The sequence below is a fragment of the Saccoglossus kowalevskii genome, chromosome 3, assembly GCF_978046115.1.
Source record: "Saccoglossus kowalevskii chromosome 3, keSacKowa6.1, whole genome shotgun sequence".
Classification (NCBI taxonomy): domain Eukaryota; kingdom Metazoa; phylum Hemichordata; class Enteropneusta; family Harrimaniidae; genus Saccoglossus; species Saccoglossus kowalevskii.
In genome coordinates, this window is record NC_140643.1 from 22,051,918 (window position 1) to 22,181,519 (window position 129,602).

The 129,602-nt window shown below is 34.5% G+C and overlaps 4 protein-coding genes across 15 annotated transcripts; 2 read left to right on the plus strand and 2 right to left on the minus strand.

Moving 5' to 3' along the window:
• The first annotated feature begins 5,714 nt into the window (after positions 1-5,714).
• Positions 5,715-6,858, plus strand: LOC146747562 (type-1 angiotensin II receptor B-like). Its single transcript, XM_085497362.1, has one exon. It carries the CDS (start codon positions 5,715-5,717, stop codon positions 6,690-6,692), a length of 978 nt encoding a protein of 325 aa, XP_085353488.1. The 3' UTR covers positions 6,693-6,858.
• A 12,307-nt stretch (positions 6,859-19,165) lies between these two features.
• On the minus strand, positions 19,166-59,200 carry LOC100369109 (FERM domain-containing protein 4A-like). Of its 5 annotated transcripts, XM_085496879.1 has the most exons (18): positions 59,069-59,200; positions 54,191-54,256; positions 52,464-52,558; positions 45,396-45,573; positions 44,653-44,732; positions 41,637-41,786; positions 38,102-38,246; positions 34,476-34,552; positions 33,630-33,734; positions 32,503-32,641; positions 31,384-31,528; positions 30,436-30,701; positions 29,590-29,733; positions 28,750-28,867; positions 26,709-28,335; positions 24,173-24,241; positions 21,826-21,979; positions 19,166-21,564 (listed from the first exon to the last, which is right to left on the minus strand). In XM_085496879.1, the coding sequence occupies exons 2-17, from the start codon at positions 54,254-54,256 to the stop codon at positions 21,832-21,834; spliced, it is 3,552 nt and encodes a 1,183-aa protein (XP_085353005.1). In that variant the 5' UTR covers positions 59,069-59,200; the 3' UTR covers positions 19,166-21,564; positions 21,826-21,831. The 5 variants fall into 5 exon arrangements, with proteins under 5 accessions (XP_085353005.1, XP_085353007.1, XP_077862368.1 ...); XM_085496881.1 differs by lacking the exon at positions 33,630-33,734; XM_078006242.2 differs by lacking the exon at positions 24,173-24,241.
• Positions 59,201-67,376: 8,176 nt separating this feature from the next.
• On the minus strand, positions 67,377-105,612 carry LOC100368964 (uncharacterized). 8 transcript variants are annotated; one of them, XM_085496884.1, is made up of 11 exons: positions 105,278-105,612; positions 105,059-105,112; positions 91,982-92,386; positions 88,134-88,197; positions 81,436-81,561; positions 80,009-80,083; positions 77,527-77,592; positions 75,740-75,826; positions 73,711-73,852; positions 72,981-73,131; positions 67,377-70,841 (listed from the first exon to the last, which is right to left on the minus strand). In XM_085496884.1, exons 1-11 carry the CDS (start codon positions 105,443-105,445, stop codon positions 70,740-70,742), a joined length of 1,440 nt encoding a protein of 479 aa, XP_085353010.1. In that variant the 5' UTR covers positions 105,446-105,612; the 3' UTR covers positions 67,377-70,739. The 8 variants fall into 8 exon arrangements, with proteins under 8 accessions (XP_085353010.1, XP_085353012.1, XP_085353011.1 ...); XM_085496886.1 differs by lacking the exon at positions 81,436-81,561; XM_085496885.1 differs by lacking the exon at positions 80,009-80,083.
• A 45-nt stretch (positions 105,613-105,657) lies between these two features.
• On the plus strand, positions 105,658-110,442 carry LOC100368813 (protein kish-B-like). The gene is made up of 3 exons (XM_002742090.4): positions 105,658-105,821; positions 106,533-106,664; positions 107,793-110,442. Exons 1-3 carry the CDS (start codon positions 105,812-105,814, stop codon positions 107,873-107,875), a joined length of 225 nt encoding a protein of 74 aa, XP_002742136.1. The 5' UTR covers positions 105,658-105,811; the 3' UTR covers positions 107,876-110,442.
• The last annotated feature ends 19,160 nt before the right edge of the window (positions 110,443-129,602 follow it).

A 129,602-nucleotide genomic window follows, 5' to 3' on the forward strand; every position in this document is an offset into this window, starting at 1 on the left:
TTTGTCCTTCGTCCATATTATTATGTGATCTTTGTCCTTCGTCCATATTATTATGTAATCTTTGTCCTTCGTCCATATTATTATGTAATCTTTGTTCTTCGTCCATATTATTATGTAATCTTTGTCCTTCGTCCATATTATTATGTAATCTTTGTCCTTCGTCCACATTATTATGTAATCTTTGTCCTTCGTCCATATTATTATGTAATCTTTGTCCTTCGTCCATATTATTATGTGATCTTTGTCCTTCGTCCATATTATTATGTAATCTTTGTCCTTCGTCCATATTATTATGTAATCTTTGTTCTTCGTCCATATTATTATGTAATCTTTGTCCTTCGTCCATATTATTATATAATCTTTGTCCTTCGTCCATATTATTATGTAATCTTTGTCCTTCGTCCATATTATTATGTAATCTTTGTCCTTCGTCCATATTATTATGTGATCTTTGTCCTTCGTCCATATTATTATGTGATCTTTGTCCTTCGTCCATATTATTATATAATCTTTGTCCTTCGTCCATATTATTATGTAATCTTTGTCCTTCGTCCATATTATTATGTAATCTTTGTCCTTCGTCCATATTATTATGTAATCTTTGTCCTTCGTCCATATTATTATGTAATCTTTGTCCTTCGTCCATATTATTATGTAATCTTTGTCCTTCGTCCATATTATTATGTAATCTTTGTCCTTCGTCCATATTATTATGTAATCTTTGTCCTTCGTCCATATTATTATGTAATCTTTGTCCTTCGTCTATATTCTTATGTAATCATTGTCCTTCGTCCATATTATTATGTAATCTTTATCCTTCGTCCATATTATTATGTAATCTTTGTCCTTCGTCCATATTATTATGTAATCTTTTTCCTTCGCCCTTCTTTCTTATATAATCTACTTCCTTTGCTCTTATTATTTATTATGTAATCTTGGTCGTTCGTCCGAATTTATTATATAATCTAGGTCCTTTTTTTATTTATATGTGTAATTGTAGTCCTTGCCCATATTGGTCAGCAATGGTAGTTATTCACTTGTATATCAATTATAAGCTCTTTGTTCTGATTGCGGAACGAATACTTCAGTTCGTGCAAGGACGCGATAATTTAACGAAATCACTGTCGAAAAAGGGACTGACAGTTCCTTATTCCTTACCAATCGCCTCGCATCGAGGTGCGGACGTAGACAGTTTTTCACAAAGGATAGCACCACGCGTTGTAAAACTGTGGGAATAACCTGTCTTGCGGAGGATAAGGGGATTTTTCAGGGGATGTAAATTTAATAAAATTGTTCCCTGCATTATTTTTGCACAAATCTACCCCCGAGTTTTAATGGTCAATTCCTTATAATATAAGTATCGCCTCACGTATCTATGCGACACGAACATCAAAAACGCTTAAAGGAGTAAAAGGTGTCACGTGATACGTAATATCATTGATTAGTCGTGGTTCATATTTGGTGGTCGCTATTCCGCATGTCTTCAACTTGCCTGGCTCAATGCGCGTCCATACAATGAAATGATGTTTTAACGCTGTGCGCTATATGTCAAATTGAGCGTATTTTGCGTTTACATTGATACACCCAGAACACTCAAACGGATAAAGGATCTGTAATGTGACTCGTAATATTGAATATTAACGATAATTGTGTGATGGCCGCGATTGGTCACGGATTCGTTACAGTTATGGCGGGGATCGGTACTACATTGGAATGTTTCATTTCAATCGATAGGTTTGTACTAACTGTTCGTGTGTATTAAATTATTAGAATTTTAATCGTTACTACAACATTCCAAATGCATCGTACAACAATGTTATTCGTATCAGTGATTAATAGTCATCGCACCTGTTCACGTCCTTTGGACCTTCGCGACCCTTCGTTTTAGTGAGTACCATTTAAAGTATTCTACTAATTTAATGTGTTGCTATGTGTTGTTATGTGTGAAATATAATCACGATTCGTATTGTAGAGTTTGACAGTCTGTCACTTTGTGGAGGCAGGAAATTACAATAAAAAACACGGAATGCATATATATTCCCTCGTTCAATTACTGTTTTCGGCCATTTTGAAACTAATATAAAAAAACAACACGACAATGCACAAAACTATCAATATGATCAATGTATGTATAAATTAAAAAACAAATGTTTAGAATGATCAAGACTAGATTTAAAATTGATGCAATTTGGTCACATTGTACACTGAAACAATTGAATGTGTGTACACGTATACGTATACACACAAGGAATTTGAATATAATCGGCCAGAGCATGTCAGAGATATTGAAGGTGTAGTCAGTGAAGTTTATTGAAGGCAAGGGAACAATATATATTCTTTGAAATAGGAAAATATTTGCAATTTTCTGGGGACGGGGAAATTGCGTGCAATTCTTTGGGGGTATGGGGGCAAATTTGAATCTTGTTTGTGGGAGGGGCATTGAAAAACTGATGTGAGAGGAAGTATCTTCCTCGATTTTGTTTGAGGACACGCATAGTGGCCAAGTGTTAACGATCTGCATTTCACATTTATAATTATAAAAAACTTGTTTTGGTGTTTTTAGTATCGCGCACACGTGATATTGTTTGAAAGCCATACTTTACTTTCTACGTTGTTGCATAAAATATACGTTTGTAGCGGGCCTTCATGTTTGTGGGCCCTAATAAAAATTAGTCACATGGTAAATCTGACGAAAATAAAGAGGGGGCTCTGCATTTAAAATTTCTTTGCAGAGCGGAAAATTCAATATGTTTTGTGGGCAGGACAACTCTTTGCCGAACAGATGTGGGGGAGTGGGTAAAACAAATCGTGGAGAATTCATGTAGACAAGGATGTTATGAAAATCTTTCAATATCCACTCCTTAGTCCAAATAAGTCGGTTAACATGTATTCAAAGATAAAAAGACCATTTCAAAAGTAAATGTATTTTTGGCTGCACTCATTATAATGGCGCTTTAACATCATTCGTTAAAGCAAAAAGACTGTCCGTCAGACGGCCACTTTGATTCCGATCTGCAAAAAAACGACTTGTATCTACCAAGGTCCCATTATGTTTAACATGTGTACCAAGATTAAACGTAATTTGTCAATACATTACCGACATCCGGTTCCGGAATGGCAGAAACACTTGATTTGGATGAGTTTTTGGCAATGAAATATGATCGATAATCGGCCATGTTGAATCAGACCATCATCATGATGAACCGAATACACGTTCATGTATATGAAGATGTATGATGTATGTGTAAAGTTTAAATGTGGTCGGTATTCTGTTTCCTGACTGAAAAGTGAGTTGAATCTAAAATATCTCTCTCTGTCTAAAAAAAATTTGATGTTATCGTCGTTAGTATATTCCATGACAGATTCAGTTTGGATTATAATCTACCTCGCGCATGGTTTGCGGATTTTTTTTTACAAAAGAAGAAAACGATGGATATCTCTTTTCAACATAATATGGAATTCAAATTGTATCTAATTTGCATAAGTTCCTTTCACCGTATTCCTTTTTCAGTTTGACTCGATTTAATAAAATACAGACATGTTATGATGTTCGACAGAGGCAATGCTAATTGATTTTCATTCAATTGTTACTTTATCCAGCAATAGTTATTTTTTTTTTAATTTCGTATTGTTTCCGACAATTAGTTTACTATAGATTGTAGTCATAATGTATCATAACAATGTTTTATATATTTCATTTAAAAATGAGTTAGCCGGATTCACATGCACAAGACAACATCGATCCGATTGCGAATTTAAAGAATGGAACCCTAATATGTAACAGTATAGAATAAATTGTCACAGTCAAGTTTCACATTACTTGTATTTTCAAACAGAAAACGTCTAAGTCTTTTTGAAAAAAATGTTTATAGGGGTAAAACAAACTCTTATATCTATGTACGAAGATAAGCGTTGATGATCTGATGATCCCCGAGTTCCAAGCGCTCGTCAATCAAACGTATTTTAAATTAACGCTTGGAAAGGTGTGATAAAATTAAACAGGATTGAGTGAGGCTATCGCTGTATTCAAAAACGCAAAACACACGTGATATACACCTTGCGAATTAGTAAAGACACGCTTAAACAACACAGCTCGAGAGACGATCAGTTCTTTCACTCAATCAAACATTTGCATAAGTGTTCCTAGAAATGAATGCTTGTTATGCAATTCACGTGCTTCTCCCTAATCAATTCTCGTGGAATCTTTATCGCATATCACACCACTAACATATCCTTATCTAATAAATTCTTGAGACCAGTCAACCGCAGCAAACACAACCCTTGTTCATATAAGTAACATATACATATGCAATGTCGGAGTAGATTGCCCAATAAGGTGTTGTGCAATAATGCGAGTCGAAACTGTTACATTTCAACATCCGGCATGCCGGATTTTCTATGAGAATACAAATTATTTTGCAGACTTCTATTAACATAATGAAACATGACGAACAAATAAAAAGGGGTTATGGCCTGGCACTGAAACTTCACACGTTTTGAAATGAAACTACAAACGTTATATCATCAGAAAATATACAATTAATGATAATAGACAAGCAATTATATTACATCTGATTGTATCACCATATCTCTCATTGTGTTGTAGAAATGTACATCATAAGGGAATAGACGAACCGATTACGTTATTGGATAACTAATTAGTTGCAGTATTCATTGCGGGTCTTCTGACGACAGCACTGACGTTCCACTCATCTCGGAGTACAATCATTCATACGCTCGTCATACGCTCCAGGGTGAGTTGAAGTCTTTATTCAAAATGTATCGATAATTGTCATATTAATTATCTAACTCTTGAAAGTCGTAGAAATCATTTGATTAGTGATTATTTAATTTGTGATTATAGTCTTACTCGAGAAGTATATCTATTATGGGATAAAACAACACATACCAACTTCAACAATTTCACAATCACAAACCGTACGTACAAAACTCAACATGTGTTGTTTCGATCATGGGGCTAAAATAGTTCGCTTTATATCGACCTGATTATGTGACGTCATCACACACACATACACAAATATATAATTTACACAAGCTGCGATTTAATTAGGAATAGTCAATTTATAAATAAATATTATGTATAGTTATTTGTTTTGGTATTCTATCCAAAATTATATAAAAATGAAATGAACAAAAATTCTACGAGAGCAGACGGCCATTCCAAACTCCCACCAACGCAGCGCAACAGCGACAGAAAATTGTTCAATGTTGATGTAGAAAGGGGACGCCAACCAGCTGTTAGTGTCTATCACGTTTCCATGCTCGTCAATACCTTGGTTTGATGCTTTTATGGGGATAATCACTGTGACAAAATTCAGATCAGCGTCGACAACTGGCGCAGCATGGAGTACACAACGAGTGTACACATTTTCTCGTAATGCAATTTCAACTGCTCTTTAACCGAGGAGGGGGCAGATTCTCTAACCAAAACAAGGCGCGTGATGATCAATATAACCGGACCTCTCTACATGGTACGACGAGACGTCTGTTGTGATGATACAACAGTAGATCACAGTGAATAAACACGCATAGCATTCCGTATACAGCGATGCTAAATTGAGCTCATGTATATATACTGTGTTGGATAAATAAACGTGAACTTTACGATATCTGGGATCTATATAGCTGTACTTGATTTAAGCATTGCTATCATATTCTATTCCCCCAGAAAGCAGCCTAAAGCGGTATCACCCATGGAAACCAACGCATCTTCCAACAGCAGTGAGTTTGGGATACAGGAACAACGCGGCGACGTCACAATCATGGTCTGCGCCTCGGTTATTTCTGGCATTGGATTACTGACTAATAGTTCTTTCTGGATTGTGATGCTTCGAGTGAAATACATGAGGACTATAACCAACTATTACCTACTGAATCTCAGCATCGCCGATGGAATGCTGTTGCTATTGTATGTGATCAATCTCACCCTATTGGTGCATTTCGACGGTTACCGCTCAAGTGACTTCCTATGTATTCTGGGGAATATGGCTGTATCTCTAGCTCTGTTCGAGTCTTCGTTCATGATCGCCACAATTAGCGTCGAACGGTATCAAGCTATTTGTCAGCCACTGAAATTGAGTGCGACAAACTCAAAAAAGACATGTTGTAAACTCATTCTTACGTCTTGGATCTTTGCCGCTTGTTTCGGTGTAATTTTCCAGCAGATCTGTCAGTACTCCTACAAACATTCGGTAACTTACGTCTTAATGGCGGTAAGTGTGACAATCAACGTGGCTCCCTTCGCGATAAGTTTAATGATTTCAACAACCCTGTATGTGTTCATAATAAGGGAGATGAAGAAAAGAGCAAAAATTGTTCCACCATCATCCGTCGACAAGTCCATCAGGACTGAAAGCATGCAGGTCATTCGGGTTACTATAGCAACGTCCGTCATTTATTTTATTTGCATGTCGCCTTCAATTCTGTCGACATGTTTTAATTTTATTTTAACGTTTCACAGTCGGGCTGGGCAGTCGTTGATCAATGCGTCACACACGCTGCAGAATATTTCAGTGTTACTTTTAAGCATCAATTCAGCTGTGAATCCATTAGTATACAAAATAATAAGCACAAAATATCGAAAAGCTTTTAGACAAGCTTTTGGGTTGAATTTCTATTCTAAACAAAGAGAGAAGGCGGCAAGAAGGCAGTTGGAACATCCGCCAATATAGCGTGTCGTTTTAATGGACATACCACGGGGGAAACAAGGTCAATACTATACACAAACAAACAAGGGCTTGCCATTAGAAGCCCCGAGAGGGGTCGAAGATTGTAGAAAAAACGCTGAACTGAATTATTGATTTTCTTCACTTATTTTTGAAAAAAAGATTGATCAATTTTCTCGAATGGTGTTACTCTGAAATGTTGTCTGCTTTCTTCTTAAAATTTGTGTATTATTAGTATTATTATTATTATTTTTTTTTTTTATAAATATAGCTTCTCTAATTATAGAACTTTTTATCTTCACTGTTTCTTTATATATATCTTTTTCCAAATTTACCACTCCGGTGTGTTTAGTGGTTACGCCTCATCTTAGATTGTCTTATTGATTACACTTATCGTAGATCGAGATAGAGTTATATGAGACACACATATATGTTGTTGTTGTTGTTGTTTTCGTGTGGGTGCAATAACTCAAATGTTCTTTTTTTAACCAATCGTCTTTAAATCTTGGATACGTCATGGTATTTCTTATTTGTGTATTTTAAAAAAACAAACTGTTATCTCATCAATTTAGCTAACAAGACCATTGGTTGTTATTATGTGGCATCTCCCTGTAAAGCAAGCGACTACTGTGCTAAGACAATTGAATTCAGAACAAGATGAGCTTGTTTCAATGTATATAGCGATAAACATGTCCTTATGTGTGGTGTATTATTAATATACCCCCATTGCAATAAATATGTAATTTTGTAGTGTAGTATAAATATGTAATGTTGCTCGGTATACGGATGAACATTTGGTTAAAATTCCCATTGGTTAGACATACTTGCAAATATTAGAGATATTTACACTACTAATACCATATATTTATATCAGATGTTAGTATTACAGAACTTATCACAGCAATAACTGTTATTTAGATGTGCTATTATCTGATCTGTTACTTTGATGAAATTTTGAACTTTAACTTTCCAGCAAATTCTAAGTATGTATTTTCCTGCTATTTTTATGTTCGGCATTTTCCCCTCCACATGTAAAGCCAACTGAATTTCAAATTAACTGAAATCAATTTACCCGTGTTTATTCTTTCTATACAAAATCGGGTATATATGAAAATGACGAGGTTATAATGTGTACACTGCGGTTTTTTCATAACGTATTATGACACTTGTTAATTTCCATATGATGTGAAAATTAAACGCTAATCATCAATCATGCCTCCTTCTAGATAGAAAAAATCCAATTAATTTTTGTTCGAAAGTTTAACGTGTATTGCCAAAAAAAAACTGTAAGCCACTTAGGAAATATCTCCATGTACTTTTCCATACATAACCATTGACAAAACATCCAATTATTTTAGTATTATGAGGTTATCAGAGTATACAGAAAAGTATGGACAAAGGCAGTTCGGTGATCGTGCCGATCGGCGCAATGCTATCCCTTACTGCCTGAATTCATTTCTTGAGGTATTTATACGATAATCTTTTACTATGATTTTACATCTTTTCCTGCTTTGTACTTGTAATTAAGTTAAATATGTAACTTCCCCAAAAGTATTCGCGCATGCGCGATCGTCCAGTGACTTGATTATATTCAGTGTTCCAAAGTGACGTAAATATGACGCACATTTTCTGAATAATGAGATTTTTTAATACGTCTGTAACACTATCGAACACGTGTGTACGATTTTTTTATGGACGGATGGTTTCTATTGATTGTTAGTGTCAGTTGTGGGTATATTAATGGTGCAAATCATCTGTTACCGATTATGGCAATATCTCTTTAACGAAACGTAATTGTAATAATATTTCTCCCAGAATGAAGTCGTATTTTAATATCTTAAACATAACAGGAATGCACATAGCCACTACCAAAAGTGTAATTTAAATAATAAAATACAAGAAATATTTAATTTAAATTGTTGCATCACAATATCAGAAATTAAATCCATGCAGGTGTCCATGTTATCTTTGGGAACAGACTTTTTTAATTGACACCAGTTAGGCCCAAATAGGAAACAGTTAATTGTTTTTATCTAATTTTGACAGAAATAAAAAAGACTTTCAGAAAAGAAAACTTGAAACTATTTAATTAAATCCTAAAAAACAGCTTCCTAAATGTATATATTTAACTGACATGTACCCACTACAAACACAATATTTCTAGATTTTCCTCTCCCCGCGACGACAACTAACTACTTTTCTTTCATGTAGCAAACGTTTGTCGATAAAGTGTTGATAAATACTGATGTTATATTTTTTAGAATATAAACATTTTTTTCAATGTGGACCCATGTAAAGAGACCAACGTAGGCAACTATCGTTGTATATTTACCTACTTTTCATGTATTTTTGGCAATTTTTCCACACAGACGTACGAAACACTGATAGACCAATTTCACAAGGTTATCGATTTTGTCGTTTTACTGAGAATCAAATATTGATCACAGACGAGTTAAACCGTTTAAAATAATCAATATTACCACTACACTATTCATCTGTTGATATCAAAATGGTGAATATATATTCTGATTCTACGATCAAAATTGATCTCTAAGACTATTTGCACACAATTCTAGAACCATTAACACGTTTATCCACAATTCCGATTTTCCTTTGTTAGTAATTGTATATTTTCTAAATATTGTTGCAACATCGAGTGCAGATTCAGTCTAAAGTATTCCGTTTTTAATGACCTTTCATATAAAGATAAATTACAATTAATTAAAATATCCATAACTTCAGTAACGTTTGTCATGTTTGATTAAACTTCACATTCCAGTGTTTAAAAATGATCACAATATAATCTCTAATTTGATTTGATTGTAGTTCTCGCAATATTTGAAAAAAATAACTTTAAATATATATATATAACTTATTGAATTGAAAGTTCACCGTGAAACACCTATAATTATATATCGTGTAAATTACGTGACAAAATTGCTGGCCCAGAAGATTTATTTGTTTATTGGTAGGCTGTAATTAATTAAAATACTAAAAGATCGGCTATATTCATGGTACTTTTGCAACAGAGAAGAATTGCTCTGCTTTCCACTGAATGCAGAAAAATCGTCATTGGTATAGCTCAATGTAAATCTGACTGGTGTTCTAAAGACCCTTGCATCTGTTGGTCCATTTTATATGCCCCTCGCCCAGTGTCTGGTGTGTTGGGTGGGGTGGGGGAGTCATACGCACCCTAGTCAACAAAAGACCGGGAACGACCTTCCCTCCCGGCATCTGTCCATTAAGCAGAGAGAATGGTCTAAGAGTTTGCCTGTGGGAAATGTTTTGTGATGGACGCTTGAATTTCCAACAGTAATCCAACAGTTCAATGGGTCTGAGGCGCAGGATAGCATATGACATCAGACCTGCTGCTGAGATCAACACCTCATCAAGTTTTGTAGTGTGGATGTCGTCCGAGATACGAGTAGTGAGGCATTACTCATGATCTTGTCACTATGTTTCTCTGACGGACAGAAGAATACCTCACATGTACCTACCTCCGTCTCCAGGTAGACATAACATTGGATTCAGCTGCGACTTCCTGATATTACCCATTAACCTCAATAACTGAAGGAATGCTTAACTAATCCAATGACCCTTGATTGATGGTGTATTTTTTATGACAATGATTGTTGTAAATATACATAAGTGCGCTTCTGGCACTACCACCACCAGGGAAACTGTTGTTGGAGCCATTCAGTGTGTGAATTTATATACCATCCTTCCGATCACAAACCTCAATAGAAGGTGACTGTTTGGTACAATGGAACATGCAAGTGTAAAGATCATTCAGCTCTGGTGCAGCCATGGAGTCGTTTGAACAGATAACAATTTCAGATGATTTGAAGTTCAAATTCTGTGGACATGTATGATTAATGCTGTCTTGTCCCTCCACATCGATGTACTCATTGGTGCTGGATTGGAAACCATACCGGATACGGGCTGGTCTGGACTCTGAATTTGAATAGGAGGGCATGTCAAGTGGGATGAACCCTGTGTAATCTCCGAATGCAGGTGGGCAAGGGATTGTGGCAGTAGTCAGTGAGTAGGACGAATGTCTATACATTCTCTATATCAATTTGGTACATGCTCTCAGCTGGTCACAATCTTAAAGTGTGTATAAGAAAGCCATAAAAGTAAATTGTATTTTACCTTTAATACCTACCTACATCTCTCTCTCTCTGTGTTGCAGAAGGCAATAGCTTATGGTATATATTATAGCAAAGATAAGGATTCAATTGGAGATTAAACCCTAATTAGTGTCATGTAAACCTGACACCAAATAGGAAAGTACTGCAGCCTGTGTTACAAAATTACTACAGAAAGCGACCTTGCAGTCGGTAGAACTCTGCTGTAATTGACAGTGGCAGTTACTAAGTGGATAGAAGAAGTAGAATCTATGACAGTTGAGTAATTGTAGCAATGGTCACTGGAAGGGCATGTCCCATAAGAGGAAACGTATTTGTGTATATGTAATGCATGGATATGTATAATTGATGATGTGGGTGTACAGTAAATTGAAGCTGAAACATGATGTTATTGTCACTATTACCAGAATATATTTTGGCATTATTTGGTTACTGTACATGTGACTGAATTGAGAATGACAATATGACAAAGTGACATGTGGTCTTGAGATGACATTGACCTTTCCTTGTAAGATCTTGACGGAGGGGTGACCACCTGCTTCCCAATACACATGTAATCAACATGTGATCGCCAGATGACCCTGACCTTGGGCCTTGAGATGACCCTGACCCGGCCTTGAAGATTTGAGGGATGTGTTTTAGTCCCTCCCACTCTCATTGCTTAGTATCACTCACATAAAAGCAGCAAACGTAAAAACCTTGAAATGACCTTGACCTGAACTTGAGCACTTTTAGGAAACATTGGCCCTTCCAGTTCCATTTTCCCAAAACAATGTGTACTGGAAATGCCTAGCTCCCAACTGATGCAGTTGTCTACTGCATTATACATGGCCCATATATAATGTATGGGAAAGTAAAAAAAAAAACATCCAAAAAAAAACAAGCAAAGCAAATATGACTTTTCACCAAAAAAGACAAAAATATTCATCAAAATTAGAGAATTGAAGATATCGTCAGGAAATAAACAAATCTGAGAGAGGTCCACATGTAGTACCTATATATGTATAGTATTCAAAGCAATCAGACTTGTGGTTTTTAACAAGAAATCGAAAATATCACTTTTTACTAAAAATGACAATGTCACAGTGTAAGGCCTGCTTATTGCAATTGAGAGGGACCCACCCACAGAACTCAAGTTCAAGACATTGTCCCTCACCAAGACTAAACATGGCACATTTTCAGTCCAATAATCAGGAATAAATTTACATTTCTAAAAATTGCAAAAAAAAAAATTGTGACAGTAATTCTAAGCATTCTCAATCCTGCTTAAATAGTCTGCATCTATATTTTTTAATAATGAAAATAGGTCTTCAGGTGATGGCATTGGTTCTGCATCGAACACTGTAATGCGATTGAGTTTGCGAAAATCAATGCAAAACCTAACACCCCCTCCTTTTTAACAATGGGTGAAGCAGAAGGTGAATTTGATGGTTCAATTACACCCATCTCTAACATACTCTTAACCTCTGACCTCACTATATCTGTCATAGCGAATGGTAAAGGGTATGGTTTTGACCTATTACCAATTTAATATCATACTCACCAATTTTAGTCTTTTTCAGGACATTCAGTGAGAACATCAGAAATTTTGTTCATAACTCCATCAATCTCTCTATGTTGGTTGACATTTAACTCATGGCCAACATGACAATCAACAATTGTTTCCTTGCACTGAATTGGCACAGATTCCAACTCACCACTGTCACACATTATTGTGTCACTGTCAGTAGTATCATATTCAACAACTACGGTGCACACACAGTTCATCACACATGTAACCACTTTCTTGTCATTCAGTTTGTCCCTTTCATAATATGCTTTCAATAAGTTAGCATGATAAATGTTCACCTTGCCTTTCACATCCATTCTGTAATCCATAGTGCCCACTCTCTCCTTAATTACATATGGCCCCTGCCATTGCATCAACAACTTATTTTGGTCAGTGGGAAGTAACACCAGGTTGGAACTTCCTATCCCTGGCTTCCTATCATATTACTTTTTGTATCTAACCTTTGCCTTAGCTAACTCAGCTTGAGCCAATGTACGTGTCTCCTCAAGGGGACTTCGCAAATCCAGGACATACTGGTATGTAGTTTTAACCTCTGGTCTAGTGGCCTCCTTTGTCCACAATTGTCCTAAAATCATCATTGGGCCCCTCACTGAGTGTTCTACTATAAATAAGATCAAAGGGTGAAAACCCTAAACTCTCCTGAGGAGCTTCTCTATAGGCAAACAGTACCTATTCCAATCCTTGGGCCATTCTTGACACATACTTTTCAACCAAACCATTACATGTCGGGTGATATGGAGTAGACAACACTCTACTCACTTCCTTCCTTCATAATGTCAGATACAAATTGTGTCCCTAAATCAGTTAAAACTTCTTTGGGTACACCAACCCTACTATATATACTGACAAATGCATCAGCAACCACTTCTGGAGTAATTTCTTTAACGCTACATCCTCAGGATATTGTGAAGCATAGTCTACAACAGTTGAAATGTACCTATGTCCTCTCTCAGTCGCTGGACTGATCAGTCCAATCAGATCCATAGCTATCATTTGAAATGGAATTTCAATCAAGGGCATATCGCCTAATGGTACCTTACTAACACGACTTCATAACTTCATCCTGCATACCAGGCCAATAAAACTAAATTGCTATTCTATCTGTAATCTTCTTAGCACCCAGATGACCTGCCATAATTGATTCATGAGCAAGTCCTAGTACCTGGTCACGGTAACACAATGGTACAACTAATTGGGAACACATGCGTCCTCTATCAAAATGAGGTGCTGAAACTCTCTATACATCAGCCCCTTCTTCATCACAAACCTTTCCCAATTGCTACAACCTGTGATCAAATCCTCACCTGTACTCACTAAATTCCTAGCACACTCTAATGTGGAATCAGGCTGCTATGCCTCTCACACTACATCCACAGTGATATGTTTCTTACCACCATTAGTATCAACCTTATTATGCAATTCCTTAAACTCGGGAAATGTAAGCCTACATAATGGCTTCTTCTCGGCTAACTTCTGAGGCCTAGTCTGTACCACCTGTACATCCATCATCACACAGGTACGACTCTCCCCAGTCAATTAACAATCCTCTTTACATACTACAACCGAACTACACCCACTATCACGCAGGACCTCTACCTCAGTACTGCCAATATAACCTTGAACAACAGGCATACCAGTCATCATCCTATTAGCTGGTGCAACACTGGCAACACTAATAATTGGCAGCTCATGACCACATTTCAACTCAACTCCATCTCGTCCCTGTAAACATGGATGCATACTTGCATCTGTGACTTCATGAACTACACATGTAGCACCGACCTCCTGTGAATCATTACTATTCTGACCACATGTCAACATAGCAGCTGACTTAAGCTGAGGCTTGAAACTTTTATAACGCTTAGGACAACTGACAGCACAGTGATTTGGATCACCACAAGCAAAACAGCCTGACTTAGGCTTAGACTGATCAAATCGACCCTGTCCTTTACCTTTCAGACTTGTGTTCCAGAACTGTTCTTTCTGATTCTGACTACCACCTTGAAACTAGCTAGATTTCTGATTTTTAACACCTGTATGTCTACGTGCATCTCTAAACTTATTTCTTTAACTGACTTGGGTGACCTTTCACCTATGTAAATAGACAACTCATTACCAAAATTACTCATCAATTGATCTCTCACCACTAAGTCCTTGGCTCCATCAAAACTCTTATCAACTTCAGACAGCTCTACCCATCGGTCAAAATAACTACTAATCTAGCTGCAAATTGCGAAATGCTCTTGCCACCTTCTGCCCTACTAGCTCGAAATGTTTCTATAACCTTCTTCATTCATATTCTAACCCTTCAACAAAGCTGCCTTACAACATTGTAATCTATGGACTCTGCCACAGACAATGCAGAAAACACATAACAAGCTTTGTCTGTCAATAATGCACTAAGATTCATAACCCAACTATCATGCGGACATTTCTGAGTTGCAGCAAATCACTTGAATCTTAAAATAAATGCATCCATCTCATCCATAGTCTCATCAAACAAAGGTAGCTTTGGAACCTTAGAACTAACAATGGACTGTGCCAACTGTTCTAAGCCTCCATTTTGCATGTAATCTCAACACTTCAAGTTCATGCTGTCTTATTTTCTCTTTCTCCATTGACTCATGTTCAATTCTCAACCTTTCAGCCTCATGTTTGGCTGCTCTCTCATCCCTCTACTCACGCTCTCTTTCTTTTCTCTCTTCTCATGCTCTGCCCTCACAAATTGAGTCAGACCTTCTCCCTCATACCCCAATTCTCTACCTAACTCTTTAAGTTCTCTAACAATATCCATGCTTGAAAAAGTGTAATTCAAGTTCCAGTAATATTAAATAAAGCAATCTAATGTCTACCTAGCAGTACAAGCTGGTCTGACAACACAGTGTTCACTAGACCTTAAGCAGTTATGAAACAGTCAATTTAGTCAAGGGATTACTGACATTAAAATCCAAATCAGCATCACAATCAGAATCACAACCCAACTTCAGACACCAAAATGTCAGTGTAAGGCCTGCTTATCGCAATTGAGAGGGCCACCCACAGAACTCACACTGGACAGAGGGTTCTTTTACTGCTAGAATGGGGTGGACAAGACAATAGTACTGGAAATAAAATACACATACACCAAAATATCAAGTTAAAGCTCCTGGCTTTAATACCTCTCAAAATAATTACAAGAAATAAAGCACAGAAAATACAATGAATAAAGTCATTAAAACAGGGGATTGCTTAGGGAAGTGTGCCTTGATGATAACTCACAGTTCCAGGATTTAAAAAATGGACGACAGTCAATGGTTTCTGCAATACAACAATGAAGAAATACAGGAGTCTTGATTGCAGAAGAACGCTGCTATTCTGGAGGTCACCGCTGGAAGCATGAGATCGCAGAGCAGTTCATACAAGTCTCACAGAATGATGGTTGTAGCCTGTATCACTTGTCACACATATCATATCGTAGCAGCACACAGAGAATACTAAGTTGAAATGATGGACCCAAACTGTCCTCGGTCTGTCCAATTTATATGCATGATTCAGTTACACCACCTGGGTTTCTTGCAGGGTCCAAGGTAATAAGACAAAAACATAAAATAAAGGATGCTGACAGACAAAAATATTCATCAAAATTGGGGAATTGAAGATAACATCAAGAAATGAACAAATCTGAGAGAGGTCTACCTGAGGTACCTATATGTAATATCAAATCAAACGAACTTGCAGTTTTTAACAAGTCGAAAATATCACTTTTTATCAAAAATCTTCACCAAAATTAAAAAATTGAAGATATCATCACGAAAGGAACAAATCTGAGAGAGGTCCATACGTAGTGCCTATATATGCAATATCAAAGCAATTGGACCTGCTGTTTTCAACGAGAAGTCGAAAATATCACTTTTTACCATAAATGACATAAATATTCATCAAAATTAGAGAATTGAAGATATCATCATGGAATGAACAAATCTAAGTGAGGACTTCCCAAGGTACATATACAGCATTATCAAATATACAACAGTATCAAAGCATTCAGGTTTGTAGTTTTTCAAGAGGAAGTTGAAAAGGTAAAACATTGACACGAACGATGACAGACAATCACTCATATAAGCTCCGCTCGAATAAAGTCGACAACGGAGCTAAAAAATCATAACTTCCACAAAAATGGAGATATCTTCACCATATGAACAAATTTGTGAAAGGATCAGTCCATGTGTCCAAATTATGAATTTCAAAGCAATGTAGCAGGTGGTTTTCGAGAAGAAGTCGAAAATGCACAAAAATGAGCAAAATAAATACAAATTTCAGAACAATATGACAAGTGGTTGTGGGAAAATGATTTTTAACCATAAATGACAAAAATACTCCAAAAAAATATAGGTTTACACGTGATGTCATGAAATTAACAAATCTGACAGAGGAACATCCCAGGTAGGTGTGATATGAATAGCAAGGCAATCCAGCTGATGGTTTTGTGGAAGAAGCAGTTTAAATGGAAAAAGTGGACAGATGGCGTACAACGGACAGGTATCGTCAACCTATGAGCTCCGCTCTGTCATCTTCGATGATAGCAGAGCTAAAAATGGAACAAACTCATTCTTCATTCCAAGCCGCATTTTCTCGGTCATTCCTGGACTGATTTTGTTCAACGTTGTTACAGAAATGTTAGGTTGTTATCACGTTTTTTTTGCCATTATTGTCCAAAGAAACACAAATAATCAACATCTAACATCAAGCATTTCTCATCCATGCCTGGGTCAATTTCATTCGGCTATATTGTTTTTGTGTGTTCTCAGACGATTTTTGTTTTCATTTTTATAACCCTTGGCTAATGAGTGGCCAAGGTCAATGTCATCAACCTATAGGGAGGATTGTCCAGTCTGGTTTCATTTCAACTGGCAGCCATTTAAACAAAATTTGAGCATGTCATCAATCATTCCTCAGGTGGTCTGTAGTCTCCTCAATATCGTTGCTTTAACTCAATATAGACTTGGGTGAGGCACTTGGTCTGTGCTAATGTTAAGTATCCTCACCATGCTGATCATGCACAATAATAATTCAAGCAATCAACTAAATGAGGCAATTTATTGACAGAATTCATTCAACCATGCCATAACCTCCTTATTCAATCACCATTTATTGTGGACACCCCCTCTCCCCGGTAATGTATCCCAATGTTAGAAATATAAATATACAATATTTTACAGCATGCACACGTAATTCACTATTGGAATTGGAAGGCCAATCAACCTTGTACCATATTTCAGAAATGGTTCAAGGTTGGTATTGAGTCATGTTATGTTGTCTGCAAAAGTGTCTATTGCCAAGAAATTCGCATTCACACACTAAACATTAGAGTGACTAGTCTGCACAACATTACCTCAACAGACTTTGGTCAATCAATGATGTTTTGTGCATCCACTACTCGCATCCGTCATCAACTGTCAGGTCACACACTACTCTAATTTGAGCCATAAAGATTGCTCAAACATTTCTGCTCACAATTTATCACGTACAGACAGGCAGTTCTATTACTTCACAGTGACATGAAAGTATAGGAATGTTTTGTAGGACAGAGGTTAGCATAATTACAATAACAAAAGACTACTAAATTAAATAGTAACGATCAATGCATACGCACTAGTAAATTGTAAGCATTTTCTTTTCAAACTTATTGGATGTTCTCTATTCATATCATATCATTGTAAACACTTTTAATGTTGTGTTAACACTAGTTTTGGTACAGGTTCTGGGATGTACTTTACGGAAGCTGGACCTATCTGCCCATCAAGAGCGGCTGACTGTATGTAACAAGACTAACTGGGTAAATGAATATTACATGCTTTGTAACGCCCTAAAACCATGTATGAGTTTGCTTGGGTGTGTCGCGGAATCTGATATTAACACTAATAATGATGACGGTATGCTTTCGAATATAACTTCAAAGTTGGTGTACACAAATTGACATATTTGGAGGAAAAGATGTATGTACACGACTTATGACAGAAAACTGTCAAATTTTATTTTTAAATTTATTCATGATTCGTTGTTGAAGACAGTCTCCATATATTCTATAATTGTATTGATGTACGGAATTTTTGGGGCAAAATCAGATGTTTTATCTTTATCTACTTTGGCACTGACGTAATGTTAAACATGAGAACACTTATTACTGGAACAAACATTAATTATCGACCAAATTCTAACTATTGCCATGCACTCTCTCTAAGAGATGATGCCAAAATAAATGCGACCCAAGAACGAATTTTGCGGCCTACTGAATTCAGAGTTGGCACAAGGCCAGTCAAATATCAACACTATCATTTTTTGCAGCACTTCATGCATCATAGATTTTCAAACATTTTCAATCACGTAATTAATTTCAAGAAAATGAAGACTACTTAAAGGGGCACTTTAAGTTAAGTCTAATCTCACAACAAATTTACTTTATGGATTAAAATGACAATGGATAACAAAAGATAGATTACCGTGGTAAACAACATAAATAGTGTCCCATGATTCTTTGGTGCAATCCCTGGGTTTGGAAGTTTTCCCATTAAGCTTAGTTTTCACATCACATTTCATGTAACATTACACCTGTGTAGGGTCATTTTGGCAAGATTTGGTTATTCTTATATAGTCATTTTTTAAACAAAACATTCATCACAACCACTGTCGATTTAAATTAATAAACAATAAGAATACATTTTTTGTTTAAATAAGTACCCCTCTCTTCTGAATAAAAGTAATGAAGTAACACACAAACCGAGTTAACAATATTCCGAGTCATCAGATGTACTCAGTATTTATTCTGTACGCTGTACATGATTTGAATTGAAATGACAACAAAGCACAAGTAAAATGAGTCCAGCACATAACGAATGTCTGTCATTTGAAACAAGAAAAACATAATTAAAACCATAAAGCAGATAAAATTTTAAAAATGACTTTGAAAACATAATCAACTGTTGCAATTTGTACAAGAGTTCATGATAGCATGCATTTACTTTTTATAAATCTGCCATTCTTGATGCGTTAACACTTACTTGATTGAATATTGTTCACTTTGATAAAGTTCCCAGCCTAAATTTATTATCCCTGAAGTTATAGGTGTTTTTTTCCAGACTCAACTGCAATATTAGACAGCGAGAACTCACCTCAGTGCTTGTTTACTGTATATTTTAATCACAATTTTATGCTGAATGATACTACAATGTATTACAGTATTTTTAATACGATCCAAGGGGAGCATATCAATGAAAAAAGTCGTCCTCAGAGTGCCAGATCATGATCTCCATAATTATTAACAAGGTAAAAAAATCAGGTTGCAGCAACAAGGTATTAGTAAACATGATTCAAACATATTTCATAACATGATTTTTTTTAAAAACATGAGTAATTATTACACAGCCAGTTATATATCTGACACAAGTGATGCAACTTGGATTGAATACAGAAAATATACCAAGCTAGGGAGTCTTTGCGTCAGGTCTGCCAAAAACTCCCTAACTGAACTGTCATGTTTGAGAAATAAAATACAGCTTTTAGGAGAAAAAAAAAAAAATTACTGGTATATAATCAACCCATTACTGTTCATATTTATGTGCTGCTTGTTTTTTAATCAATAATTCATTTTGGAGGCATGAAGTAAAAATGGGCATGTCGTTGATCAAATAATACTGATGAAAAGTTTAGCAAGGTCATTCATGCAAAATATTAGGAAACAAAGATTATAAAATAACAGCTGACATGTACAGAACTTTGAGGTCAGGAAGAGAGCGAGGTTATTTATCATTTTATAACCAACTTCTAACATGGGTATGATCAATCACACAAAGCCTGTCTGGTTGAACATACGTTAATTTCGCTATTAGTTATTTTCAGTTTCAGTGTGGATTCCAAAAAAAACATAATTAACATATGATCGATGCGACATTGAATACAAATTAAACAACAATTGACATTCATATTAAAAATTTATACATTCTGTTGATTAGAATATGGGCATCGAGCAATTGGTGAAAACGACCAGCCATGTTAGAAGTATCATAATCAGCTTACCTGTAAATCAACCTCAACGGAACAGTGCAGATAGACAAATTTTACAAATTCCCTACTGATTCATGACCGTTTCGACAACATATTTTATACATTGTTTTTGTTTTTTCTGGACTTGCCATTAGCAATGTTTTTTGGAAAATCATATTTACCGACATGTAAACCAATAATAATCTTCAATGGCAGTTAAGTGTAGCAAATATGTACACTTACAAGTACGGGATATTCCTGGTTTTATAAATACAACATATACCACAGATAAAAACAAACTTAATATCTTTCCGTAGAAAACCTCCAGACATTATTCTTGAGAAGAAAAAATGATGAAACTCAATAAGCTTTGAAAAAATTTTTTATAAAATAATGCAAGTATTAAAACCAAATGAGAAACAGATGTTGACAGTGCTCAACGTGTGTGGTATTAAAATCTACTCAATAAAACCGCCATTGGTGGGGGCATCAATGTGTCAGGAAATTGTGCAACTCCTCCTGAACTGTTTAACTGTCAAAATATTGAAATGCAAATTATTGAATAAGCACCATAATCAGACTGTTGGTTGAATAAGTGATTGTTCAGAATGCATGAAAGAATGAATTGGGATTATAGCCAACTATGAAAGCCAACTATGAAAGTTCCATGTACAGACGATGATCCTGGATACACTATGAATAAACTAGTTACGCTAATGACATACAACGGCAATAGCAACATGCAAGGTACAGAAGCTTTCAAGCAAACCAGCCATTGTCAATATTAAAACATGGCACCATACATTAATTAAAAAAAAAAAATAAAAATAAATAATTTGACGTCAATATTATACAGAGATAAAACAAGGAATGTATTTATGTACATATAGTTTGTTACTTTTCTCCTCCAGCCATCTTCACTTCATGTGTTTAAAATTTGTTCCGAGTAGACTAAAAATACGTTCACTGCTCTTGTAGATGTTTGTTTAGAGAAAGCTAGGTGTGCCATTTTATATGTACAACCACCACCTCAACAACAAGTTTTTTTGAATATTCTGTCTAGCTGCCTCAGGGTAGTCATATTCAGAATACTATGTAGAGCACGCTATAACATTTCATCCATCTCACTTTAGGTTAGCATCTGAAGGAATGAAAACATATGGTGAAAATATGGTTTAGGTATATGGTAGAACGCTTTTTTTTGTCATGGTTTAATTAGACCCATATACTGGTAATGATTCCTGAAAGAATGTCAGTGAAAATTTTCACAGCATCAACATTTCGTGATTTCTCTATGCTGAATGAAAGTGGATTATCGTATATCAGTTCCTAGTAGATGTTTCCGTGGTGATAACCCAGTAGGCGATATATTACAAGAATAGAATCACTACTACAAACTTACCTTATTTCATACGTATGTACTATTACTAGTCTTTGATGTAAATGACTGTTCATTTTCTTCGTACCATGCTAACATTTCTTCACTGAATGCTTCAGCTAATGACTCTCCTGCATCGCCTTGATAGTTTTCAATGGTATAGGATTCTGAATACAACCTGATGATAACATTAACACCAAGTGAAATCAATGACAAATCATAGTGGGAGAAGTTACTAGCAACACATTCGGTTTATAGTGAAGAAGTTTACAGACGTTCTATGCTGAGATACAGTTTTAATGCAACAATACAAATTGCAAGCCAAGTAAACACTTCCAGGTACACTTAAACACATTGATGGTTCTAACTGTGAATTTCCTGGTTTGTGTAATATGATATCATTTTCAATCTTTTTTTATTGCTGTGTTAAGTGGGTAAAACCAAAATTATCACCACAGAAAAGATTCCCTAATCTACTTTATTTTCGCTATTTTCGCTGAAGAAATGATTCAGTGAAAATAAAATCCAGCGAATATACCTATTTTCCTATACTTTACTTTCTACTAAAATAAAGTATTCTACAGTATTATCAAGATATAAATGCTTGACCATACTTCCTCCATCAGTGACACGAATATATAAACAGTATTTTTTTTCAGGCTCTAATTTTACATGTTTAGGGAATTTCTGTGAAATTTACACTTCGCCTGCATATCATAAAACATCAAGGATTCTCTGACAGGATAAAATGTACCGGTAAACGAACTTTGCATTCAACTCAAAATAAATAGTAATTTAAAACAACTGTGATCTTGATTGCATGCTTCATTCATATAGGTGAACCATTGACACTGTCACAGTACAGCCAGGATATAAAGACTAATGTCACTTGGTAACCTAATGACCTAAAAGGATATATATATATCCAATGACATAGACAAATTGTTTTGATATATACAGTAACATTGCATGTGGTACAAACCTTATTGATGATGATAAATCAATTACTGTATTTACTCTATCAGTAGCGCATAAACTAACATAAATTACAAAGATTTGTCTGTGGTCAAAACAGGTAATATTTTAATGATTTGGTATAGTCAAAACGTTTTTTTGGGGGGTTTATATATGCTTTTTCAGAGATGCGCTTTCAATGAAGTAAATATGGTACATTTTTGTATCTAGATATTTATAAGTTACCATCAATTTTTCAGTAAATAAATAACTTTGCAATTGACTTCCCAAATGAGCATACTAACTGCTTCTTTCAAATTCAAATGATATTTCCCCTTTCTTGAGAAGTACCCGATCCAAAGACACCAGGATACAGATTATTGAGCTCCCATGATTACTATGACTTATAGCATTCAGGCACACCTTATAACCCACTGTCCTTAAATTCTATGAGCATAAGACCATAGTTGTTTTATAAGCTTTGTGGTTAGTTTGTAATCAATGCAGTGCCCAAGAGTTTGAGATAGATTACTAGAAGTGATAGATGTTTACAGCATTGTGAATCTCTAGAAAGCAAGCAAGTACCCAGCAAGGTTCTCACCAGCTGTTACAACAACACTGGGGTGAACCCTGCTACACTACACTACAGTGCACTGTGCAAATTTGTTTAATCCCGTTTACCAAATGTATTGTGACATACCCAAATTGTAAATTGAATTTCCTTTTATATATGCAAAAGGGAATTTTAACTGAAAATAAGGATTGGTCCATCTACTAAAATATTGTTTATTGTGAAACCACGCCCCTGTTTGTATTTCGAGCAATTACACAGTCAATGGCTCGATCAGTCACTTAGTTATTGGGTAAATTGAACCAGACATTACTAACCATTTAAGAATATTACAGGTTGAATGAGTAACTACATGTATTACCCAGGAATTGGATTTACAGTACTTTCTAAAGCAGCTTTCTGATCAGCACTGTCCATATTTCATTAAACAGCATTTCCATAATTTTGTCTTTTTTGTTCCAAAGTGCATTCTTACAACCAAACAGGGGTGGTTTGTTAGGTAAAATATTTTACGATTAGTGTGCATGATTACTGTATATGTAAAGTAGATTAGGTAGGCAGTAAATGTCAGTAGTGATGGTAGATAAGTTGAGTGTAAGTAAAACAGTCAGAAAAAATAACTTTTAAATAGAACAAAAATAACTTTTAAATAGAACAAAAATAACAGATAAACAGGAAAGGGGAAATAACATAGGAAAAGGAAGAAGACTAAAGCACTGCAATTGATATTAAAACCAAAAAGCAAGTGTTCAAAGTCAATATCGATGAACTGACAACACCACCATAAACACCAATAGAAAAGCTGAAGTTTGGATTAAAATAATAATTGCATGAATTACTGCTTACTTGGCCCGTATGTGTTCTTCTGCATGCTGAGACAGTGCATTATCTTCTAGATCAGTGAATGAAGGAAGGCTGAGACGTGAATCAAAATGTACAAAAAAAAGACAAAACACTTGAGACAGACCACACACGCATACATACGTACAATGGTAACATGTAATGAAATGGGTGATGTGAAGAATGGTGCAAAGTGAATAGATGAGATGGCAATAAAGAGAGGTAGTTTGTCCTTGGCATTTTGTTCAATTTTCAAATCAAATTGTATATTGAGTTGGCACGAGAGGTTTCCGAAATCATCTGTGAATAAAGTGACATCACAATTGCTACTGAGGGCACTATCATAAATATTCAAAAACAAGGCATGGCTATACTGTTATCATTTATCTGCCCTGACTACTACACTTGGTAGTTCCATGAGAATTGGGTCTATTCAGAATGTTTGTAGAGAAAAATCTATATTCAAACATCTGTGGTTTAGAGTGACATCACAATCACCACTGAGGGTGCTGTTACACCTGTTCAAATCAAGACATGGCTATCCTACCAGTATTTATCTGTACTGACTACTACACTTTTCCCATGTGATTTAGGTCTTTACGGAATGTTTGTAAAGATGTGAAAACACAATAAATATTGAGGGCGCCACTATAATGACCACTGGGGGCGCCAGTACAATCGCCAATAAGGGCAACATTACAATGACCACTGAGGGCGCTATCTTACCATAAAGGTTTATCAAATTCTCGGTACTGCATGGATGTGTGCAACTCTTACCATAAAATGGGAAACCCTAAATGGAACATTAGTTTAGGTAGTTTATATCTTAGAAGTCTCATACAAGGATGTGAAATGGTTCAAATTTCATTATAGCAGGAAAGGGGTCAACTGATGTATGATTAAAGTAGGGTGTGAAACTAACGAAACGAATGTGCCAGACATTTAAAATACTGAGATGAATGGATTTACGGAAAAGGTGATTGGTATTTAAGGAAAACATTAAAGGAAAGGACATTAAATATAATAAGATTGGTGAAATTATGATAGAGATGGGATTACATATATTGTATGTGAGCAATAAAAAAAATATTTGCAGTTAAATTTCCTGCATTAAAAGTCCCTGTGTTAAATGCCCTCGTAGGCTTTCAAGTCATGTTGTTGTAAACGGCTCCCATCAGTTTCGGTCAATCAATTTTTATCAGGTTTTCCGAAACTACATAACATCAAATTGGATATTACAGCAGTGTATGAATGATGAATATAAATCAAAATGTCAAATAAACAAACCCAGAATACATGTACACCAACAGTATAGAAGGATTAACAACCCTGTCGCCTGACATGGGGCTTCAAAAGCATTTGCAAGGCATCATGGGCAGAAAGTAATTCCTATTCTCAGAGTTGTGTGCACTTTGGATTTGTTTTTGCTTTCACACTGAAACTGAAACCCCAAAACTATTTTCAAGATTTAATCTGGAAAATCAAATGGGTCTTTAACAGCAAATTACTGTATTACTACAGTAATCCAGAAGAATTGTTAAGGAAAGTCGCAGATTTCTCATAGCACATCACTTTGTGCAAGTATGGCTATAAGGTGAACTTTTTTGTGAAATGTGACAGAGGTATTTAATACAGGAAATATACCACAGAATAGAAATCACATACAGGATACTGCGTAGCTGTTGATCAATCTTGGAAATATGTATTCATGACACTAAATTCAGTAATTATAAATAATAAGATACTATTACAAAAGCTTTGGCCAGATTCACAAACTCATGTACTTTTGAAGGGCATTAGAGGTACGCTCTCAACTGATCAATTTACATTTTTTTATCCATTTTTTCATTTCTTATTTCACTTAATAAAGGCAAGTCTGATCAACGGCTACACACGAGGATACACCCCAGCTTGAAAAATGTAAAGAAAACAAGCTGCGAAAGCAAGGATAATCTTGTTGCAAGGACAGAATGTAAGGATGAAGGGTGGGGGAATGGTGAAGAAACATAAAAAAAACACCACCGAAGACAGACACCCATATATACATAGAGAAATAACAAAATCACAAAATAATACACAAGAACCCAAGGCTTGAGAAGCTCAAGGGGAATTAAATCTTCATATTAGTGATTACATGCATAAATAAAACATTGACTTGTAAATGAAATAAATTAAAACAATACATGCAGAATGGTGCACACCAAATTGCATGCCTCAAAACACAATCAGTAAATTAAAGGAGTGAATTTAAAATAATAATCAGGAAAGGCAAAATGATAAAACTATTCTTGTTGATATACAAAACAAAGTATCATAAAAAATTAACGTAAAAAAAAAAAAAAAAAAAATTAAAACTGTCTTTGTAAAATATTTTTACGTCATACAAGTCATTCCTTACTTGAGAAGTCTTCCATTATCATTATTATTAATAAATATCAAAAATATAGCAATTTTAAGTTATTAATTCTAAGTTTTCATTTTTTATCATTACAATTTTAACCAAACACTTTATCCTTTAGATAAATTATCATTAATGACATACCTGTTAGGATTGCCTGGTTTAGGGACAGCCTCGCATGTCATCGGTTGCACGGGCTGATAATGTGTTTTACTAGCAACCTTGACAGTGTATGATGGTGCGGGTCTAACGGAAGTAGAGGTAGCAGTATGGAATTCTGCAGGTTTTAGCGACGCTGCAGGTGTTATCCCTACATTTGTTCTGGTATTGCGGTGATGTGCCGGTGAGCTTGGCACTGACCTATAAGAAGTGTTCATTGCTCTCCGGCTATACCCAGGACTCTTAGACGTGCCATAGTATGGCCGTACTGGTGTTGGTTCATAACTAGTTTGCGATGATGACGATGCTACATATTGCTGTTGTAAGGGAGCCCGAGGATTATGCGACACTGAGGTGATATACCCACCACCGCCGCCGCCACAACTACTACTATCACTACTGCTGCTACTCCTCTGTAAATTGTTTTCCATGCTTTTGGTCCCTCTTACAAGATTTTGCATGGGTGTCGTCTCATCTGATTCTTGAGTCCTGACAGAATCCACGGAGACACGACTATTGGGAATTGACAAAGTGGCATCACGTAACAACTCCATACTTTTGGCTACCCTACTCAATGCTTTTGCCGGTTCGTCGTTGTCATGACGATACATTTCCACACAGTGAGTCCTATCATCTAGACTACCCTGTTTAGACGATGACGTACTGGATGAATTATCGTCATCCGGATGTCTGTACGGTTGATTGATGTACACATTGACATCATCAAAATCAAATTGTTTAGGACTGAAATCAGAAAACCGAGAGTTAGTACTATATGTAGGGTAATGCTGTGACCTGTACTTAGTCCTGCTAACATAAGGCGTGTACCCTAAATTGTCATCTTCTGCCTCGCCCATTGGGAGACTGTTACATTTATTTTGCAGAGTTCCGAGTGATACATGTTTTCTAGGAGATGCCGGCTGACTCAACGACGTTGGCTGCTGATGGTATTCAGGATTGTCAAATGGTAAAAAATCACGTCCATTTTTCCCTGATGATGACAAGTTACTTGTTGACGAAGCGTGACGTTGTCGATTAGAACATGGAGAGTCTGATCGCTGACTAGAGGTCTCAAAATGAGACGGTCTTTTAGGAGTTGATTCCTGAAAGGTAAAGACCGCAGTATGCTGCTGCCTTTGTGGCGGTTCTGGTAGTTCCTGGTAATTTCGGTGATCGGCATGCTCCCTTTCTGGATATAAAATCACGGGTGTTGTTGGCCTTGGTGGTTGTTGATCAAGATTCTCCATACTATCCACAATTGTAGGCCTCATCTTGGGAGGCTCAGGAGTTTTTGATCTCCACTTGGCAGGAGTTCTTTCTCTAGAGCGATGACCAGGCATTCTACTTGGCGGTTTGTGCCTGTCGCTCATACTCCGTCGCACAGATTTATCAAAGTACAAATACTGCGAAGAAATTGGTTTACGCACATTCCTTTCAGATGCTGGTGACCGCGACCTGTTCGTTGATGTACTTCTCGAACTAGGAGTCCTTTGCAGTTCAATTACTTCCACGTGTGGAGATCGTATAATTCGTATGCTACCATCAGAGCTTTTGCGTGATATTGGCGGTGTCTGTGGTGGCCCAATAAATATGGGCTGCGAGTTTTCTGAAACTATGAACAAAAAGAAAGCAGGAATATTTAACATATGAAAAAGCAGAATGGTCTGAAATATTCAAGGAATTAGGGATGTGACTGTACACAGTAAAATGTTATAATTTCATGGCCATACATAATACTGATTTTGTATATTTTAGGACTTTACAAGGGAGGGAGAATCACAAAACTGAAGACAGAGGAATAACTTGTTGACATTAATGAGAAAGTTGATGTAGTGTCATTTCAAATTCTCTGTGAATTGTGATGCCAGGTTTGGATTCTAGATTTTTTTTGTGCTTATAAAGTTATTCACACTTAGAACATACATGTTAGTATTGTTTTGCTTTCAAATGCATTGAAGATACTGCTCCTACATTGGTTGAGATGAAATGTGACAACTGACAACTCCATACAATGATAATAACTTACCACTATCAGATAATGAAGACTCATCATCCTGAAAGTTCATTAATCTCACTGGAACAAAGGACGAGGAGTAACCTAATTGTAATTTCACATTATGTAGTTTCTTCTCCAATTCAGTTAACTGAAAGAGAAACAAATCAAGTCAAATAAAATTCATTATTATACATCTGTCACCATACAGCAATAAGTTACAGCATGTCGTTATTTTGCGGGTATTACACATGTTATTCAAAGACTGCAAAGTTTTTCAAAATTAAAGCAAGGAAATTCCAATAAAGTTCAGCATTATACTATGCACTGAGCAACCTACACAAAGTGGCTCCAGAAGATGTATAACAATGATACCATAAAGTACACACTCAAACAGTACGCAGACACATCTACCACTGCGTCAGTCGATACTCCCACTGTCTTCTTGCATACTTTTCGCTATCCTCGCAATAACTTTATAATATGGTAATCCTCCCAAGCCAAATACCAGCAAGATCTCATTTACTTTTTGTGTACTTTGAAATGACAATATGAAAGGATGTCCTCATATGGACAGACCAAAGTCCTAGATACTGTTTTTATTTTTAGCAGCTGGTAAACTTTTACTCATATGAAACCTTGGTGTTATATATGACCAATTAATGATAGCATTAACACGTGGGGAGCATACTACACTTGCTAATTTAATTACTATCGAGCTGGGTTAGTGGATACACACATCACTTTACAAAGAGTTCTACATGGATGATTTCATTGAGTTTCAGAGCATGTTGATTTATGCTAAATACAGTGCTGCATAGTGGTTTCTAACTCCATAACAGGAGATAGTAAGATAGAATGATAGACACTTACTTTTTCAGCGGCTTTCTTGTAAGTTTCCTTTCTACTTTTCCGTGCTTTCTTGTTGATTCTTGGATCATTTGCCAGACTGAGAGCTGCGCTTGTAATTTTAGATTGTAGTTCACACTCCACCTCAAGCATGTGCAGCTCATCATCCTAGGGGTTTGAAAAGAGACAAGTGTTTGAATACAATACAGGTACCACATTCTTGAAATGAACAACACAAGGTTAGTGATACTATTCTCTCATCTTAGACCACAACATTCCTGAACAGTGTAAATTTTTGTCTATAATTTAAAGGGCGGCAGTTGTCGTACCACGTTCTGTTCAATATGGGACTCAAAGTGACGTATACAACACGTGTAAAATACATTGTTTATTTACATGAAATTCGAACACGTGCTGCGCGACGACCACCACGCTTTAATTGAATGACAACAATAATAGTCATGTTTCACCAACAGGTTTTATTGCTCTTTCCTCGAAGGCCCTAAAAAGTTGTGACATCAGTCTGCAGTCGAGAATAAAACAAATACAAAGGATCTATTAAATACAAAGTAAGGTTCTCTCCCATAATCCATTGCATATATGTGCATTAACATGCACAGTATGAATTAGCAGGAAGTGCCTTAACAGGTTTTCTTTGAGATTGAGTGCATTCTATGATTATGATGGGTTATTAAATATGCAAACCTAATTATTTTTACTCATGGGAGATCCTTAGTCAGTGTGAAGCTACGTACAAGATTGACTATTTAATCCCAACACCTAAAAGTTAATTTTTCTGACATATAAAATTCTGCCACTCGTATATGTTGACCCCTGCATCCTAAAAGCCAACAAACCAAGAATACTCACATGTGAATCAAATTGTTTATTGACCAGCTTATCTGAGAGCTGAAATCCTGTGCCAACTCTGCGTCTCACTTGTGGCAAAGGTTCACCAGGAACTAACGGATACTCCTGAGGAAGCTCGCCAATAATCTCAGCCTCTTTGATGCAAAGCTCTTTTAAACAATCTACTTTTAGTTTAAGTCTTTCTTCCAAAGCTTCTTTGCGCGATTTCAGTGCTAGAATCATTTCTCGCTGTGCTGCTTGTTGAGTGGCTAATATTTCACTAGATACTGCAAACAAACATCAATGAGTTAAAAAATAATGGTAAGCCAGTGCATAATACTGTATTTAGATGTTTAGATGTACAGAGGCAGTTTTTTATGCTGGACTATGGACTATATAACCCAGCACGTTTAGGGACTCATTTTAGAAGCAAAATCACTGCCCTGTGTCAGTTGTCGATCAATATATAACATAAAAACTACCAATCAAATATGCTAACAATACATTAATCTTTCACATCACTGAAACAATCACAGTTGTTTAGTTTGGTTAACAGGCTAACTAATGACAACAACAGAATTTAAGTCGGGACATAAAACTCACCACTGAAAACAATGCAATGTGATAATTGGCCATGTTGAAATGATGTTTAGTTTACATGGAGAATGAAACTAAAATAAAACTTGCCAGTCCATCAAAGCACTTTTCTATATCAAGGTGCACTGTTATACAAAAATTGAGACATTCTTCTATTCTTAGTTCAAAATGTTTAAATTACATGCAAAAGTTATAAAAATTTGGTAAGTGAGAAGAAACTTGAAGCCTTTACTAGCCAATAGAAATGGGATAACATGCCTTAACTTTGACCCCTGCAGGTCATTCATATGAGTGAAAGCTAAAAGTAAATAGAAAAGTGTATTCATAGTATACACACATGTATAAGTGATGAGATGACCTTGATATACTCACCACCATTGGAGATAGCTGATAAACTAATAGAACTACTATCATGGGTTAAATCAGATGCCTGTGATGATTTGGAAGTCAATGATAGACGACTTTCTGTTAACTCATCTGCAATTTCACCAAGACTGCGAAACGAAGGTAATGAAGCCTGCAAGGTAGAGATAAAATCATAAAATGAATACAGGTAGAATGACTCACAGGATGGTAAATATGATTCAAATACAGAGGAGATGATAAAATAAATACATCAGGAATGTGGAAAATACTTGAGGGTACATGTTTCAAGTACTGTAAAATGACTAATTTTCACTGGGTTTAAATTTCACTGATTTACCATTTCAGGCATATTCAGTAGGTTTTAAATTCACGGTTTCGTCACTTAGATAATGTGTTCTATGCTAAATTTTACATATTCACTGGGTTTTAATTTAGCGCATTTTTCCAGTCAGCGAAATAAGCTAAATTAAAACCCAGTGAATAATTACCCCCTTTACAGTATCTGAAGAAAACTAATGATATATTTCCTACAATATAGCTTACACTAGCAATAGAATTCCAGTACATGCAAATACTAATATTCCTTTGTGTAACCCTTATTATTCTTGTTCATTTTAGTTGATGAATGTAGTTTTTTGATAGTTTATTTGTTATTATTTGGATTTGTATGCGGTTGGATAAAGTTTAAGTGCCATACTTTACCTCAGTAGGAACCCCCCTTTTTATTCTACACAAATTTGGCATCTTACATAATCTAAATTGAAATGGTTGTGGGTGGCTCATACATGACTGGGCGTTTAAAATCTGACTCTGTACAAATGCATTATTAGTGATATATGTGGTGGTGTACACAGTAATCATGATACATGTAAATATACAACATAGTAATGATAACACTTAGTAGCCAACAGCTGACATGTCGTCTATGCAATGTATAGATCTTTTATTCCCATTGAAATCCTGCATGTATTATTTAGACTCAAACATCTGCCAACTACTACAAACACCAACTACTACAAACCAAAGCACATCTTTTTCATCTGGATTATAAATATCACATACAATCAATATTTTGTTGACATTTCGGACTCGCCCATTGCGTACGACAAGTAAATGATTACATACCTTGCTTTGTTTTCTATCCAAGTAAAACTGGTGTTGACTTATAGCCATAGCCCACATGGACTTGACAAGTACAGGGTTTCCATACCAAGCATGGACAGTGACATTACTGGGACCAAATGTACGTCGACTTAGAGATACCCTGGTTGATAAATACAGTAGCAATTAAACATACAGTCAACCTGACATACTATGCAAGCCATGTCATTTCTATAGAGGAAAAATAAGCCACTCAGCAAAAGTAGCCATCCGGAGAAAGGGGGGGGGGGGGTACATTGCTGGTTGGCACTGCATTGCCACAAATGAGAACATAAATATGCAACAATCGCCCTGATTAAAGAAAATAATCAGTATTAGTATCATAGATGTTTTGCTGTGCATTACCACATGGTTTGACAATCAAATTTAACTGACAATTCCCTCATCACTCAAGTACAGTTATAACACATATCAATTGCATGAATGCTGCTGATTCTGTAGCTTGACTTTATACAATATATAGCTGGGAAGATAATTTACTGTGCCAATCTGATATCTTTTTACTGCATTAGTACGTAAACAGCACACTATTCCATGGAGAGAAAAACACACATGCTGTCCAAAGTTAGTACCATAGGCTTTATTTATTACGAGTGAGGTTTGTGTTAAAGATATCATTTTGTCACTATACATTTTCAACCCAGTGTGGTGCGACAATGAAGCCAAAAGCGTCGCAAACCAAGCAATGACGACAAGCATGATACACCATGCCATATGAAAAATCCTGGCATGGACAGACTACCAAACTACGTGCACTAAAAAAAATATTTCCAAATGTAATTTTTTCACAGGGGAAGTTTTGGTTAAGGGGCGGGGCTCATAAACTGGTGTCCTCCTTCATTCAGAAGGGTGGAAATCATTTAAAATGATGTGTTTTCATGTTTCAACTACATAATTACCTTTATACACACATGCATGCAGTGAATGACTTCATTAACAGAGCCATGCAATGCAAGATGAATTTACCTGCTGAGTATTTATGCAAGCGAAGCAGAGAAATACAAAAGTTGAAAAAAAAAGAAAGGGGGAAATGGAGAGAAATGGAGCGGATAGACAGAATGGCATTTTTATGACAGGTTTACATAACTTACTGAGTCGTAGGATCAGAAATTGCATCGGACAGATCATCAAAACAGTCCAAGGGTTCCTCTATGGCCTCATCGTACAGGTTGAAGCTGCTCAAAGCATGCACGACTCTAAGAAGGAGAGAGTCCGCCGTTATACAGTTAACGTGTCGTGGTGTGTTAGTTATTTTCTCTTTTTTTTTCTTTTTGAGTTTGCTTGAATTGAAGGAGGTGCCCCCAAGATGCATCTAAATAAGTGATTTTTTTTTCTTAATTTACTTGTCGTGGTTAGTCTGCGGTTGTACTATGCCTGGCTACAGTGCCTGGTTATTTTGTAACGCGGAAAGCTGTAATTGATTCTATGTCTACAGTGATCACACACGCGCTAACTAATCTAGACTAATTTCACTACAATATGAAGAAGTGTCTCCAAATAAAATTATAAAATAAATGATGTTAGTAAGTTTATAACAGTTTTTGGTATATTCTATTCTAAGTGGAAAATAGCATGCAGGAAAGCAGGGACAGGGTAGTTAATCAATTAGCGAGCTGCAGCAACCCACACCGCCCATCACCTACATATTTACATGCTTTAGTCTTACGGCTCACGTTGTCATTTTCACATCATTGGGGGGAGAAATCATAAATTTGAATAGAGTTGTTTGGAGACACCTCCCTCGAAAACAAAGATGAAAATGAAATAATGATTAAACAAGGTCAAATAACAAAAATGGCAACAGGTCACTAAGGTGTGGTGAACATAAAAACAAAACAAAAAATAAAACACTTAGGAATCGCAACAATGTAAAAACAAGCACACACTATACGACTGACCGAGTAAGCTTCCTTTAAAAGTACTGTATACAGTCTTACCTTCGCGGGTCGTGAACTTCAATGGAAAATTTTCTATCGCGGAAATATAAATTCTCTAGCTGTCGCCACTGAAATACCTGTAATGAGCACAGTACAGAATGGGAAAGGTTACACATTGGCAGTTAACCACACAAACGCTAGACTGAATTGTCTAATTACATTAAATTGACAGCATGACCTAAGTGATTGAATCAGCTAATTTATAGTTCTTCACTAAGGCAACCAGAGTATTTAACTGAATTCACACATGTATCCAATAAACAATGTCATCTACTCAATGATGGAATACAAACCAGGTCCGGGTTTCAGCAACAATGGTTCAGGTGGCTTGGCAGTACCATTAAATTAATTGTGACAGCAAAAGTGAAATTAAGGTACAGAATTTAACCAAACCCCCAAACCAATCCTCCCCCAAATACAAATGTACACATACACCACCAACCATCATTATAGATGTACAGACGCTACATGTGTTATTATGTTTCTATGTACCACATAATAAATAATCCAATATTCCCAAAAGATTTTGACACCAACAATAAGCATACCAACCACTGCATTTACCGCTACCTGGCAGACAAACCATACAACCCTGATTAATATTGTAACACAACCTGTATGCTATAACTCTAATAATGTCAAATTATCACCCATTAAAAGCAATTGACCAGACCACCTCAGGATCTAAGCACTACTGGTTTAACAACAAGAATCATCAATGTTTTCCGGTCTCCGGTCTCATTTCAGTGATTACAAATGATGCCTGATCAACTGAGACAGTATGACATGTTACTATGATCTTCAATAACTTTAGTAATCTTTGGTGGAAGACGCATGCAATCTGGCAACTACACTATGACCTTACTACAAAACAAAATCACAATGTATATACCGAAAAAGATACAGTACAGTAGAGGAGGAAATATTTACTTTAATTTGATGTTGCAGGTTTTATATTCCCTAGTTTGTGAAGGGAATATTATATTCTATCTTTTACTAGGTTTAGTAGTGCATTTAGCCAGCAGCTAAACAAAGTAAAAATAAAACCTAAATAATAATTAAGCCCTATGCAGTATCAACATATACATATAGTTCTTTAAAAATGTTAAACTACTGTAAAACAAAAATGCACACAAGTATTATATGTCTTAACTCTTTGAATGACATAATTTTTTTCATAAAATTTGTCAGTACTTTTATAGTTGCCTTTAGATAAAATTTTCTAAAAAAAAAAAAACTGAAAAATAAATAGTACATTTTAATTTGTGAAAAGTGACAACAATTGACTTTGCAGTTAAAAGGGTCAATGTCGTAGATAAAAAATTTCACATGAGTACTAGACTTTTTTTTAAATCTTGTCTCGTCAATTTTCCAAGGATCACAAAATGTTGTGGGAATCAGAGAAAATAATCACGCAGTCTCTCCAATATCCTGTTTTTATTACTGCCATATGTACCAATGTTACAAACCTAAAGCTAACACGTAGTCCACAGTACTGTGGCTGTTAAAACTACACTGAGTGAACACAGGAAGACTGGTGTCAAATACACTATGGTACTTAATGGGAAAAGTAAATAGCACTGGTGTACACCTGACTGATCACAATGTGACACAAAACCACAACTTACCTATAAATTTACAGAAGCAATTATTAGAACCCAGGTGAAAGGAAATGAGAATTTGACCCTAGCAATCAGTGTTGACTTTAATACTCGACACCATTACTGTTAATACATCCAAATGACTGCATCGATATGATCAGTTTTTAAAACGACCCACAACCAAACCGACCACTTAATCATTATACTTTTGACCTCTGACGAATCTAATTGTTTTTGGCGGCAAAATTATTCATTATCATGACTGCGGGAGCAAACAGATGGCGCTGATTATTAATCGTGTCAATTTGAAAAATGTTTTTACACACTTATGGTACTCGGGGATTGATCCAGTTGCTGAGGCAGTGGGTGATGGACTCATGCATGGCCAGGAGGAATTTTTAATAAAATAACAAATTCCAGACTTGGTAAGTTTATGAAGAATTCCATACTGGCGCTCTTTAACGTAATACTGAAGCCTAAACACAGTCTCTGAATGAAAATATTGTACAAGGATGTGAAAACAAAATGAAGGAAAATCAAATCTAAGTGGAAGAATTGGACAGTAAACACACTTGGGAATAAGAAATCCAGCTGCTCCCATTAAGAGTTTGTTTGGTGACTCACATAATACTGAAATCAAAGCAAGTCTGTGTAAATTTACAATTGTAAGCCGTTGATAGATATATCCCAGTACAATCACCGTATATGACCTCCATAACACTTTAACCCAATCTTTCAAGTATACTGATATCAATACATATTAGAGCTGAATGAACATAAACATACACATTCATTCATAGTTCTTAGTGACCCATAAAGCCTAGTAAGTTATCAGGAAATCACAAAAAAAATAGTTCAGATTTTTGACCGATGACGCCCATACACTTGACACTTGTGGAGTAAAGTAACAAGTACTCCCACCCACACACACTCACAAACTGATTGAAGTGTGATCAACACCTACATGCTATATCACAATGTGTACATCCCTCATAAATAAATACGCAGCAAACGCAATAAACTAAGGATGTACATGTGTAGCTATTGTCTGCATTTATACTACGAAAAATGAAGTTGTTTAAAATCGGATCATTCACAAGGAAAAACTATTTTCATCTGACATTGCCATTCACCCACACAGTACTGTACTGTACTGTAAAGGGGTTAATTATTCAGCAAGTTTTAATTTTGCTTATTTCGCTGACTGGAAAATGCGCTAAATTTAAAACCCAGTGAATATGTTAAATTTAGCATAGAACACATTATCTAAATGACAAAACCGTGAATTTAAAACCAACTGAATATGCCTGAAATGGTAAATCAACGAAATTTTAACTAAATTATCCATTTTACAGTATATAAATAATGCCAGGTGATATTTTGAAATTTAATTTACTATTAGCTCTGTATATATATTTAAACTTATAGAACAAAGAGGAAGAGGCTGACAGAAATAGATAGCATGTATCTAAATATGGAGTAAATTTAATATTCATTTACTGTGAAATACTTTATTTTAGCTGGAATTAATTTTCGCTGAAAAGACTTTTTGGATGTTCTGTATGGAATTTATTTTCACTGATTTTTGACAAGTTGAATGTAAAATATAGGAAAAATGGTATATTCGCTGGATTTTATTTTCACTGAATCATTTTTTCAGCGAAAATAGTGAAAATTAATTCCAAGCAAAACTAAAGTATTCTACAGTACTATATACAGGACATCCTGGTGTGACCGGTAATGTCGGAAGTACCGCTGGAAATGTCAGGTGCATCATTTTATTTGTAATTATTTTCGTGTGCAATGTATTTATTACACATTTTGCAAAAATCACTGCATGTCACATCACACTGTCAAATTGGGGAATCCAGTTTCTCAGGGTCATTGTATTTATTGTTAAGGACCATACACATCTGCTTTCACTGGAACATAAATTTCATGACAGGATAAAATCTCAAGGCTTTGTCGGAGATATCAAAAAACACTGTTCAGAGAGGTATAAAATGGGATTAAAAGAATAAATACCTTTCTTGGTGTGACTTTATCCGTGATATCATACTGCCCGATACCTTTATGACTAAATCCAAGCCACCATGGTAAACCACTTTTGTCTTTTACTTCATAATAATGTACTCCATAAGTGGGTAGACTTTCAATAATTGACATATAACTGAAAGAAACGAACAGAGCATAAGTTACAGTTCAAGAACACAAACCTGAAGATTAAAGAGAGGGCAGCCATAGGAAAGACTAGTTTCAGATATCAACAGATGTAGCCTTGGACAATAATTGAAGGTTAGGTGGGATAAATTACAAATACTGAGGTTAAATTCCACTGAAAATTCCTAACACGTAATGCTCTTTACACTTGTTACACTTCTACCCAAGCTGACACTTACGGTGAACATCCCCTGTACACATACAGTGTAAATTGAGATTTAAATGTAACGAGTTGCATATTAAAAAAATAAATGTGTGAAGAATTCCATCTATCATATAGTTGTGAAACCATGACCATGGACCTACATCCAAGCTGAGACACACTTCAAAGTAAACAAGTGCATGTGACATCACACACCACCATGAAGTAATCAGAAAGTGAAACCTTACAAGCGTTCTCTAAAAGCTATGGAGAACTGCTTCCCAATGGAACAAAGCTGGCAGGTTGGTGTGGTAAATTCTTGCATATAATCAACCTAGCAGAGTACTGCAGCTAAACCACACACAAAAAATTACTGGCTAGCTGGGGTTCTGAAAAATGACCAAACCATTGGAAATGAATATATACTGTTGCTAACTTGAAACATAAAGCACTTATGGTATATATAATATAGGTCGGAAGTAGAAGCGATATAAATTAAAACAAATCACTGGTGTAACTGTAATATAACAAGTTATACGGTGACTTATGAGAGCCTGATTTGATACATTTCCTGTGGCTTGTGCTAGGTACTAAGAAACTCCAGCAGAGAAAGGATAATTTAATGATATCTAATCCAATTGCCTCCAAACCTTGAATAACACAAGCATGGTTGTAATGATAATAAGGTTATTTGCCAATTTTTTGAGTTTTCAACTGTTAGACAAGCGATTTTATACCAAATGGAAAATAGTGTAAAATGACTAATTTTCACTGGGTATAAATTTCGCTGATTTACCATTTCAGGCATATTGAGTTGGTTTTAAATTCACAGTTTTATCATTTAGATAATGTGTTCTATGCTCAATTTTACATATTCACTGGGTTTTAATTTAGCGCATTTTCCAGTCAGTGAAATAAGCAAAATTAAAACCCAGTGAATAATCAATCCTTCTACAGTAGTTTACTTATTTTAATCTTCACAACATAAACAGTGTGGCTGATTTAGTCTATAATAAACAATTTAACCCCCCAAGCATACATGTCTCAAAGGATCCGCCTTCTTTTGACAGCTAAGCATGGCCACCAGCAGTATGCATGCAAATATTTACATCCACCCTTGTGATGGAGAAAATACAGGTTGGTTGAATAATTCAGAAAAACTAGTTTGCCAGTACCAGTAACTTTTAGCTAAAGTAGGAGCACGTTATATAAAGAATATCAGTTAGAAGTTAAATATTAAGAAATTGTAAATCTTGTAGGGCTTCTTGAACACAGGGCAGGCTTTTAGCAAAGTAAACAAATAACAGGACAAGTGAAGTAACCTAACTTGAATCCTAGGGTGGTAACAGTGTCAAAGCATTTACGTTATACCAGTTACAATGAATCTACTGTACACATCCAAGGGTCTACCATACACAAGCAATAAAGGAGCCAATCCCTGAATGACATTCACTTGTTTCTGTCTGACATAGATTAGAAAATCAAACAAGAAATACATACCGATATCATTCAGAACATAAACCAGTATAATATCCAAAGAGAGAGATAATGAACAAGCTGATAATGAAGCAGTTCTCCAGGAAATGAGAGAGACTTGAGAATTATACACAAGAACTACTCCTCCTTACTCACCAATCCAAGTATACAGGATATTAAGGCCTGGGGTAGCAGTAATGTTTATATGGAGCAAAGGTTGACTCATAAGATTTATGCTAATTTTGGAAGAGTCTATATTAGAGAGAGGGGTGGAAAGTGACTAATGTACGAGGCACTGATATTGCTCAAGTGTATACACTAAATATAGCTAACTTACGAGGATCGATAATTACTCAATTTTTATAGTTGACAACACTTTCTGCAATTAAAACTGTGATTTGTCACTGTGAGATGTTTGAAAGATGGAATATAGCTTTGAACGACATAGTGTAGACCACTGCAGGGCAGGTAGAATAGCATTATGACAGGACAATACTAGTAATAATACAATGAGTGCAAGTGAACATCGTGCATTGGTTTCACATCCATAATAGGTATCATGCCAGACACTGACTTCACTATAAAACTGAAGAAAAAAACACTTTGAAGTCTAGACGTGAATGACTTCAATAGTATTTTGATAAGACTCAATACATGCATCAACACACTTGCACAATGAAGGCTTTACTCTTTTTAACTACAATTACTGAGAAGTTAAAAGTTCATAGTATCTGTTATCTGCACTTAAACTAATCTCAACTTTATTACAGCATTCAAGTCATTAAAACAGACAAGGCATGGTATACACACTCTAAATCTATTTTTTTCTGGTTTAAATTGGATTGCTGGGCTAGTTGAATTTTCAGCATAAGGAAATGGTTAGCTTCCTTGAGCATTTTTTTTTTTATTTACAGTTTTTATTTTTTAACATTAGAAAGATCCTAAACAATGGGATAAGGAGAATAAATATCAATGTTGTGGTTATCCAAATTTTCAATTGCTCAAAATCACAGGACTTTAGCACATTCAATAGTGGGTCAATAAAGCAGTTCGTAACGGAACAATAAAAAAGTTTAGTGAACATGGTGCCAAGGAGAATGCAAAACAAGTGGCATATCTAGCTCCATGCTTTGTCAGAATTTGTTGAAAACATTTGAAATATACAGATAGTAATACAGAACCAAGGCACATATTTTAATCAGTAGTGCAGTTTTCAGGAATTTTGCCTTGAAATTGGTAGCCTTCAGAAAAATGAAATTGCAAGCACTCTTGAATTCTGATATCCCTCCCAAGATCCATTCACTAATTAAGTTTTGAGTCCTATCATGATAAGAATGACAAATTTTAAATTCAGAGTCCTTGTGACATATACATCATAAATTTGATGATTTTGGCTTAACCTTGTCTTTACTGAAATAAAAAGCTGTCACAGTGGTGAAATATCTTCTTCTTTTTTTTATCTAGACATTTATACATGCAAGGCTATTCAAATAATATTTTGACAGAATGTGCTTTGAAAATAGAGCAAAATATAAGGTAGTTAGGATCCTAGAGGTTCCCAGAGATATCAAAAATCACATTCTAAGCTACCAAAATGTCAGCATGACCAAGGAATGGAGTAGTGAAAGTCAAGACAGATGAGCAACAGCTGAAAGGAATCCACTGACACAACCTTGGACATCTCTCTCACCAAGTGTGCGGTGATAAAATAATTCCACCTACTTGACTATTGCTTGTCCTCTGTTCTGACCAGCTAATCTTCTGTAATAGTAAAGTACCCTGTCTTCACAATACGAAAGTGATGGATGATCTTTTAAAGCACTTGTTGGCAGTACTGGAAGCTTCTTAAGGTTGTTCTTAGCTGCATAGTCACTGTGAAAATCAAAGTAGATGCTGTTCAATATGCTGTGTGTACATATAAACAACAAACACACTTTTGCATGGCAGTATTTACACTCTCTCATCCCCAGGGAAGATGCTTGTTCTACATGCCCTCAGAACACAACACTAAGATCACTTTGAGGTCAAGGGTGGTTTATATGGTTTATAGTTTACTAATACACTAGAAAATGTTACACCTTTTAAAAAAGATAGTGATCTCATAATCTGGTGTTCACATCAGCATTTTTTACAGGCACTGTAAATATGGCAACCACTGGATAATGCACACAATGGCACTGATCCACAGATAGGCAATACCAATGCAGTTAGTGTTACAGCAAATATGACTCACACATTACCTTTATACATTTTGTGCCACTCTATATAACCTATACTGCCTGAAATTCTACACATATTGTGAGTAAGTGAAATGTAAATACAATTGACCCATGGCACTCAAATAAATTTAAATTTCTAAATTCACTAATAACCCTACTGCCAATGATCGTGTTTAGGCCAAGGTTTGTGTTTACATCTACTTTTACATCAGCTACAGCAATGTTGTTTAAAATTTACAATTTCACTATTTTTAGTCCCTTTGACACACCACCTGCTGAAAGCATCCATGGATGGTCAAAATGAACAGGAAAAATAACAGCATCAGCAGGTTATGTATTAAACCACTTAATAAGTACAATTTGAATTTAAAAAAATGGCAAACACTAGTGCAGTTTATTAAAACATGAACTGTATTAACCAGCATGATCAGACATCATATTTCAGCTACCCATGTAGATATCCTCCTTCTACATGTGTACAAGTTTACGCATACAAATTACATTACCCATTCCACGGTATGGCACAGAATGAAGATTGCATACAAATGCATTTTTCATGAGTTTGGAGCAGACTTCCCACTTACAACACACTCACTTAGAAATGCACCACATAAAAACAATGAATAATTTAGTTGATAGCTATACCCCCAATTATAATTCTGTTTATGTGTTTAACCAATAATAATATCGAGAATATGTCTTTAACTACTTAAAGAAATAAACGAGGATGAGGCACTGATTTTTTTACTGAATATGAGATGAAGAGGAAGAGAACTACCAGAATATTGAATATAATAAGTATTGTCTTATGAGGGAAATCACTGATTAAAATATGAAGAAAAAGTCACACATAAAAAAACAAGCCGGTAGGCTGGTTGGCGATCTGCTCCGCTCAAAAACAAGCAACATGTTTTTGGTTGTTTTTATAGTGTGACATAAACGTGAAGCTAACGTCGGTTCATAACTAAATGGGCCCCGTATACGAAGTTTGCAAAAAACATTCAGTCTTTAGAAGTCACTTAGTTTATTACTAGGACGTATTCTTCTGTTACATCATTTACAGTTCATTCAAAGTTCAAAGTTGCGTTGGGATTACGTTGATACAGTGTAACAATGTCGGCGCCGGCGATCTCCTACCAGTGCGCAACTTAGCCAAAATAAAAAGCATGGTCATTTGAACACTGCTATTACAAAACCACAGTCAGCTGGCATCGGTGTCGCTGGGTGTATATGATAAAGGGAAGTTGTGCAACCAAATTTGTCGAGTTCACAGTTTTTCGGCAATAAAAAAAACAACTAAGGCAAAAACTCAGTTTTTCAGCATTTTTGTAATAAAGACATTATTCTCTATCAATAATCCGCCCAAAACAGGAACATTTCTACTAATTCTTGTGTACAAAACTGGTAGAAGGTAATACATTTGGGGCGAAAGTATTCAAAAATCAGTTTTTGGATGTTCCAATGGCACGGCACGACCTACCTGTGAAGTATGAACAAAATCAGCTGAGCCGAAAAAATCACAGAGGAGTTAAAAGCCGTTGCTGGTGAAAAGTTACCCCAACTTTGGGGTCAAATTTCTTGGTAATGAAAAAAGATATCAAAAATTCAAATAGTAACTTTGTGCCCACACTCAAGCTGAGTAGAATGAGCTATGTCTGTGGTGTTTTATCCTAAATTTGTAGGAGGAGATACATTTGGCGCGAAGCTATCTAAAAATCAGTTTTTTGGCTGTTGCTATAGCAACGGTGGACCAAAAATTTTTTTCAGATTTTTCCTAATAACTAGGGTGAAGGTGTGACCTACCTGCCAAGTTTGAAAGAAATCGGCCAAGCCAATAAAATCACAGAAGAAATCATACGTGAAAACACTGGAAATCACACACACAGACACACACACAGACACACACACACACACACACACACACACAAAACGACAAAAGTGATTATAAGGGCAATCCTAGCGGAGCGCATTGCCAAAAAAAAAAAAATACAGTAAATATAAATTAGTTCCGATAATCTCGCTTAGCAAAATTTCTGGAAAGGAAGGATGAAAACAAAACTAAAATGCGACAATATGGGCAGAAAATATATACATGTATATCAATGGCATTGGATTTTTATTTTGTGTGTGAATAAAGACACATTTAATCTTCAATATGAAGTGAGCCTCTCCAGTAAGAAATCGTAAACTCCCAACACACTGCAGCAAGAGACTGAGAGAGAGCAGTGTAGTAGTAGTAGGCGCCATCACTGGCCAACAATAGCAAGAGCTGATATGATAACTCATGCAATGTATTCCCTGAAGCAATATCAATTTTCTAATTCCATATTAATATGGGTAGAGGCAGAAAATGATCGATAACAAAAGCAATGATTTGTGGATTAGATTTTCCTTTCAAAGAAATTATATATGCAAGTTCATGACGAATTGAACTATGCTATTTATTCCATGAACTCAGATTACATGAAACCAATTATTAGAGTAGAGAATTATTAGAAAAGAGTAATATATAGACTTGCCTGGTGAAATCGCCATGTAATGCTTGTAATATATGAGCTGCTAATTCAAAAGCTGTTTCACTATCTACTTCTAAATCACCCTGTAATAATGAAAATAGTGTAAAAGCACTTCAATATATTGCTATAAATAGGGGAATGAGAGTGGATACATAGTTGAAAAACGTGCTGTAGCTTATCGGTTGTATACAGCACAACATAGGCAGCTTACCTGTCAGATTGCAAATATTTTAAGACAATTTAGCCCCAACCCCCTATAAAAATGATTTGCTTCTTGTCTTAGGGATAATTGAAAAATGATATAATGATGCATGATAATCCAAATCACATATACATATATATTTGAACATATCGTGAATATTTTTTGAATAATGCTTTCAAATACATGTAAATAAGAGTTGATTTTGATTGACAAAACATCTTCTGAAATGGAAACAAACATTTCTCTATTCTGCCATATGTGGCGCACTTTATAAATATGTGAAATGCAGGTTTCAAACTGACACATGCCATAATGAGAAACAACACATTTCTGTTTTGTCCTTGAAGGGCTTTCAACAAAATTTTGCTGACTACAGAAGTTTATATCAGAAACGTATAAATATTAAGATTAGAAATGGGAGTGGGATTAGAGTGGGAAAGTCATGTGATGTTCTGTTATTGAGCAACAATCAATTTACAGTCGCAGCAAAGACATACACATGTATACATTTAATTTAAAACTCATAACAGATATTAATTCTTACCTTGAAAATAGCTTGTTTTGCTTGCAGAAAAAATAATTCTATTGTGATAGTATCTCGTAATATTGTAATACTCTCCACAAAATAGCGGACTTTGAAAGACAACCCCAACAGTCCACTCTTTTTAGGAAACTCATGTTCAAGGACTCTTCTATCATGTTGCAGCCAATTATTATGACCCCTGCAATGAAAAAATATTAAAATATTCAACAGATGAAAGATAATTAGTGCATAAAGATTCAGTCTGTATAGAAACTCAAAAACCATGATTTCCCAGTGCTATCTCAATAACTGGGAAACCAGATGGGTTGTTTTTCAGGAATGTTGCAAAACTCAAAGTTGAGAAAAATATATTCTATGTTTAGTGGAGCGAAGCACACACAAATAAATAATACGACAATTTGGCTTTGTATTAAAGTTTCAACGGACAACAGATCATCAGAAATTATGAAATCTGGTGATTTGATAAAAGAAATTAGTTAATTACTAGTGTATAGATGACCAATTGAAATTTAATAAAGAACTTCTCGGTAAGTTTGAGATATAAAACTCACACCTAATAAAACTAATACACTTTTGCATTTGTCTTACTGTACCTGTGTACAGCAATAAATTCTATATTTGATTCATATGCAGAACCAAATTACAGGCAGACCTGCTCAAGAAAGCTAGTACTAATCAACCTTTACAAATTTCGCTAGTCAGGGAAACTGCACAATTATGTAGCGTTTAAAATATCATTGGGATCATTGAGACAACGAGTCACAGTGACTTGCAGCAAAATTGTTATCCCACAAATGTCATTAAATTATCGTATGAAAAATTCATAGTGATGAAAAATAAATGGTTTACTATATTTTCTACTGAATGAAAGTGTCATGAAATTGATTTAAAGTGTCAAGGTGTCAAGCAATGCAGGAAGACGACCAAGGTGCTTTGTAACAAAACCAGTGCCATTTATTATTAGATAAGCACGTGTGCTTTGAATACGATTTATATATGCGTAATACCGGTAGTATAGAAACGAGGACGATAAAAAATAGTGAAACCATTGTAAGTTTTCACTAATAGTACAATGTATGATTGTAAATCTTCTGTTTTAAATAAGGAACAATTGTTTATTTAGATATGTTTCTGAAATAACAAATTCAACTATATGCTGGATCTTAAAAACATGTTCCATTCTATACCATCATCAGGTCCACTATTCTCCTGACCTATGTCACCACGGTATAGTCACAGCACTAAAAGCACAGATCATAGCGACCCTATGACTCCAAGATCTATGTTCGAAAATTTCATAGTCATTCAGGAATTTTTTTTAAACAAGGGAACAGGGCGCAGTGCCTTCATGCAATGGCCATGCGCCTCTTTACCTTGTGGAGCAGATCCTCTGGCAATCATAAAATTCTGATTGACCAGGGATCACATGGTCTTCAATTGTTACCTGTTTGACAGTAATTTTGGCCCCAAGAAAGCCAAAGAATGCTCCATTTTAACTTAGAATTATCAAAAACTTCACACCCTTGAAGGGAGAACCCTATCTCCCCCACTTGGTGGCGCCACTAAATTGCAGTGCTCCCTCTTGCAGTTTTTTTATAGAAAAATCCTGCTCATTGATTTTTGCAAAAATATTTTCTCATGAATGCTATTAAATCATCGAAACAAGTTGTGATGGCATAGCAAGTCAACTATAATTTCACTATGTTTGATATCAAACAATGGGTAGATAAAAGCGCAAAGGGTAAAGGTTATCAAGTACAGTCTATTTAAAGTACAATGACAACGTAATTAACAATACATCAACAATTTACACACAAAACAAAACCAAATTAAAGGGGAACCTTTCAAGCCCAGGGATTGCACCAAAGACTCATGGAATACCAGACACTATTGTTTATGTTTATTGTTAAGTTAATCTATCTTTTGTTATCCATTGTAATTTTAATCTAGAAAGTAAATTTGATGTGAGATTAGGCTTATCTGGAAGTGCCCCTTTAACCATGATTGTATATACATGTACTTGTTTGAGAAATGAAATTTGAGTTTATCACATCTAGAAGAAAAGATTAAAATAAAGAAATGAACAACTTATTTCTCCGCTTTGATTTGGGGAAAGCTAAATAATTTCAACAAACTAAAGTAATTTCATAATTGTGACAACTATGTGTCATTCAGACTTAATTTATAACCAGGTATTGTATTTTATAAGACGGTAGAAGATTCAATCCATCACATTATGGAAATAGACATTGGAATAAGAGATGCCTAATCGGATTACTGTCATTGGTAGGTTAGGCCAAAAAAAGGTTTTGCTTCTAATGCTGGAGAAAATTGAAGAATGATGCAGTGACAGAAACAGAAAACATTTCCCTACTGTGCTGCATGTGTTCAAATTTACTGGTATCATGCAAAACTGCAAACAAATATGTGCAGGGTGGTTAACTAACGCGTATGACGAGAACGAAAATCTTTTTTTTGCCTTAGAGTTATAAAACTGTTAGCATGAATTTATAATCATTTTTTTGTTTCATTGAATTTATCATGTCATTTGTTGTTCACAAGATAATGTGAGTAGTGTGATTAATTTTTGGCTTTTACACGATTTTGTTAGTTACCGGTAACTCATCTTGGAAGATTACACTACTATTAGTGTAAACTTTTCAATTTGCAAATCTTTCAACAAGAGAATGAATGAAATCATGGAAATAGAAAAACAGAGACATGATAAAATATAAATGTTTTAATTATGATTATTTTTCAAATCTGATAAATGCAATAATATATTCATCAATGGCAAGTATTATTTCAAGCCACGTTTATCCACAAGCAATGACGTGCATAATATTTGAAAAACAACTATGTATGGGATAATATAGATTTGTACGATTTCAACACCTATATGTATTTGTGAACCAAATCAAGGCCTTTTACTCTCACCTGAACACTTACAGTATATACTGTAAAATACCTTATTTTAGCTGGAATAAATTTTCACCGAAAAGACTTTTTGGGTGTTTTATATTAAATTTATTTTCACTGATTTTTCACGAGTATATTTGCTGGATTTTATTTTCACTGAATCATTCTTTCAGCAAAAATAACGAAAATTAATTCCAAGCGAAAATAAAGTATTTTACAGTAATTCGAAATATGTCTACAAAGTCATCTCTCACAAGCAATGGTTTCTCTATTTGTACATGTACCAGTATTTTCAATCTTCTCAAGTGGACAGCAGAGGTTGAGAATATAATTTGCAGATAAATGTTGTTTTTATTTCATAATATTAAAGGAATATAGCAGCTTTAATATCCTCCATTAGAAATTTTATTTTTTTTACTAAATACGATGAAGCCACTGTTAAAAGGCCCAGAACAATATGTAGCGGTACATGTACACCACTGTATATCAGTGTGTGTATTGTTTTACCATCCTATTTAACTAAACTAGGTCACTTTAATGTTTACTGCTCAAGGTCAATAAATACACATCAGCGTTAAAGACATTATTCTTTTGCTGCAAAACTTTTCATATGCTACTTCCTGTATTTCTGATATTTGCCAAATGGGGAAATATTGTGCACTTTACAAAAACATGCTAGTTGCATTATCAGCTGATTTTATATGTACACTGCATGCATGTGGACAAATCTGTTTACAGTTCACGTTCGTGTGAAATCGGTAAATTAGATTGTATACTTAGCACCTAGTACTTTCAGTGCATGCAATGATCCTTGATTGTAATCTTGGCTTTCTCATTTTTCATTTGTGTAATCTTACACAGGTAATAGGCATAAAGGTTACACATCCTGGCACTATCTGGGGTATTGTTGGTCTATGACAGCAATAACTTCCAATATTATACCTCAATTTTTTTATATGTTAAATCAACTGTGGTTGTAACTATTTCACTGACTGTTCCTGTACTCACAATAGAGAAATTAGTTACAATTGAAACAAAAATAAAATACAGTACACCTTGATGCAACATTGATATTTTCTATCACACTTTGAACTCGTACATTGCTGTTTTTACTGTGAATAACTTCACCAAAGTATCATTTAACCATAGGTATTTAAATCAAATAGAGAGCACCTAGAGTTCATGCAAGTTTACTGACTGATTCAGCTGTGATTGTTAGAAAACATTCTTTTGTGACAATGGAAACTAATCTTGTAATGCAATGGAAACTTAATCCAATTTGATTCATGAGCCACACCCATGATTACATGCGACTTTGCTAATCTTTATTAATCCATCACATATAACAGTAGTTATTATTGAAGCTTCTTGAGGAGATGCCAGAGGTTTCACAAAGAGGAGATTTCCCATGATTTTTAGTGATTGCACCATGGAATCATTGGATGCCAATTACCATTGCACATGTTGATAACACCAATAATTGGCCCTTCTATTTCCTACTATAGTATTTATTCATAAGATAAAACCTTTGAGCACCATAATTGTTCCTGCCAAAATGTTAGTTGCTTTGATCATTCTGTACCAAATGAACATAATTGTAAAATGTAACATTTTATTATGTAAACGGTGCTCAAAGGGATATGCTTATATGAAGATGCTTCAGAACATCTGGAGAACAGTAATTCACTGCCAATACCATATTTATGTTATTAGAAACACATCTCCAATAGCAACACATGTAAACAATCAATTGACTGTATTGTAAGCTGGTTTATTCAGATTTTGGCCATCTAAACACCAACAAATAACAGTCCAGAGTGCATGCACTTTTAACAGAGTGACTGTAGTTACGGTGCCAAAATGGTTCCGCATGAAAGAAGACGATCACAACATGCAGACTTCAAAACACTTGTGCATAATGAGCAATGTTGCAGGGTTAGAAAGGACATCAGCGGATTATATTAATAAAATAGGTCATCCCGTCTTTGTGGTGAAATGAGATAACACAGTAAGATACATGGGAGAGTGTGTACTTGTGTGTCCAGCAGAAATGGACTTGTTATTGCAGTTGAACAGAAATTGGAATCAGCACCCTTTCGTAAACAAGCCACACACATGGAATAGCCAGAAGCAGCCAACAAATGGTCCACTTGAGAAGGAGCTAGCATTTTTAAAATGTTATTATTCAAAATATCTTCATGTTCTATTAACAAAACTCTGTTGCTTGGTCACAGTAAATGGAAATGAATGCACTGACTGAAAAGTCAGTGTTATTGTAAGATATCAGGTAATCAGGGCTAGTTGATTACTAAGGCTTGTAACAGGAAACATACAGAAATCATACAACTTGCATTACTTCTTGATCTTATTAGCAAGCTAAGCGTTCGTTACCCCAGGCAAAAAAACACTGATAATATTAAGTACAGCGTTATTACCAGGCTAATTGCATTTCTAACATATTGTATATATATACATACAGAAAGTAATAAGAGATGGTATGCCACTTTTTACAAAGTAGAGCAGCTGAGCTGAACTGAGAGGAATAGTATTCAAGTTTTTTTTAAATCTCAAATCAGTTCAACTATATTATAGATTATTTATTAAAATTATTAAATTTATGATCCTGATCCTAATATGTACATTTGGAAATAGCATTTTTAACCAAAAATGACAAAAAAAAAGAGAGTTGAAAATATCATCATGAAATCAACACATTTACCAAAATATCAGTTGGGTAAGTTTCAAGAAGAAATCTAATACAATTGTTGACATATGATGAATAAACAATGGACAATCAGAACAGCTCTGCTCTGTCATCAAGTATAGGAAATCCTGTTTCTTGTGATGCACTAAATTTAGATACACAGGCAGTGACAAAAATAATGCCATGTTACTTGTACAAAAATATATCACAATCAAAAGAAGTTTCCTGACCTGGTTTGATCAGGTTAACTGGTTAATAAATGATTTACTTTATTAATCAGGCAAGCTCCCATAGTTTTGTTTCAGTACTGGAATGAGGATGTATGTGTTATACTGTCACTTGATTGAGTATAAGGCCCCCAAAACATGATTTGTTTCTGGTCAGTGCACACGCCAGTCCACAGGGGTCACTTTAAAACATTTTTATAAATTCTGCCAAATTATAACAAAAACTAAAAAATAATCAATAGAAGAAGAGTCAAGTGATTAAGCAAATCTATATTTTTTTAGGGATAATAAGCACTGGTTTATTGAAAGCAAAGAGAATGAATTTAGTTTCTTTTGATATGCAAAGTATAAAATAAGAATACCTACACTAAAACAGTATATTAAATGTATGAAATCAAGTGGGACTGGTAGACCAAATAGACAGTGACTTCTGCCAGCATTAGGTTGAACATAGAATTGTCAAACTTTTAATAAAAGGAAATAGAATTCATTACAATTCATGAGACAGCGACAGGTTGGACACACAATGCATTACTATTGGAATTCGCAGTATGTGGGGGACTATGCAAACACACAAAGTGAAAAAGAAATGGAAATCAGTAAATTGGACAGATGGGCAACAATAGAGATAGGGAACAAACATTATATCAATGTCCTTAGTACAGGTGGGGCAGTGAAACCAGTACATTTAACCTGGACAGACAAATGACTGGCATAGCAATTCAGGTGTGTATTTGCACATGCATTCTCTGAGACAGGCAACCGACCCTGAACCAGTTGACAGAGGGCACAGAGAAATAATGAATTGTCAGTCCAACAAAAGGTTGGAAACCACGTTATATATTCATGTGATGATAAAAAAGATGTCAACGCAATAATGATAAGAATACCGTGATTTAGTACTGACAGGAAAAGAATGTTAGCAACAACAATTCCATGTTATGGAAAACTACATACAATATAGTGTACACTGTACTATATCTAAAAACCGTATCTACATTCATTTAATAATGTAACTACAATGTTCCTTTAGTTTACATCTGACGCAGATGCACTATAGTGTGTGGCGGACAACATGTGCTAATGTATATTTTAGTGATATTATTTCATTAAGAAATCATAACCCAATATAGATCCAACCACCCTGGCCAAATATCTGCCGCATGTTTAAAGAATACATGCCAAAGAAATTAAACTCAAATCAAATCAGTTACTTACGTTTCATCAGTGAATGCTAAACCAAAAAACTCCTTTTCTTTTAAATTACAATGTGAGGCTACCAGATCCAGCAAATCTCCCGAAAACAACTTGGACTGCAAATAAACACATAGAGATTATTTGAAATACAATATTTATTTATACATTTTTTTTTAAATTCAATATCAGTCATCAATATTAGTGTATTTATCTTGTAAACAATAACACCGGTTAGATTGTGTTCTTCGCAAACATTTGTGTAATTTTATCATTAAAACACAAAATATTGTGCGAATAGAACACAAGTTGGGTGTGTGTTAAACTTGTCAATGCCAAGTTAAGTGCATTTCTAAAAAAAGAAGCATGGAATACTGGAAGATTAAAATAGATATCTTTTACCATAGATATATGTCATTTACATTTACATTTATGAAGGATATTAAGAGACTCGGCATATTGTGAAAGGGGAAATGTAACGTCAGAAACAAATCAATTTCTTGGATGATGGTTAACAGCACAAGGACATGAGAACACACCATGAAGGCAAAACTGGGTTTCTATAAATTGTAACAAAGTTAAGTTGGTTGAACTACATGATGCATTGAAAAAAGGGGTTTGAGCTGAAACTGAATAAACTACCAGGATAATGGCCAAGGCTCTGTCAGATTTATTCCACAAAATCTGTTTGTTTTTTCTTCAAATTATGCAAATTAACCACTACATAATTAGATGTGAGCATGTATGTATCTCATGGGAAAACGCCACCATTCATTCTATAACAATTTAACTACTAAACACAGATACATGTATATTATCACAGCCACTCCATAACAGAATGTACATAACAGTTGATAGTAACCATAGTAAAGTCGCAAAACAATATTAATCCAAGCATAAATTAGTTTTTACACTTCAATTCTCCCACAACCTTGCAATCAAATATGTAGGAACCAAAATAGCTATTTACGTTTTTATTCTATTTTGATCACCATCTTGATGAAATGAATCATACAGAATATTGATACTATAAAAATAGGCAATTCAGGATTGAATTTCACAACATGTCTTTTTTGTATCACTGTCGAGAAATTTGATCTGCATATGAAATAATAACTCGCAGAAATTTTGAAGACTGAATTTCTGACTGAACCTGCCAAAACCTTACCCCACACCAACCCGACCCCAGGAATTATAGGATGTTTGACCCTTAGAAACAGACAAGGTAGTATCAAATGGCAGTAAACAGCAGCTGCAATTATTTTCAGCTCAAAGTGTATTTGACAAATACCATACAGTCTATTAAGTGCATGGTGTTTTTGAACCTGATCTTTAACGGTTGTATCAGGCCATGTTTTTAACGCTGTCTAACATCAAGTACAAGTACCTCCTAAGTCACTTTACTCTGGATGGTTACTTGTACACAGCTATTATCCTATAGACCATATCCTTTCAAAATTCTCAAACATTCATGACGATTACACCCTAGACAGTAGAACACATTAGGGGGGGGGGGGGGACTGTATGTCAGCAATTTACTAAGCTTTATTGTTATATTTTAATGGCCGGGTACCAGTTGCAAAGACTTCTTTTTAGTCTGTAACCCTGTAATTTCTCAGTTACTAAGCTGTGAATATGCAAACAACTAATGGCAAGCAAAGAATGTTGATGAGAGACTGCTTTAATGGCTGTTACTAGCTAAAAGGTACTGCGCGTCACCACTGAGGAAAAGAAAAGTTGAAATTTCTTACCTGGACCAGGAACTCCAGACGCCTTTCGTCCAGGAGTACAACCTGGGTCCGTCGCCCGTCAGTCATCTGTTACAAAAAGAAACAATAACAAGTTCAGAATGTGCATGAATAAAAAAAAACTAAGCATTGGCAAATATTAATTAAACAAATATAACCACCAAGAGCTTTTTCTGTGTACAGTACAGAGGTCATTGGTTTGACAGGAATGTCTTATCATATACCACAATCAATTAAAAATATGGAGAATACTAAATATTTGCACGTAGCCAGTCTAATGATATCGCCCCCAATCTACTATTGAGAGCTTATTTTACTAATAGCCATATCAATTGTTAGCTCTAACACCATCTTGTGATCCATAGCATGGCTGGTGATTATAAAGAAATAAATTCAATCTATGATGTGCTGTGCTCTGAATAAAAGTGATATCACTCACTTGGGTAATATTTCAAATGCCTTGCCTCATTTCAGACGTCGGGCGAACCCTGACATTTTTACACTGCCATTATATAAATGTTCTTTTAGATTTAACACATAAATTTTAATAAATAAATATCAAAAAATAATAATATTCAATAATTTTTAAATAAGATTGTATATTAAATAGTAGGGGTAGTCATATTAATTGAATTTCATGAGTTTAATAGAATACAATATATATCATCCTACCAGAGTTTAATTATTAATTTGTGGATATGACAATAGCACAGTAATAATTATCCATCACAGGACATTATGAAATACAGATTATTCATGGTGAACTAAAGCTTGTAAAATTAAGTAAACAACATACTCAATTGCTTGAAATGAATACAAAATAGATACGAATATATAAAATAAATAGCAAACATTCAACTGAAAATTTAATTGATCAATCATTAATATATAATCATTCTAATATATAATCATGAATTTATCTAAAAAAAGCCTTGTTTAAATGCAACACAAAATGAATTTGCTTACACCAATTGTACCATATTAGATGTCACATGACTGACTGTGGTCACATGATCAGGGGTTTGATGACGTAATGTCTCTGTTGCCCATTTCAATGATATAGTGAACAGCTGTTTACTTTTTTGATAAAATCACTGCCACATAGAATGTCAATTTGCATTATATTTAATATTTCAGCATCCACAGATTGTACATCAAATCAAAGAGGAATTACAGCGAGTAATAAAGATGGCAAAAACTGACAGAGGTGTCTACTAACAGTAACACTTACTATGTAAATCGACAGGACAGCCGGCTGGCTGGCTGGCTGGCTGGCTGACAAGCAAGAGCTGGTATTCAATTTTTAAGCCATAAATTCACCAGCAAGTTATTCAGTGGTGTCAGCACAATTGTTATTGATAGCTACTAAATCACTGTCCTTGATCATTTACTGGGCAAGATTTTGAAATATCTATGTCATTTCAGTGAATTGGTGAAACTACTGTAAAAGGATAAATTATTCACTGGGTTTTAATTTAGCTTATTTCGCTGATTGGAAAATGCGCTAAATTAAAAACCCACTCGATATGTAAAATTTAGCATAGAACACATTATCTAAATGATAAAACCGTGAATTTAAAACCCACTGAATATGCCTGAAATGCTAAATCAGTGAAATTTAAACCCAGTGAATATTAGTCATTTTACAGTATATTAACCAGTGTTCTCACTGGATATGAGTCAGAGACCTTCACCTATATTTTTACATTTTTGTCCCAGTTTTATTTCTCCCATGAGACAAACTGTCTTACGAAAATGTAAACACAAGTGACAATTTAAAGATGTAGAATAACAATTCAATGAAAAAAACACTGTTTTCATATTAAACATCTCATATTATGTCATTTTACAACAAACATTGAAAGGAAACCATGAAAAAAACTTACAAAATAAACACAAACCAGTCATAGTGCCAAGAACAAATACTAGTACATGTTAGAAGCACTACCGTACTATTAGTGACATCTTAGCATGAATGCTCCATGATTTGTAGAAACCCAAACACTACCACTCTTTGTGATTTGACCCTACTCAAAGTAATAGGCAGCAACGTGGTACAATAAATGTAATGTGACAGTTGCACTGAACAAAAGAGATTTCACAAATGTGTGCACATCTGACCTAAAATGACCCGAGTACAGTAATTTACCAAAGACACTAAAGAAAAGAGTGTCTTTGATTTTACATGTTCAGACAATAATGTACAGGTAAATATTTGTTGTCACATATAAATATAATATGCATGTTATGTAAAAATTTTACCATGAAGTACAGGTATATATTAAAAACTTTACAGTAACGAAAAATATATACATGTATACCATAATTACTCTATTAGAAGCACATATCCAATGGAAACACATGCATACAATTTATAAAACCAAATAACGCATTTGTCGTAAACTGATTGTTAAAGTAAGAACTATTTTTACATTAGCATCACCTCTGTAATTCACGTATAAAGCACAAATGATAATAATAGCCTGCAAATCAAGATAACTAAAATACAGTGTATTAAATCAAAAATGGTGTACAAGTGCACACATAATAACATTTCATAATTTATACTGCTGTACTAGTAGTCACCATTATCTAGTAGAAGTCAAAGTACAAGAATATGGTCAAGTTTGCTCATGATAAAACAATTTGTATGCAAAGACTTCATTAACAACACTGGTATTTCCAGTTCAAAAGCCAGCAAATTATGTCGGCTCACTGAAACTCACATTATGACAGCTCGGTTCAAATGTCCTTCATTGAACATGCATACATGTCTATGAATCATGCACCACAAAACAAAACACAATTTTAAGATTAATTTGTTAAACCATATAAAAACCTCTAGCATCTCGCTATTCTCTAAACCATAACAAATGAGAAAATCATCTGAAAAATTATTGCTTGTACCCAAATACCATGCTATAAATCCTATAAAAATTTAAAACACAGGTGAATGTACAGTTAGTAGCTAACCTATCTAAACATATCACAAACTAAAACCCATACAATAATAAAATATCCCAAGATATACAGGGGGGAACATTTCTAATCATATTTATTATAAATGAGATAATACTATACAGAGTATCGCCCACTTCTATATAAATATAATGACTCACTAGTACAAAGGCCAGGTAGTCAAGTGTATAAATATCATCAATCATATTTTTATGTTAAACCTACACAATATGATATAATTTCTACTTTTAAATTGATGACATGCAGTAATCATGTTGTCAGTAATTACAAAGTGACTATGATCTCAAAATGAAGTAGTATTCATAATCAGCTGTTCATAATAGAACTAAATATTATATTTTCTAATTTCAGAACCGAGGGCATAACATAAATGATAATCGTGTATTGATTTATTACTTATTAACAGACAAAGCGAGACAAGCTTCATGCAGGTGTTGTTGCTATGGTTCTGTATCTGCTATGATTCAAAGATGACCTTTTAATCATGGAAAGGCTTTATAATAGACCAGCTAATTATGTACAATCAGTCCAGAACAGGAAATTACTATGACAGTCACAGCAAAGCTAAATGCCTAAGTATCTTTACAATACCTGTGACCCGACCAATGAAAAATACTATAGTGATACTGAACTATCAAAAGTATCGTAAACAGTTTCTCCAGCAATATTATTCCCTACTGAATGCAGCAACAGATATACTAAATTGCACTAACAAATTCATATTAAGGGAATTATACCACTGGCGCCTAGGGACTGAAGTACTGAGCAATGTAACAAAATAATGTTGGCTCTATTATATTCTTTCATGGCCAATGGTCTATTTTCCTTATATTAATAAAACAATAAAATCTATTTTGACATCTTTTTTACAATGATCATAACATCCATGTCACGCATTTTTTTACAGAGTCCTTGACAAACATTAGGTATTTTTAAGTGTTATGTTACATCATTTTTAAATCATTAGTACATAGCACAAATTCCAAAAAAAATTGTAAACAACAATCTGGTCCACGCGAACTCCAATGTTGTCTAGAGCGGTAAACAACAAACCATTTCACAATGAGCACTGAGGGAGCATAGGAATTTTTCTGAACAAAGGACGTAAAAAACATTGTTCAATAATCTGTTTTGACACTAAAACAAAGGTGCCTTCTTTGTTGTACTAAGTGAAAAATAAAGAATGTGTCATTTTTAGTTTAATTGAATTAAACTATTAGCTAGTATATAAGCTGCTCGTGTACAGAGAAAGAATATTTATTTGACGAATGATCGCCGACATTTTGAAAAGAAAGCCACATTGCTGAATGAATATGTACATACGAGAAAGGATGGACAGAAAAGTAAAACTGTCCACCTCCACCGTGATAACACACCCCTTTTGTTTGTCTGCGAAATTATAGAATAAGGTAGGAAAATATGCCACACATGTATTATTATGATTTCCAGTGTAGCTGTATGATGGACACACGACAGGACACGAGCCATATCAACATGCTTACAGTCAGCGTTTACCGGCATACGTACGTGCACACTATGAATCACTCCACTGTCAGTGTCACACCGATATCCGCTAATAGTAAATTTCTTTGTTTTTACGTATGCCTATGCAGTTGAACATTAAATCACAATCGAACTGCAGTTTGAACTCTGCAGGATAGTCACAAACGAAAATACAACATTGTATTGATAAAAATATGGATGATTTCGGTCCACTCCATTGTGATTATAGACCAGAAATCAGCGAATGACGAAGCTGTCAATGACAGAAGCGTACAGTACACTACATACAAACAATTATACAACCATCTCTTTACGGTAAAACCAAAACAAACAGTTTCACCAATGGCTAACGAAAAACTAATCAAAACGGTCTAGCACATAACACCTCAGTGTACTTACCGTGTTTTTCTACGATTTCTACGAGCTATGTAGCACCCACAGCGTAAATGTCGCTGTCGTTTTATCAGCTTCATTTTCAAACCGACAACCTTGGCTCCGCCATTACAAATTATGCTAATGAGTTCCATTTGAGCCGGAAATGGACGACCCAAACCGAACCTTATCCGATTTCTCATTGCCACGTGATTAGTGAAAGTGTTATCGTAGAATGTACGTAGATTTTATCTTCCAGCGGTAAAACGAAGGCAGAAAACTTCTTCAACCAAGTACTATGTTTACAAGTATATAGCACTATTCAGAATTTTCTAGTAATGCTGTGATTATTAGTTTTTTTTTATTTTGAAACTTCATTCCATATACGCTAGCTCGTTTTAACTTTTGAACATATGGCTTTATTTTATGCTGTTCTGATAAAAAAAGTATTGTCACCGAAGTACTTTTCAGAAGAATGTGTCAAACACCCATGAAAATTGGGATTGTGAGCCATTCACCCGTTGACTCCTTTGATATATTTATATACTTATGGTTATGAATTGTTGGGGAATTATGGAGAATACTAATTTTGTTTTACTAGTAAATGGTCAAATGACAGTAGTTTCCATATTGCTCATTTGTGCATGTTTTCATATATTAGTAGTTTATATTATCAGCCACAAAATAAGTCCTACTGGGTAAAAGAAAGCTGGTAACTTGTGTAGAAATCAACAATATTGTAACGCATTCAATTGAATTAAAAAAAAAACTTCATATTTTGTGTTCATATTCAAAACTAAAAGACACGCAAATATGAATGAAACACCATATCTTGAAAACTACAACAACCCAGGTGTTGAGGGACTGTGGACAACCTAACTAGCGCTAAGTTTGCTGAGGGGCTGTATGTAGACCTGTATAGTATCCATAGTGGCAGTATAGAAAAGATTCGGCGCCGAGAATGTCTGAGTGGTTTCCTATTCAAATACCAGGATAATCAGTTTGACGAAGGGGGCTGCACTGGAGCCACCTCAGTGTAGCCATGGTTACTAAATGATCGTGATAGAGCTCAATGTTTACCCCCCTCCGACGAACCTATTGCATGCCTATGGTTATATCAATGCCAACGGAAGACCAAACAATAGACGGTTCTACTTTTCCGAACAATAGACTGAAAACCATTTCCTCGAATGCAAATTACCCTGTCCGATAAATCGTTGCTTCAGTTTTTTTTTTTAATGCAACCATGTCCGTTCAACCCCCACCGCTATGACGCAGTGAATATTGATACACTGTTGCCGGATCGTACCCGATGACGACAAAGCTAAAACAAGGAACTTTAGTCGGTTAGGGCATGGAGGTAAAAAGAGAAAAACCTCCATGGTTAGGATATTCCACGAGACGTACTCCATGAGAAGATAACAATCCCTCAAACTTCTTCAAATTACCCTCTGGTACTCTACAAGCATTATATCACCGTATTGTGTTTTACTAGTAATATTTTATTTTATGCTGTCAACTAATGGAAATATTTTATAAGGAAATATAATCATCTTACGGGAAAAAAACAAAAAAACGTCGAGGTTTTCTCCAGAAAAAAAGTGGTGACGGCACCGAGGGGCCAAAACAAAACTTACGCTGAAACCCTTTGTGTCAGCAAAATTTGCCCCTCAAAATACAGGAACTAGCGTTTTAGATGGTCTAGATTACAGATCCCGCCCCTCATGCAAAATGTCGTGCCGCCTCTGAAAAATATACCTCCACAACACCTCGGACAGGCAACCTCCATGATAAATCAATGTACACGACATAAATCGTTGTGCCAACGACCTCGGTTGTCCCGATCACACCTTAAAGTGGTCAAATGGCGACCTATTTATTACCGACATTTTGACACCTGACACGACCAAAAAGGTGCAAAGCAGGAAACGACTCAAAGCCGGGGGCATAATGGCGGGACTGAAGTTTGGAATTTTTGCGACAATAACAATTGGCATACTAGTACATAAACGGCGAGTTGATTGAATGCCCACTTCACAATGTTGTACAAAAACAGCTATTATAATCGAAATCACAATGTAGATCAATATATCGACAAACTCACCGTCTAACCAGTATTACCGTAATTGGTAAAGATAAGAAAAGATAATTCTTTATTATTTAACAATACATTTCTAGTTTGAGTAAAAAATGTAATAAAGATACATTTTTGTTAAACGAAAAGTTTGATAATGATAAAATCATTCAAGAAATGGTTTTCTGATTGTTATTGCTGTTTTAATATAGTTTATTAGTTTTATTAGTAATAGTTTTTTGTTTGTGTAACTATATGAATAAACTTTTGAATTGTATTGAGGTGTTTGAGAATTGCTTTTGAGAAAATTGAGTACAATGCTTTTCTTTGTTCAGTGAACAGTTTGCATAAAACGTATCTCATCTTCAATTTCATTGCATTTTCTTCGGTCTAATTCATTTTTTTTTGGTCTCTGATGGCGTCTTGTTGAGAATATTCAGCCTATGAGAACTTAATCTGAGTTTAGATAGTAGTCCAATATCTGTTTGTTGTTTCCTGGTACATTAAAGTGAATTTTTTTATTTTTTATTTTAGCAGTTTGAAAGTTTTGAATCTTGGCCTTGATTGTTAGGGTTTCATTTTTGAATGTGGTACTCATATGCTTTATGCTTAAAAAAAATGTTAGTATTTTTTTCAGTTTATGTGTAATGATATAATTTTGTAGTAAGCTAACATTTTTTTTAATAAGGAAACAAGTAGACAACATCAATACATCAACCGTTGGATACATAGCAATAACTTTAAACGACTAAGTTTTACGAAAACGTATCGAGCTACAATAAGCCCTGTCGTGGACCGGATGATAACAGTAAATATAAGACACAATACAAGTATTTACATATTATTATTATTATTATTATTATTATTATTATTATTATTATTATTATTATTATTATTATTATTATTATTATTATTATTATTATTATTATTATTATTATTATTATTATTATTATTATTATTATTATTATTATTATTATTACTATTAGTATTATTACTATTAGTATTATTATTATTACTATTAGTATTATTATTATTACTATTATTACAATTACTGATAGATATTCATATAAAGTCCCTGATGAGGTGCACCATCCCACAATAACAGTCCATAACGCTTATGCAATATCTTGAAACATGAAATTGGTAATTCAATGTGCATAAGACCTTATACATATACTTCACATGGAACTCGTATCAAACACGACACATCGCCATGACTACTGCCTACTAGTGTTTAAGGCAGTTGATTACCATGGAAACAAATGATCAGATTTTCTCGACGTTTAAAACATGGTTTTATTTTATGTTCACAATACCAAGATAAAGTATATATTCATCAATTTTATGAAACCACTTTTCGCAAAAAACAACAGGTTAAGAAGTATCTATGAAAATGGTGATTTTTGAGCCCTTTACCATTGGTTTCTACGGTAACACGTTCTCACTAAAACTATAAATTTCATTTGTTTACATATGGCGAAAAATAATATGTAGTTATAAGATGGGTATACTTATGATTGTCAAGAACTATTAGGACATTTTGTTATCATGATTTTTTTTGCTTTCAACATGAAAATCATTCCATTTTATATTCCCGTAATAAATATTTATAATGTCTATTTTAAACATGCAAAAGTTGTTGATCCTAAATAATACTTCAACGTCGTGTGAACCAAATGTACGTACGTGATGTCATTATTGTAACATGTGTGTCAAAATCAATAAATATGAGGAGGTTTTAAAACAAGAAATTGTAATGATACGTTGCCCCTAATCAGTAGGTCGAATACCCGCAATATATGTTAAAATGTTTAGGGTGTGGTCGAATACACCTAAAGAGATCGTTTTTATTTATCTCAGTAGATAATTGTAATAGATAATTATATACTAGTATTTGGACTTACGACCGCGCCCATTGTGCCTTGATACGTGACTTAGTTCAACTTATTGGACAATCACATCAGTGTTCCCTCTGACCCGGCACAGCAACTATAAATAACTCGAGTCGATAGTTGTCTGAACTCCCGCTGCCCTAATTCATTGTCACAGAAAACATGCATTACTCGTTTGTTTAAATTAAATATTGTTTTATTCGAACACATTAATTTTTGACAGCTGCATGACCTGGCATATTTATTCCTTTTATTTTCTTATTGTTAATTGTGTTTCACTTGCATATAAAAACACGTCTTAAGAGTGTAGCACATGACCCTCATCAGTTAACAATTATGCAAAATATTAGGATCATTTACTTTCAAAATTATCGCGATTTTGCAAATGTTCATAGAATAAGCTCATTACAGGAACTGTGTCTGAATTCGTATAAACTGCGCCCGCTAGCGACTGAGCCTTTCTTTGATGTAAATTGGTGGAAGAGAGGCCATTCACAATGTTGGTAATGTTTTGATTTTTAGTTTTCCGTTAATAAGGAAATAATTTCTGGAAAATTTAAAAGGTCAAAAATGGTAAAATTTCTAAATGGTCAAAGATTACATAACTAAACAAAGTTGTCTATGAGAACGATATTTTTTTTACTTGTATCCTCGGGGGCGGAGCTACGTCACGGACGTTATACGTTGCTAAGACGCGCACCACTGTACCACGTATTTCTATGGGCTCTGTGCGCGCTGCTGTGGAACGCCGGTGGAGTCGGTGAAAACTCGAGAAAACAACACAAACTCAACTTTGAAGTAATCCTGAACAACCAAAGTCATATATGTTACACACGTAGGGCTAATCTTGTTACACTGTTCAGGGGACTCTCAACAACCATTGCAAAGTATCGTTTTCTGCGAGTTTTTGGTCTTTGTTTTCACCGCGAGGGTTGCCAGGCGGTAGAAAATGCCCGGATGTCCGCCCCGAGAATTTGTTCGTTGAAGAAGGAACACATACATGTATATGTTATAACAAACGCTATACACTTGTCTAGGTATCCGAAAATACAACACAAACACAACTTAGAATACTTACACGAAAGTAGCTTCTTTTACTTTATTCTGTACATATATTGTTTGTTCGGGTAAGTGTTGAAAATATCAATGCTGTATATAATTTTATTACCACGAAGTTAGTAAACGTTAAGTTTCAAAAAATATGTTCAATAACTGTATTTAAATTCAATGTATGCACAGAAAATATTTCATCTTAAAGTACTTTTAGTTCGGAAAAAGTAAAACTGACTTTTGTGGCATGGTCACCAATTTTGGTAGTATAGTGCCACGTGTTATTATATATTAGTACCTCGCCCCGGTCTCGGGAACTTCTAGTAGTTTTATAGTCGCATACTCAGCAACAAGCCAAACGGACCCTGTTATTTGTGTGTTTTGAGCAATATTAGTCTGGAAATAGTGTCTGATAATTAAAATGTAAGTGGATTTTTGCGGCATGGTAATAATTGTTTAGTAATATGTAGAGAGTATGTGAAGTCACGATGCAGTTCGATGCCACATGTTTAATTTAAGGCGCGTGCTTCTGTATGATTATTGCTAATAATTCCCGTATGATTTGGCCATACTATAAACACATGTTAATTGGTATATGTTTCCGCTGACGAGGCACTACTGAGCCTGAATCGTGATAGGAGGGACGAGGGCGGTATAAAGACGTACCAGCGCCAATGAAGCAACTGAAGTGGAAATGTCCATAAAACAGTACGTAACGGCGACATGTATGTGGTCATGCGTTTGGATGGGATGCGTTTCAAGTTGAAAACGAGGCTCTCCTGTTGACCTTTGATTGGTTTAAATTTGAAACATTTGAGGGAACGTTACGTGATGGTATTCTACTTAACAATATACACGTGTCTGTAACTACATAGTCTTGTGTCCCAACCCCGGATAAGTACGCTCAGAATGTTGGAAAACGAAAAAAACATGAGGCAAGCGATGCACTGGAGCCGATCGGGGCTGGATAACTAGTGCCCTTTGACACTGGTACACGAGTAAATCATTTCTCATAATTTGGAACACTGAATTCTTACAGCTGATGGAAACCATCAGAAACTGAATAAATTAAACATTTAATAACCGTATATCATTGTTAATTGATCGCATCCTGTCAATATTTCCAGTCTTTTACCCAAACCCGCTGAATTTAAATATTTTGAGATTCTGCTTAACGAAATTGGTCTGATCTAATATTCTAATTCGCGAGATTAAATAAGAAAACACTGAACATAGGGACTCCAACAAAGCAATATATTATTATACACGTGCTCACTGAGTACATACTATATCTGTTGAATTCATTGAATTTTAAAGGTTTACATACCAGCATGAAATAAACTGTAGAATTTCTTACAGACACTCGTTGTCGAATTGCGTCGATAGACTGTCAGTTGTATAATAAAATATATTTATGTTTAGCTGCTGTTTTACCATTGTGTTTTATAGTGTGTGCTGAAATTCTCAGATGAATACTGCGCTTAATAGCATCGACGGCACTAATAATGGGGTAACATGCTGGAATGTACTCGCTACGTAAATACGAGACAGACAGCTGGAAATATTTTTTTTTATTCGAACACTATTTTTATTTGCCACGTCTGCATACACTCGGATATAATAAACCATACGACCAGACATACTATCTTTTGTGTACTTATTTGTCAACGCATTTTAATTGTATTTTACATCGTTATATGATAACAATTTTACAGTTGTCCATAATATTCTATAGTTTATAAAATTTCTTGTCATGTTCCTGAGCGGATCCTCAGTGATAACATTTATTATCAATCGGGCATTTCCCATAATATCATAAAATTCCCCTTTTTTTTTACCACTGTTCAGCTTATTTTATTAGTATTTTTTTCTAGGTTATGTTATGTTTTAAGTATTTGTTTTGTCATGTATCGCTCAGTTGTTTAAGATGTTTCTTTAATTGCGCTTCTTGTCTGATGGATTAGTTACGAATAAAATAAAAAAAGAGATTTCATGAGTTTATGGAAAATTAGAGATCAGTGCACGGTCTTTATAAATCGCGCCCTCTATCGACACAACACATCTGTGAGAAAAATGAAAGGACGTCTTGCCAATAAACAAAATAAGGAGAATTTACAATATTATAAATGGCAGACGACTACACAACCAAACACCAACATTGAGTTCACAAATTTACGTAATATTTACGTCACACGAGTCTTCGCCGCTAGAGAGCGCAAGTAGAGTTGGATGTAGCCGTGTATTGTGATAGCCGTGTATTGTTCGTACAACGTAAATTGAAAAAATAAATTCCGTAATTCTGTAATCACAGGCTAGACGTACAACGTAATAAATCAAATATTGTTTTCGTACACTGTAAAAATGTGTCATTTTTCTCGGTACGTACAAGAATTTACATGCAAAATATAAAAAAAGTCGTAAAGAATAATCCAGGGAAATTACATTTTCGAAATTGTAAAACGACTAGATGACACAATTCACTGCAAAATTCAATTTTCAATTCAACTGTAAACTGTAAAAACGTCTTTTTTTCCTTGTAAATTGTAAAAAGCCCTTTTTATTTCCCGTAAAACTGTACCAGCTACCCCCTTGCTTCCCCTCTATTGTTATTGTCGTATACTATCTGGTTCACTTTATTCCGATTCCTGGAACTGGTTACTTAGGATATCAGCAAAACACTAACTGGCATCCTCACCAGAACGGTTATTTCATGAAAGATACAGACTCAATCTTTGAAAATATTCTCAAAAATTTCCCAAGTTGCCACCAGCGGGCGCTTCACAAGACCACCGTAAAGTTTTGTGAACAGATTAATCGTACCGGTATATACTGTACACACGTCTTTTTAGCTAGCATTTTATTTTAGCTAATCTGTAATTTCGCTAATTCAAGATGTAGCTAATTTAACAGAAAGAATATTCTCACAGGGAGATAGTCGACACTTTAGCTAAATTAAGATTTTGTTAATTCATACCAGGAGTCAAATTCGCTAAAATTGCATGCAGCTATTTCAACACGTTCTACAGTATATTACTTATTGATAACCACAATTCAAACGACAAGGCATAGCATAGCAATCACACATTTTATTTCCTGCTAAATGAAATTCAAATTGTTTCTTCTCCCTGATCACAAGCATACATTGTAAAAGTGAACATGAAGCACCAACAATTAATTGTCCACTATAACAGATTTGCATTGATAAAGCCAATTTCTTACAGAAATCACAAACAATAATCTTCATTTAAAACAGATTGCAACCATTCTAATATTTTCTAACAACATTGATTGTGTCTCAATAACAAATGGCAAGGGCATATTATGGTATGGACAGTATCGATTTATTAAGATTCTGTTTAATAATAAGTTATACATTGCTTGCAATCACATCCAGCTAGTTTTATACATCAAAAATGAAATCTGCCTGAAAAAACACTAACATGATCAAGGAAATTATTCACTTTACCAAGACCACTAAATATGTAGTTAATGTGAAAGGGGACTTGAAAAGTATAGAAAGAAACCACTTTTCAGAAACAGTCTCTTCATCATATAATGATGATACTGATACTTTCTACACACTCACAGGAACATGTGCAATACTATGGAGCTACATCACAAAATGTTCCACACTGAGTGAAGAGCCAGTGAAAATAGCTAGATTCGAGAAAACAAACTCAACTTTGAAGTAATCCTGAACAATCAAATTTATATGCATTACACACGCAGGGGTAATCTTGTTACACTGTTCAGGGAAGTCTTAATAACCATCTCAATGTATTGTTTTCTGGGAGTTTTCAGCCTTTGTTTTCACAGTGATGGTTGCCATGCTGTGAAAATACCCGGATGTCCGCTCCCGAGAATACTGGCAGAAATACATTTTTTAATAGTTTTCAAATGTATGTATAATTCTGGGATAATATACATGCAGCATGCTTCACAAAAATGTACAAACATCTCACCGCAAGAAAAAATCACAATACAAAGAGACAAATGATTTTATACATTAGCTTGTAATGAGAATGAATACCTGTAAGCGTAGATTTTGAAGTCAATGATATGGAAGACATATGGTTAAATATACATACACAATACATATTGTTCTAACATAAAAATTTTTTTTTTTTTAAAGTTGCACCCTTTAGATCAGTCATGTTTGGAGGGTCTTGTGACTACCAAAACCAGTATTACTTGAAATATTTTATTGTCTGAATTGCAGGTTGTAAGTGCAAGAACTTCAATTTTAATGATTTTCAGTATCAACCATTTTGGCTTTCAATTTGATTGATTATATGTTTTGAATTTTATTAACACGTTTGAAAAGTGTTCTGACACTGTAAGCTTGATCTTCAAATGCAACTTTAGAAACACATCAAAGGTTTAACACTGCCCTTGTTTCATAAAAAAGCAAACTAGATTATTAGGGACACAGTCATTGCCTAGCACAAGTTCAAATTTTGTGCAGAAATGCAGAGAAGTTAAGATGTTAAGTATCGGTAGCTGTATTTTATAAGCAAGCCCTGATTGGTAGCAACAGATACTATCCGTATATCAACGATGCGATGTGCAGCACTCCCAACATCACTCAACTCATCCATGTTTTAAACACTCTGACTTTTAGAGATGTGTTATTTTTATTTCATCTTTCTACCACAAAACAATTGATATACATTTTTTTAAATATTTGATCAGATTTATTTTGTCACATGGTTGATTTGATGAGATTAACTTGATCATGTGAATAAGCTGCAATTGCGCAACTGTTTAAATGCTCACAACCTGTCATTTGCTTCTCACCACTATGTTATACGCAGTCATTTTATAAAAGATACATAATTACGACTTGACAGTACAATTCCTCCAAATACAAGTAAATTAGGAAAAAAGTTCACCTGAACTGATATACAATAAAAACTACAATCAAGCCTGTGGTAGCGACCAGCTTAACATAAGATAACCTGTTCATCCTATCTGTCTAATGTAAGCAGCCCTCTTTTTGTACAAATGACATTTTATAATGAAGATCAAAATAATGGACTGACATTTTAAGTTTAATCAAGAATATTTATATCTATCGTCGCATGTTGTCATGTTTCATTAACAGACTAATTATTCAACTGGCCACATATAAAGACCACATGTCTATAATGAAATACATACATGTAGGCTGATCACACAGGATGAGTTACATTTGGTCAATCTATTGACAAGATATACACGTCAATTCATAGCAATCAGTTTATTTGTTTGATAACTGTTTATTTCTAACAATATACATTAATGCCACTGGTAAATGTTTTACGTAAATTTGACAAAATTACTTGAAATCACAAAATTTGTTTTTATAGTTACTGCATACTTCAAGACTACTAGTCTCATAAGGCAAAGTATTGGTATTTAATGGTGGTGTTGGAAACAGTGAAGAATATTTAATTAAAAACACTGTCAGGTGTTTTTTTTTTTTGATAACTCAAAAACCGAGAGATGTAATCAAGAGGAAAGGATGTTGCAATATCTGATAAATATAAATATACAAAAATTATTTAAAAAAAATTAAGTTGGGATTTAAAAACAATAAGTAAAGTGTTTTCTTTGCCTGTTGTGCTTCTATAGGAATCTGTGAGAGTTTTATTGATAAATATCTTGCTTTTGTGAATTACTGTAGAATACTTTATTTTCGCTTGGAATTTATTTTCGCTATTTTCGCTGAAGGGATGATTCCGTGAAAATAAAATCCAGCGAATATACTTTTTTCCCTATATTTCACATTAAACTCGTGAAAAATCAGTGAAAATAAATTTCAAGCAAAACGCCCAAAAAGCCCTTTTAGCGAAAATTAATTCCAGCGAAAATAAAGTATTCCACAGTATTAATTAAATATATAAAGGATAAAGTCGGGTTCTTATGGTCAGATTAATCAGATAAATATTATCAGGTATCTGATCAGACAAATCTGATCTGACATGGTCAGATTGTATAATCTTCTATGGCACTGCCAGATTAATCTGATAAGGATATAAAATTTTATCAGATACCAGATCGAACAAATCTGATGTAACAGACAAGGTCAGAATGTGATGAGAAGCAACACTCCAGACTTTTTGAAACTATGATTAGACAGCAGATTTTGTAGATATTTTGTCTGATCAGAAGAATCTGACCATGGAATTTTAAAAACGTTTAGCTTCATGCATTGCCTATGTGAAAGAATTGTAACATGCAAATACAGATGAACCCTACTTGCTCAATAAGATACAATACAATTAGCTTTATTACATGTGGCACTTTGTGGCATGCATGTATTTTTGTTGTCTATCATCATGAAGAATTTATGTCTCTTACATGCTGCATAAGTAAATTAAAAACATCCATACACATTGCCCAATTACATCATGATTGGTTAAAATTAATCACATGATAGAGTTTATTGATAAAACATTACACAGAGCCATAAGTGACTTATGAACAAATCCTACTTTAAGTACTCTTGACCAGTTCAGGAATTTATAATCTGATTTACATGACGTTGCTGTATTTCAATTATATAACTAAACGTCACGGTATAAAGCCTACCCAAAGAGGTGTAGCAGAAGAATTAGCTTTTAAGTTAAACCAGTAAAATAATTCCCCAAATCCATTGAAGATAATAAAAAGAGTAGATAAAATAGTGTGTGGAATGTGGTCATGAATTGTTACTCCCTTGACTATCAGATCTATGTCGGAGTTTAAGTTTCATAAACTCTGGTTGGTTGTCTTCCACTATCGTTGTTTGTTTTTCTTCCTCCTACAAAAAACAAAACAAAACAAAAACATGAAAAGTTGGATTGAAAATCGAATCCTTTGTGTAAAATTTATGCTGGAGTACAAGGATAGAAAGGCTAATATAGTATATTTTGTTAAGACTAATTAAAGGTGAATGATAATTCAAAGGGACGAGCAAGATGAGCACTTGTAACTGTCAAAATGGCAGATTTGTATGCAAAGCACCATGACTAATGCTATGATTTTGATGAAAAAAGCATTTTACATTACATCTATTTTTTTTACAAAAACATGAATTGAATATTGTTCTATAGAGTCTATGATAGAACTAGTATTTTATACAATCATTGTTCTAACCATGTAAATAAAGTCTGTTCTCATTGTTTAAAATTACATTTATTTCTGAGTGTTTTGCAAACTACTTTTGAGTCTTCTGCGAAAAAGCACCAGACCACAATAAAGGCTCCCATGATTGGTTAAATGCATCAAACCACAGTAAATGCTCCCACGATTGGTCAAATGCACCAGACCACAGTAAGGCTCCAATGATTGGTCAAATGCACCAGGCCACAGTAAGGCTCCAATGATTGGTCAAATACACCAGACCACAGTAAAGGCTCCCATAATTGGTCAAATGCACCAGACCACAGTAAAGGCTCCCATGATTGGTCAAATGCACCAGACCACAGTAAAGGCTCCCATGATTGGTCAAATGCACCAGACCACAGTAAAGGCTTCCATGATTGGTCAAATGCATCAAACCACAGTAAATGCGCCCATGGTTGGTCAAATGCATCAGACCACAGTAAAGGCTCCCATGATTGGTCAAATGCACCAGACCACAGTAAAGGCTCCCATGATTAGTCAAATGCACCAGACCACAGTAAAGGCTCCCATGGTTGGTCAAATGCACCAGACCACAGTAAAGGCTCCCATGATTGGTCAAATGCACCAGACCACAGTAAAGGCTCCCATGATTGGTCAAATGCACCAGACCACAGTAAAGGCTCCCATAATTGGTCAAATGCACCAGACCACAGTAAAGGCTCCCATGATTGGTCAAATGCACCAGACCACAGTAAAGGCTCCCATGATTGGTCAAATGCACCAGACCACAGTAAAGGCTCCCATGATTGGTCAAATGCACCAGACCACAGTAAAGGCTCCCATGATTGGTCAAATGCACCAGACCACAGTAAAGGCTCCCATGGTTGGTCAAATGCACCAGACCACAGTAAAGGCTCCCATGATTGGTCAAATGCACCAGACCACAGTAAAGGCTCCCATGATTGGTCAAATGCACCAGACCACAGTAAAGGCTCCCATGATTGGTCAAATGCACCAGACCACAGTAAATGTGCCCATGGTTGGTCAAATGCACCAGACCACAGTAAAGGCTCCCATGATTGGTCAAATGCACCAGACCACAGTAAAGGCTCCCATGATTGGTCAAATGCACCAGACCACAGTAAAGGCTCCCATGGTTGGTCAAATGCACCAGACCACAGTAAAGGCTCCCATGATTGGTCAAATGCACCAGACCACAGTAAAGGCTTCCATGATTGGTCAAATGCACCAGACCACAGTAAAGGCTCCCATGATTGGTCAAATGCACCAAACCACAGTGAAGGCTCCCATGATTGGTCAAATGCACCAGACCACAGTAAAGGCTCCCATGATTGGTCAAATGCACCAGACCACAGTAAAGGCTCCCATGATTGGTCAAATGCACCAGACCACAGTAAAGGCTCCCATGATTGGTCAAATGCACCAGACCACAGTAAAGGCTCTTATGATTGGTCAAATGCACCAGACCACAGTAAAGGCTCTTATGATTGGTCAAATGCACCAGACCACAGTAAAGGCTCCCATGATTGGTCAAATGCATCAAACCACAGTAAAGGCTCCCATGATTGGTCAAATGCACCAAACCATAGTCAAGGCTCCCATGATTGGTCAAATGCACCAAACCACAGTGAAGGCTCCCATGATTGGTCAAATGACCAGACCACAGTAAAGGCTCCCATGATTGGTCAAATGCACCAGACCACAGTAAAGGCTCCCATGATTGATCAAATGCACCAGACCACAGTAAACACTAAGGCAATACAATATTTTATGTTATTGAACACAAGGGATAATAATCGTAAATAACAAGTACCTCTTTTAATCGTTCTTGTTGTTTCATTAATTTAATGTCTAAACTCGTTCGGTTCTTTTTCTTTTGTGCTTCTCTTTCTTTTTCTCTTTCTGCAGACTTTCTGGCTGCAAATGCTTTTGTTAACTCAGGTTTATCAAAACCCTTTGGATTCCTAGGATAACAGTTACATGAAAACAATAACACCAAATGTTAAAATCACACATTATAGGTTTATCGTTTATTTTTTAGAACAGCTAAAATCGTCAAATAGACCATTTTCCGTTCACTGCGAGAATCACGCGTTATGCGTGAAATCGAACGTAAAAACAGGACAAACAAAGGTCATAGCGTCGTAGTCGCGTCAAACATCGCGTGGGATTCGACAAACGCGAAAGTATTTCGGGGACATTTCCATGCTTAATAATGTGCTGCCCACATTTGATGATAGGCAATTTCGATTAAGTAAGGGTATTCGAATGCAATATTCCTCTGTCGAAGATCGGCCGGTCAATGTAAGCTACAAAACAAAGAAATTCTAGTTCAAAATCAAATCGTTCGATTTTTGCGGCAGACGTTCGACGCGCGTCTTTCATGCATCTCGCGAGATCTCGCAATTGTACGAAAAATCACCTATTGGAAACCATCGAGGGTCACTGCATAATGTTTGGTATGTGCCCACTAAATGATGGTAGCAAAAAAAACCCAGCTTTTATAAGAATGTGAATTAAACGGATATGAATAGAAATCTTACGTTTTACTTATTAATTTTAGTTCCCTATGCAATTCCTGGTGTTTTTTTGACTGTAATACTGGGTTTGGTAACGGCTTCGGTCTGATTTCAACATCTTCTTCATCAGGAGGGAACGGAAAACTGTCTTCTGCATTGATGTGGTCTGCATTATACAAAACACAATAAGTATTTTTAGAAATATGTAATTTAATGTCACACATTTCAGCAAATTACTCCAGTAAAATGTTGAGAATACAAGAAACACAGAAGGGTTTTTCAAATCATGAAATTTCTTTTTATCTCCATGTCCAAATCAACGTTTCGCACATAATCGATTAAAGATTTAAACAACACAACCATTTCTCCATTTTCAATTCCAGTCAATACCCGTACCACTTTCTCACAGTCACCAAATATGATTTATATCTATAATTTCCAAAGATTCTAATCGGATACCACAATTTTAGCTTAAATAGTGCAAAATTACCTTTTTGATAGATGCCAGCTAACAAGATGTATACTTTCCTCATGTAAAAAACTTGTATATTTATTTTGAGCTAATTATTTTTGTAAACATATGGGTAATGAATAGAATGCACATTTCCATAGCTCTAGAAATATACATATAGGGGAAAACAAGGCCTAAACCAATCCAAACCAGTGAGAACCAGTCACCTGCCACACCCATTGTTCTGATCACGCTTCAATAGACAAATTCTTTTTGTGACTTTACAAAGACCTGTAATCTGATCAGCCAAATAACATGACCATCCTAAACTTAAATACGGCCTGTATGGGTCAGCAGAGGGACATGCAAGAAAGTACTGTAAAATACTTTATTTTAGCTTGAATCAATTTTCGCTGAAAAGACTTTTTGGGTGTTTTGTATGCAATTTATTTATTTTGGAACAGGAATTTACTGAAACTTTGTCTTATTGTCCTTTAATTGTAATTGACTGTTTAAAATTGGCCATTTTAGTCATTTTTTTCATAGAAACAAGTTCAGGTTTTGTTTGCTCGTTTCATTTATTACTGTGAAATACTTTATTTTCGCTGAAAAGACATTTTGGGTGTTTTGTATGGAATTTATTTTCACTAATTTTTGATGAGTTGAATGTAAAATATTGGAAAAAAGGTATATTCACTTGATTTTATTTCCAATGAATCATTCCTTCAGTGAAAACAGCAAAAATTAATTCCAAGTGAAAATAAAGTATTTTACAGTATCCTCAAATTAACCTGTGTTTGCGATTTGCATCAATAGACAGTGAAGCTAAGCTCTATGCAACTAACAGTCTTTCACTTACAGATCATTCTATCACATACGCACACTCACTCACTCAAAGTGAATGGCACTAATTTCTATAAAATGTTATAAATGTACATACATTTAGTCAATGGCTCGAAATATGAATCATGTGCCTACAATCACAGACAGACAGTACAGACTTAATGAGCCAATTTATTTCTGTACCTATTATATGAGTGTATAATTCATCTGAACACAATAGTTATGTTTATTATGTGTCGGGTATTTAAACTATAGAAATTTTAAAATGAGCCAATATCTTTTGGAAATTTATGACTAACAAACCTATTTGTACAGAAAATAACTAAAATATCTCAATTTCTGTTAGCAGTTTATGACAAAGAAAGCTATTTATACAGAATATAGCTAAAATATGTCTATCTAGTACACTTTGGACTAAATAAATATATGAGGGAAATCACAATGCAAGAACACCTGGTGTGATAGAAAAAGTGAGAAAAATGATAAAATCACGTTGAGGTCAACTGAAACAGAAAAGAAGATAACAGAAAATAAAATTATCAGTGGGGCAAGATTAGTCTTCAAAATAAACTGAAACAAAAGATTAATTAAATAATAACAGAAGAAAAAAGTTTATAGAAATACGATAATTGCTTAACGTATTAATTGTCAAACTTTAAATCCTGACAACAGTATCCTTGGCTACAGTGAGATGATACTGATGAGTGATGTGAATGACCATTGCCATGGTAACAGTTTCTTTGATCTCATGAAACTTACACTTATGATGAAATGGAGTCATGTCATCAAACTGATAATCCTCTAAGTCGTAGTCTGGAGTAGGCGGGGCTTCATCAGGAGGTGGAACTACAGAACGTGGATGAGATGAAGATGATTACATTAGTATCATGACATGAATAACACAAGCAGCTGATGATATTTTCATCAAGGTGAAAAAAAAACTTGTGGTACAACTTGTGGTACAACAGGTGGTATGAACATTGAACACTATCAAGTCACATTCACTCAGATTATACCACAGGTTCATAAGAGTATTAGGCCAAAATAAACAACAATGGGAAAAAAAAACGCAACCCGATATTTCATATTTTTCAGTCGGTCGCTGAGGGCAACAAAACAATTTTTTTTTGGTCTTATAGAAGCAGGGGGTATATAAATAAAAAATATTTTGCATTACAAAAGTAATGTCAATTTCAGATGTTGGTTATGGGATCAAGTTTTCAACAAAATATTTGAAACTGTGAAATGAACTGTGAAACAGTTTTTAAGAAGCCAAAATAAATAATCGAAATAAAAAAGGATTTACCATATTAGGAAATATTGATGACCAAACAACACTAAATTAATAATGACAATGTAGTGATAGATATATGTATGATATTTGCTGAGACAAATAAAGGCAGGTTTCAAGCCCACACCATCATACTTTCAAACTTCAACAATCGTTCTGAAACACAACTGTTCTATTAATAACTCTTTTCAACTAATTGATATACATAACAGAACACTAAAGCTATTATAACTGTTTCAAAACTGTCAGGATTCAAACAGATATAATGAAATAATTAGGAGAAAGACTTCATGACTATTCCCTTCATGATCTGCCAGGAAAAACTGGACGGTTAACAAATATTCAAATGTACCAGACACAAGCAAAGCTCCCATGAAAAATCAAATATTCCAGACCAAACTCAAAACTCCCATGAATGATCAAATATTCCAGACCAAACTCAAAACTCCCATGAATGATCAAATGTACCAGACCACACTCAACGCTTCCAAGAATGATCAAATGTACCAGACCACACTCAAAGCTTCCAAGAATGATCAAATGTATCAGACCACACTCAAAGCTTCCCTTGAATTATCAAATGTACCAGACCACACTCAAAGCTTCCCTTGAATTATCAAATGTACCAGACCACACTCAAAGCTTCCAAGAATGATCAAATGTACCAGACCACACTCAAAGCTTCCCTTGAATTATCAAATGTACCAGACCACACTCAAAGCTCCCTTGAATGGTCAGATGTACCAGACCACACTCAAAGCTTCCCTTGAATTATCAAATGTACCAGACCACACTCAAAACTCCCATGAATGATCAAATGTAGCAGACCACACTCAAAGCTCCCTTGAATGATCAAATGTACCAGACCACACTCAAAGCTTCCATGAATGGTCAAATATTTCTCTTGCAATGTATATTTCGCTTTTTCAATAACATCACGTTCACATATGAACAGCTTTCTACACTTCCGTCTCAAATAAATAAAAATTGAAATTAACAACCACTGTATAAAAGACTAGGGATTTGCCAACGTATGTGCAGCAGAGGTACAGAATACATAGCAAAAGCTGGTGCGACATGGTAAGAAAGCAACTGTCAGAGAAAAGTAGATATCAAAAACTAGAAGAGATTAAATGCAGTCATAGTTGTTCTGGAATTCAACTGAAAGAAAAGTGATGATTAAAGTAAGAAAACAGGGTTTGTTAGTGAAAGCATAGGGTTCAGGCGAATTAGACTATTGCGTCTTGTAACTTACACTTCAGATGGAATGGAAGATCACTATCATCACTGCCGTCATCAATCACAGCATCAGCAGCAATACCTATAGAGGATGGTGAATTGCAATCAAGTTGGATGTTCTGTCACACATGAGTATGTTATATATGTGCGGAAGGGGGTTACAGCACTGTCTCTTCAGTGAGACACATGCCTTTTTAGCAAGGTATGATAGTTTCGCAAACTTTGCAGTGCTGCATTTTCACTAAATCAATAATGTAGTTAATTCAGCAAGGCTAATTCATACAGTGCACTTTATGAAATTTAAACAAAATCAAAGTACCAATAATTCATGCAATAAATCAAATTTGCAAAAATAACATATACCAGCAGCTATTCAATGTGTACTACAGAAAAACATTCAAATAGGTGATTTCCCATTCATTGTGAGATCTTGCATCTTGCATGAAAATCACTGACTGTCTGCCACACCTGATTTTGAGTTCCCGTTTTTACATCTCAATATCAAAATGTTGATCAGTGAGAGGGGAATGTTGATCAGTGAGAGGGGAATGTTGATCAGTGAGAGGGGAATGTTGATCAGTGAGAAGGAAATGTTGATCAGTGAGAAGGAAATGTTGATCAGTGAGAGGGGAATGTTGATCAGTGAGAGGGGAATGCTGATCAGTGACAGGGGAATGTTGATCAGTGAGAGGGGAATGTTGATCAGTGAGAGGGGTATGTTGATCAGTGAGAAGGAAATGTTGATCAGTTACAAGGAAATGTTGATCAGTGAGAGGGGAATGCTGATCAGTGAGAGGGGAATGTTGATCAGTGAGAGGGGAATGTTGATCAGTGAGAAGGGAATGTTGATCAGTGAGAAGGGAAATGTTGATCAGTGAGAAGGGAATGCTAATCAGTGAGAGGGGAATGTTGATCAGTGAGAGGGGAATGTTGATCAGTGAGAGGGGAATGTTGATCAGTGAGAGGGGAATGTTGATCAGTGAGAGGGGAATGTTGATCAGTGAGAGGGAATGTTGATCAGTGAGAGGGAATGTTGATCAGTGAGAGGGAATGTTGATCAGTGAGAGGGAATGTTGATCAGTGAGAAGGGAATGTTGATCAGTGAGAAGGGAATGTTGATTAGTGAGAGGAGAATGTTGATCAGTGGGAGGGGAATGTTGATCAGTGAGAGGGGAATGTTGATCAGTAGGAGGGGAATGTTGATCAGTGAGAGGGGAATGTTGATCAGTGAGAGGGGAATGTTGATCAGTGAGAGGGAATGTTGATCAGTGAGAAGGGAATGTTGATCAGTGAGAAGGGAATGTTGATTAGTGAGAGGAGAATGTTGATCAGTGGGAGGGGAATGTTGATCAGTGAGAGGGGAATGTTGATCAGTAGGAGGGGAATGTTGATCAGTAGGAGGGGAATGTAGATCAGTAGGAGGGGAATGTTGATCAGTGAGAGGGGAATACTGATCAGTGAGAGGGGAATGCTGATCAGTGAGACGGGAATGTTGTGGTGAGATACCTTCCCTTCATCCAAATTGATCATCATCAAATATGATGTTTTGATGTCATTACAATGACATGACCTGTTTTTCTCCTGTTTTTATGTTTAATTTAATGCATAAAGCAGGATCTCATGATGAACAAAAAATGAAACACAGTATTTAAGTCATCATAGAATACACACATACATTAATAGTCTATTTTCAACACATGAGGGCATACATTGGTTTGAATAATACATGTTTTTATACATTTAGTTGGGTGAAAAATATAAATATATTTGCAAGATCATCATTATATAATTAAATAACAATTAAGCAAGTAAAATGAATACTAAATGTTTTTTATGCTGCATATTTTAGCTGTAAAAAAAAATTAAAATAACTACATGTGTGGTATATGTGTACAGTAAATATATATCTTTTACAAAATTTAATATCAATGGTAGTCAGAAACTATATCATTGTGATGGGGCATGAAGCAAACAAGATAACTACAACATGACATAAATCTAAGTTAAGGTTTTCAATTATTTTTTTGATCAGCGGGTCTGATTTTGCATAACAAGTATTTCAACATAAGTTGAAATAAGCCGTTGATACAGACCATTGTTTACATTGGGTATGTGGTGTGATTAAGTTTTTTTTTTTTCTTAGAATTTTCAAATTCATTTTTTTGCACATACATAATAGGCTTTATGCATCACCTCCGAAAGTCACACATCCTGAATCTTTCTGTGAGTATTGTTATTCTATCGCAATAATTTACAATATTATACATAATTCTGGCAAAGTTTAACTGTTTTTTATTTTACTTTTGGATTAATTTGAAAACATATTCTCAATGACAGTCAATTTATACCAGGATGTACAACCTCCGAGAGGTCAAGTATAAGTTGTAATACTGATAACATCTCATCACAAGACAATTATAGGACTATAACACAAAACAAAAACATTCATTGTTGAAGTGCATGCATTATTATAAACAATCCCATGATGTACCACTTACACTGATGATGGTAAGGAGTTATATTGATGTCATCCATTTTATCAGTATATTGATAATCACTGGTATTAACATTACCTGTCAGAAAACACCAATGTGTTACTTAAAGATATACGAGGATAGACTAAATTATTGTGAACCTTGGAAAAATCTATGAATAATGAACCAGTGAATATTTCTGGAGGGCTTTGGGCTGGCCTTACATACAGGTCAGGCTTGGCATGCAAGTTCTCATGGTAATTTACTGAAGACATGGTGACAGACATTCAGTGATGAGACAGAACTCTGTGTTATCTATATATTTACACAGGAATTCACCAGAGCGCACTCAGAAGGGCATTCTGAAATGCTGGATTTTAAAGGAATGGGCAAAAAGTATTTTTCGGAAATACCATATTTTCCATATTTATGATTTACATGCTATTGGTGATGTGCTTCTAATAGAGTAAATACAGTACATGGTTGGTGTAGGAAATTGTTTTCCTCATTTCTGCTGGCAAATTCTCTATCCTTTCCCCACATATGCAAATGATTCAACCCTATACATGAGAAGCACGTGCTGCAATAAATATTGACATTATTACTACAGTTTTGAACATACATGTTAGTACTGTAAGAAGATTCTTGTTGGTTTAGTGGAACTAGCATTTAGGGACTGAAAGTGTTGTTTATGAGGGGTACTACATGTATCAGTAATAGGTGAGTTAAAAAATAATTCTTTAAAAAAAATTAATTACTTCATTACACTTACATAATACAATATTTTATTAATAAATGTATTGAAGGGACGACTAGTCGTAGGTTTATCATTTGTTAGTCTTCTAAATTACGATATTCACAAAATTCTATACTGAAATCACATGTCTACCAAGTGATGCATGGGCATAATAATAAACATCTACGGCAATTCAGAACGGAAAGGTCACCGCATATCTTTAGTATACCGCCACCAAGTGTTCAAATCGTATCAACAGAACTAAAAAAATAATGATATTCAGAATGTTGCAGCATTGGCATCATGGCTTTTGCAGTACACTCTTAGCCTACAGCATATTCATAGGTTATTTGTGTGACTGAAAGTGTTAAAAATGTGTTTCCAATAGTTTGAATGATCAAAAAAGTGCAAAATTGCCTATCAGGTAATCCTACTGGTATGGATCATGCACTACCAGACGGGCTTCCAGGTGATGTATATATTGTTATATTACAATGTAGCATGCTTAGTGACTTTAGAGAATGTTTGAATCACAGACCTATAGCTGCCTTAAGGGATAATATACAACAATGCCCCAAACATGGAAATAATAATATTTGCAGTGTCGTCCAAGGCAAAACAAAACTATGCCAAAATAAAAAATAAATACAAACAAAAGCAATGTTAAAGGATATTATATTAATAGCAGGTTGCAAGCATTATAGCATGCACTTACATTTATGGTGATAAGGAACACCATCTTTAGCATTCTCCTCATCATTGTCATCCTCATTACTTAAAGCATCTCCCTTCTGATTGGTTAATTGATTAGTTGCGCCTAGTGCAGCTTTCACAACATGGGCTAGTAAATAGTAAACAGATGACAAAAGAAAGTATAATAGAAAAACAAATAAACAAGAAAACAAGCAAATAAATAAATAAAAAAACAAGAAAATAAATAAATAAACAAGCAAATAAACAAACAAACAAACAAACAAACAAATAAATAAATAAATAAATAACACCTGTTTTTGCTGTTGTTATTAATACATATTAATTTTCTGGGTAAATAAACAGCAAACCAATTTATTTTGAATGAGAATAGAAAAGTGAAGATAAAATAGTGAAGCAACAAACTAATAATCAGCAAACAAATAATAATATTAGTTAATTTGGTATTATAAATGTTATCATTATAATTTGACAATGCATTCCAATTTTTTTAAACCATTTAGATGACACCAGGCAGCTTACTTTTTGACAATGACACACGACAGTATGGAGTGTGTTGGATTTTATAATTAACAGGAAGTGATGAAGTGAAATTGGATGTTTGGCTTGGTAATAATTTATAATGATATTGGTGGAATACAAAATGTTACAAGATAATTAGTAGATGAATACAGCCCTCAAGTCACTCAAATTTAGGTTTTAAATTCCTAAAATATCTAAATATTTTGAATGGTGCAAAGGGGCAGGGGCATTAATTAAAACAGTCACACAGGATACCTCAGTTACTAGGAGAAGCATCTTCTCAGTCAGGTGGAGCATTGGTTTTCGTGGCCTCCGAAAATGTTGCGCCATGGATGTACAATACTGTAAAATACTTTATTTTCGCTTGGAATTAATTTTCGCTATTTTTCGCTAATGGAATGATTAAGTGAAAATAAAATCCAGCAAATATACCTTTTTTTTCTATATTTTAAATTTAACTTGTCAGCAATCAGCGAAAATAAATTCCATACAAAATACCCAAAAACTCTTTTCAGCGAAAATTAATTCCAGCTAAAATAAAGTATTTTACACTAAATGAACTATGGGTCTAAACACATAAAAGCTAATAGCTTTTCCTCCGTCATTCCCTTGTGACTAGAATAAATCAGCGGATTTAATTTTCAAAAAACTCATTTGGATATAACACACGCACATTCTTTGATGTACTAAATGATGCATGCAGTTCCTGTTGAATTTGATAATGAATAAACTCACTTCAGAAAAACAGGCAGAATGAGTTAAAGATTAAAAGTAAAATTAGTTTTTAGTAGTCATAAGCTTCACATATAAAGCATTAGACAGTAGTTTTCTAGGAAGCAGGTGTTAGTCTAATCACAGTACTATAAATTTGTATGTAGATGAATTGTATAATAATGGCAAATGGATGCACTAGTATGTCATTGCAAGTTTGGCTATTTCGATGGTTTATCAGATAACACACTAATCTACATGTAGCGTATAAGGTTGAATCAATTTACAGGTGTCTGCATTACAGCTGCACGTACTGTAAAAGTGATTATAAAGGAATGAGGTACATATCAATGAGGATGTGAAGGAGGAATAAGTAGCACAATAGTACCTTGAAAAAACTGCTAGGTAGTATACATTACAATATTTATGTATACTGTGGATTTAACATGACATCTAGGGTTATACAGGTAATTCAAGACATGTGCACATTCTACATTATTAGTAAAATGCATACATAAAGAAAAAACCCAGATAAAGTCTAAAAACCTCAATAAATCATTATTTATAACACAACATATACAATTGGTAAAGGTACTTTATTTGGCAAACAACAGGGGAGCCCGCTGCTGGGATCAGTCAAAATACATAGCTTAGATCAGATGCACATAGGCAGGATCTGTTGCCCATGTTTTCAATGAAAAATGGAAACACAATCATGTCACAGATGTACTTTTATTGATTTTTCATTTCAATTCAATCACAACCATGACCACATCTATGCTCTTTCTGTCATTATAGTAAATGTAGTGAACTGGAATTTTTTTCAACATGTTTTCTATATTCATTGTTTTCTGTTCTCAATTATCACCCCCCACTCCCTATATTTAGGGGGGGCCTATGCTTGTTCCCTCATTTTTTTTGACCCCCCCTATCTAGGGAAAAGAAGAAAATTTAACCCCCCTTTCACGGGCTTTTCCGATGAATTTCACCCCCTATCTAGGGAACTTTTCAGTCTAGAACTCCTTTTAAACCCCCCTTTTTTGTATATCTCGGGAAGTGTTTTGAAATACACCCCCTATTTTGAAAATCTCAGGAAAACAAGCAAAAAATACCCCCTTTTCTACGATTTTCTCGGGAAAATGTTCCCGAGACAGATCGTCAAAAAGTACCCTCTTTCCCGAGAAAATGGGAACACGCATGCGGCCCCCTATGGATCCTGAGTGGGGGGGGGGGGGGATTATCACATTTTAATACATGTACTCAGAGCACCAGAACATGCAATGTAAAATTTAAGGCTTGGTTTTTAAGCATCCATTCCATGCCTTGCATTTTATACATCCACCTAACAATCAAATAAGGGCATGTTTTGAGCCATTTTTTATTATTAATTTTTATGGTCAATTTCTATTGTTTGCATTGGCTGTGTAAAGACTGTAAATTTTCAGAGATATATTGAAAAACTCTTTAACATTGAATATTTCACTGGTGCCTTCTAGACAGAGAATCACAGAAAATTTTCAACATCACATCCTATAATAAATCATCAAATTTAACAGTTTACAGAATAATAATAATTTTTATATAATTATTTGTAGCAAAACGTTGCTAAAATGCTAAACGCTAACAAGGTTGTTCATACTTGACCCCGAGAAAGAGTTGTCAACTCTGACGATGAAATCAGTATAATATTACATCTGCAAAAAATATTGATTTCTATTAATCTGCATCAGTTACCACTGTTTTTATATTTGGTAGATTTTAACGGAAAAAACACAGCAAAGGAAGGAAATCTATACATACCGGTACACGTTGGCAATTTCCCAGCAGTGTACATGACAGATGTGATATTAACATATGTATGTTCAATGCATGCGATGTGACTAAATGAAATCCTTTATCATATGACATGTGTACCAGGTTTATGACAATAGACGGCATAGTGATGTAATTTAGTCAGCTGACGTGCGAGTATTCACTGTATGCGTATTGCCTTACATGGAGTTGGTAGGTGTATGTCATGTGACAATCAATAAAAGGTCATATGCATGCTTCTGAGGTTTTCCCTCTGGCAGAGCCCAGTTAATTGAAGCTGTGATTGAGATGGACTGCCCCCAGTTTGACTTATCTATATTAAATAGAGGATAGTATAGATGTACAATGTACATGTCTCAATTATAATTGGATTTTTATATAATATTTGAATCTACAAATGCTGGAATATTATAAATTTGATATGGTTAATTAAGAAAATATATGCTCTATTTTTCCGGTACCTTTAAAGAATATATATATGACCGTCATTTTATTGTACATGTATACGAGTATACGGTTGCTGCAATTGTTTGGGAAAAGGTGTACAGTAGCGTAGTAGTGAACATGCTTACATAAATTCCAGAGGTATATTTATGGTCAAAACTTATGGTCATTCATATTTTAATAATCAAGCATATAATAAATGCACTTTTTTTTAACATGCACCTCTAATAGAGTAATTATGGTACTGTGCACAAAACAGAGCTTTGGATCCTCTGACAATATTGTAAAGTAAGAGAGCATGATTGCAAAACGTTTGTTTAGATGGATTAAAGAGAGGTGAATGGTGAGAATCCCTCCAGGAATTCTTTGACCCAAAGGAAATTAATTGTACATATGAGAATGACATTCTGGTGTTGTTGCACAAAACAGAGCTTTAGGTCCTCTGGCAATATTTTAAGGTATAAAGAGAGCATGATGGCTGCACTAACTGAAAAACTTTTGTCTAGATGGATTAGGGAGAGAAGTGATTGGTGAGAATCCCTCCAGGAATCCTTTAACCAGCAGGGAATAAATATAGGATGATATCCTGGTGTTTTTGCACAAAACAGAGCTTTAGGTCCTCTGGCAATATTGTTGAGTGAGAGAACATGATGGCTGCACCGATTGCAAATGTTTGTGTGGATGGATTAGGGAGAGAAGTGATTGGTGAGAATCCCTCCAGGAATCCTTTAACCAGCAGGGAATAAATATAGGATGATATCCTGGTGTTTTTGCACAAAACAGAGCTTTAGGTCCTCTGGCAATATTGTTGAGTGAGAGAACATGATGGCTGCACCGATTGCAAATGTTTGTGTGGATGGATTAGGGAGAGAAGTGATTGGTGAGAATCCCTCCAGGAATCCTTTAACCAGCAGGAAATAAATATACAATGATATCCTGGTGTTTTTGCACAATACAGAGCTAAATAAATAAGGAAATAAATATAGAATGATATCCTGGTGTTTTCGCACAATACAGAGCTAAATAAATAAGGAAATAAATATAGAATGATATCCTGGTGTTTTCGCACAATACAGAGCTAAATAAATAAGGAAATAAATATAGAATGATATCATAGTAATTATGCAGCTTGAATTTTGTTGACAAAAACTAAATTTGGTGTTCTAAAAATGAAAGAATCAGTGATCATGGATTGTCAACGAAGTTTAAGTAGGAGAGTGTGTTGTAGGCACTGAGTTAAACAGATTACAACTCTTGAAATAATATCCTTTAAAATACTTTCAACTAGACTATTCAGGTGTTGAATTAATTAGTATCAGTACACCCTACTGTGAATAGAATGTGACCTTTCACTGGGACAAAGTCCCAAAAAAATATATGCTAATATCAATTACAGTTTGTAATAATATATGCTGGCATTCTTAGAACATACAAATAATAAACAAGGTTGAATAAGTGGTGAGCAAATCAGATAAAAAATTCTTGTTGTGAACGGTGAGCAAAACATTCTCTTGAAATCAAGAGTGAATTAATTTATGTACACAGGTATCCAGAACTTTTTGTTGTTAACACTTTCTTGTTTTCAATATGGCGGTATGTGTAATTCAATACCACATTTTAAGAACTCACTGAATTTTTAAATATATATCAGGGATTGAAATAGAATTTTTTCCCTGCATGCATAGTGTGCATGTTGAATTTGAAATTTACCTGCACTAACTTATTGTGAAATGCACCACTTTTAAAGTTTAAACAAAATTTACAGGTTCTCTATTGATGTGATCACGAAAGAATTTGCTTTTTTTAGTTGTCTTACAATGTTGGTTGAACTTAATTTAGGCTTTAGTGAATATAATGAGAAAATGTTGTGTTAATTTCTACATGCACAGCGTGCACATTATATTTTGAGTTTACTTGCACTAGCTAATAATCTATGTGCATAGTGCAGTGTGCACCAGAGTATATGTTAAATGCTGGCTGATACTTCTTCCCACCCTCATTCAGTTCAAAGTGTGGGTCCTTTTCCATTTTCCGGGAAAATTTTCTTACTATTTACGACAAAGATTACTTAACTGATTTGGTGAGCAAAAATTCTGCTAACTTGAAAAACTTTGCACACCGAATTTTGCTCACCAAATTTTTGCCTACCAAATTTTGTTCACCATTCAAGTTCCCCCAAATGTAATAAAGTAATTGACACGGAAGTCAGTGAAATAAAAAGTACTATGAAATAAAAAGTACTACCGTAGTATGTGCCATTTTGTGACATTTGTAACGTATTTGCTGGTCAAGAAAAATAAACAAGGCAATATTTCAAGTTGAATGTATGACAATTGGATTAAAATGAACAAACAGATTAGACATATTCCTGAGTACCTGTTCACCTACTAAGCTCTCAACAAATTCCTAGCATTTAAACATTAATCTTCAAACCACAATTGAATTTGTCCTCCCCTCCCTTAGTTATTAGTCTGACTATGGTTTGTGTTCTGTACCAGTCTGCATTTTGACATTTGATACATGTAGTGGTTTCTGCTTTTAGAATGGAGTTCATCCAAATGTACACATAATACTTTACCTAAGATGAAAACACCATCCACTGGTAACAAGGTGGTGTTGCGTTTCGATATGCTGGTCAGAATGAGTGTAAAATATATGGCATGCTTAAAACTCTAATGAAAATGTGTATGGATAGTCACAGGTTGTTAATGTAATAAATGGTAATGTGTAACAATCGCTATGTAGACTTTTCCTCAGAAAAACAAAAAAACATGCGAGGAAACGAAATGAGATTTCAAGTACTTCTATTATCTGTTTAAAAATTGAAGGATACTATTGTCCTGAACATAGTAAACAGCTATAAAAAAGGTTCATTAAAATGAATTTCGGTGTAAGTATTATCTTCCTTATCTACTGTAAAATACTTTACCTTCACTTTGAATTTATTTTCAGTATTTTCGCTGAAGGGATGATTCAGTGAAATAAAATCCAGTGAACATACTCTTTTTCTTATATTTTAGACTCATAAAAAATCAGGGAAAATAAACTCAATACAAAACACCCAAAAAACCTTTTTAGCGATGATTAATTCCAGCTCAAATAAAGTATTTTACAGTACACATCAAATCGCAAATGTGTTTAATATGTGCCTGAAAACAGTCAAGACATTTAAGTTAATCAGAATCAACACATAAAATATTGTATGCTACATACCTGGAATAGGTTTAACTTTTCTCTGTAGTTCTAACAATGCCTGAAGATGAATATTGTGTTCTTGCTGCAAAATACAATGATATAGAAGATGATACAATATGGTGAAGAACACTGGTACACAACACACACAGTAGAATGGTAAAAGCATATAGTAATTATTTTACATCATAGACTATTTCTAACAATGAACAGCATGTTACATCTTTTTTACAGGAAAGGCGGTAGCTTAGGTTACAGCAGGATGGTGAAGTGGAAAAGTTAAAGGATGTGCAAATTCCATAGAATCAGATAACCATCCCTTGGCAAGAATAAGCATAACTCTCACATTGCAAGCAAATAAAGTAATTTTATTTTATTTAGTAAGCCTGATTATAGATTTGCCTTTACATAAACAAGTTTATAAGCAAAAGAGAAAACTTCAATACTGGTAGTACTCAGTTTAGGTTTGTTTGTTTGTTTGTTTGTTTGTTTGTTTGTTTTTTTTGGGGGGGGGGGGGGTATTATGTGGGGTTCAGTCAGTGTTTATATTGTGTTGTTCTCATGTTTTGCGCCCCTCAACCTAGACTGGCCCAGTCATGGCCTTTTTATTATTTTATATGATAAATTCTCGAGGATTGAGTGTGTAGAATCTTTCATGTTGACGTGAAATTTCCATATAAACAGGTCTGCTCTGTAGTGCCCTCTATATTTGTCACCATAAATATGCTAATAAGTATCCTTAATTATAAGCGGCAACCAATAAGAAAGGCAGCTTTTGATCTGACCTGTTCAACACAACTACAACGCATGCATTTTTTGCGCAAACGCACACCTACTTTCCGCTTTTGGAAGTGCTCTGTAACTTCACTGCATATCATGAATAATTAATAGCAATGAATACGCCAAAGAATAGACCAGTTATGATAATTTTGCATCAAACCAAAATTTAAGTAAAAACTATAAAATTGCCATGTCTGGGCCAGTCTATCCCTAACCCTCCAGCGCTGCCCAATTTAATTATACATGTCCCTCATAAGAACACTTATAGTTATCTAGAGGGGGGGGGGTACAGTTAGGGGATGTAAATAGAATTCTTTTTGTGCTTTGAACAGTATTACAATATTGTATGCCTGATGGTTTCCGAAACAGTATTAAAATTTACTATTTTTTTTTTGCTGAATCAGCTTATTAAAACCATTGGAAATGCAAATCACAAAATACATAGATTGTATTAATTGTATATTATCAAGAAGGGCATGAGAAGTAAATCATTCATTATTGTTACCAGTATGTGGCCACCATGTACCACAATCTGCCCTTCATGATACTTGTACCCAAAGAGTGCTAAGAGAGCTCCCAAGAGATTTGATAACTCCAGTATAATAACCAATTTAAATTCACACTACGGATAATTAAAATTTAATATTCATATTTTGCTTGGAAAGGTTGTGCAATATTTTATTGAGGGGTTTCATGCTCAAATATTATTTATAGATAATTTTATAGTAATACATTCTGTTAATTTTGCTCTTAAAACATTGACTTTCTAAAGCCACCATTGGGAGATACTGATACTAAGTACCAGTAAAGCAGAATAGACCATTTTCCGTTCACTGCGAGAATCACGCAAAATGCGTGAAATCGAACGTAAAAACAGGACAAACAAAGGTCATAGCATCGTAGTCGCGTCAAACATCGCGTGGGATTCGACAAACGCGAAAATATTTCCACATTTGATGATAGGCAATTTCGATTAAGTAAGGGTATTCGGAAGCAATATTCCTCTGTCGAAGATCGGCCGGTCAATGTAAGCTACGAAATAAAGAAATTCTAGTTCAAAATCAAATCGTTCGATTTTTGTGGCAGACGTTCAACGCGCGTCTTTCATGCATCTCGCGAGATCTCGCAATTGTACGGAAAATCATCTATTATTTTTGTATTCAATGCATGTTTCAAAGAGTACCTTTGTGAATGTCAATTGAGCTACAAGCAATTAACGCAGATCAGTAGGAAGTTATGAATGACGCGACTTTCCACAAGCAATTTGAATGAAAAAGCACAGAGCTTATACTTAGACCCGACTTTACTATACCATTTGAGTATTTTAGTTTGTGACTATTTTGTTGCAAATGCTTTTTTAAATAGATAATACATTTCGTAGGAATCAGAAAGCACTAGCTTTATTCAAACACTTTGCTGTATGAAATGCACTTTGAATACATAGATGTTATATTAAAATACACGTATACTGCAAAGTATACCAGCTGTTCAACTATCAGCAGGTTTTAAATAAACAAAGCTTAAATTTTGTCACTATATAATAATACACTATTTATATTAAATTGAGGAAATTCACATTTTTGTGTGTTTTTTTTCAACAAAATTTTCCAAACACAGCATGTATATATAAGCAGAATATAAAAAAAATTGAATCTGACCATTACCATTCTAGTCACTCTAAATTATAAATTGAATTATTACCGTTAATTTGACAAGGGGATTTGACATTTTCAATATCAGATTAAATTAACAGCCTTGATATGTTACGCCCTCTGGAGACAAGTCAGAGAAAACCAACCAGCATTGAGCAGAGACTATTACAAGTACCGGTAATTAGTTATCTCGCAAACGCTATCTGATTAGAGATACAGTACATGTAGTAAATTACATTTAACCAGAACATGTCTGAGTTTATCAAAAGACTGTTTTAACAAGCCTCCATAACAGATATCTTCAAATGCATTTATTTTGAATGACAGGTAAGAGAATGTAACACTGATTACCAAGTCTGTGTACGGTTACTAAAACTTTACTTTAATAACCGTGGTCTGTGGGAAAGCAGTCAAAGCCAAGCAGACTCTTGATGCCAAACAATTCCGCCGTGATGTTTTTTCTCTACAATTTGACATGAAACAATGTCCTTTGAATTGACCCGTCTAGTCTGACATTAACCAACCAGAATTCTGCGTCGTACTGGCACTGACATTTTCCTGAGGATTTCCGAATAATGATGATGCATTTTTTACAACACAATGCTGATTTTTAAATTTGATCAGTTGGCATTGACTTTAACAAAAAACAACATTGTTTTTATTTAAAAGCTAGTGGTTTTTAAAAAGTAAACAAAATGTGAAAGAAGTAATCAACACTTTCACAAACAAGTTATGTGAACAGCATTTTCACGTTAGTCACAATGGAAACTAGAAGTAAAACTATCGGGAGGGGGGGGTATATTCAATAACCGTTTTTTATGACTTGATGGTTTAAAGCGGGGGAGTTGTCACCTGCGCATTGTTCAGATGGCCATAGCGTGCCATTGTTTTTAACAAGCGTCTATCTACCCATGAGCCTTTGCATTTTTCGCGTGTGTTGTTATTGTCGCTTGGGACTCGATTACTGTGCATGCGCAGGTGACAACTCTCTAGCTTTAAGGTTTTTTTTGAATGAGTGGGTGCATAGTTAAGCATGGTTGGATGAGTACGGTTAATTAAGTAATTAATTAATTATTTAACATATGCGGGTATAATGCAGTGTAAGAGAATGAAATGAACAGGGTCATTATACTTAGTAGAATAAAATCATCTATATCTGTATTTACACAGTGTACATTATTGAGTGTCTACTGGTCTATTGTCAATTGTTCACATACATATACATTATCAGCTGGCCAAACAGAAATCATGTACTTTTCTGGCATTGCCAACAACCAATGAAATGATCTATAACATTAGTATGATATTCTTTGATTGGTTGATTACATGCATGTGTCTTACACATTCCAAATTCTGCTGATTGACATATTTGGATGTGGGTTGACAAAGCCAGCGAGGAATCAAATGTTATCTGTGTCTTCATTATTTGAGACATACCTCAGTAGAAGAGTCCTTGGTTTGTGATGTTATGGTGGATACAGGAGGAGACAGTGGAGATTGTTGAGGAGAAACATCCATGGATGATGAAATAGATTGATTAAATGATGACGATGATGATGTTCTAATAGACATTGGAAAAGCGGTTGGAATCCTTGGGGAACCCGCTATTCTCGGAGATGAAGATAGCTTTGGGGAATTCAGGGAAAACTTGGGAGAGCAGGAAAGATTAGGCGATGAACATGGAGACTGTCTTGTACGGTGAAAACTTGGTGAGTTCGGAGGTTTCATTTCTCTGGATGACGTTATTTGTTTAGGAAGTGTCATAGGAGGGATTTTGGTGAGCTGACGTGGTAATTTAGGTGAATAACATGGAGGTGATGTAGGTGGTTTCAACACTGATGACTGGGAAAACACAAAGACGGAGGAAAAGAAATAAAAAGAAACATACAGTTAGGAGTCACATGTTACACATACATTATAATAGCTGTCGATCCATAGCTTTTTTTATTTGCGATGCCATTTAGTGCCACATGTCTGTGTTACGCAAGTCTACGGGAGATGTATATCTCTTCTGCGCTGGTAAAATTTCAATATCCAAAAATAACAACTAGCAAATGACTAAAATACCATTACAAGAAACAAACAAAAGAGAAGCTATAGACCCACAGCTAACATTATAACCATATACTTTGTACATACAAAAGTAAAACAGAGAAGTGAGACAACGTACAGGTGATGGAAACAGAAACAAAATAAAAGTTGTGTTTACAGATAACTTTTGTATTTGTAAAACAATAATAAAAAACACATTGAGCACTTAAGTAGGTACAACTGTACATGTATAGGTAGTAGTGGATTACATACATCAGTGCTTAATACAAAACCACGATAACATCATTATATACATGTACTGTCAAGTTGCAACAAGTTTTACAATGATACAGGGAAATAACACTGATACAAAGTGGTTACTGTAGAATAATTTAAAAACTGTACGGGTAATGGTATCACAAAAATAATATTATAAATATGAAAAGTTTTACAACAAACAAAAAGGGACATATACTGCTGTGATTTCTGCTGGATTATGCAGTGTCTGAAAACTTTATTTTATTCAATGTTATTTTTGTTAATTTGTAATCATTACTTGCTATGATTATTATTTAATATTCTTTTATCTGAACACCTATCCAAAATCTGATCAGGGATTTTTTTAAACTAGGGAATAGGGGCACAGAACCTCATGATGGCCATGCATCCCCTTACCCTGGAGAACAGATTCTCTGGCAACAATAGAATTCTGAATGACCAGGGATCACATGTGGCCACAGTCTTCAACTGTGACCTATTTGATAGTAATTGTGGCCCCAAGGAAGCCATAGAATGCTCCATTTTAACTCCACACCTGGTAGAGACAATCCTATTCCCTCGCTGGCTGGCATCGCTGAATTGCAGTGCTCCCTCTTGCATTTTTTTTTCTAGAAAAACCCCTGGTGATATATATATATATTAAAAAGGAATGACGTCAAATATAACTAAAATATAACGGTACAATGAATAAAACAAACACTGAATAATATATGGAAATTTAAAAAACCTGGAGCTACATCAGATTTTAATCAGATTGCTTGAAATTTTTGCTATGGGAAGACTTAAAAACTGAATTTCATAGAAGTCCTTTTGACCTATACTTAACCCCAGTGAGATCATCTTAAATGTATCTTTCACACAGTATACAGTGAATACATAACACTGAGAGAATGTTATTGTAATGTACAATAAATGGTGATGTAATGAGATAAGAATGTGAAAAAAAACAACACATGTACTGTGTAACTTATTAAATTATTATATGCAAGTATTTTAAACTGATATTAAAAAGCCGTACATAAATAGCAGATGTGGTCAAACTACAGTATGTGATATTTTAACGATCCATAATCAAATTAATGCAATTTTTGTATTCTACTTTGATGAGTTTCTAATTAGAGTAAATAAACTACCGGTATTGCTGGCTATATTGGGTGCTTTTATTTGCATATGTAGCAATACATGACATATACAAAATGCAACATAAATAGTATTTGCATAATATTTGAGGTTCTTCAGAGAAAATTACCAAGGGTTACATCGATTTGTTTGAGATGAGTTTTCAACATTCATAGGGCATTATCAAGTCAGTGAATCCTGTGTAAGATGATTTTTTTTTTATCAGCAAATTGAATAATTACTCAGTACAGTCCTTTAAACAAAATTAAAAATTAATTACAAAAAATGCCTATTACGTTTCGTCTGCAATGCATACTAATATTATTCATATCACAAACTATTTCAATTTTGTTGCCACAGTGTCCAAGCAAACTTCAAATGTTTTGTAATTCCTAGGGTAGTTTTGTCTAGCATACACCCAAGGCAGGATCCAAACAACGATATAAAACAAGATTTCAAAGTTGTAATGTCAGTAAAACTTAGTTGAATGTCCTCTTAATTTTGAGTACTTGGCCAAAAAATGAAATCTGAAAGTTATGGTGTTCGTGAGTTATACTTGAAACCTGGCGTATTGCACTGTTTATCACCCTACATGTACCGGTAGTTATTTATTGTCTTCACTACAGTAAATCCTGTCATGGATTGCTGCTCAAATTCTGTTTTGGGAGCACAATAAACACAGAAATAACAATATAACTTTAAAATTGCTCAGATAAAATGGAAAGGCACATATGTCGACATATGGAATAACTCATAAATGCCATTATAAGTAAACTTGTTTCATGTTTCAAATTACTGCATATGCTGATCTCTTTCAGCAAAATATAGCAGGCTATGTACAACTTGAATGTGAATATATTTTATACCAGTAACATGATATGCATGTTACTGTGGAATACTTTATTTTCACTGGAATTAATTTTCGCTGAAAAGGCTTTTTGAGCGTTTTGTATGGAATTTATTTTCACTGATTTTTGATGATTTTGATGTGAAATATAGGAAAAAAAGTATATTCGCTGGATTTTATTTTCACGGAATCATCCCTTCAGCGAAAATAAATTCCAAGCGAAAATAAAGTATTCTACAGTATATGGAGGTGAAAAGCACAGTAATCTAACTAAGGAGCATGCATAACAGTGGTCTAAACAGACAATCCAAAAGCAAATTACTGGTAATTCCAATAACGCCAGTAATTCCAATAACGCCAGTAATTCCAATAACGCCAGTAACGCCGGTAATTCCAATAACGCCGGTAATTCCAATAACACCGGTAATTCCAAATATTTTCATGCCATAAACATGAATGAATCTTGTCATAATGACAATAAATCATATACTATCTGGTACTACACAAATAGTAGTGAGATAATATCTTATCATGGTTACCTAATGCTGTTATCAGAATATAGTTGTGTTTACATACAGCTCCTTAGCATGGGCCAAGAGGTCAAATAAACGTGTGCGAACGCTTAGCACGGGCTAAGGAATACTAAGTATGGATTGAATCTGGCCCGTTTTTAAGACCCGGTCTAGATCCTAAGCACGGGCTAAGGAAGTGTGCGTCAATGCTTACCTCAGGCTAAGTGCCCAATACGCCATTGAATTCAATGTTCATTTGGAAGATTTACTAATATATTCATTTCGGTACACCATTTCCAACATGACAATCAACACGAGCACATCTAGAGATACTGTTCTCTCCTGTTATTTTGCAATCTACACTTTCTGGATTTACTTTGGTAATGTTCTTTAACCGTAGAACTAACATGTACACCGTACTGAGTAATCATAGTTAAATGACTGAAAATGTGTATATTCAAAAAGTTTGAGCGTTACTTAATAGCCTGTGATAACTGTTGTTTGTTCTCGTGTGTGAATGCAATTGAGTCCATCCGATATGCAAACATACGAGAATAGCTTAAAACAGCGGTTCCGGGTGTGTAAAAGGAAAGATGGCCGCCAGTATTCAATAAGCAAATGACCCTCAAGCATGAAACATCTTAACACCTTAGGGCATTATATATCCATGAATATATCCATGATACAATTTCTCCATTTGAATTTACAAGTTCAGAGTAATGTCAGTGTGATTTTTGCATTTTGCATAGTCGTTTTGACTGCTCAGGGGTGCCGTCGACACTTCACGAAGTAGTTCAGCCTGACCTAGTGGAGAATGTTCGGCGAAATAGAGGTCCAGCCCTGCACTTAGTGAGAATTAGTAAGAAATGTTGAAATAGAGACAATTTAGCCTCAATGCACAATAATAATAACAGTTATAAATGTTATATGCATTGATGTTACCTGAAACACCACACGTTTGCAAATGGATTAAATCATTTTATTAAATAATTTTATTTAATTATAACAATAGTCATTAGAACCGGTACAGGCCATATAATGCCTAAAACATATCAAACCTTTATGAGGAATTAAGAAATAATGGGTTGGTAATTTCTACTTTAACATTAAGACAGATGGCTTGACATATAAAGGTCACATCAATTATAATTCCAGTACTTGACATGTCACTCCGCAAAAAGTCAGGGACACAACTTTGAAAGAAAACAAGTCATTGAGAATGTCATAGCCCCCCTGTTCTTGCACATTAATACATGTACATGACAAATAAAATTCTCAAGTGCAAGTACCATTTCTACATTGAACTAATTACTTGGACTGCCAGACAATTTAACATGTGCAAGTCTCTAATGTACTAGTATATGTTGGCCAATTGTAAAACATATATCGCAATTCCAAATTATAGTGCATTGGGGAATAGTTATGTCAGATTGCAGGAGCAAACACGATCTTTATGACTGTTTGATTCAGTCATAACTATCCCACAATACACTTTGAATTTGATTTGTGATATGTCTATGGCTGCCAGTGAACCATCTTGGATTATAGCGTGACACAAATCATTCGTTGTTGATATGCTAGAACACAATTGTCTTTAAGTAAGTCTCAACCTAATTGGATTTGAGATGTACTGGTAAGCAAAATGTGCAAAAAAGAAAAGACTAAAATTGTTTGGTTTTGTCAAACAAAATGGCTGACAGTCGTACCATCTTTGAATAGGTGATTTTCCGAACAATTGCGAGATCTCGCGAGATGCATGAAAGACGCGCGTCGAACGACTGCCGCAAAAATCGAACAATTTAATTTTGAACTAGAATTTCCTTATTTCGCAGCTTACATTGACCGGCCGATCTTCGACAGAGGAATATTGCTTCCGAATACCCTCACTTAATTGAAATTGTCTATCATCAAATGTGGACAGCACATTATTAAGCATGGAAATGTCCCCGAAATACTTTCGCGTTTGTCGAATCCCACGCGATGTTTGACGCGACTACGACGCTATGACCTTTGTTTGTCCTGTTTTTACGTTCGATTTCACGCATAACGTGTGATTCTCGCAGTGAACGGAATATGGTCTATTGATTGTAACACAAATCAGCTTTTGCTGTTGTGCTAAACACAATTGTCTGTGAATCAAATTTGAGATGTACCCTGTAAGCAAAAATGTTGACAAAAAAGGATAAAAAACAAAATGGCTACCAGGTGACCTTGAATTGGATTGAGACATAATCAACTTTTCATTGATTAGCTAGAAAAAAATCGTCTGTGAACCGAGTTCGGAAATTACTGGTTAGTGTGAATTTGAGACACATGTATGAGCAGAATTGTTTGAAAAAGAACCCTTGAAAATTGGCAATTTTCATAAAAACAAAATGTTGAAGATGTGTGGCCAATCAGGTACAATCTTGTAAGTATCTTTGCACTGACTCAAGTTTTTCTTGTGTTTGCTAGACTTGCATAAAGTCCCTTGTTTATTTGTTGTTGTTTTCTCAATAGAATAAAATGTTGTGGGGTGTAAATGGCGAAAGACAAGTTACTGCGAAAGTTGGGTTACCGCACAAATTAGTCATAAGCTTCAGGTATGATGTTTTTTTGTAACTTGGCTTTTGCCATTTACACCCCCACAACATTTTATTTTATTGAGAAAACAAAAACAATTAAACAAGGGACTGTATGCAAGTCTATGTGTTTGCTAAAATAAACACTTGAAATCCCCAAGAGTGATAATTTCCCTTCACCAGAACAAATGAAGAAGTAAAACATGAACTTTGAGGTTGGGTACCCCACTAGTACTCGTACTGGCCCTCCCTAGAATTTGATTTGATGTCAACACCCACATGTAACAATAACCATTGACCCACTTTGGGCAACCTGGAAATGAATAAAACTACAAGGTCAAAGTTCAGCTACTTGAGTTTATACTGTACATTGACACTGCAATTATTGTATTTGTTAAAATGTAGAAGTTCTTTGTGAGCCACATGTCTATGTTAATAAGGACACACTCAAAGTCATAAATCACTAGCGATACACCAGTGGCCATGGAAATGTAAAAACATGGCCAGACATTTTTGGAACATGGATACATACACAAAAAAGCACATCCTGTATAAGCATGACCCTATCAATACGAGTACTGTCCTCCGTGTCCAGGGCTCAAAGTGTACAAAGATCATGATGTCAGAAGCCCCATCTGACTGCATTGGTGACTTTCAAAAGATAATGTATAAAAGTACAATGTTAGATAATTTTTTCACAGATTTATTTACTATGAGGCATTTTCAGAAAAATATATTAGATATTTTTGCCATGAATTAGGTGCATTTTTTTAATACAGAAATTCAAATTGTGAGTGATATCCCATTATCAACAGAGAGATAAGTAAAAACGTAATTTTCACTGAGCTATAGCTATTTATGTAAGTGTAAACAATATTTAATCCAGCGAGCATATAACTTATTTTTGCATGTAACATGGATACTTGAAATATGACACACAAAATGCTGTCAATATTCAACATGCGAGCTTAAAAATTCATCAGAGTCTAGTCATGCTACACTGATTCAGTCAACCTAAATTATCTAATTAAAATACACCAACAAACACATACATGTAGACAGACAGTATATAGGCAACCATGCCTGACACGGTAAATTCAAATAGATAAATTCCTCCAGGTGTTGACCTCTGAATTTTTAGCAGCATTGAAATGAGACTACATCTATTGTGGTGACGAGTGTTCCTGTTAGGTGTGGTTCCTAACTGAGGGTCGCACATTTATTAACAACACATTTAGACTGTATGAACCAAGAAAACTAATTTGATTGATCATGTTTGTATACAATTAAGCATTGAGGCAAAACATTAGAATTCTCCAGATGCAGAACTTTCACCCCAAGCCAGATAGACTTATAAGGGCCATGAGTACATAAAGTAACTGATATAATAACCATAGAATAGAAAGGTGTGCCTCTACAGGTGGGGGGGGGGGCATATACTGAAAAATACTTTATTTTTGCTAGGAATTAATTTTCGCTATTTTCACTAAAGGCATGATTCAGTAGATATACCTTTTTTCCTATATTTTACATACAACTAATCTGAAATCGGTGAAAATAAATTTCATACAAAACACCCAAATTGTTTTTTCAGCAAAAATTAATTCTAGCTAAAACCGAGTACAGTAGTAACCACAGAGTAGCAAGGTGTACCTCTACAGATGTGGGAGAGGGGGGCATGAACACTTCTAGTAAAATCAATTAGTCATATTACCATCATTCTCAATATCAAATAGGTTACATTGTAACTGTTGCTGGTAGCTAGCTTATCGAACCACCTGTTGAAATACCAACATAGCTAGGCACACAATCATGTGAGGACAATACACAAAATTAAAGTACACTTGCATGCCAGACAAGAAATATGGTAATAGTTGTGGTTACTATTATGGAGTATTACACTTGATGTTCATAACTGGATGAAGTATGCATATGTTGTCACTTGATCTATGGATCATGTAAGTCATGAACTACACACTGCAGATATTGTGCAATAACCTCAACTTCTGTCGTCCAGACTAGCACATGTTAGGAGTTCTAATTAGGAGAATTGTGGTGTATCATTGTGGTGTATTATTTTTTTCAAAAAATACATAATTTAATTTGCACAAAGTGTTTATAAAGTACCTGTATTTTAAATACGCACTAAAAAAATTGTGTTATTATTATAACGGCCATTTTTTTTTATATTTATAAAAGTGGCCTATTTTTGGATGAGAATAGTCGTGTGAGATTAGCATTCCAGTAATCTCCTGTAAATATATTTAAATCAAATCATATAGTACACAAATTTAAACGATAAATGCATTCATCCATAATATATATACCCAGTAAATATGAACCTAATCTTAATTAATACATTCATATTATGATTCAGTTTGACTTCATCTGGCATGTATCACATGTGCTTCTTTGCACATGGCATATTATCATTGTATCAAGTAACAATTTCCCATTTTTCATATTATACTACCGGGGGTAATATGTAACAGGTTTAACAAGGCTGATACAATAAATAAGTATCACTGACACCACTCTATGATGCAGATATATACACATGTCAAATAAAGAAATAAAAGTACCGGTAACACTTAAAAAACAAAAAAATTCAAAACAACTCATTGAACTGTACTGCTTTTTTACATCAATAATCACTAATATATATTTGTACGAGTAAATCGAGAAAACCAACAAGCGTTGGGAAGTCAGAGCTTTTTTAATACATGTAGTATAATTTAGACATAAATGCATGCATGTCTGAACATAAATACTCCACATGTTTAACATAGCATACAATATGATTAATGATAAGTCTGGGTGATAAGAACAAAATAGATGCTAAAAACATGTACTTGAATTTTTTTTTAAATTTATAATACATGTACTAGTAAATGCTCCAATTTACAGATACAGTCAATTTAGATACTGTTAACCATTTACTTTTCACTATGATAAATTTTTCTTGATTTTAATTAAAGATCTCAATAAAATGTTCACTGCTACAAAATGTTGAAGCTTCTGGACTCGAAAAATTCAAGAAGGTTTGTCCCTAGCGACATCGAAACGGCTTACAGTAAAATAAAGTGAACATGTAGGTACAATTGAATGTATTACACGTTGCAAAGTGTCAAATAGAAATAAAAGAAAAAGTGAAAAGGCCATAGGGGCATCTTTTTATTTTCATCACACAAGCAGAATAATTTTCAAATTTTATGTTATGTTATTTACAATACATAATAAAGAATTGTGTCAGGGTCCAGGTGTGAGTAGCTCAATTTATCATCATAAATTCTAAATAGCTTCGTTATTATATGACAGTACATTATAATATTAATGACAATGATTAATTGCTATCATCAGATATGGTGTAGATGTTTTGCATTTTCATTACATTGTAATCTGTATCAGGGTTATTTTAGGCACATGTTAAACATTTCTCAATCTATAGACAAAAAATTTCTAATTGAACCTTATTTAAAGGTACATGAGCTGCGTCGAATTTTTTTTTCATTTTTGAAATCCATATATCATATTTTTTATATTAGACATTCATCTTCAATAAAAGTGCATATAAACCAAAAATCAAATTTGTTTTCTACTGAATCAATCAAATATTACTGATATTGACCATAGATGCACCTAAGACTTGGATACAGTCACTTGTTTATTTTTTGTTGTTTTTTCAATAAAATAAAATGTTATGGGAGTGTATAAATGGTGAAAGCTGAGTTACTGTAAAAAGCGGGTTATCACCATTTATACACTCTCATAAAATTTGTATTTTATAGACAAAAACGACCAAAAATAAACAAGGGACTGTATGCAAGTCTAGATGCACTTCTGTATTTTAGGAAAGTGCATAAACTATGAATAAAGTACAATGTAAATACAGTAATAGTAAGTAAATAATGACCATGGCAATACTAATGAAAACACACAAGTTAAAATTTTAGGCTATACACATATGACAATAGTTTAATAATTTATGGAAGAATTCATAAAAATAATTTCTAGATATTTGCATGAAATAGGCCATGTGACCTGATATATGACCCTCTGTTTATTCATTTGGTACTACAAAAGACAGTTTGGTACAAGAATACAGGGATTAAAAAGTAAAAACAAAATTGGTATCCCTTGGCTTTTCAGAAAGAACAGTGAAATCCCTTTCTTTATTGAATCTAAAGTTTCAAATATAACTAAACAGGATTCAAGTTTAAAATTTATATTTGAGTCCCAAAATTATGCCTTTGCCATTCATTGGTATACTATTTACATATCTAGGTCAACATTATTTTTTTATTGGATGTATGAAACAGCCGTTGTTTCCAACATGTAAACAGCCGGTCAAAATAAAAGATTATTAACTTGCATTATTAATATGAAAAAAAAGAGACAGGATTAATATCATTATTATTGTTAACATTAATTTTGTGTAAAAAATCAGAATGATTGGCACGTGTCATTTAATTATATACCACTGTACATGTTGGTTAAATTTCACAATAGCGTATTATTTACATCAAGAATAGCGGATCCTTGAATTTTAAGATTCTATAAACTGGATTCAATAAAACATTTATAAACAACTAAATAAAAGCAAAGTGACTGCTTAAAACATTGTGAATAGAATAGCACAGTATTTCAAGGTGACAGTTTGCCTTTAGTACTTGTCAGTTTGTTGGACAAATATTTTACAAGCAATCAATACCGGCATAGTAAACATTTAGCTCCATGCAAAAAGTTCACTACTATCTATAACATGGGGTGGAAACAAATGCAAACAAAATAATTTTACATAGCTACCTAGAAATTCAAACAACTTTAAAAGCCTACCCCATCAAGGCACTGGTGGACACCATAACAATGATTTATTATGTTTTTCATACCTGGCATACGTAGAATAATAATATTTTGATTATGACTAATTACAAACATGCATGTTCTCAAAAATAACATCTGTACACATACACTCAAGTATGAGCACCAGTAAGTAGGTCCATTCCAAAATCATATGTACCTTACAGCAAGGTTTGACCTTCAGAATAGAGTGGGCACCCATTTTTAAAACAAAATATGAGAAAGTTGCTTTAGCATATAAAAATAGTATAGAAAAAACTGTATTTTCGAATAGCGTCCAGGCAAACTCTTTGCCTGCTGTGCCCAAGCCCTCTAAGAGACAGCATACATCATATTTGCTCTATTAGTAGTGCATGTGTACATGACATATAGAGAGAGAGGTGTGTCTTTACTATTATTTAATGATCCACCATACAATAAATGCACTTTTTGGTTCATGTTCTACTGGAGATGCAACTCTAATAGAGCAAATACAGTAGTACTAGTATTTCCTTCATTTATTTTACATTTAAATTGTTATCTTTCATAATAAATATGTTTATATCTTAATTTATATATAAATTTTCAATTTAACAATGAACTGAAAACAAATGCCACTACAAAAATTGTTAATTTGAAAATAACTCTGGTGCATATAAATCAAATTAAGTGAGTATAGTATGCAGTTAATTATTAATTGAAGGGCAAAGGGCTTAATTTGTTATTTCAATAATATAAATTACAACAACTGTGAACCTAAAATACAAGCTGGGTATGGTATATCACAGTATACAAGGTATAATATTACATTCAGAAAAAGCCAGCATTAAGAAGGTTGACAGTGTTATACTGACAACAATAATAAACACTTATGGCAAGACAAATTCACTTGGGTAATGCACACACATGATAAAAAAACATGACCTGCTGGTCTACTGAAGCAAATAAACAAATATGCGTACAAAATACAACAGACCCCGAAAATCTAATCCAAAGCCAGGTATTCTCACGGTTCACAGCATCTAATCAAACTGATTACAGGATTACTGATAAATGCTCATTCTGTATTACATAATAAATTACTGAGCAGGAATCAAGTCTGATGTTGCTTAGTTTCATGCCCAATTAAATCCAACTCAGATGAAGGCATTACGTTGTGCATAAATTTGAAATAACACTCACAAACGAATAAATACCGATAATACTAAAATAAGCCTTGTAATAAGTAAATCAACAGTAAATAAATCATATCCAATTCTGATGTCTCACCATGAGATATTTTAGATTTTTTTAAGCATATACAAGAAGAGAATTATGCAACTAGAAGCATGTTAAATATACCTACATACCGATTCAAGTCTGGTATTTGCAATTTTGAAATAAAATATAAACTGATTATTGCTAAAATATGCAAAAGTTTGCCGGGCATTTCAACATAATGAATAAATCGTGTATTATAGTTCTTAAAATAAATTGACCCCCCCAAGATAATAATTCTTTCCCTTTTGTTATAAATGTCATTTATCAACACTTACTTCCTGAAAACAGATTTACACCATCACCTGACTTCCTCTACATGTAATTGCAATTAGTATTTATCCATAAATTATTCAAAATGTATGCACAGTAGTTTTTGCTGTGTACCAACACAAGGAAGTAAGTCTGCATGACACATTTTTTTGTTTTAATTTAAACACCTAGAATATACTACTACTAGATGTGGCACCTTATAGATTTTACAATAGCTATTTTCTGTACTCGCTTTAAAGACATTTCTCACAAAAGAATACTTTCATTGAATTTCGATGGTTTCTGACTCATGTTTTTTTACACAATACAATAGACGCTCAGAGTGCTGATAAAAGATCTTTGTATCAGGAATCTATCTCTGAGGGGGCCTTGACTGCCCCAGTGACAGGCAGACAGAACTGTTTAACATGCCTCAGTTCTGTTGAAATATTATGTTTATTGTATCCGTATGTCGGTCTTGACAGTACAAACTAAATGACACATAAGTATGTAGTATGTGGCTGGGTAGTGCTACTATGGAATGTGCACATTTGTAAAAGTGAAAATACGTGGTTTATTTAAACCACCCACTATGTATCAATATACCAGTGTTCTTGAATAGTTTCTACTGTAACAACGACTAGGTAATAACTAACCAAAACATGATATGCAGGTCGCTGAAAAGATAAGTTTGTTAATGAGAGAAGACAGCAATGGTATTACGCTGGAAATAAAAGGGAGGGGCCAAGGTGGTAAGAAGGGGGGATATAATTAATAATTGAATCAAGTCAAGCACAACAATAAACAAAATATTTACCGATTTTCGTATATCTTCTGGTATTAATCTACCAACAACGCGGTCTTTGGTGTGCTGGAAGAAAAATTACGGAAACGATATCGAATCTACGGGAATATTATTAAAAGACGCCAAAATTGTAGAAAAAAAAGACATTCCCTTATATATTTCTACCAATGCTGAGTGACAATATGCACTTCTTTTGCGGCTTAGTCTTATATTTGAGTGTTAATGTTTTACCTGTAGGTACAAGGCTGGTACATATCCCATTGCGTTGTCACTAACTCGTTTGGCAGCCCACCATTTACTGTCGGGCTTGTGCGTAATTTCGAACTGGTCACCTTTCCGGAAGCTCAAAACATCGTCTCGCTCCTTTTCGTAGTCGAACTTGGCCTCGTAAAGTTCCATTATCTCTGCCGTTTCCGTTACAGTTTAAAAGCACAACATTAGTCCGACGTGTAAAACAACAGCCAGTGAAATTGCAAGACGAGTTTCGCGGCGGAATCGATCTCGATTACTCGCAGACTACAGACCCAGAGTGTGTTGACTTCGGCAGCTGGAAACAAGTTGCTGATTTTTTTGACCGTGATTTGCATACGGTGACCCCATCCCAGAATTCTCTCAACGTAATGTCTATAGCCGTTTCCGTTTACACGTAAACATTAGGCTTCTGTTGATTTTCGGCGATTTTGAGCGTTTTTGGACATATGAACTCACATTTCAAGTCCACATGTATAGATAACATACTACAGACCCAGTGACCCAAATCGAACAATGACTAACGGTAGGTAAAACAACATTTGACGGTATAATACCATTCACTTTTTTTTTAATTCATCAGCGTTTCATTCAACGTGGACCATGATGGTTCCTGCTAATATGTGAATTACATAATGCTTGTAACCATGGTTTGCAGTTCTATTTGATCATGATGTTCAGTTTGTAAACATCTTTATTAAACTCAGGTACAATTGTTTCAATTTCTAAAAATCGAAAACAAATGTAAATAACGAATCTATGTCTGCAACTTGAGCAAGACACTTTTTTTTCCCGAAAAGGAGAATATCTCCAAATCAGGAGATATTCTCCACATTAGTATCTATGACAAAATTTTATTTGGAAAATGTATTTGGAGTTCCTTTTGTATCCCCACCCCTAACCCTATCCCTACTTTCAAACGCTTCCAATATTTAATTGTATATGCCCTTCCTAAGAACACTTCAGTTATCTGAAATATATTGGAATAATGGAGTTTGCCATACTACAGCAATCGTCCCAGTGTCTATTGCCTGTCACCTGTCACCATAACTACATGGTTTTTAGGTATAAACTACACCCCTCTATGCTTTCTTCAACACCTCTCTAGCTAGCACAACAGGACCCTTTGACAGCTTAAATATAGAGGTAATTTACCACTGGGAAGACAGTGATGTATCATGTATACATGTTTCGTAAATCCATCATTGCACTAAATCATTGTACTATTTATTGACAGTTTATTCATTTGACGGTCTCCTAGTGTTGGCACTACTCATTATATGCACCTGTGCCTACATGAAGAGAGTTCCTAAATTGAAACAGTGGTTTTTATCTGACAAGAAGGGCTTTATGGGCGTCTTCTACAAAGGTATGTGCTTATTAAGTTTGTATGTTTTTGAGTTTATCTGCAGAATCTGTTAATGCTTCTGTAACTATGTGTATTCAGTTCAAAATTTAAGCATTAGATATGTTTTGTCAATTCCATTCAATATTATAATTATCTTAGATGAATGATGGAATACTGTAAAGGGGTTAACTATTCACTGGAGTTTAATTTTGCTTATTTCGCTGACTGAAAAATGCACTGAATTAAAACCCAGAGAATATGTAAAATTTAGCATAGAACACATTATCTAAATGATAAAACCGTGAATTTAAAACTCACTGAATGTGCCTGAAATGGTAAATCAGCAAAATTTAAACCCAGTGAAAATTAGTCATTTTACAGTATCGGTATATATCTATGCTGATGATTTAATATGCTTTTACTATATATATGCTATATGCCTGAAATTAATACATTTTTTGAGATGATCTCTGATGCTTAAAATACTAAATCTGTTTGTTAATTTCATCTCCACCTGTTGTTGAGATTGTGCCTTGTTTTAGACTGTGATGCGACTATTGCTATACAAGAGTTTTGATCCACACCAGCAGTTACGGTTGAATTATGCCACCCATGTGCAACTACCAATAATGTGTGCTGTTCCTGTTTTCAGTGCTCGTAAAGTATTCTTGTAGCAATTATGACCTTTTAAATGGGCTTTAGTCCCATTGGTTATCCTTGAAGAATTATAAAGACTTCATCATATTGCAGTGTGGGTAATATATGTATGGCCTTGGATATCTTTCTGGATTTGCTCTTGATGGCTAATTAGAAAAATAGAATAAGATACTGTAAAATGACTAATTTTCACTGGGTTTAAATTTCACTGATTTACCATTTCAGGCATATTCAGTGGGTTTTAAATTCACGGTTTCGTCATTTAGATAATGTGTTTTATGCTAAATTTTACATATTCACTGTGTTTTAATTTAGCGCATTTTTCCAGTCAGCGAAATAAGCTAAATTAAAACCCAGTGAATAATTACCCCTTTTACAGTATTCAGTATTTAGTCACATGTTGACATACAGGATATTGAAATGTAATCTCTTACTCTGATATGGAAATCTGAATCTGTACAAATAAGAACATGTAAATTTCTCTACTCACAGCGGCAGTAATTGGTACAAGGCTTCATTTAGCGGTCGCTACGTCGTGCGTCATCATGGGATTTTACATCATGTTTGTTAAGTAGGTCAAGATTGACTTTGACTGTGAACTATATACTGGTGCTAATCCATTGGACTACCGGTAGCTACAATAAACACTGTGTGGGAACGCTCATAGAAATATTTGAAGACCGACAGCCTTGGATGGTCACACTACAATTATGATAATGCTAAGTTCTTCCGCAAACAGTACACAATCTTGTACTCAACATTTTATAAATATGTGAATATCATTGTATTTATAAATCTATTTTTTTCTTGAGATTTCTTCTTTTTTTGTACAATTGTCAGAATAGAACTTTTAGTTATCTATATGTGAGACTATTGTGAATAGTGAATAGGCTGTGTTTTCTGTCACCTGACAGTAGGCAGTGATATGAGGTAATCAACCTTTTGCAATCAAAAGTCAACTTTTGTGGTTTTTCACAAAAAAACCAACATAAGTTTTTCTCAAACATGATATGTGATATTTATCGTATCCCACGGTTCCCACCCATTGATTGGGCCATGGATGATCTGATGATGCATGGAATTTAAAATTGTGATGTCAACACCAAAGATGACAAAACATGGCTCATTTAAAAACTTGGCAATATTTTTTTTTAAATAACTGTATGAAATATGGTAAATATTAATGTTTCTGTTATATACACTTAATTTCAAACATTCACCATCCTTTTTAATTCATCAAACCTTAATTAATTCGTGTCCCGATGATTTAGTTGCTAAATTCTCATAAAACAGCGGCTTTTAGTAAAAATCTTACCAATGTGTGCCTTAAAAAATGTCATCTTCATCAAATCTGTTTTTTTCTATTTAATTTGAGGATCAGAAGCATCTTCATGAGCAAATCTTTTTTTAGCTCCGCTGTCGACTTTGTCGAGCGGAGCTTATCATATGAGTGATTGTCCGTCGCCGTTCGTGTCAATGTTTTACTTTTTCGACTTATTCTTGAAAACTACAAGCCTGAATGCTTTGATACTTGGTGTATATGTACCTTGGGTAGACCTCTCTTAGGTTTCTTCATTTCATGTTGATATCTTCAATTCTCTAATTTTGGTGAATATTTTTGTCATTTTTGGTAAAAAGTGATATTTTTGACTTTTTGTTAAAAACCGCAAGTCAAATTGCTTTGATACTACATATATAGGTACTACATGTGGACCTTTCTCAGATTTGTTCATTTCGTGATGATATCTTCAATTCTCTAATTTTGGTGAATATTTTTGTCATTTTTGGTAAAAAGTGATATTTTTGACTTCTTGTTAAAAACCGCATGTCAAATTGCTTTGATACTACATATATAGGTACTACATGTGGACCTCTCTCAGATTTGTTCAGTTCGTGATGATATCTTCAATTCTTTAATTTTGGTGAATATTTTTGTCATTTTTGGTAAAAAGTGATATTTTCGACTTCTTGTTAAAAACCGCAAGTCTGATTGCTTTAATATTACATATATAGGTACTACATGTGGACCTCTCTCAGATTTGTTCATTTTGTGACGATATCTTCAATTCTTTAATTTTGGTGAATATTTTTGTCATTTTTGGTAAAAAGTTATATTTTCGACTTCTTGTTAAAAACCGCAAGTCCAATTGCTTTGATATTACATATATAGATACTACATGTAGACCTTTCTCAGATTTGTTCATTTCGTGATGATATCTTCAATTCTCTAATTTTGGTGAATATTTTTGTCATTTTTGGTAGAAAGTGATATTTTCGACTTCTTGTTAAAAACTGTAAGTCCGATTGCTTTGATACTATACATATTGTTCATTTTCTAATGATGTCTTCTGTTCTTTAATTGAAATGTGCATTGCTAACAGCGGAGCTATCTCAGCCGACAGGCTGCTTGTTCATGATTTCATCTAAAATGTTTACATCGTGTTTCCGCATGTGTGTAGCCTATAGTAGCAGGCATCTCAGCACCAGGAAATGATACTTCAAGCTCTAGACTGTCCTCTAAACTTCAATTAAGTAAAATGATTTTATTATAAATAATTATTCTATCATAAAACAATATTGTGTAAATAAATTAATTTTACTGATAGATAAATGTCCAGTGTCAAGATACTAATATTTTTGTAACAAAAACAAATTTATTGTGGGGGAAATACGACTTGATTCTGTTTTAATTCTTGGTGGCGCTGTTTGTGTGAAAATGCATTGCCACCAAAGACGTACAAAAATCAATGAATAAAAAAGAAGGCTGCAGGCAATGTCTTAATGATTTAAACATTGATGAATATAGTTCTTATAAGGTTAATTTTAACACTGCTGAAACATGAGGAAGCACTATTATATTCATTGAATCAGACAATCATAATATCAACCTGTGAACATTAAGTGTAAGCCTTTAAGTATCCTATAATCAAGCAGACAAAGTTTTCTTTATTGTTGTTATTATTCGTCTGCTGTGAAGGTGCGAATTATTTGCTTCCGAGGACATTGTAACTACTACTTTACGCTTCCTTCACATGAATCTGTCAAATTGAATAAGCTCTGGATGATATGGATTTTTTTTTTGTATATATGCAAGATGTACAGAAATTCTTTGACAATAAAACAAGCATCGTACTGGAAAAAAGTGGTAAGAAGCAGTAAGTTTGTTTTGCTGACCCGTTCATTGACCCCAATATTTGTGTATTGTGATATCTGTCTGTCTAGTACTGTTATCTTGTGATGTATTATGGAATGGTACACAATAGCAATCGACAGTCACTTGAATCGGTTTATTGTACTTTACACCATTCACTCTATTTATTCTAGCTTACACAAAACTGGTGAAATTTAGGAAGCATCCAGACAAGTTGTATATGAATTGCAAGTTTAACTTAAAAATGCCATTTAATGCAAAAAAGGGATTAAATTTTCCATCTATGCCTTTTTTTTCGCAAATTGAAGTTTGAGATTATTTCTGAACATTTTTTAAATTGCAGACTCTATTAAAGGGTGGTGTTCGTAGCACCGTATCATGGGACTCTTAGCAACCAACAACAGTACATTGAATTTACATGAAATTCAAACACACTGCCCTTTAAATTTATCACATTAAAATTTGACACAATATTTATCCATACTTGAGCGCCCTCGTCCCTCTGGTTGCAATAGCATATATAGCCCATTGTAACGGTCTGTAGTAACCATGGCAACTTATTTGATATATAAACAAATGTATGTGCTTTCATAGAAATCAAAAAGATGTTCATAATTTATATTCTATAGTTGAAATGCCTGACAAATACTCGCACACTCGTATGTGCAAGTCTGAGTGTGGTCTTTTCTTTATGCTGACTGACTGCAAACAACTTGAGTACAAATAATTACTCCATGAATATTCAATTACAGGCTTGAATACAGTGTGTTTGTATGTAAAATGATAATGACCACCTATGTCACTAAATCTTTGTTTTATAGTGTGGTACACAGTTCCTCTATAAAGGTACAGTATGTGGTGGCCTGCATGGACACAGGTTTTTTCTCCACAGAAAATCCTCTACCTCTGAATGATACTGTGTAATATGCATTAAGTCAGAATTATTTCACGTTTCATGATAACTTAATCCTAGTTTGTTCACATCTGTGCCTTGGTAACACATGTTGGCAATACGTATTACAATGGCTAAATAACGAGTCGATTTCATTCAATTGATGTATGCGCACGCTATATACCTCACGAATAGAACCTCACAGATACGACCTCACGAATAGGACTCAGGAAGTGACGTATTGATTGTTCAATGGCGTTGTGGCACATTATAATTTAACGTTGCCGGGCCCATTAGTATCAATATATTTGGTATTTCGTAAATAGAAACTGAGCTCGCGACGTGGACTCGGGTCGCACACAGTCGGACAGAGCAAGGGAGCTCGGGAGTGTTTGGTTATTGAATGACCCTTGGTTTGCGGTGCTACTATTCGATGACTCGCGATGTAACGGTCGGTACTGTGACTGATTCAAACGCCGTGTGCCGTTATATTCCTGGGCACAGAATGTGTTTTGAGGCCTTCGAGTTCCAGTTCATAATCTTCAACTTACCGGTAGTGATGTTTTCAACAATTAGATTTTTCGGTACTTTGTAGAAGTTGGTCATGGAGAGCGACACGTTTACTATAGAGTCCTGTAGGTCCTAGCGAAGTACTCTGATGACAACAAACAATGATGCTCGCAAGATAATTCTAAAATAAAACAGCGTTTGCTTATAATTATAAATGTGTGGGTTGAATAGAACTGCGGTGCTATCTAAATTTAGCTTTGAAAAACAGATTTCCAAATAATCTGGGTGACAGGAAACTCTCAATCTATTACATAAAATATACATGATTCGTCTTCATAGACTAAAAAAATATTTGACCCATTATTTGAATTGACCATCAGCACTAAGTTTCATGTTTTAATGCTGTAATGGAATTATTTACGTTCAACAAACTTATATAGAACTCACGGTTTCACGTTTTGTCACAGTCCGTGCTATTACTGACAGAGAATGGCATTTTCCAGTACACTAATAACGCTTTATAAATTCTCTCAGAGTGCAAATTTTATTTCAAATGACAGTAGTGTGATGATACCATTCAAGCGAATGTTTTATTTGCAAAATCAATGTCGAAATATGTAAGATGGTATGTTTTAATAGGTGTTCTAAACTCCACTTCTTATTTATATTAGAAAAGGTCTTAAAACTCAGGCTCCATTTTGGGTAAATTGTACTAAAATGGATATTCAAATTTCGACATTTTGATGAAGATGTGTTGTCATAATAAGACATAGTTCTACATTACACTGAAAAGAGGGGTTAAACAGTTTGAAATGAGAACTCCGTAGCGCAGAATGTACCTATACCTCTCCAACACAAGGAGCTTCAACTTGGCAGTGAACCCCTTCCATTCACGGTGAATCGTCATTTAAGGATGTAACCCTGCATATTGTCTGTCTTTCTGTTGTCTAATAAGTATATTAAATGAGATTGGGTAATACCAAAGAAATATTATTTTCTATTGCTATTTTGACAAATTATTATACTCAGTTTAGGTGATGAATTCCACGTCTTTGTTTCACTCATTTAATGAAATATACATTGCACTTACTACTAAATCAGAAAATACAACAACAGCTACATACAAATTAAAACAATATAGAGTACTGAGGCCTTTCATAGAAATGTAGATGTTTTAAGAATTATCATATTTCTACCGTTAAATGCGATTTCAACTTGTTCATTAGTACGGCTGCCAGTGAATGCAATTCATATTCACATAACTGACTTGCAGTTGATTACCGAATGCACTGTGAATCAAAACACATTTAAAAGATGCGTAAACTAACCACTGAGCTTAATGTTTCATTTCGCCACGGTTTTGAGAATATGGGCTACTGGCAATAAGCCCCTGCAAAATTCGCCGATTGGCTTTAATACTAACCTCGGAGTATGCAATGTTATTTTTCTTTTAAGGGGCAGTTACACGTGATTCTTTGTGAACCCTGTGACAGACTCATCAAGGCGTAAAAGACAAAATATCCGACATGTACATATAATACACATATCCATGTGATACTAGTATATGACCCAACCATCCGACTACACTATACATATCCATGTGATAATAGTATATGACCCAACCATCCGACTACAACTACACATATTCATGTGATACTAGTATATCACCTCAACCATTCGACTAAAACTACACATATATTCATGTGATACCAGTATATCACCTCAACCATTCGACTACAACTACATATATTCATGTGGTACCAGTATATCACCTCAACCATCCGACTACAACTACACATATCCACGTGATACTAGTATTTCACCTCAACCATCCGACTACAACTACACATATTCATGTGATACCAGTATATCACCTCAACCATCCGACTACAACTACACATATCCACGTGATACTAGTATATCACCTCAACCATCCGACTACGACTACACATATCCATGTGATACTAGTATATCGTCTCAACCTTCCGACTACAACTACATATATCCATGTGATACTAGTATATGATCTCAACCATCCGACTACAACTACACATATCCATGTGATACTAGTATAGTATATCACCAACCATCCGACTACAACTACATACATCCATGTGATACTAGTATATCATCTCAACCATCCGACTACAACTACACATATCCATGTGATACTAGTATATCATCTCAACCATCCGACTACAACTACACATATCCATGTGATACTAGTATAGTATATCACCAACCATCCGACTACAACTACATACATCCATGTGATACTAGTATATCACCTCAACCATCCGACTACAACTACACATATTCATGTGATACTAGTATATCACCTCAACCATTCGACTACAACTACACATATCCATGTGATACTAGTATATCATCTCAACCATCCGACTACAACTACACATATCCATGTGATACCAGTATATCACCTCAACCATCCGACTACAACTACACATATCCACGTGATACTAGTATTTCACCTCAACCATCCGACTACAACTACACATATTCATGTGATACCAGTATATCACCTCAACCATCCGACTACAACTACACATATCCATGTGATACTAGTAGATCACCTCAACCATCCGACTACAACTACACATATCCATGTGATACTAGTATATCACCCAACCATCCAACTACAATTACACATATCCATGTGATACTAGTATATGATCTCAACCATCCGACTATTTTATAAAGTTCATTCTTTACTCTGGGTTTTAAGTGTTCAGTCAAGAGAGCAAGTAAACATTATTCCTTGCAAAATCCGCTATTCTTATGATGATGCACAGTCCCTCTGATGATACAAGGGTTCTTCAGCTTTTTAAATAAATTTCAAATACGTACACAATTTTTTAAAAACAACAACAACAACAACAACATTCAATTAACAAAAACATCAAAAGCATACCCTATTGGCGTAATTTCAACACATCAATAAAAACGATTGCCCTGTTAGCATTTTGCTCATCTTTATTCTAAACACCGAATATACATGTTCCCGAATGAGGTTTGCACATCCAACATTAGCCGGCCAAAAAATGAAAATATACTTCTATGAAATCCAGAAATATCATTTTGAAAAAAAATATAATTCATCATACCACCATCATGATATAATTCAGTGTTTGGCTGAACTATTCATTACAAATTAACTCACATCAAAATGTATCATACGCCTTAACGATTAGATCAACTAAGTTCTGTATTCAGGAAGGAAATTATACATATTTATGCAGTTAACACGCCAGTCTGTTCTTCGCGATTATTCAGGGGCGGGGGAATTCTGAACGTCACGTACTACTAAGTATACCTTACCGGAGATTCGCTGGTAGGTTCGCCGGAGAGATTCACAGAAGAAATTACAAAAATGTAAAACTTGAAGATTGATTAGTAACCTCTTTTTCGTTTATCTTATATGTCGGAAAAAATATACCCGTATTTTGTTTTCTCGATTTTAATAACCCTACCTACGTGTAGACATTACTTTCTATTGCATAACCACATTCACGGGCATGCACGCGGGGGGGGGGGGCAGTTGATACATAGCTGGGTAGGGAAGTGCTCAAAAGTGTGGCCAATTTTATAACTGGATAGTGGCAAAATCTATACCCATGTTTATACCAAAGTACCATTTCTGTCCTCACTGTTTATTTCGAATAAAACAGTTACCTAGGGATATGAGGCCGGAATCTGAGGTGGAGATATTCGCTCATATACGGAACCATAAATACACCAAATTGGGAAAATACTACCGATATTCATACCCATCTTGATCAGAAATAAGACCGATACTTATTTCTAATATTCTAAAAACGAGAACCACTTCAGGGGCACGTAAAATATGCCGCCACTCGAAAATCAAGCTGAAACCTTTTGTGTCAGCACAATTTGCCCCTCAAAATGAAGGAAATAGCTTAGGTTGTAGAGGGTCTAGATTTCAAAATTCAAGGAAGAGTATGCCCCTGGGTCCTCCTAGTAAGCGAGGGGTGATGAGCAGATCTCGCCCCTCCATGGGGTATTTCGTTCCACCGCCTCTGTAAATCATAATAGCGACTGATTTGAATATCTCGGCAAAATGTATCCTTGTTTATATTACTGTGACCCCCCCCCCCCCAATACGAGACCACAAAATCTTTGTGCGCGTGTGTTCTCTAGAAAAGTTTGTTCTAGATGATTGGATATAAATTGTATTATCTGATGAAATGTTGAAACCTGTCTACACAACGGAGCAAATGTAACTTCCAGCCATATGTGTTAATTGTTGTAATCTTTCATTTTCCTTCGCAGTGCTGCAAAACAGCACGAACAAGTAATATTAAAATTTACCGTGACTGTTTTGTCTATTATGTTTCTTTAAGGTTTATGCACACTACGAATTGTTTCCATAAAATGTTAAGAAAATATTGTCGTAACTAATAAGTTTTTGTTGTGTGATAAGTAACTGCCATTTTCGACGGATCAACATGAAACCTCAACCGCAGCCTTTCAAATAGAGTCTGCGATGAACCTCAGACCAATGGTCTGACATTTACAGATAAATATCACAACTAGGACGAAACGAAACGTTGGCATGGCGACATCGATACACATACTGTAAAATGACTAATTTTCACTTGGTTTAAATTTCGCTGATTTACCATTTCAGGTATATTAAGTGGGTTTTAAATTCACGGTTTTGTCATTTAGATAATGTATTCTATGCTAAATTTTACATATTCACTGGGTTTTAATTTAGCGCATTTTTCATTCAGCGAAATAAGCCAAATTAAAACCCGGTGAACAATTGATCCTTTTACAGTATATGGCGCATTACGTGTGAAATGCTAGAAAGTTGTAAATATGCACAATACTTTCAAAACCTTATGCTTTCACAAAGCTTAGAAGACAGGATGCCCATGCACGATTATTTGTTCAAATACAAATCTGCAATATATGACCCTGATTTAGAGCTTGTGCTGCTGGGTGTAATCAGACCAGACGTCACAAACATGATTTATTGGTTGTCATCGTGGGTGGGAAAGTCCAATAACGTGTCGGCAGATGAACATTTGTAGACGGAGTACAGTTCATATAGCTGACGGTCGTACGTGGCTACATGGGGGTCGAAAGTTTTTTTGATAGTGGTTTGTCATCAGCTAGGTCAGTTTACCAGCTACCCAAGTTACAGTTGGTTTTCCAGTTCTCATCATGAATAGCGGCTACTTTTGTTTGAAGTAGATATAAGACGCATAATAATAATAACTGTATTTAAATCTACAAATACAACGCTATCAGATATTGACAATAATGAGCTAAAATCGTCACAAATGTCACGGATATACGATAAAATAAAAAATGTATTTATAAAGCATTGGATTAACTCAATTAATGATGATAACAGACAAAACACTAATACAAAAAACAAACTGAGGACTTACAAAAAATTTAAAACAAACTTCATTTTGGAAAACTACTTAATTAAGCTAAAAAATAAAGAACTGAAAAGTACCCTAACTAAATTCAGACTGAGCAATCACAGTTTAGAAATTGAAAAAGAAAGACAAAACAGAATCAAAAGTAGCGACAGAATCTGCAAATTGTGTAATAAAAATGATATTGAAGACGAACATCACTTCCTCATAATATGCCCAGTATATAGTAAAGAGAGGGTCGTTTTATACAATGAAGCTGAAAAGATTATTCCTGACTTTACTAATCTCACACCTGAAAATAAATTCATAAAAATAATGTCAAATAATAACTTAGCAATTCCTCTGGCACAATATCTGAAATACAGCTTTGCTATTAGACAGCAGCACCTACCCCTGGTACTTAGTCATTGACTTTTTCTTTTATTTTTTTTTTACACCTATTCATTGGGTTTTTTGTTTTTATATTCAGTTTATAGTTTTTTTTTGGTGTTTTATTTTACTTTATTATATATTTCCGTTACTAACTTTTATTCTGTTTTTAGTCTGTTTTTGGTTGTCTTTAAGCTATTAGCCATTGTAATTTGATTAATTTTTTTTCTGTAATTTTTGTTGTTGTTGTAACCTTTAACCTCCTTCAGTAGGTTGTTATGAGTTAATAAATTGTACTGTATTGCATCTTTAGAAATACGCAATTTTCTATCAGTACCGGTATATAGCAATAACTCCAACTGTATTAGAACAGTGTACAGAACAGTGTTGGGTGCTTCCGCAGTAAGCTATTTTGGGGGTTATGTATTGCATGGAGCTTCATGTGTAGCCAGCTGACAATGAATGTTTGTTAGTTCATGGTATTATCAGCACTTTTAATATGAAAAACATTTAAATATCATCTGAAACAATTTCTTTTCATTGTAATGTTTCAGTGTCACTTTATTTAACCCATCGAGGAAAGGGAATTATTTCCTGGACTCGAGACTCAAGTTAACAAATGAAAATAGCTTATAAGATGATTATCAAAAAAATATTTTCATTATAAACTGAAATAATCTGGCAAAATGTCTGTCCTGACGTTGCACCCACATCTATACAATGTTGATAATTCCAGGTTAGCCAGCATTAATTTATATTATATCCAGTATACAGTGCAGTAATGTTGGTTTCCATACAGCTTGTTCTAAAGAATATAAAGGAAAAAATATGGCATTCTTTATCAGCATCCTCAGTTATATTATATAGGTTCTCTAATAAAACACAATTTGTTTTATAATAATTGTAAATGGTTGCAGTGTTATTCCATACTAAATAAACTTGGTTCTGAATGTCCATATGATTTGTGTGACATTTTAGGCGCAAAACTGACAATTGAGATTTGTGTCCACAAAATATAAATAACTGTACATCCACAATTATGAGCAACTAATTTAAAGGGCCAGTGAAAATTTGCACCACAAATTTCATCAAGTATCCTAAGTAGGTAAAGATAATTTTCCAAAAAAAATGAAAACTGTAAATGTGCTGCCTTCTAGATGACTAATATGGCAAGTGTCAGTTCTGCAGTAGCAATAATTAGCTATTTAAATTTGAACTGACATCAATGAAAATCAGTTGTCACTAATACCCTCATAATTGTATTAAAGTTGCCTACAGTGCATGTAAGTAATATACTGGAATGTGGTGGATACTTATGTCATCGTCATCTCAACATTTTATTACAAACTATGGAATTATAAACTTGTTAAATAGGTTAATCAGGTCTAGTGTGCAATGTCTTCATTATAACACTGTGTGACTATCTCTATATGCACTAGTGCTCCTGACAGGACTCTGTACGAACCTGTGAAAATAGGGCATCAAGGGACACCAAATACTTTCTGCATTTTCCTATACTAATGTAACATACAAACTAGAAAAGCATGTACTCAGAATGTCAAACACACATGATATATACAAGGATGATTTATCTGTGGTTCCACAGAATTTCTGTTTTCTTAGCCATGTTTTTTAAGATTTATATATAGTTTAAGCTCAACAAAACAAAATAATGTTTCAGATCACCATGCACATCATTCAAAGATTACATGTCAAATGTTTTTTTTTGTAGTTGGCCATGGTAGTAAAGAAATGCATCAATTTTGAAAAAATAATTTGGCCAGAAACATTGTTTTTGGGCAAAGAGTGTACAATGTCACCTTTGACTTATTGTGGTACAATTAAACTGCTATAAATAGATAAAACCCAAGTTTTACTGTGTTGCCTGTCCCCAAAATACTATTAACAAGTTATACAGTCCTCATTGGTTATGAAGTTTAAGTCATTGCATAAAAAACAAAATCCATCCAAGATGGGGCCTTCTGCAGTCATCTTAATAATATTTATTAGATGCATAAAATCCTCAGGGAAGAATAAAAAGGGTCTTACAAAAAGAAATTTAAAAACTATAATTTAAAAAAAAACAAAAAAGAAAACACACTATTCTAAAAATAAAAAAACAAATAAAAAACAAATATGAATAAAAAATATGCATCCCGAGTTGTGTGCATGTTTAAAGTTTCAGGTTAACTATCCAAGTACTTTCAAGATATGGAACCAGAATTATATTTGTTAAATCAAAAGGAAAGGACGCGCATCAAGATTCAATATTAGTTCAGAAAGGCCAATTTAAATAAGTTTAATGCATTTTTAGTACTAAATCTTGAATCAAGTAGTAGCACATGTTGTATGGAGTTTGTATAAAGATTGAACTTGACCATTCCAGTGTTTCCAATATGGAGACCTGGAACTGTATTTGGTAAAACAAAATGGCCACCAGTAAGCCATTTTTAATTATATCTGCATGTCTCGTGCATCAAGGTCCCATTCGTTTTCATTGTACCAAGTTTGAATGTAATCAGTCTATGCATTACCAAGATCTGTTTCTGAAATGGCCAAAACAGGGAATTTTGATGTATTTTTAGCACTAAAATTGCCACTGTTTGTCCATGTTAAATAAGTCTGTATCACAAATGGATGTTCATATGTAAGTCATATGTACAAGCCTATATAACAATTTTGTAAAAGTCTGGAAAACAACCAAATTTGAGGTGAAATCAGTGAATAAATTCATTTGCACAGAAATTAAGGGTGACCAATACATTTTCAAGACTGTATTCAGAAATGGCTAAATAAAATGTTTCATTACTATACACCTTTTTTCAGTTTACATGGTGGTCTATGGGGAAAACTGCAAACATTTAATGTGATGGTCAATTTTGTAAAAAAAAAAATACCAGTTTTCTTTATACTCCAAAAAAATTAGAGAAAAGAAATAGAGAACAACAATTTTAATGCACCAATAGAGAAAAACTGTATTGATTGTATATTTTAATATCAGTAACATTTTCCATCAACTGTAAATTCTGCAGTACTGGTAGTAGCATTGGAAATGATGGGAAATGTTCTTAAGAAATATGTTGCTAACATAAACACTGTATTTGCTGTTTAATCTGTTTATGAAAATGATTGGTCAAACTACTACTTGTCCTAATCAATATGGAACTCATGACATACACAATACGTGTAAAATACACATTTGTTTACAGGGAATGCGCAGCAACGCTTTAATGACCATGAATACATTAAATACAATTATTTAATTGTAAATATGGCACTGCCAAACTGTGGTTATATTTATTCCCACTTTTAAGAAACTTTGTGCATGCAAATTTATGGGATCTTCGTTGATTTTATTATCAGGAACAACATAATATAATTTTTAAGATCAAAAGGTAAAATAATAAAGAAACATAATTCAACGAGCATGCAACACAAGCTATTATATAGTATTCCCTATTTTGAGTGACGTATCACTAGGAGTCCACAAACTTCAGATCTTCTGTGCAAATCAAAGACTCAGATTCCTATATTTCACATGGATGTTACCCTAATATTCAGAACTTGTAATGGTTGTCGTTTATAGATTGCATATGTGATTTGATAGCATACCATGTACACAGTGATGATTTGTGCTGTGAAATAAATCATTAATCTACTGAAAACCAAGCGACCTGACGGTTGAAATAGGTCCGCTGTCTTCATTATCATGGAACAAGAATCAGTGAAGTGGCATTGTGGTTGTAATATTCATAGTCAGTCATTTAGAAAACATTGCAGTTGCAGTTTCTTGCAGTTGCAATTATGAACTTTTATAGTGTTCATAAGGATAGTGCATTTCATTGGACAAACATCATTGAGGCTAAACTTAAGAAATCATGGATGTGCAAAAACCTGAGAAATGGTCGAGAAAAAAAAATATGTTTTTGTTTGAAAATTGTGGTCATGTTTTTGAAATGTTATCTTTCCTGATACGTTGTACATATATGTAATTGTTTTGTTACACCCAAGAACAAATGTTCAATAAATCTGTGCAGTAATAATCTTATGATCAGGTATAAAAGAGTCAATTACAAATGTACTCCAGTTTTACATAAGACATTGCTGAATGCAAGATCAATTGTTGTGCCATATATGTGGTGGCTTCTGAAATAAGCTGAGAAGATCTAAAAGTTGTTTCTAATGACTGTATCAATGTTCTATTTATAATGACCGTCCAAATTATTATGTGTGCAATTTAAGGGACCTGATATAAGGAGAATAATCATCGCATTTTTCATCAAAAATACCAGTTACTTAACTCACTTGTGCTATTACATATTCAAAGTATACTTTAAAGCTGTATTATGTTTTATATTTAGTTGAAAGCTCTCTGTAAATAGGGCTTACGGTTTTGAACCAGTTGTCAAAAATAACATTTTTTACCAAAAATGAGAAAAATGTTCACTAAAAATCCAAATTTGCTTATTTTGACACCAGTTTAACAAATCTGACCATCCAATGTATCACTGCTGGAAATATGAAAGCATTTGGACTTATGGTTTCGAACTAGTTGTCGAAAATAACCCTTTTTTACCAAAAATGACAAAAATATTCACTTAAAATCTAAATTTCCATATTTTTACACGAATTTAACAAATCTGACGGATATATATATATAACAATTTTTTTTTAGATGGTGCCGAGCATTTTCTAGTGGAACTCTGTTAAATCCAATAGCAATGTAAATCAGCATATATTTTTACTTAACTATAAAATATACAAATTAGCAATTGTCTCTTATAAACTTTACGCTTTGACCTTTTGTTTTGAAATTTTCACAAATGATTAACAATGTGTTTATCTTCAAAACGCCGTAGGGGCATTGTTTTTGGTTGAACAGTGTTACAACAATCGTACAGACAACTAGCCTGGGTGTTAATTTATGCATAAACTTGAATTAGTGAAATTTGAGCTGCTGCCCAGGTAGACAGTTTTCAAGACGAAACTTTCTTCATAGTAAACAGATGTACCCGTAAACCAATTTTGACAGGAAACAGAGACATGGTTTAGAAGCGAATTTGTTTTAAATCACTTTTGACCAAAAAAAAAAAACATTTTTGTGCATATTTCAAACTACAATGTCCATAAAAAAAAATACTTACAAAATTTTAAAATTCATACAATAAGCTTTCTAAAAATATATAGTTATGTGGACAAGGGAGGTCATCTTGGTTGCCTAATTAACTAATTAAAATACCTGTCAGGTAAACTGCATCTCTACCTTAAATATCAATTGGCCCAAACCTAATAATCCCCTTATATAGCTACAATGGTATGTTAATGATTTGTAAACACAATCACTTTTCTATTTCAAAACAATATTCCTTCCATGAGAAATCTCAACCCAGGCATTTGGGATGTGGGATTCAATTAGTCTCAAAAATTGAATAATGCTGCCTAGCACAAAGAGATGGCTGGACAAATGTGAACAATAAGATACAGTATTGTATTTATATATATATGCAATATTATGCAATATTCAAATGCTGCACCTTTCACAATATGAATGATTAAAATATTAAATAAATGAATTTTCAGGACAGCTGATTCCAAAACTATGGTGCACACAATATATTAAGGCATGCCTGAAAAATGATATTCTTCACTTCATGATTTTAAATGGTAGAATTTGAACAAGGTGGAACTACATTTACAATTATCAGACATTAATCTTTCTTGAACTTCTATAAAACTAACAATTGCTATGCAATCTTCAATTTCAATTACCGGGGGTAGTTCACATTATTTTGTATCTTTCTCCAAGCAACCCATAGAGGGCACTGTGTATTTAAAAAACATTCACTGGTTTGAATTCCAGTGGATACTAAATAGAAATATTCATTAGATTAAAAATTCACTTGTTTGAGAAAGGAAACTATACATTCTACTGTTAAATCATGGACCATTTTATTAGGTTCATACTGTCTATCAGTCATCCAAATCAGCTACTGGTAATAATTTAATCTGATTTATGTACATGCAGCGGTAAATTTGATAAAAATCATTAGCCACATTTTATTTATTATAAGTAATAGAGATGACATCTATTAGTAAAATAATTTGATTTTCAATAAACACAAATTAGAAACATACATTGATCATTATTGAGAAAAAAATTGTAGCACCTGATGGTTACCAAAAGAAAGTTGTTGTAAAATACATTGCAGTAATTAGCCTGTAGTAAGCACACCAATCACTGTCTTCCTTTTATTTTAAGGAACTATTCAACATCATGAAAAATGTTTATTCCAATCACAGTTTTGAAATATAGGTTCTGTTTTGTGTATAGGAATGGGATTGAATGTTTTGATCACTGAAGCAATATAAGACCAAACATGCTAAAACAGAAACATGTTATGTTCTAAGATATCAAATTTATACTGCTCCTTATACCGGGGTATAAACCACTACTATACCAAGATAATAATGTTTAAAAATTACAAAGGTATGAAGTATTGTTTTAACGACAACAATAATACACAGTCACCTGAGTTAGCCAGTGAAATTTGTTTACGTCTAATGTGGAAAGAATATTACCCAGTTCTTTAATGCTGTGTTCCCCAATCTTAGAAAAAAAATTTACCCAAAAACACTCAGGTCTAGAACAAGTAATATCAGGATAACCTTACATTTATTGAAACATGTCAAATTCCTGGAGAGGAATTAAACTGGTTTTATACAATTGTACCAGTTAAATGCTGCAAGCTAACATACTAGATGTTAAATAGTACATTGGAACAGTACATGCTTCAATGCCCCCAGACATCACTACCTCAAACAAGGATTAGCTGAATTAAAAAATAAATTAATTTGTCAAATAATTAATTTATTCAACACTAAAACGAACTACAGTGAGTTGTTCTATGGTCATATAACAATAAAAATAGATAAGATAAAATAAAATAAACTACACTAAGATACAGTAATGTTAATCAACTACACAGAATGCTAAATAAAGCTAAATAATATTACAAACACGCAAAAGATCATAATAAACTTATACGGTACAATACAATACACTAGCTAATATTATTAAGAAGTAACAAAATCACATTAAAGTCATAATTATGGTGGAAAGAATATTTTTAATTTTGGTAGAGCTGCTCACATCTCATTTGCATACATTTTTGTATGTATTGTGCAGTTCTTATTCCTGAACAATATTTCATGATTGCATTGAATTTTTCTAGTTCATTTAACTTCCTAAAATTTTGTATAATTTCCTTACAGTACTTGAATAATTCAATTCTGTGTGTATTGTACAGACTGCAGTCCATAAGGAAATGTATCTCATCTTCAATCTGCTTTTTAGCACAGTGTTTACAGACCCTTTCATTCCTTGGAGTTCTGCAATGCCTGCCAGTTTCAATATGAAGTTTGTGATCAGAGATTCTGAACTGGCATAGGGAGTGTCTCAGTTTAATATTACTCATTGTTATTAAACATTTTTCCATTTTAAACTGTGTTTTGAATGTTCTATAATTTTCCAATTTGTTTGTTCCACCATTTGCTCTGTTGTCATCAAATAGAGCTTCTTTCCATTTTATTTTATAATTTTCTTTCAGTAAAGCAGAGATAGTCTTGGTTTGGTGTGGTTTCCTTTTTTTTATTTGTTGTTTTATTGCCTTATCAAGATTGTTGTCACTGATTATTTTGTCGACATTTCTTGTCCACCTAGTTTTTACTGTATTGACCTCATCAAAGGTGCTTTTTATTAACTTGGGCGTCTATGGAAGTTTTGATCTGAGCCAGAATTTAATTATTTGTGTGATAATTTTTATGGCAAGAGGGTATCTTCCCAATTCCCCTAAGATTGCAAGCTTAGTAGCATTCTTTTTAACCCTCAGGAGTAATCAGAAGAAAGAATAGTTAACAGTTTCAATAATATCGCTATTTTTAGTGACTTCCTCTCCCCATACTTCACACCCATAGCTAATGATGGGTGCTATCAATTTATCAAATAGGTTTAGAGCTATGCTTATTTTGAGGTTTGAGACAGAATTGAGTGTTTGTTTTAGTACGAACTTGTACTAGTGTACGTTTGTTTCAGTAATAAGCCTTCTTCCCTAGATAACTATAGGCGTCCTTAGAAGGGACATACGCAATTAAATTGGGCTAGGAGTGGTATGGGGTGATGGTTTTGGTAAAAGGAGCCCCCCCCCCCCCGTGTTGGAGCACAGGAACTATGATCAAATTTGAAATTTTAAACAGCAACCAATATTCTTCAAGCTGGTATTTTTTTTTAGATTTTATTTTTTCATTCCGTTTGACTGTTTTTTCGAGTTTAAAAAATATGAGCTGGCTGGAGCCTTCATCCCTTATTTCTTAAACTAGATACCAGCCGATAACCCCCCCCCCCCCCCCCCGCTCATAGGGATTGCGTACAGTTGATCAAAGTTCCTGGGCTCCGACTGGTTGGAGGATCACAAGTGTTCATAGCAAAAATGTCTGGAGAGCATTTATAAAATAAAAACGATTAAATAATGTTGGGCTTAAGTTACAGCTCTGTTTTACTCCTGAAGAGTATGGAAATCTATTTGTTATTCTTCCGTTTAACAAGCTGTCGAAGATTCGGGTCAACGCAACGAGTCCGATGCCAATAAATATTCCAATAAATGTCAATAAATCCTACGTTCATAAACATGAATAAACATGCAAACTGAATCGCTATCTCGCGAGGCGATATTGGTTCAAATACTGCGTCAGGAAAACGTACGATTACTGGTAAACGCAAAACATCGAGTACACACTGCGAAGAAACCGAAAAAAACTAACAACTAACCTACCAGCCATTTTGTATAATGCAATATGGGTAATATGTAAAGTAGGTCGTATTCGTGAGGTCCTATTTGAGAGCTCCCAGATACGACCCAATGTGGCGTGCGCATAACCCTTCTCATTTCATTGGAGGTGATAATATATAATACTGCCCTCTAGTGGCCAAACTTGTTAAATCTGAATAAATTCTTGGAATTACTTTGTATGTATAAACGTGCAGGGCCTTGAAAACGAATCTGAATATTACTACTTGCAACTACATTACCATTGAACATGGATGTGTAACCAAAACATATTTAATATTTGGTGTTCACTTTGGTTAAAGAGCGGCAGTCGTCATGCCGCGTCCTGTTCGATATGGGACTCATATTCTTAAAACAGATCTGCGTAATACTGCACGTATAATCAGCAAATATCCTTTTAATGCTAACTTACGAAATGTGTTCTTTGCCAAGAAAAAGAAATACAAAAAGTTAATTAGATCAAAACAAAAAGAAGAACAAAATAAAATTGTTAATAAATTAACTGACATAAAAGAAAATAATCCCCAACAATATTGGAAAATAATCAATGAACTAAAAGGTTCAAGAAATGATCAATCTAATCCAATTTCACCAGGAAAATGGCAAGAATTCTGTGAACAATTAAATAATAATGCTACTGATAATAATAATACTCTTTTTCAAAAACAGATTATCTCTAACATCTCAGCTATGGAAGTAAAAGAACATTTTTACAATTATAATTTAAATAATGAGATATCTGAAAAAGAAATTAGGCTAGCCATTAAAAATCATCAGGATATGATGGTTATTGCCCAGAATTACTTAAATACAGTTCAGACTTCCTAATTCAGCCACTACGTAAATTATTTAATATAATCCTGGACTCGGGTATTTATCCAGATCTTTGGAACATTAGTATTATCTCTCATATCTTCAAAAAAGGAGACAAAACTGACCCAGAAAATTATAGAGGAATAGCTGTTTCTAGTTGTGTAGGTAAAACCTTTTGTAGTATAATTAACACTAGAATTAGTCAATATACCGAAGATAATAACATTATAAACAATAACCAGACAGGATTCCGTAAGGGATATCGTACTACAGATCAGATATTTGTATTGAAAACTATTGTCAACAAATACTTGAAATCAAAGGGAAAATTGTACTCGTGTTTCATAGACTTTCGAAAAGCATTCGATAAAATCTGGAGACAAGGGCTTTTCTATAAATTACTTAATAATGGTATAAATGGTAAAATCTAAAACATCATTAAAAATATGTATCTAAATACAAAATCATGCATTCGTTTCAAAAATAAAATTACACCCATATTTGAAACGACCAAGGGTGTTAGGCAGGGTTGTGTCATTAGCAAAAAATAAAAGTTGTTATTTTCAGACGAGGAACACTGAAAAAGACAGAAAAATTCTATTATAATGAACAAAATATTACCTGTATAGATATGTACAACTACCTGGGTATAAATATAAAGTCAAATGGCTGCTACACTGAAGCCAAACAAAATTTAGCAGATAAAGCAGCCAGAGCAATGTATGCATTGAAACAGTTCCTACCACCAGAAACAAATTGTAGAACTTTCATCCATCTTTTTAAAAGGTGTATTCAACCAATATTATTGTACGGGTCTGAAATCTGGGGTCATGAAATTCAAGATTACAACAAATGGGACAAAACAATAACAGAAAAAACACAATTGAATTTTTACAAACAACTACTAGGACTGAACAAATTTGTGGCAAACATTGCATGCAGAGCCGAAGTAGGAGAATTCCCACTCTTAGTAGATATTCAGATCAATTTAATAAAATACTGGACTCGTATCAGTAAATTACCAGACAATAATATCACAAAACAAGCATACCTTGAACAAAAGAAATCCAATTTACAATGGTACTCTTCAATACAAAAAATGATGAACAACATGAACTTTTCACGACAACAACAGAATGATTGGTTAACAAAACATATACAGCAAATTGGCAAAGTTGTCAAACAAAAATACATAAATTTCTGGAGAAAAAATATAACTAAAAAAACAAAGCTGAGATCTTATGAAAAATTCAAAGACTCTTATAATTTTGAAAAATACTTGGATGTGCTAAATTTGAAACAAAGAATTTCAATGACAAAATTTCGAACTAGTAATCACAATTTAGCAATAGAAAAAGGGAGACATATGCAACCAAAAATACCTATTGAAAATAGAATTTGCAAACAATGTTCACAGAATGAAATAGAAGATGAACTGCACTTTGTTATGAAATGTCCACAATATAAAGTAATACGCCAACAAATCATACAAGACATTATATTTCCACAAGAAACCCAGGATGATCTCCAGAAATTTAATTTCTTGATGACTTCAAAAGATGATGTAATAATAAAAAAGATTGGCAACTATATTCATAATGCATTTCAATCAAGAAATAAAAATGCCATTTGATATGTAACACTTGCTTTATCTTTTTTAACAACTAACTTTCTTTTTGTAGTAGTAGTTATCACAACTAATCTTTATTGCTATTAACTGATAGAAACATTGTATTTCTAAGGATGCAATAAAGTTATTATTATTAGCGACGTATACAACGCGTGTAGAATACATTGTTTATTTACATGAAATTCGAACACGCGCTGTGTGACGACCACCGCGCTTTAATAAATCTGGGGTATTAATAGATTTGTTTTTTTTGGGGGGGGGGGGGTTGCAACAGCAATGTAATTAAGTGCCAAGCACCGTGACATTACCATCCATCGTCATTCGCTACGGGGTACAGTCACTTCGCCCGAAATCCACTTCGCCCGAACTCCTTCGCCTGATTACCAGTTCGCCCAATTACCGGTTCGCCCGTTTTCCTTTTCGCCCGATTTACCGATGTTACACAGTAGGCCTACTGGGGGTTTCGATTCGAAATGTACATCTGGCAAAATGCATAAAATCTACCATATGATCGCATTTTAGTCAGGGTTTTCTTGCCGATGCAAACACTGCAACTGATGTGACTGTCCCTCAACTCATTGTTTCCTCCCGATACACAAATGGCATAAAACGCAACGCAACGGCATAAAATTACGTTACAACCCCGTTGTAAACTTCAC

What these genes read in the sequence shown, in the direction of transcription:
- LOC146747562 (XM_085497362.1), top strand. Translation starts at nt 5,715, where the DNA reads ATGGAAACCAACGCATCTTCCAACAGCAGTGAGTTTGGGATACAGGAA.
- LOC100369109 (XM_085496879.1), bottom strand. Translation starts at nt 54,256, where the DNA reads ATGACTGACGGGCGACGGACCCAGGTTGTACTCCTGGACGAAAGGCGT. An exon ending in CAAAACAAGCTATTTTCAAG is followed by an intron (nt 44,733 to 45,395) that starts GTAAGAATTAAT and finishes TCATTATTACAG; the next exon opens with GGTGATTTAGAAGTAGATAG. An exon ending in ATAAACAATTTGATTCACAT is followed by an intron (nt 29,734 to 30,435) that starts GTGAGTATTCTT and finishes TCAAACCCCTAG; the next exon opens with GATGATGAGCTGCACATGCT.
- LOC100368964 (XM_085496884.1), bottom strand. Translation starts at nt 105,445, where the DNA reads ATGGAACTTTACGAGGCCAAGTTCGACTACGAAAAGGAGCGAGACGAT. An exon ending in AACTCCTTACCATCATCAGT is followed by an intron (nt 77,593 to 80,008) that starts GTAAGTGGTACA and finishes CATCCTCTATAG; the next exon opens with GTATTGCTGCTGATGCTGTG. An exon ending in GACTCCATTTCATCATAAGT is followed by an intron (nt 73,853 to 75,739) that starts GTAAGTTTCATG and finishes TGTATAATGCAG; the next exon opens with ACCACATCAATGCAGAAGAC.
- LOC100368813 (XM_002742090.4), top strand. An exon ending in TATGGGCGTCTTCTACAAAG is followed by an intron (nt 106,665 to 107,792) that starts GTATGTGCTTAT and finishes CTCTACTCACAG; the next exon opens with CGGCAGTAATTGGTACAAGG.